Genomic DNA, 144,179 nt, shown 5'->3' with positions numbered 1-144,179 from the left:
GGCCATGAATTTTTGTTTATTGCCTGTGACCTGTCCATGACTTACTAAAAATACCCCTGACTAAATCATAGCCTTAGTTATGAGTTTTACTGTCCTGGTTGCATATAGACTTAGATATGCCAATAATTTGAGGGTAAGCATTCCGGTCTTCAAAAATTTGGATTTAAGCTATAAAGTTTGGGAAACCTGAGAAGCGTGATGAAAGCAGTTGTCTTCCATTCTGTTGTATATAGTTTCTTACTGCACTCACCATAGTAGCTGAGCACCTTTCAGCAGTGCTCTCTAATCTTCCCCCCCATCCCTTGAGGGAAAAATTTGTGTATTTTGTTTTCTTCAGGGTTTTATTTTATGTACCTGTTGCCGTGTGCTTATGTTAGAGAAAGCAGGGTAAGAAAGTGCACCTTGAATTTGAAGTGGTCTATGATACTCCTTAACTTAACTTCTGTTGGAGTTTGTTCCAGCCTCAGACTGCCCCCTTAAGAACGTTCTGTCTCCTGCCCAGATGAGCTTATGATATCAAATGCCACTGTGCCCAAGAGAGGAAGTCATCGAGCACGGCCTTCATCCCGGAACTTTAGGCAATCTTTCAGATATGCTGGGCGCAGGCCATTGAGCACCTTTAAGGGTTTGTCTTCATAGGAATACTCAAGAAAATTAATCTGAACAAACAAAAAGGGGTGAATTTCAAGTGGCTCCATTAAACCCCTGGGTGAAAATTTCATTCAGATTTCAAGTGTTAGTTCAGTTTAGCTTAATTCACTTCCAAAGTGAACTGAACTAAGGAAACTTTAATTCTATAAGAGTGCCCGTTCAGGGGTTTAATGCAGTTTAACTAATCTACTTTAAATTCATACCTGTTAATTTGATTAACTTTGAGTGTTCCCATGTTAGAGTGACCAGATGTCCCGATTTTATAGGGACAGTCCCAATTTTTGGGTCTTTTTCTTATATAGGCTCCTATTACCCCCCACCTCCATCCCGATTTTTCACACTTGCTGTCTGGTTACCCTATTCCATGTTGGCAAGGCCCAAATTAAGACTGAGACCTTGAATTTGACAGTCTATGGGAACCTAGCATAGGGAGCAGAGGACAAATCTGATATGCTTGTGGATACACCTATGCTACTGGGACATGTTGCAGTGTCCTTTACTAGCAGAAGTTTTGTAAGGGCTTTCTGCCCACGTATATTATATTGCTATAGTCCAGACAGAGACATGTATTATTAAGGCCATGTCAACATCTACTGGTTTGGGACAGAGACTCCTAGCCAACCAGAGGTGACAAAAGCATTTTTCAAGAAAGAGCGAGATGAACTGCAAAAAACTTGTGTTTGAACTGTGATTAAATATACAACCTGAATTTTACTTTACAAACACTTAAAGGGCTCTAATTTCTAGCAGTAAAATCCCCAGAGTGGGCAACTGGGCCCTGTTTTATGTAGCAAAATAGTCCATGATTAATATTGTGGAAATTTACTGGAAGAGCTGAATGGCAAATTATTTTCATTGAAAAGAAAGGATAACTCACAAAAACTAGACAAAATGCAACATGCCTTTCAACAACACAATAATTTGGGATCCAGCAAAGCATTAATCTATGGAAAGTGATATTACAGCAGTATGAGAATTTTTTAAATTTGCAATATTTTAGAAGAAAGCAGCAGTACTCTTGTAATGTCAAATGGACACAATTTCATAAAGATATGGGCAACATTGGGTGGTTTTTGTTTGGCAAAACCAAGGCCAAATCCAGAGATGGTTCAGATTCTTGATCCATTTATCTGGAAACTCTTAATCACAAAAGTTCAAGGATTTAACTATCTAGTTCCTGTTTGCTCATTTCTAGAGCTGCTGCATAATTCATTTTTCATTCACTGACAGTTGAAAAAATTGGTTTGGGCCAAACTGAATCTGAACATTTTTAGTGAATTGAAAAGTGTCAGTTTCAAAGCATTAGTGAATCTAGAAGATTTGTAATTAACAACCAGAAGGGGGGGGGGGCAAGCACCATTACCTTTAGCTCAGTGGCTAGGTCACTCAGCTGGGATGTCTTCCCTCTCCCAGGTGAATGCCTTAACCACCAGGACATTGAGTATTCTGGCCTGGGTCTCTCTCAACTGCTCCTGTTGAAGCTGTTCCACTTATTTTTACAAAGTAACTATTAGCACAGGGGGACTGGCACTGGGCTATAGTCATTCTCTCTCTGGCCTAATGAGCAACTTCAACAGGAGAGATTGAGAGATGCACCTGAAATACTCTAGCTGGGTGTGAGGCACTCTACTGGTAGTAGGGAGACCTGGGTTCCATTCCCTGTCCCACAGTGGAGATCAAACCTGGGTATCCTACATCCTAGGTGAGTTCCCTAACCACTGAGTCAAAAAGCTATAAGGGGGACTCTGCTACTACCACCACCACCTCTTCTGGTGGTTTTGTGAATGGTACTCAAGTCTCATGGTGAATCTAGCCTGACAAAAAAAATTTGGGGTTCAAAACTCTGAATTTGTCTCAAATTTACAAATAGTTTTGGGTCAATGGAAACTGCCTTTTCTGGTGAATAAACTATTTATTCATTCCCCTCCCAAACAAATCACATACAACTTTAGCCTTGAGCAAGGAAGGTTAGCTCAGCAAAGTAATTTGTTCCCTTAAGCATATAATAAAACAGAGGGAGAAGGTGGGTGAGGTAATATCATTTATTGGGCCAACTTCTTGGTAAGACACAAGCTTTTGAGCCACACAGAGCTCTTGCTCAGCTGTGGGAAAGGAACGCTGAGCATCACAGATAAATGCAAGATTTATGCTAAACAATCTGTTCCACCTGGCATTTAGCTGTGATGCTTGGCGTACCTTTCCCACATCTGAGAAAGAGCTCTGCATGGCTTGAAAGCTTGTCTCTTACTAAGAGAAGTTGGCCCAACAATCAATATTACCTCACCCACCCCATTTCTCTAGTGTCCTGGGACTGATACAGCTACAACTATGCTACATAGAATAAAACATCTTAACTGAGATACTGCAGTGATCTTCTGGTTAAGGCACAAGACTGGGAATCAGGACATATTGACTGAATTCATGGCTCGTCCACAGACTTCCTGTGTGACTTTTGGCAAGTGACAACTTCTGTGTCCCGATTTCCCCATCTGTAAAAAGGGAATAATAGTTAGAGCTGGTATTCACACATATTTGCTTTTCTCTTGTACAAAATTGCCCGTTTCCAGGTTCAGGAGATTTCAATGCAATTTGAATAAGTTTACAAAATATTGTGGTAGAGTTTCATATTAAACGTTACTCATTATACAATGTAAAGTTGAAATGCCTCTTCTTCTCCCCCCCCAGGTTATCATTGTTATTACTTTCAGATATCAATTAATTGGGTCATGTCATGTGAGCTGTGTAGTGAGGGGCTGAGTGATCCTTTATTTTTTCTGTATCCCAAAATCCCATTGCAGAAATATAGGCATCTAGCCCCAGGATTGTGGCCATATTGATTACTACCAGAGTATTGTTCATAACTGAAGACAGGAACAACAAAATTGCCTGGAAATATTGCTAAAAATAATAATTAAGGGTCTAACTCCGAGGTAGTGCTGACTGTTTTTATCTCCCATTAATTTCAATTTGGCTACTGTCCCCAGATTACAGGCTTACAGTTAATATATTGCTGTGATGTTACTAATGATAAATCCCACTCAATGGCAAAAAGCTACATTAATGCAGACTTAAGGTTGCTTGGTGGTGAGTTGAGCAAAACTCAAATCTCTGAGTATCAGAGGGTTATTCACCCACGAAAGCTCATGCTCCAATACGTTTGTTAGTCTATAAGGTGCCACAGGACTCTTCGCTGCTTTTTCAAATCTCTGAGAACCAGGAAATGCACAGTTGAGGTTGCCCATGCAACCTTAACTCTGGCCTCTTTCAGCAATGCCCCAATGCGCCCTGTTAACATACATACCTTTACTCTGCCAAGCCCACAGTTGTACAAGTTCTTTACCTTTTTACAACCCACTCATTCTCATCCACTCGATTCCATCTAATATTATTAAAGGGGAAAAGAGTTGCCTATGCCACCTTCCTTCTACCCTCCTTGAGCAATGCCTCCAATATGCACACAGTACAGTAACTCCTCACTTAACATTGTAGTTATGTTCCTGAAAAAATGCAACTTTAAGTGAAATGATGTTAAGCAAATCCAATTTCCCCATAAGAATTAATTCAATTGATTTCCAGGTAATTTTTTTTCCAACCAGACAAAGACTACACACACACACGTTTTAAACAAACAATTTAATACTGGTACACGGTGATGATGATTGTGAAGCTTGGTTGAGGTGTAGGAGTCAGAGGGTGGGATATTTCCAGGGAATGCCTTACTGCTAAATGATGCACTAACAATTGTCTGAGCCCTCAAGGGTTAACTCTCTCACTCTACTGTACAAGGCAGCAGGAAAGGAGGGAGGGCAGACAGAGACAGACACACACGGTGTCTGTGTGTATATTGTGTCTGTGAGAGAGAGATGTCCACTTCCCCTTTAAGTATGAAGAGTGGGGTCAGAAGTACACTGCCTTGTTAATTAGATCAGCAAGCTGAGACTAGACCACAGCTGCAGCTGCTGCTGCCTGGAAGCTCCCTCTGTCATGTGTCCCCCCTGCTCTATGGAAGATGGGGTAAGTGGGGTTCAGGGGGAGGGGGACACCCTGACATTAGCCCCCTTCTTCCTCTCCCCCCCAGCAAGCAGGAGGCTCAGGGAGCAGCTCCAAGGCAGAGGGCAGGAGCAGCACATGGCAGTGGGGGGAGGGACAGCCTCAATTGCTAGCCTGCTGGGCAGCTGCTGCACAGGGAACTTAAGGGAACAGGGAGCTGATAGGGGGGCTTTCAGTCCACTCTGGTTCCAGCCACCCACCAGCTAGCTCCACCAGGCTGCTCTTCCTGCAAGCAGTGGACAAAGCAGGTGGCTGCCAAACGATGTTAGAAAGGAGCATTGCACAACTTTAAATGAGCATGTTCCCTAACTGATCAGCAACAAAAAACATTAACCAGGATGACTTTAAGTGAGGAGTTACTGTACATACTTATACTGGCCCTTGGCCCTATAAGATTCAGGAGCTTCCAGATTCTGGCATATCCTTTCACATGTAGCCAGCTCCCCAGAAAGAATACCACACATTTACAATTAAAGAACCACATCACAGCCTTTTACAGCTTCCTAACGCTTACTCACAGGATACCATCTCAACCTACACTTTCACTTACCTATCATGAAAGCATTAGAATCTTCTCATATTCAGCCAGGGGACAACATACCATCAATCAACCCTACCTCTGTGTTAGAGGCTTTTTGCCATTGAATTTCCTAGTTTTTTAAACAGGAAAATATATGTTGTCAGTCATGTAGGCAGTTGTACATATCATGTGCTGCAACTTGCCTCCCATATGGACCAATACTGTGTCATTGTTTAACTGTAGTTCCCTATCTGTCTGTATCCAGCTGTTCTCGTCTTATACCTAGATTGTAAGCTACTTGGGGGCAGGGACTGTCTTTTTGTTCTGTTTGTATAGTGACAAGCACAATGGGGTCTTGGTCCTTGACTGGGTTGCCTAGGCACTATGACGACAAATAAGCATCACCTTTTTCAGAAATAGCCTTCTAAATGTAGGTTTAAGAAATGGATCAAGCTTTTCCCCTCTCAGACTAGCCAAATTTAAATAAATTACTCCTACTTGTTAGAAATATTCAGTGAATTAGTAAAAATTCCATTCCTAAATACAATGCCCCCCCCCAAGGAAAACTAAAAGAAAAAACCCCTTGCATTTCAAGTAGTTTCATATTTTACTGTGATTATTTTGGAGATCGCCATCTGCTGGCTGTCTAACAAATGTAGAATTTAATTTTCTATTCTCCTGCCCCACCCCTATGTTCACTATATTCTTTGAAGTTTATGTCACATTTAAAATGAATCCTGGAGGTACTGCAATAGGTCAGCATGTGCCAATTGTGACTTTCATTGTAATCTGCATCTCAGTTTCTCTTGGGAATGTTTGACCTAACAATTCACCTAATTTATGAGGGAGAAATCCCTTCAAAGGCTGATGCTGAGAATTTATGGCTTCCAGATCACTTTGTGCAAGGAATTAAATTCACAGATAATCTAAAAAGTGATAGAAAAAACATTCAGCACAGCATCTCCAAAGCATGGCACATGTATCCTTTAATGCACAGCAGCATGATGCAATGCCACTGATGGGATCCGTGAAACCAGGGCACTGCTGTGCCCCTTAACTCTCCAGCCTGGGCTGTCTCTCACAATGCTAGTGACAAGCTGCAAACCCCTCCAGGCGCTGTGATCACTCAGCACAACAGCATGTCAAGCCCCACACCCAGCTAGATTGCATGAATGCTCCCTGAGCCACTCATGAATCCCAGAGAAAGGCATCAGCAAATCTCTCAAGCGACCAGCCTTCTAGAAATGTAATATACCATGTTGCCCTCATCAGAAGCCTGATCAGTGTAAGTTTATTACCCAGTCCACCCCACCCTGGATGTGGAGAAGACACACACACTAGCCTTTGTTCACTGAGCTGAGATTTCCCAAGCACGTCAACCAAAACACACTGTTTTAGGTAAAATATAAAACAGATTTATTAAACTACAGAAAGATAGATTAAGTGATTATAAGTGGTAGGCACAAAAGGTCAGAGATAGTTTCCAAAGAAAATAAAAGGCAAGTGCGCAATCTAAATCTTATTAGGCTAGGCAGTATTTAGATCAAGCAGTTTCTCACCCCACAGGATGTTGCAGGTAGGTTTCAATTTTAATACACAGGCTTCCTGATTAAGCCTGGGACCAATCTCCTCAGTTCAAGTCTTTGTCTTCCCTTGTTTTTGTTGCTTCCACCTTAGGAGGGGGAGGAGAAAGGTAAAAGCCTGATGCCACTGTCCCCTATTTTATATCCTCAGTCTATGTGCCTGGAACTCACTAGCCCAGACATGTCCTGGTGGGCTCTGCTGAGTCAGAGTTCAGCAATCCCCCAGTGTGTGATGCTTGCGCAGCTCTCTTACAGCATTGTAAATCCCTTGCTTACAAACCCACTGCTGATTAATGGTTGTTTAACACCCTCCTGGGAGTGGATCATCACCTTTGTTGTCACTGCAGAACTGGCAGTGGATGTCTCAAATTTACAACATATTTCAGTAACCATTCAGCAAAAATCTCAGCTTCATACACACTAATGATATACATATTCTGACAGAAGAATGGGTTTGAGCAGATCATGACATTTTATATGATATCTTACATGCATGCTCTGTATGAAATATCTCATTCTATGACTTGGTGAATGTGGGGGTTCCAGGGTGCTGCTTTGGAGGTACAGAGTGCCCAGGGGCAGCTCTAGACATTTTGCCACCCCAAGCATGGAGGGTCCGCTGGTCCCGCGGCTTCGGTGGACCTCCCGCAGGCACGCCCGCGGGAGGTCCACCCAAGCCGTGGGACCAGCGGACCCTCTGCAGGCAAGCCGCTGAAGACACCCTGCCTGCTGCCCTAGTGGCGACCGGCAGAGCGCCTCCCCATGGCTTGCCGCCCCAGGCACGCGTTTGGAGCGCTGGTGCCTGGAGCCGCCCCGAGAGTGCCACAGCCACACACAGTAATTCTATGCAGGAAGCCAAAATAGAATTCCTCAAATCAAAACTGCAATATACTAGAAAGTGAACACAAAAGTGAATGTAAAAGCTAGGTTAGGCTCCAAAATTTATTTTTTTAAACCCACCACACCTAATAAATGCACAAACTTAATTAATGATATCTATGACTTCTTTACAAAACCAAACACTTCCCTGCAGCTCATCATAACCGCTTCCTCTATGGTAGCACTAAAGCTCAGATTCAGCAAGGTACACAGTGCCATTGATTTCAATATTGCGCCCCCCCCACCCTGTTTAACCCCTATCTCCAGTTTGATTTCAATAGGATAAGCATATAACTAACTTTAAGCATGTAAGTTAACTACCTTGCTGAACTGAAGCCTGAGAAGGGAAGAAACACCATTCACCCGCCCCCCACCCCATGTATCCATTTTGGAGCATCCATGATTTGGTTCAGCCATGCTTCACCTACAAATAAGCCATGCAACACAGCTGAGGTATAGATGGAAGACTAAACCTTTGTGCTGGTTTGCTGTGGTGGTAGTTTTCTCTCATTGGTTTAGTTATTCATTTTCAGCACACAAGAAGCTGTCATTCAAAGGATTGCAGAAGAGCTAAGTTTTAAGAGTAGACTCGCTAATTTGACATAAATATTCATGATAATACCACCCAGTAATACTAGCAAGTGTTCTGTATCCTCTTTCGTAAAAGAAATTAAGCCCTAATATAGGACCCTCTCCCCTCCTACAATGCGTTGCTCTCAATTCTTTGCTGAGAAGCCCAGCGAGACTACTTGTTTCTGCACACAAACAATCTACCACAGGGATGTGTGAGGGATGAGAACCTGATTGGAGTAGAGATTATAGGTACAATCAGCAGAATGTGAATTACAGTTCTGCTGACTGGTGAAGTGAATGAATGGTGAAAAGTCTATTGAGGGCCAGATACTCAGCTGATGTAAACCAGCCTATTTCCATTGATTATAATAGAGCTATGCAAGTTTAAACCAGCCAAGGATTTGACTATATATTTACAAGACATTTTAAATTTTAAATATCCCAGGTGGGGTTAGTGACAGGTGAGGATATTTATAAAGATATCTATATATCAGTTTTTAACTTGGCTGTGTCCCTTTAAAGTTAACTTTCTATTTGGTTACAAAATGTTTTCTAAGTTATTCATGACAATACACATCTGGTCTCCAGCAGGCATGTATCATAGCTTCAGGGTGTGTTTACTAGTAACCAGGGCCAGATTAACCCATCAGTGGGCCCTTGGCAAACCCCAGCACCCTTCTCCCTGCTGGATCCCCCGTCGGCACTCACTGCAGCTCCCTATCCAGTGCCTGGATGATGGTGGCGAAGCTCAGGCTGCTCTGGTTCAGGTACCGGTGCAGGAGCCAGCCCCATAGCAGTGGCGAGGAAGAGCAGCACTGGCCAACCCACTGCACACTCAGGCTTGGCCCTGCCATCCCTCCATTAGGATGGTGAATGGGGGTACCAGGGGGCCAAAATTGATTGAGTGGCTTTGTGATGTGGTGCACAGGGGGTGCAGCGCTGCTCAGGTTTGGCCCTGCAGCCCCTCCATTATAATAGAGGGGCTATGGGGCCAAACCTGAGTGGGTAGTGAGGTGTCCAGCGTCCCTATAGGGCTGGCTGCTGCACCAGTACCTGAACAAGGCCAGTCAGAGCTCAGGCTGGGGCTCCCCCATAAATTGGGACCTTGGTCTGTAGCTGAGTTGCCTAAACCTTAATCTGTCCTGGTTGGTAACCAACATGTTAAACACACAGGAAGACCTGATGAAGTGACACTTCTGTTTTAAACTGACTCATCAGGGGGAATAAAAAAAGAGGGAGGAGTTTCTGCCATTTCCCCCAATTTCTCATCTTTTGTGGACATCTGTCTTGCTATCCTTGTTCTTCCTGATGAACTGGGTGCTTTCACAAGTTGCTAGTGTAGCTGATCCTTGTGAGATGGATGGAACCAATGCAGGGGATGGACCATAAAAAATACAAGGCACTAGTGGCTGATTTAGAGTTAGTGGGGCCCTGAGCGCAGCTTCATTTTTCAGCCCTGCCCCCCTCTCGGGAACCAGCCAAAAAAGAGAACATTCTCTCTCCTCCCCGTTTTTCATTCTTTTTTCCTTCATCCTTCTATATTATAAGTAATAGGAAGTAAATGAAAATAAAGTGAGGTACCTTGATTGGGGCAGGGGCTTGGGGAGCAGGACAGGGGTGTGTGTGGAGGGAAGACATTTGGGTGCAGGCTCTGGGCTGGGGCAGGGGTGCAGCAGAGGTCGGGGAGACAGTGCTTACTTTGGACAGCGCAGCTTCCCAAAGTGACCGGCTGGCTGCAGCTCTGGCCAATGGGAGCTGCAGAGTCAGCACAACAACCTGTGGAGACCCCCCCCCCCACCAGGGGCTGCAGGGATATGCTGGCCACTTCCAGGTGTGGTGCAGCATGGAGGGAGGCAGGCAGCAAAGGCAGGGAGCTGCCTTAGCTCTGCTGTGCTGGCATGTCTCTGCGCACCCCTTGGGTGTGGGGGAGGGGAGCAGTGGGTCTCCATGTGCTGCCTGGTACCAGAACAGCACACAGAGCTGCCTTCTGGGGCACGCAGAGATGTGCCAGCAGCCAGCTGCTTCCAGGAGCGGCATGCTGTGCTGCTGGCCAGGACTCAGGGACAGCTTGTCAGAGGAGATTTGTCCTACATTTTGGGAGGCCCCCTGTCATTGGGGGCCCTGTGTCACCACATTGTTTCATAGTAAATCCACCTCTGCAAGGAACAGCTGAATGCTGATGCAGCTAAAAACCTAACAAGGATGGGGGTACTGTTCAAAGGGTCAAAACAAGGGATCCAGAGGGAAATGCTGAACAGAGAACCCCAGCCCATGGTCCAGGAAGAATCCAAGAAATCAAGGATGCTGCCTAGAGCAACTCTGCCCAGATGCAGGAAATGACCAGGGAATGGAAATAGGTCCCACCTCAGAGAACCTCCCTGTTCACAGGTTGTTAGTCTGATGGTCCACAGATCAGATCTTTCAGTGGTAATACAAGGTTTCCCCCATGGTGCTGGGCCAATATGCCAGAACCCTTTAGGGACAGCCTCTGTGGGGAAATGCAAGTTCAGTTTCCATACCCATTTAGTCCTTGGCCTTTCTGCTGAGGATGACATCTTAAATCAGACACTTGATTAGAGGTGAACAAATGGGAGGCCAGGACTAGCCATACCAGATCAGCTCAATGGCCCATCTAGCTGTACCAGAGCTCCAGCATTGGACAGCACTAGATGTTTCAGAGGAAGGTGCTAGGAACTCCACAGTAGGCAGTCATGGTATAACTAGCGAGGAAAATTTCTTCCCAATATCCACTGGGAGTTTGGCTTTTGTCCTGACACCTGAGTGTTCACATCCCTTTTGAACATTGTTTCAATCTCTGACTGTAACTCTGGATGTTTTGATTATCCATGTAAGTGTCCAGTCCTTCTTGGAGTCCTCCTAAACTCTTGACCTCAATAATACCAACGGCAATGAACTCCAGATTGAGTCTTGTGTAAAGTTTGTCTTTGTCAGTCTCAAACTTGCTGCCTTTCACTTTCATTGAACGTCCTCTTGTTCTTGTATTGGGAATAGAAGTGCTCAATCTGCCTTCTCTTTCCCATTTATTTTCTATATCTTTATCATATCTCTTTACCATTCTCATCTGTCTCTGAACTGCCTCTATTTCTACTTTATCCTTTTTGAAGCCATGATGACTAGAATTGAAAACAGCATTTTAGGTGAGGCTGCACCGTTGATTAATACAATGGCATTGCAATGTATTCTAGGCTATTCTCCATCCAATCCTGCAAGCGTGCTTCCATTTCATAGCTGCCTCTGTGCATCGAGCAGAGGTCTTCACTGAGTTTTCCACAATGATGCCTTGAGTAGTTCTCCAGAGCTGGTACTCTTCACTAGGTTCTAAATTAATAGCATGAGTAGTTCAGACCAGTAGCCTTCCCACCCAGCATGCATGGTGGTAAAGCAGCAAACTACTGCCTTACACCAAAGTAATGTACAGGGAACAACCTGCATCAGCAAATGTAGAAAAAGGGGGCCACGTGTGTGTGTTTACTAGTCCACTTGACTGCTATACTACAAGCTAGTTTGTTCATGCCTGTTAACTGCTCAAGCAAAAACTACATCAAGATGGAGCTAAGAGTGAAAGTACATATCAGTAACTTAGGGCAATTCAAGCCTTTAACATAATTTTGTTATTTGATTTCTTCCTTTTTGTAATGTCACTATATTATATATTTGTGTTATGTCAGTAAACATGGAGATAGCCCATTATATTTAGTTATCCAAGTCATTATGATGTATTCTGTCTATGAATATTAGGGTAGGTCCATACTTACCTGCCGGGTCGACGCGGAGAGTTCAACTTCTCGGAGTTCGAACTATCGCGTCTAATCTAGACGCGATAGTTCGAACTCCGGACGCGCTCCCGTCGACTCCGGAACTCCACCACCGCAAACGGCGGTGGCGGAGTTGACGGGGGGGCCGCGGACTTCGATCCCGTGGCATCAGGATGGGTAAGTCAGTCGAACTAAGGTAGTTCGACTTCAGCTACGCTATTCACGTAGCTGAAGTCGCGTACCTTAGTTCGACCCGCCCCCCCAGTGTAGACCAGGCCTTAGAAACATGCATGGTATATAATAGACCCATAGTACCAAATAAGCAGTAACCAGTTCTGAATGGTTAGTGCACATGCACATATTAGATGCTATAAAACTCTAATATGCAGGGCCACCCAGAGGATTCAGGCCCCCCCCTGCTGCCAAATAGCTGCAGAAGATGTTCTGGGGGCCCAGGCCCCGTGAGAGTTTTCCAGGGCCCCTAGAGTGAGTGAAGGACCCCACTCTAGGGCCCCCAAAAACTCTCATGGGGGCCCCTGTGGGGCCCAGGGCAGATTGCCCCACTTGCCCCCCCCCCAGGCGGCCCTGCTAATATGTTGACCACAGGATTCAATTAACTCACATCATGGACTAATTAGCTGCAAAAGTCTTATTTTAAGAAGATTTCCTTTTATAGTTAGTGCAACACACACAAATCTGAAATCAGCAAATACTTGACTTTGAAAAGGGTCTTAACTGATTTAAAAACGTTCCCTGACAGATTATGTCATATTCCTGACTGGAGTGAATTTCTTTTATGAACACATTTAAAATTCCTTTAAGATGAGTTTGCTGTGAAGGACTATTATAATAATGTCAGTTAGGGGGTTGATTTAAAACAAAACAATATAGTTATACTGGTGTGAATGTTGTTGTACCAATATAACAATGCTTTATATTGGGATGCCTTATTTCTCTTGACCTACGGGAAGAAGCTATACTACTAGAAACACTTTTACACTGATTTAACTGCATTTACACCATAGGGATTTTTGCCACTTAACTATACCAGGAAAATTTTAGGAGTGCAACTTGTGCGTCTAGTCAAAGCTGAAAGAGTTGAGAGCTTCTTAACAATATCAGTGTCCCCAAGAATCCATTACTTGTGTTTGAGAGTTTTCTGTGCAGCAGCTAAGTACAATTACACAAAGTGAACAAGACATGTTATGTCAAAGGCAAAACACAATTATGAGACATGTTGCATCAATTTTTAAAGCAGATTTCCAGGTGGCATGAAGCCAAGGGAGGATCAGCCTAAAAATGTATGGCATGATATGGTTCTTGGAATTAAATTTATTAAATTGTGCGAGGTGGACATCACAAAGAAATGCACTTTTCATGACATTTTTGAAACTGCTAGACAGCCTTTTCCTTCTGGTCATAGCACATTGGGCTGTGACCCTCTCAGTGCTTGCAAGCTAAGCATATTCAGAACCAATCAGCATTTGGATGGGACAACACCAAGGAAAACTGAAATACTATGCAGGAAATGGGTTTCTGTTGCGAATTAAATGGCCATACTTCCCTGGGAGTTAAAACTGAACCCGTCTCAACATGATGGTAGGGGCTCTCTGCTGTTGGAGGTGCCATTGTTCAAAAGGGACATAAGATGTAGGTCCCAGCCATCAGAGTTCATTATTAAAGATGTCATGGGACTCTTTGTATAACCTGGTGGTCTAGCTACATTTCAATTTGAGAAATTATTAAGTTTGAGAAATTTAGCCACCATGGCTAAACAAAAAAGTAAAAGAAGCAGTGAGAGGCCAAAAGGCATCCTTTAAAAAGTGGAAGTCAAATCCTAGTAAGGAAAATAGAAAGGAGCATAAACACTGGCAAATTAAGTGTAAAAATACAATTAGGAAGGCCAAAAAAGAATTTAAGGAACAATTAGCCAAAGATTCAAAAAGTAACAGCATTTTTTTTAAAGTACATCAGAAGCAGGAAGTCTGATAAACAACCAGTGGGGCCACTGGATGATCAAGCTGCTAAAGGAGCACTCAAGTATAAGGCCATTGCAGAGAAACTAAATGAATTATTTGCATTGGTCTTCACGGCTGAGGATGTGAGGGAGATTCCCAAACCTGAGCCATTCTTTTTAAGTGACATATCTGAAGAACTGTCCCAGATTGAGGTAGCATTAGAGGTGGTTTTGGAACAAATTGATAAATTAAACAGCAATAAGTCACCAGGACCAGATGGTATTAATCCAAGAGTTCTGAAGGAACACAAATGTGAAATTGCAGAATTACTAACTGTAGTCTGTAACTTATCATTTAAATCAGCTTCTGTACCAGATGACTGGAGGATAGCTAATATAACCCCAATTTTTAAAAAGGGCTCCAGAGGTGATCCTGGCAATTACAGGCCTGTAAGCCTGACTTCAGTACCAGGTAAACTGGTTGAAAATATAATAAAGAACAATGTTGTCAGACATATAGATGAACATATAATTTGTTGAGGAAGAGTCAACATGGTTTTAGTAAAGGAAAATCATGCTTCACCAATCTACTAGAATTCTTTGAGGGGGAAGGGGGGGCGGTCAACAAGCATGTGGACTAACAGGATCCAATGGTTATAGTGTACTTAGATTTTCAGAAAGCCTTTGACAAGGTCCCTCACCAAAGGCTCTTAAGCAAAGTAAGCTGCCATGGGATAAGAGGGAAGGTGCTCATGGATTGGTAACGGATTAAAAGATAGGAAACAAAGAGTAGGAATAAACGGTCAGTTCTCAGAATGGGAGAGGTAAATAGTGGTGTCCCCCAGGGGTCTGTTCTGGGACCAGTCCTATTCCTACCCCTATCTAAAAAAAGGGGTAAACAGTGAGGTGGCAAAATTTGCAGATGATACAAAATTACTAAAGATAGTTAAGACCCAGGCAGACTGCAAAGAGCTACAAAAGGATCTCTCAAAACTGGGTGACTGAGCAACAAAATGGCAGATGAAGTTTAATGTTGATAAATGCAAAGTAATGCACATTGGAAAACAATCCCAACGATACATATAGAATGATGGGATCTAAATTGGCTGTTACCACTCAAGAAAGATCTTGGAGTCATTGTGGATAGTTCTCTGAAAACATCCACTCAATGTGCAGCAGCAGTCAAAAAGTAAACAGAATGTTGGGAATAATTAAGAAAGGGATAGATAATAGGACAGAAAAGATCATGTTGCCGCTATATAAATCCATGAATACTGCATGCAGATGTGGTTGCCCCATTTCAAAAATATATATATATTGGAATTAGAAAAGGTTCAGAAAATGGCAACAAAAATGGAATGGCTGCCTTATGAGGAGAGATTAATAAGACTGGGACATTTCAGCTTGGAAAAGAGACGGCTAATGGGAGATATGATTGGGTCTATAAAATCATGAGGAAGTAGATAAGGAAGTGTTGTTTACTACTTCTCATAACACAAAAACCAGGAGTCACCAAATGAAATTAATAGACAGCAGGTTTAAAAAAAATAAAGGAAAGCATTTCTTCACACACCACACAATCAACCTGTGGAACTCCATGCCAGATGATGTTGAAGGCCAGGACCATAACAGGTTTCAAAAAAGAACTAGATAAATTCATGGAGTATAGATCCATCAACGGCTATTTGCCAGAATGGACAGGAATGGTGTCCCAAGCCTCTGTTTGCCAGAAGCTGGGAATGAGCGACAGGGGATGGAGCGCTTGATGATTACCTGTTCTGTTCATTCCCTCTGGGGCACCTGGCACTGGCCACTGTCAGAAGACAGGATACTGGGCTAGACGGACTTTTGGCCTGACCCAGGAGGGCCATTCTTATGTTCTTATTATATTCTGCAAGTCTAGGTTCTTATAACAATTTTATTGGGGTGTAGTATGCTACTGGCCCATAATTGTTTTATAGTGTTACAGCTTGCCATTATAACATTTGTCACATTCCACCACAGAAGTGATTGTTTTTCAATGGTAAGTGAAATAATTTTTGTCTATGCAACATGTAAAGTGCTTTGAGGTTCTTCATGACTGTGCAAGTATTATCCTCCCACACACTTCCTCATGGCAGCCCTGCAAGAGGCCCCTCATATCAGTTTCTCTCTTGGGTAACCCCAAGGACTCCATTTCAGGCTTTTATTTAAACCATACCTTTCTGGGGGTGGGGGGAAGAGAAGGAATTTATTTGAAAAACTTTGTACAAATAGTCTATAGCAAAATCCCCATATCACCCCAGTGTATATACTCCATGTTCTTACCATACTTCTGTATCTTCCATCAGAGGTAGGCTCCTTCTCCAGCCTCTTCCAGGATAGCCACCCCAGCCCTTCCTTCTAGGGTGCACCTCCACTCTTCCCAGCAGGAACTCCCACAGCCTCTCCATTGGGAGAATCCTTGCCAGGGAGCAGTCCTCACACCCCTGGCCCACTCACAGTTTCTCTGAGTCCAGCTCTCCAGCAACAAGACATCAGTGGGGAAGCCTCTGTGCAGTTCCCCTTTCCTTCAGCCCTCTCTGGCCCTTGGATTCAGGGCACTGGCTTAGAATCAGCAGGCATCTCCCTCTCCCTTCAGCCATAACTCTGAGACTTGGGGATACTAGCCAGCAAAAACCCACTTACTGCCCTGCTGCTTCAGCCTTCTCCCTGTAAGCACCTTCTGTCTCTGGCAGCTCTCATCTCCTACCCTTTGTCTGTCTAACTCCTGACCTTCTAGAGCCCACAGGTGCTGCCCCACCCTATTAATTGGCCTGACTGAGAGCACCTGGACTGGAACAGGAGCACTGAGCCCACGTCCCGGTACTCAAAAGGACCCCGTTTAAATGATTAAAAATGCCATATTTTGGAAAGATTATATTGTTGTTTTTCTTTTAGGCTCCAATCAGGGAAGAACTTAAGCACGTGCTTAATTATGTCTCACTGAAGTCAGTATAATTGAAGTCTAGGCAAGGGATTTAGCATGTGCTTCAAATCAAACACATCCAGAAGCGCTTTCCTGATTAATATTTGGGAAAGCACAAAAGGTGAGATATGATTTTTGGCCACTCTTGACAGTTATTTAATGGGAAGCGTGTTTGAAAATGGCCAATTTTATCATGTTACCTATTTTATCTGTGCTGTAGTTTATGGCACTATGGCCCCAATCCTGCACTGAGGACCACCTGGGTGTAGTGGTTCACCTATGCAGAGCCCCCAAGTCAGGGCCTTAAACAGTGACAGGTGACAGATGTGTAGTCATCTTACTTTATGCACTACTGGAAGGCACTCAGAAACTAGAGTGATGAGTGTGGTATAAGAATCTAAATAGAATAGAATTGAAATAGAATAGTAATGCTGAAGATCAGTATTAGCCTGAAGGTGCAGTGAATGCATCAATAATCCCAGAGAAGGGAAGTGATAGGAAAGTGAGAAGAGACTAAGAAGCTCTCAGAGTGGAATTGTCATCATGCAAATTACATCCTTAAGGTCCAATCCTGTAATCCTGGAATAGTCCCTCAGCATGGAGTCCTGTTGGTATTAATGGGCCTACTTGTGAGTGTAAGTTTTTCAGGCCTTTATAACTTGAGGTCACAGGGGAAAAAAATCTAACTAAGGATTAGACCTTGCAGACCAGATCCTGCAAAGTTCCCACTGGATTCAAATATTTGAATTACAATCTACATTCAAGTATCAGAGGGGTAGCCGTGTTAGTCTGGTTCTGTAAAAGCAGCAAAGAATCCTGTGGCACCTTATAGACTAACAGACGTTTTGCAGCATGAGCTTTCGTGGGTGAATACCCACTTCTTCAGATGCAAGTGAAGACTTGGATCTGAAGAAGTGGGTATTCACCCACGAAAGCTCATGCTGCAAAACGTCTGTTAGTCTATAAGGTGCCACAGGATTCTTTGCTGCAATCTACATTCATACTCTCTCTCTCTATTATGAATAAGCAATTATATTTTATTATTCTATATTATTTCATGCAGGGAAAACAAATTTATTGTAGCCTTTTTCTTTCTAGTTTTACAGTTGCCCTAGCTGACTACTAAAAGAAAACCCAAATGAATGTGTTTTGCCCACCTTCTATACTAAATGACAGAGGTAGATCAGTTTCAAAAAGAAAGGTAGTGTCTGGTTGTGCTTATAGGCTTGATTTTTGTGAGGCTGACCTTACAATCATTCCTGTCTCTCTAGGATCTATTACAGTGCCCAACACTATGTTATTGGAGAACCTTGTGTTTTTATTAATGTGAATACAAGAAGCTCTCTGTATCTCGCTCCCTTTCCTTTCTCATTAGCAGAAAGGTGTTGGCATGTTTGTTTTCAAATGTGTGATCTAGGTGGAGTTGCTGAGGGAAAGCTAAGCCAGTGGTCTGCTTTATACATTTTGTTCTGAAGACGCTGAGTTTTGCAGTCATTCTGATCTCTTTGCTAAGCAGGTTCCACAGTTCAGGGCCAGTCGCTGAGAAAACTCTGCCCACAGAGCAGAGGATTCTCACTCTCATGGCTGACAGGTCCATTGTTACAGAGTAATGGAGTTGTCTTGGGGAGGTCTTGATCACATAGAGTGGGGGCAGGCCCTCACAAAAGTTGGGCCAATCTCATGGAAGGCTTTGCCAATACGCACCAAAACCATTGGTCTATGTCAGGATGTACCACAGAGCATCAAAAACATACCATAAAATGAGTAAAGAATGCTATAAAATATTGTAGCTACCACAAAAATAGCTTTCCACCATTGATTTCAGTTCAACAAAAATGAATAGAGCATCCACAGCCGTGAGACTGTTAGTATGAAATATACTTTGCACTAATCTCCCCAAGGATAGGAGGTCACAAAATGTAGATGGGAATGACTCAGTTTATAGGATAGCACATGATGTCACTGTCATTGGTGAATGCGGTTGCCAATCCTCCAGAATTGCCCAGAGTTTCTGGGAATTAAAGATTAATCTTTAATTAAAGAGTATGTCATGTGATGAAACCTCTAGGAACACGTCCAGCCAGAATTCTAGCTAACCAAGTCTATGCTAATGTCAGGAAGATAGGAGACTCTCTTCATCTATGGATTCCTCAGCTACATTTATTTGCCCAGAAACAGAGTTGGCAATTGAGTTTGACAAAGCATGTGGCCACTAAGGTAGTCTAATTTGAAGGAAATAGTAATAGACAGGAGCAGCTCAGCTTTAATTTTTCAAAGTAATTTTCTAGCTCTTTTCTTTGCGAACCCTTGAAAATGTACCCATCTAAGGCACTTATATGGCCCCCTATTACCATAGTAGCTGGGCACATCACAATCTGTAGGGTATTTATCCTCACAACACCCCTTGTGCCGCAGGGTAGTGCTATTATCCCCATTTCAGAGATGGAGAACTGAGGCAGAGAGGGACTAAATGACTTGCCCAAGGTCACACAGGAAGTCTGGCAAAGTACATCTCCCAAATCCTAGGGCTCCCCACTGGACCATCTTCCTCAGTGTAAAGTGGTATAGTTTGATAGCTTGAATAGCAGCCTTCCTTGCTGCAGCAGGAGGTTGGGGAGAAGGAATTTAAAATCCCTCCCACAAACGCACCTTTTATGTCCAAGGAGTCAGGGCTTGTCTACACTTAAAACACTACAGCTGTGCCATTGTAGTGCTTTACTGTAGACCCTACCATCAGCGAAGATAATTCCCTTCCCTGAGAGGCAGTAGCTAGGTTGAGGAAGAATTCTTCTGTCAACCTAGCACTGTCTTTATGGTGACTTAGGTTGGCTTAACCACGCTGCTCAGGGGTATGGATTTTTCACACCCCTGACTGATGTAGTTAAACCTAATTTTCTAGTGTTAACTAGGCCTCAGTTACGCTTAGGGTATATCTCAAAGAATCATCTCACTGCTCCTCCCCAGATTCTGTAAGCCAGCCCTGGGCATAGAGGTGGAAAGATAGGCCCTGAAGCAGCAAAACACTTAAGCACATATATAAATGCTTTTCTGAATTGGGATGGTTTCAGGACCAGATTTTTGAAGGTATGTAGGTGCCTAAATAGGCAGACAGGCACCTAGTGGGATTTTTAATAGCACCTAGGCACCTAGCTGCCATTGAGATCAATGCGCTTTGCTGCATCAGGGCCGTAATAGACTGGAGTCAGTTACGGATGGGGTCTGCAGGAGGCAAAATAATGGTTTGCAGGCCTGTCCAAATATGTAAAGGCTGGCCTTGTGTTCACCTGGAATTATTCCCAGAGTGAGGTTTTGTGCACCTGATAACTTGTGAACTTGAAGACTGCATCTGTATGGTTTTAAATGACTGATAATAGACTGATGCTGAAAAGTCATTTACTGGTGCTGGTGCGATGCCCTCCCCTACTTCTTGTCACTCAACCACTAAGTTTTTGGAAGCTTTCCATGCCTCTCACAGCCAATTCTTCGCCTGGGAGCAGAATGCTCAGCACAATAAGATCCAGGAGAAGAGGCGGGATTTTCATATTTTGCTCTGATGTCAGCAGCAGTAATCTTCAAAAGAGGGACCCCCCTCGGGGAGCTGGATTCTTCCGGGAGGGACCACCCCTGCCATTTAATCAAGCCTGATCAGGGTAGCACAGAGCTCTTTCTGCAGGCCAGGGCTGTGTGCACCAACGAGGCGCCAGCGCCTCCCGCCCACAATCCTCATTAAAGAAAAATAGCAACAGCACAAAGACTGTTTACTTATTTGTAGTATCTCAGCAACAGCGACTCTATCATCTGGTTTTGCTTTGGTGATTTTTATTAAAAGAAATGCCACATGCTGCCACAAGAGTAGCAAAATCACTCTTGCTGGGGGTCAGAGGGTATGCCTGTATGCTGAGACTGGATATGTGGGTGGTTCTGCACCGTTATCCTTTCAGATTTCACCTGGAAGCTCCGGGTGCCGGACAGTGATGAGGATGGGGCTAAAGGTAATATTCAAGTCATATTAGATGGTGAGATCTCTAGGACAGAGACCTTGTTGTTGTTGGTTTTTGTCTGTCTAGGGCAGATGATGCACACAGATGATGGTATGGAATTTTCAGGTGGCTAGTCCTTTCTTCATTTTGACATGACTTTTGCAGCTCGTTTTGCCAATGAAATCTTAGTGAATTGTAAAACACCAGGCAGAACTATGGTGCGACAGCCTGTAAATAACAATCATCAGTCCATCTACCTGTTCTAGAGAGGCTGCTAAGCTATGAGGCATTATTATGAGTTTGACTGGTAGAGAAAATTAGAAGCCTCAGAAAGAGGGTAGGAGACCAATAAGTCTCCTATAGTAAGTAATGTTATCTGGAGAGGATGATAGTCCAGAGTGATGGAACTGAACTTCTTCATAGCAGCTATAGCTACATGATAAAAGAGAGAAAAGTCATATTCTTATATCTATTTATTTATTACAGTAGCACCGAGGCCCTAACTGAGATTAGGGTCCCATTGTGCTAGGCACTGTCAAACACATGGTAAGAGACAGTCCCTTCCGCAAAGAGCTTACGGTCTATGTAGATAAGACATAGGGTGGGAGAAAGCAGTGTTGTCATCCCCAACTTACAGATGAGGCTTGGAAAGAGTACGTGACCTGCCCAAAGTCACAAGTCTCTAGCAAAGGCAACAATTGAGACTAAATCTCCTGAGTCCCAGGCCAATCTCTTAACCACAAGACCATATGTCAGAAAGACTTAGAAGAGCATCAGAACTGTGGCAGCCACCAACTAAAAAACCAGTCAATCTAGGAGCAAATTCTGTTTCAGTCACAATGGTACACTGGAAAGCTGCTGTCCCCATCTTACTTCCTCATAAGCCCCACACTACCACATGGAGTTTACAGACTCCTTCATTCTTTCTTACCATTATATTTTCAGTCTTTGGTTATGGGACTGCACTGATCTAGGTTGTTGGATAAACTCTGGGTGTCATTCATGAAATGTACTGGCTTAACCGGGGGTGAGTGGAGCATGGCAGGAACTGTATCTGAGCAATGAAAAAACTGCTCCTAAATTATTTCAGAGTTGTTACTTGCCTGAATGAAAACACCTCTAAAGCTCAATGGATGGTCATAGAAAACTTTGAAAAGAGATCCCTCTGGCTTTACAGCTTCCCTCCCTCCTCAATCCTAATCCTCCAAAGCAACCAGTTGTGACATAACCATAGACAAGGAGCACTTTGGAAAGGGAAGAATCAGTAGAAGCCAATAAACCCTTAAGAAACAAAGATCCCACTGATGCTGCAAATATCTTCAGATCAAAGGAGAACTTCGGATAATACAATATTGATGGAATTGTTGCTCAGATATGAGGGCCTGATTTTCATGCATGGCCATATGCACATGTGCAAAAGGGATTTGCATGTGCACATGGCTAGCTGGGGATCTGTGGAGGCACAGGCTCACTAGCCTCCTAGCTAGCCATTTGCATGTGCATATCCCTGATTTGTGCACGCACTGCAACATGAAGGTGTATGTGGTTACTGAAAATCAGGCCCTCCTTGTATTCCATAAGGCACCAGCACACTTGAAATGCCCCTTGGCACTCCCTGCTTTACTGTAGTATGCAGCCAAACTAGGGAAAAAATAAAAAAAAAAGTTTGGTGCCCTAGCAGCCCCGAGTGCTGAACTGTCATCTTGAAATGCTACGTCAACAGCACTTCACAAACCCGCCCATTATTTTTCCTGGCTGCAGTTCTCGGGCTAGTGTTGACAGTTTAGTTCACAATAACAGTAAGAGCCACCTTTGCTACTCTTGACCAGAAAGAGGGTTAAGTTCTGTACTTGAATGCCATGCTCCCAAAGGCTGGAACCTTTGAGAGTGAGTGAGTGCTGCGTTGCAATCTCATAAAGTCAATCATACAGAAGAATGTTCTTTTGGTGAATTAATATTTTCCAGGGGATTTGAGATGAACAGGCATGGTTGTAATTATTTCTCACCGTGTTTGTTAGTGAGGACATATGGAAAGATTAGTCTCAAGAATCTTACTCTTGGACATAGTCTTCCTTTGGGGATTACGCTACAATTCCCCACCCCACCCCCTTTTCCCCCCCCTTTCCTTTTCAATACATCAAAGTTTGGTGTAAGAAATTTCCCTTGGTAACATATATACAGATAGTGCTTAGCAGATCCTTCAAAATATGCGTTGTTTTGAGAGAGAGGCTACGCACCAGCATAGAGAGGGTTTAAAAAAAAGGGGGGGGGGCTAATCTTAAAAGCTAGCATGTGGAGGGAAGTTTTAGGCCAAGAAAGACGGTGTGACATGGGTTAGTAAGGATATGCTACTGCTAGTGAAGTCTTCAGGCAGCTGGCCAGGCTGGCATGAAGCAAGCAGTGGCAGCAGGATTAAGGAAGCTGTGAGGAAAATGCACACAGGGAAAGTTGGAGATAGAAATACAATGTATGTCAGAGGAAGAGAAGTGGTTAGTGCAGAAGCAAGTTAATGCAGCTAGCACACAAATCTGCTGCAGGACTTGCACCGAAGGAAGTTCAGAGTTGAATGTCTCATGCATAGCTGCCACTTAGCTCCGTGGGAAAGTGCTTTTAGGGTACATTTGTTAAAATATAGAGAAACACGTTTGTAGAACCACAGTTCTACAAACACTACAAACTACAGCACAAACCAAACTTTGATTAGTGGTATTTCAATCTTAGAAATGTAACAAATATCTACCCCAAACTCTTGGCTGCTTGCAGCCATTTCACCGCCAGCTATGATCTTGGCATACACGGTGTAAACTAATCATGGTTTGGCAGTGGCACAGTCGGTACTTGGATCAGTGATCACCAAGGAAAGCCCAGATACTACGCAAAGTGATGTTCAGAAGGGGATTGAAGTTTGAACCAAATACTGGTGCTAGGATGCACAGTGCCACAAAAGCTGCTGTCTTCAATGTAACATGGCTTTGCCATTTGTGGTCACTAAGGATCCTTCAGAGTGTTTAGTAAATGTAGGGCAGTGAACGCTAGTACTGTGGCCGTATTCTGCTTTGGGTAAATTACTTTCTGACTACCTAATTTCTCCCAGCAGTTCCGATAGAATTCAATATTCTTATTCTGAACTGTTGTGCGGCGTTGCTTTCCTTCACCACTGAGGGGGCAGCACTTCAGTAGGGAGGCAAAGTGATTCCTATATTTGATTTATAAATCCCTTGATCAAAGGTTTGGAAGTGCTTTGGGGTCCTTCTGCTGTGGAAATGTGACATCATTGTATTTAAAACTGCTTGGTTGCCAATTTGTATTTTGTCTCATCAGTCAGCAATCCTAAAGAGTGTACGGAATTTCTCCATCACTTTGGCTCAACTCTCACTTGAGAACTCAGAAACTATTACAAAAGTCAATCTATCAGGAGAGCTCCAGCAGATGGGTGCATAGGACCAAGACAGCAGGTGGGTAGAGGAAGGAATGGAAAAGGAGATGAAGAATTCAGGAAGTAAATGAGGGGGTCAGAAGAAAGATCTCTTGTCTTCCTCCATATACTGCATGCACGCATGTGTGCAGACACACATGCACACATGAGCATCATTTCACAAGGATAAGCCACCTTTGAGATGCGCACAAATAATTTACATAGATTTTAATTTACAGAGAAAAGATGATCCAGGGGTTAGAGGGCTAGCTGAGGCTTAAGAGAGCTAGGTTCAATTACCTGCTATGCCACAGACTTCCTATGCCATAGTCTCGCTGTGCCTCAGTTCCTCATCTGTAAAATAGAGTTAATAGCACTTCCCTACCTCACAGGGGAGTTGTCAGAATAAATGCATTAAAGATGGTGAGGTGATCAGGTACCACAATAACAGGGGTGTAAACTGGGCCAGCCACGTCCCATGAACCCCTTTGTGACCTAGGGTCATGCTACAGGCAGCCTGTCTCAGTTTCTCCTCTTGAACTATTTAAGAAACTCAAACACTTTTGTCCATTCTCATCCCTTCACAGGTTGTGCTTTATTAAATGAACAAACATTCAAAATAAAGTTTTGAAGTCCATTCAAAAGTCCACACAAACAAAGATTTCGCTTCCTCCTTTCTTTGCTTTGGCCTATCACTCCTAGGCCTTACCTAGCTGGGGTATCACTCCTAGATCCTCCTCACTCATAGCAATCGCTAATCCTTGAACATTCCTCCCTTCACTGCAGCCTCCTGATGGTCTTTATGGTACAATCACCTAATCTGTCCCATGGCTCATTCCATAATCAGGTTTGGCTAATGCCATGCCCTGCCTCCAGCCCTTACAGGGTGAGCCACCCTGTTACAGGGAGCCAGGGAAGTACTATAGAGCAGGGGCGGGCAAACTTTTTGGCCTGAGGGCTGCATCAGGTTTCGGAAATTGTATTGAGGACTAGTTAGAGGAGGCTGTGCCTCCCCAAACAGTCAGGTGTGGCCCAGCCCCCACCCCCTATCCGACTCCTCCCCGCTTCTCTCCCCCTGATGCCCCCCCTGGGACCTCTGCCCCATCTACCCCACCCTGCTCCCTGCCCATCCCTGGAACCCCCACTCCTGACTGCCCCCCGCTGCCCCATCCAACCCCTCCTCTCATTCCTGACTGCCCCCCGGGACCCCTGCACCCATTTAATCCCCCCATCCCCGCCCTCTGACTGCCCTGACCCCTATCCACACCCCTGCCCTCTGACCACCACCCTGAACTCCCCTACCCTCTATCCTACCCCACCCGCGCTGCCTGGAGCACCGGTGGCTGGCAGCGCTACAGCCGTGCCACCCGGCTGGAGCCAACCACGCCACCGTGCAGCACTGGGTCAGGCCAGACTATGCAGCTGCGCTGCCTGGCCGCCCAGAGCATTGCACTGGCGGCACGGTGTGCTGAGGCTGTGTGGGAGGGGGAATAGCAGGGGAGGGGCCGGGGGCAGGTTTCCTGGGGCAGGAGGGTCCCATAGGCCAGATGTGGCCCGCGGGCCATAGTTTGCCCACCTCTGCTATAAAGAGATAACTTCCCTTTACTATTTGATATCTATAATGCAGTATCCAAAGGCCTCAATTAGGATTGGGATCCCACTCTGGAAGGCACTTGACAAGCACATACTGTTTGAAGAGTCAGCCTGTGGCCCAATAGCTTGCAGAATTGCAGTGTCACTCCAGTATAGTTCACCAATTATACTTTGAACGTCTAAACAGAGTCCACATGTGTGCTGACTAGTTTGTCTTTTTTTGCAGATTGGAGATAGCCAGTGTTGTTAAATATCAAAGCACCACTTATTTTTGCACATTGAACCAGGTTGCAATAGCTGTAGTCTTACTGGAGTGCTTGAGTCATGATAAAGTCCATGAGCAAGATTTTTAAAGTGGCTAAAGATTTTCAGTGCCTCATTTTTAGGGTGCCCCCCTTGAGACTGCTGAAAGGAGCCTGATTCTGAGAAAGTCCTGAGCACCCACCCTTTGAATATCAGGCCCCTTTAAGGAGTTTTAAAATAGGCATTCTAAATTGGAGGCACCCAAAAACATGTCACTAGTGAAAATCTTGATCCCCTAATAATGGGGAAGTAATGCTTATTCCATAGAATGTATTAGGGCAATAAAGTAGGACTTTTATGTCAGATATACAGTGCATGTGGTAATGCACTGCCTTCCCTACACATCCATATGTCTCTTTCTGCCTTTGTAATGCAAGGCAGACAGGCTAGTAGATAATGCAGTGTATATCATACTATGCAGAAAAGCTGCAGCATAGCATAGCTGGACAAATTTTGAAGGCCCACTAGAGATCCTTGTGCTCTTTTGCTGCCCTGTAGTGTCACTGGAGCTTTGGTGGAGAGTGCTCCTTTGCTGGCTGCTAGTAGACTGATTCATTCCCATAGCCTCCTTCACTCGGATGTAACTCAATCACCGTGTGATAGCGACAAAGGCAGTTACAGGGACACTGAATCAGAAAACCTCTTCTCCTTTCCACCACAGTCTCTCCCCTCATTTATGCAGGCACTTTTTCTTGCAACACGATCAGATGAATTCTAGAGAACTGGAGTTAAGCATATCTCAGTGCACTGGCACTGAACTACTTCCTCCCGGCATTAGTGTCATGCTAAAGCAACAATGGAGCTGTCTTACAGACCAATTACAGAGTAAAGTAGAACTGCATTTTCAGCATTGCCTCTACATCTGTGGACCTATGGCCATAGATACTATGGCAATGGGTGCCTTCACACTTGGTAAGAGACTGGTGTATTGTGGTACAGGCAGGACCAAGAAGCACAGAGAGACATGTAATTGCAATAGAGGTAAGTGCTTTAGCAGTGAGAACCTGGAAGTGGCCCATATACTCAGTATTACTTGTGTGTGTAGGGAGAACCATAGCATGTTAACTCTTTAAGTGCCTTTCAACATAGCTGGATAATTCCCCTTTTAGAAATATAAAAATGTGTGACTCTAAAATGTCAAGTGGAACAAGATTTTATTATGTGATTTTTAGAACTAAAGCTATAGGCCAGATTCTCCACCCTGGGAAAGTCCCTTTTGTGCTGCTCCAGCATGTAAAAGAGATTTACAAGCGGCCCTAAGAAGGCACCTGGAGATTCCTCTGACAAAGGGAATTCCCCAGTGCTGGAAAGTGCATGATGCCTATGTGCTTATTTATTTAGCTATCCTAATAAACCCTCCTATGAGTTAGGGAAGTACTATTATTATCCCCATCTGACAAGGGGAGAAACTGATACATGCAGAGATTAAGTAATTTGCCCAAAGTTACACAAGGAGAGATGGGAAGTGAATCTGGGTCTCCTAATCTTTCAGGATCATCTACCATGTGTTTCACTGTCCAAAAGAGAACAGAGGGAGACTGCCCAATGCTGGTCCTGACATGGTTAAATCATCCCCCTAAGGTGGTGTTGGTGTGATGATTCAAGCAGGTAGCCTAGGGAATTAGCTGTCCTCAGCAGGTTTTCAAGGTGCACATCTCCACTTGCTTCTGAGCACCAGAGATTTTTCAGATTTTTTCCTCCTTGTGATCTGCATCTCTTGAGGCTGACATCAGCATCCCAAGTAATCACAAAGACAAATGTCAGCAGTGGCTCCCATTGAAGAAAGCGAAGAGTAGTGGTAACCACTTGTTTGGAACTCGGCTAACTGGGGGCTCCTCTCCATTTGAAGCTGAGTCTGTTGCATCAAACTTTGATTTTCTTTCAGCTGCGGGGACTAGTTGTGATGCATCCACTCGGAGAGTCTTCTCAAACTCACTCAGAATTCGTTCTCCTTCTATCTACAAATTCAAGCAGCCAAGGCAAAATATTTTCTTTTTCTGAAGAGAACATTTCAGCCAAAGATACAATGTTCTTTGGTTCTGGTCTCACTAACACTGCATAACCTGGCAAGAATTCCTTGTTTCCTGTATCAGTCATTCTTTGGCCTTATTTCCAGTAGAAGAGAATTTGCCCCAACCTCCGGCACCCTACATCCATTGCTACCAGAGCCTTCTTGTCCCCTCTGTGCTTCACAACATAGCTGTGGCAGCAAAAGACCATATGTTTGTCAGATTAGTTACTCTCACATTTTCACATAAAGTTTGAATTTGTGTTCACTTATGCAGTGGGAGACCTTTCACTGGTTGTTCAGATAGGGTATTATTAATTATGTGTGTTTTCCCCTTTCTAACAAAGCATTCTATTTGTTCCAGAGCGTGCTGGTAATTTTGATGGGGGAGTTCAGGAGATGGAGCACAACGTGATTCAAGACAAAAGAGTCTCCATTCTGATTACTGCTCCATTGTGTGACAGAGCAAAACATTTCATTGTGGTTGAGACTGAATTTGAGTCAAGGAAATACAAGTTGCAGGTAAAAAAATGTTTTGTAGTCATTGACAGTTGAGGGTGAGGTGGGAGAGATTGGTAATTAAGTGTCAGAGTTTGAGATGTCATCACAGCCTGGAGATGTTTGTATAGTCTTAGTCACACAGTTTTCCTATGTTGTGGTTTATATATTTGAAGAGTATAAAAATTACACATTTTAACAAGAAACCCCCCCCCCCCGCTTGTTTATTACAGTCACACAACAAAAGTCTCTGCTCTTAGCATGTTTTTTTGGAGAGATTTTGTTTATTAGAGAACAAAGGAAAAGCAGAAAAATAAGGATTAAACTTTTCAGGTTTTTGAATTTAAAAACTTTTTGATTTCCAAGCTGGTTATGATTAACAGTATTAACTGTTTCATTCCCTTAGCTGGAAGGGGACATTGCAGATGTCTTTCACCCTGGTTAGCAAACGTTGTCTTTGGACCAATGTGTATCAGATAAAATTTTCAAGCCCAATTCATGAGGGAGTATTGGGATGGTAGCAGTGAGTTAATTGAACAAGTCACCATATAGCTGGCTTGAGTATATCCACCTACTACAGTTCTCTGGGATGCTGTAAATATACTGTAACCTTGGGGTGTTCTCATACTTTAAAAGAAACCTGATCTTATTACTACAAGTCAGTATGAAATCTAGTTCCCTGCTGACATCCAAGCCACGAAATATTTTGCTCATTGGTAGTAGGATTCCTTTGCATACCCTTAAAAAAACAACTCTCTGTCTAAAAAGGGACAATGGCAAGTTAAACAAGTAAAATAGCCCACTCCCTTTGTGTGGCATTCACTCAGCATGAGAAATGGATTAGCCTTTTGTATGTCAATATTCTCTGTTTATCCATGCCTCAAAAAATGTTTCTATTTAACTGCTACCTACTTCTTAGTGAATCAGTCAGTGCTAGTGGCACTCATTGATCTCAATTGGAACAATGAACAAGTTTTAGGCAGAATCTGGCCCTAAGTAACATATCAGCCTATTAGTAGAGGGTATAGGAAGGAACCACTTTCCATAAGATCTGTGCCAATTGTTAAATTAAATTAATAATTCACTGACAAACTGAGAGGCGTTAATCAACTGAATGAAATATTTTGGATGCTCAGACTTTGTAAACAAGAATTCATCGAGATAATAGCTAGAGTAACTTTTAGCTGTGTATTTGTAGAACAATAAAGGGCCAGATGGTGAGAGCTGTCCATGCATGGAATTCCAATGGTTTCTCTGGGAGTTTTGCATGCAGACCCAAAGTTTCTGTGAGTAGACCTTGTGACTGGGGAGAAAATGGACATAGGTTAATACCATATTGGGATGAAAGAGTCAAATCCTGAGCTACTGTATGCAGGATATGACTTTGTTCACTTTAATATGCAGTTCATAAGAAAAAGAATGTCACTGCTAAGGTTAAATAATGGCTGGTGCTCATGAACCTTTCTGTGGCAAAAGGAGATGACAATGGAAAAGCAAAACTTGTATATGAAATTGATTCTATAATTATTACATTCTGTACTAAAAGTTCAAATATGAAGAATTATTTTCTATTCTGTGCCTTAGGAATACAGCTGTTGCCAGATCGGATCAGACTCATGGTCCCTCTAGTCCAGTAACTTGACTCAGACAATGGCCAGCACAAGATGCATTAGAAGAAGGTGCAAGAACCTTGTGTTGGGCAGATGTGGGATAATCTCCTCCCACATTGGTCTCTTCTGAATCCCTAGTAGCGATTGACTTAAACCCTTAATCATAAGCCTTAACAACCCTTCCAAAATTTTAGCATTAACTGTTATAACTCTGAATATTCTTGTTATATAACAATCCCTGTTATGAGCCAACAGTGTGCCCTTGTTGCTAAGAAGGCTAACAGCATTTTGGGCTGTATAAATAGGAGCATTGCCAGCAGATTGAGGGACATGATCATTTCCCTCTATTCGGCGTTGGTGAGGCTTCATCTGGAGTACTGTGTCCAGTTTTGGGCCCCACGCTACAAGAAGGATGTGGAAAAAATTGGAAAGAGTCCAGCGGAGGGCAACAAAAATGATTAGGGGGCTGGAGCACATGATTTATGAGGAGAGGCTGAGGGAACTGGGATTATTTAGTCTGCAGAGGAGAAGAATGAGGGGGGATTTGATAGCTGCTTTCAACTACCTGAAAGGGGGTTCCAAAGAGGATGGATCTAGACTGGTCTCAGTGGCAGCAGATGACAGAACAAGGACTAATGGTCTCAAGTTGCAGTGGGGGAGGTTTAGGTTGGATATTAGGAAAAACTTTTTCACTAGGAGGGTGGTGAAGCACTGGAATGGGTTGCCTAGGGAGGTGGTGGAATCGCCTTCCTTAGATGTTTTTAAGGTCAGGCTTGACAAAGCCCTGTCTGGGATGATTTAGTTGGGGATTGGTCCTGCTTTAAGCAGGGGATTGGACTAGATGACCTCCTGAGGTCTCTTCCAACCCTGATATTCTATGATTCCATGATTCTATGTTTGAATTTTAACAGTTGTCTTATTTTTTTAATACTACTGTACATTGATCAGAAATTTTCACTGCACTGTTCTGATGGTGCCCAGGTCTTTTCCCTGATGGTTACAACTGATTTAGAACCCTGCAATGTGTGAGAGCAGTTCAAATTATTATCCTTCTAATGTGCATTACTTTGCATTTGTCAACAAAGACTTCTGCCATCGTGTGGCCCATTCCCCAGCTGTAAACCACTCTGAAGCTTCAGTCTTCTCTGGTCTTGAGTAATAATCTTGTGCCATCTGCAAATACTGGTGCCTCATTGTTCACCCCCTTAATTATATAAACCTCGCTGGATTTAGTAGCGAGAACCATGGCTCACCCTACTGCTAATCTTTTGTTATATTGAAAATTAAATCTTCATTGTTCTTTTTTCTCTTTTTCTTTCAGCCAGTTTCTAATCTATAGCAGAATTTTATGTAGCACCAGGAAAGCATATTTATGCAACATTGTTCTATTCCATTGACTTAATCTTTCAGTTAACGTTCTTGCACTACTGTATTATTATTCACAGGTTGATTTAGAGCAATGGAGCTACATGTGGTCTTCTGATATGCACGGCTCATTGCCCAGTGTCTTGGCAAGTCAGTTACTGCAATTGATTTATATGTTGGATGTTTCCTCTTACGTCATTCTTCATATCTCCTCCCACTTAAACTCCTCAAAGGTTCTGTATATTATTTTTTAAAGAATGGCTGATAGCAAATGTATCACTATAGTTACAAAAGAGAGTCCTACAATTATAATTTGGTGTACAAAATACTGCAAATAAGAGACATGCCTTAATATACCATCCCAGGGTTATTTGCAGGACAGGGAGGCTTTAGCAGATCTATGGTATATAAACAAGAGGCATGCTGCAACCCCAAACTAAAATACCAACATGTAATGATTCTGGGCTTCCAGGGAAGATCAGCCATACCAAACCTCTTCAGTGTCTGCTCATGATGCTACCATGATGTCACTTTGGGCTCTGTGAATAGATTGGTCCACCTGTATGTCTGCCTGCTTCTTGTTTGCAAGTTGATTATTTTGAAAAAATACCAGCCTGGTATCTTAGTACCAGTGTAACAAGGAACTCTTAATAATCCTGTGTTACTTCCCAAAATTGACCCCTGGGTTATTTCATGCATAATCTGTCTTGCTGTAAAATGTATCACAGCATTGTATCGGCTATTTCTCAACTCTTTAGTTTGTCCATTTATCTCTTATTTAGAACTAGCTACATTCATTTGAGAATTTGCTTAATGTTCTCTCTTCAGGAGCATACATGGCTTACTCTGTACAGCAAGATACTTGCCCTATTAAAGTTGGCTTGCAGTTAGTAGACAGCAGCAGGATCAGGATTAGTTCAACATATATCATTAGTTAGAAATTGTAACTCACTGTGCTACATGTGGTGCATCCTTCAAGGCATATTTACCAATTGTTGTAATTTCTTTCTTCAATGGGTTCCAAAAAATTCTTAGGCATGCTAATTAGTACTGGTTTTGCTACAGAGGACATTTGGCCTGAAAGTTTAATTTAATATTATGCTTTGATCATAGAACTCCCATTAGAGGATGCCCCCAAGAAAATGACTTTTTTTTTGGGGCATAGTGATTTAAATGGTAATGCTGCTGCTTAGTTGGAACAGAATTTAGCTAGTGCCAGATAGTTTAGTGGTGAGAACCAGATGTTAAATAAGTGTGAAATTCTAAACTGTAAATTAAGTTATAGGTAAGTGAACTTTGGTGATATTGGTTAAAGATTAAAGCAGCAGTCCAAACCAATCTAGCCAAGTAGTTCTTGATCATAGATCTGCCACTAGCTGGCCTATCACTCCCTGCAAGTGAAGATACAGGAACAACAGGGGTTATTAGAACATTAGGGTCTTCAAATGGTTCCACTTTAGCTCAGCAGCTACTCCATGGGTTTAAGCATCAGGATTCCTTCCTCAATCAGCCTCAGTAGAACCTTCACACATGACATCCAGCATCAGCTTGCTAGTTTTACTCAGATGAAGGATGTAACCTGAAGGTCCTGATCCTATAAGCATGGACACAAATTCAATGCAGTGGGCGACATCCTTCCCCTGTTAAAGTCCCTGGGTAAAACTCTCACTGACTCCATGCGGGCCCGTATATAACCCAATGGGACTCCTCTTGTATGGTAGCTAAGCACATATTTAAGTGTTTGCAGAAGCAGGGCCTATGCATGTAAATTCTTCCTCTCTCTCCTCCAGATTTTTTGAACATGGCTGGCCCAGGGGAATTGTTCATCTCCTAGGAAAACTGAAAAACAAATGAAAACTTGACGATGCTTTGGATCCTTGTTGTTCAAAAAAAATAAATCCTTCTTTCTATTTAAAAACAAGAGATATTTTTTTCGTACTGATTTTTACATAACTTCTACCACCAAGAAATAAACAAAATTGATTTGACTGTGCTATTACATGTCAGTGAGCTGCAGCTTAGTGTGTCAGTTCTCATCAGACACTTATGTGGCAGGTTTTATGAATAAAACATGGGCAGTTGCTTTATGGGAGGATTCCACATCTTAGCTACCCTAAACCCTCTGTCCTTGAAGTGAAAAGCTTTGAAAAACTGGGACCGTATTTCACTCCAAGATATACAATATACTTTTCAATGAAGTGATAATATATCGTTTTTAGCTGAATAACTTTCTTCCCTCCTCCCCCCCCCATACTTACGAGAAAAATATGGCATCTTAAACTAAAGCACACTTCAGTCAGTCTCCCTGTGTCCGCTCTGTGCCAGCAGCCACAACACTGCTTTCATCTTGGCTTCAAAGCATGGTACTGGAGGGTGGGGGAAGGGATGTCTAATGCAAGAAGGGGAAACAAACAAAACAAAAAAAAGGGAGGAAAAGAAAAATAATATTCTACCTTTCCAATGCAAGCCTTGCCTGCAGGAAGGCTACAGTGCATGCTGTATTCACACAGTTTTGCACAGTTGTGTATATACTTTTTGGTTATTGCCACTTCCAATGCTGGGAAGATTCTTGTCATCTCTGACATATTTTATCCACAGAAAAGACTGCCCTGCCCTGTGCTTGGTGATTGAGGCTGTGCCCCCGGTGTGCCACACTATCAGTGGTTCCCAAGGCTGCCTAGCCTGGGAAAAGCTGCATGGACACGTTCCAAAATCAGCATTACATGCATTATTGTTCTTACTCTGCCTGATTAGAGTGCACACAATGAAAACAACAGCAACAGCCTCATTTTCTAACCCTCCTCCCAACACAAGGCTGCTCCAAGTCTGTTTTTTTCCCCTGAGTCTTCATAAAAATTAACTGTTTCGCTGCTGCAGGAGTCCCCGATACCACCGTTGCTGAACTGCTGTGTTCTTGATTATTCCACAAGAGTTTCCAGAGATTGTGGGGAACATTTTCAGAAGTGCCTAACTGACTTAACAGAGTCACTTTGAAAATGGGACTTAAACACATGATTAACATCTGGGCTTAATACACTACTGGATCGTGCTCAGATACTATGGTGATGAGTGTGACATAAGAACTCATATAGAACAGTGTGAGTCTTCTCCTCCTAAGTGCCTATTTTTTTCTTAGATGCTCTTGTGCTGTGAGACACATGCAGCAACTCAGTTTTTTCGCCTCCGTTTGTCTAATGCCATGTTTCTTGCTCCATTGTAGTCTGTTTCCATGACAGTGACCTCATTCTCAGTGCTTTTCTGATATGTCATATATTGTCTTCCTCTTTTCCATCTTCCACCAAGTGGTATCCAATGAAGGAGTTGTCTAGGAATACAGTTCTTTGGCATTCGTACAACATGCCCAAACCACTTCAGCCTTCTTTCTCAAATCATTGTCTCTACAGTCTGTTGGCCAGTCCTTTGTAACACATCAGCATTAGTTACTTTATCCCACTAGCAGACACCAAATTCTCTGCAAGCATCTCTGATGGAATGCACTAAATTTCCTATTCTAGCATTTGCCAAGTTTCAGGAGCCTATAAAAATGTGGTTAGCATAATGCACTAGATAACTTTATCTTGGTTCTTGTATGAAGCTCCTTATTTTTCCAGATATTTGGCAGTCTCAGAAAAGCTCCACTCACCTTCCCAGGTCTTGCTTTCATCTCCTTATAGAGTTGGCCATCAGCACTGCTTATGCTTCTGAGATACACAAACTCATTAACCATGCAGTATACTTCACTATCAATCACATACACACCATCATTGCTGACTCCTCTTTCAATGATCATGAGCTCATTTTCTTTTGGCTGATTTTTAATCCTACTTTGGTGGCCTCACCTTGGACATTGACAGTGCTCGTTTTCATGGCATCGTCATATATGTCCAATAGAACCATATCATGCACAAAGTTAAGATCTTGAAGTCTTGGAAGTCTAGCTTGATCCACCACCCAAGAGAGGTGCCTGGTAGCATAGCATGCTCCAGACCTAAGTGCCTATGTCACTTTTAAAAATGGGATTTGGGCTCCTAAATCACTTAGCTGCTTTTGAAAGTTTTATCCTGTATGCCTCCAGGAAGCTGCTGGTAGGACAGACTTGGAAGGCTGATGAAGAGAAATGAAGGTGAAATCCCTATAGATAAAATATGAGAGACAGTATGCATATTTTACATGCACCAATAACTGTAATAAAATATGTAGAAATACAATATTACATACTGTATAGTGTTTCTTGTATTTTATATATACTACATACCATTATGAGTACATAGATAAACAGACAAAATTGGATACAATGTAGATGTTTTATTTCAGGAAATATTTTTATGCTGTTTTTATACCACATTGATAGTACAGAAAGACAGTGCCTGAACCATACAAACTCTTCCAGAGAAATGCTGCTCTCCCAGGGATTACAGCCTTGTTACTGTCCTCTGTTAACCTTTTTCTGCCTTCATGTTCACTGATGCAACATCCACTGAAGCCAATCAAAGAAATTATGACTCAAAAGACCTAGCGTATCAATTTTCCAATCAGTTAAGTGGATGTAACTCCCACTGTGGTCAGCATAGCTGAGGGCAGAATTGAACCCTGTCGCTTTTGAGTCATTGGGCATATCTACACTACATCTAGGTAGACCATTTGCCAAGTTTTAATCAGGACAGTCCTGCTTTTCCAAGGTTACTTTGCCCCCCTTCTGCCTTTTACCATACTATCTAACTAACAACGTTGCCAGCTAAAGTCAGGCTCTAATATCCTTATTGGAAATGCTGATACATGAGGAAGAAAAAAATATAACCAACTTGATTTTAAAGTCCCAAGGCGAACTGGCTGGCGTGGAAATTAGAACAATTTCATTTGGACTTGCAAACTTATCAAATGCAACACTGAAATCACTGATGGAAAATAAAGAAGCTTAACATTTTATTTTGGCAGAATCACATTTCTGGCCATAACACACTTCAACAACTACAACAAAAACAGATACACTTAATACAGATTAGAAAGCTATCTGCATATATCTTTTGTTTCATGTTGTAGAAGTACTAAAGGCAAGGAAAAGTACAGAATAGTACTCATTATTCTGGCTTCAAGTGGCTTCAAGATAACCAGTTGCAGCCCTACAGATGAAAAGAAGAAAGTCCATCACATAACACAATAATATCTGCACAAATTCTCAATGATTGAAAACAAGTTGCAGATTGACCTCAGCCTTAATATGTAAAGAAGCCTCACTATCTGCAACCAGCTGAAGAGAATATTCCTTCCAAGCTGCAAGGGGCCATTTTATTAAACTAGCTTTTCTGACCCTCACCACATTTTAAAGAGTACATTTGCTGAGTGTTTGTGTGAAATTAACATATTTAAGAGCAGACTCCTATATCATGACTGTTTCCTCTACTCATCACGGAGAAATATAGGCTGGAGTTAAGTGTTACTTCTCTTTCAAACCAATTCCAGTGATTGTGTCAGTTACTTGTTTTGTCCAGCAGTTTCAGTCAGAGGGATGTTATAGTCCATCAGGTTACAATTTTCTAATTTTAGCTGGGAGAAAGTCTCAGACTGTTCTGGAGAGCTTCAATGTTAGGCTTTTTATAAAACTAATTAAAGTGTGGAACCAATTCTTGAAGACAATATTAATGAAGCTCCTATAGTATAAACCTCCCCCCCAACTATTTCAGTATAGTAAAATCACTATAGTCATCAAAGATTTATGTGGTATAAATCTTACCATATATTACAGGCGGTTTTGGTATTTCTAGATTCATGGCTACTCTCGAACCCATTGGTCAGATTTTCATTAGCTTACTGCCGAGCAGTGTCTACACTGTAAGCACTTACAGGGAAGTGGCTCCCAATTCTGTTTGTGGATCTGGGCTTTAGGAGCCTAAGGGCTTGTCTATGTGGGAAGTTATACCAGTATAATTATACTAGTGTAGTTAAACGTCTATAGTCAAACCTATATAGATCCCTGTGTGGGAACTTTTATTCCAGAAAGAGAGTGGCTTTTTCTGGTTTAGCTCAAACCATTTTCAAAGCAACATAACCTAACTCCCTCTCCCCCCCCACACCCCAGTGACCCTCTTATGCTGGAATAACATCTATATGGGAGTTGTACCAGTATAATTAATAGTGGTTTAAATTCATACCTTACCTTATGTGCCAGTATAACTTTCCATTTAGGCAAGCCTTTACTCTCATTGAAAGTCAATGGGACTTAGTCTCCTAAATCAGTTAGATGGTTTTGATAATATTACACTAAATTTATTGAAGAGACCAAATTAACTGAGCATAGATTTGTACAAATTTGTGTTTACAGAGATGGCCTCAGGATGAAATGTCTGATTAAAGCAATAAAATTGCATCATGGCCTAAATGAAGATTTACTGACAGTGCTTCCAGGCATACCTACGCCAAGCCCTTATACTAATCGCTGAGTTGCCACTTGGTGTAAAGTATCCACTTCACATGGGATAGTTTGCTATGGGCCCCTTTGGAATAAAGCCATCCCGCAGCTGTGTGTTACCTGAACATACTTGGATTAAGTTTCTGTTGCCAAGACAGCCACGTATTCCTCTCTAATTATTCTGTTCACATGACAGCCATGCCCACTGTGGGATAAATTCTGACAGAGTTCAGATTACAAGGCAGGTTCCTTTCTCTTTTTTGGTGAGGAAGGCATATTAGATCAATGTGTAGCTGGCCTACAAATAACTGAAAAGACCTGATTGCGCAGGGCAAGGTTTGTAAGTAGATAGTTTGAAATTATAACGTATATGTCATCTGCCATGCTTATTTCGTGGGTAAACATGTTAAATTAACTTGGAAAAAGAAGAGATGCCTGCCAGCCACAGCTGTTAGTCTTAATCTTTCTCATTTAATTTCCAAACAAGCCTTTTCTCATCTCACACATTATGCTTAGAAAGGGGAGATGTGTGTACTCCATGAATCTGGAGTGAGATTTATGGAAAATCTGACATGGAGCAGAAGAGATGTGTTATTGTGTAGATATTGTTGGTTTTAACCAATAAAACCCTACATGGCATTTTTCAGACTGCCTTTCTTCTTATATGATACACAACAGCTGAGTTCAGTGGAGGCACTTAGGCTACTAAGGATCAGGGTGGTGCATTTGAATAAACTGAAATACTTAAATATAAATGCAGCGGCATAAATGACAGGTATGGCACAAGAGGTCATCAGGAAAATTAGAACAACCAGGAAGGTGGGTCAGGAAGAGAGAGATTGACAGATCGTCTCATGGAGACATGCCAGAGAAACAGGAAAAGTCAGCACATCCTGCATGAGTCGTACCTATGCTCTCAATAATTTCATGGATTTGGTTAAGTGGTTGGGAGATTGAATGTGAGACCTGAATGCCAAGAAGATGCAACAAGAAGGCAGAGGGAAAACACACAAAAGCAAGATGCTATTGCAGGAAGTTCAAAAGCAGGATGATTGGTGAGTAGTAATCCCCAGAATCTCTTGAATCAAGTCTCACCACATGGAAGTACTCCAGGTTCTCCAGAAGGTCTTCAGAAGGTGATACTCAAAGTCTCTCTCAGACCTTTGAGAGGATACCCTGAATATGACAGTAGCCAAAAATCAATTAATGTTGTTATTTATTATTAATTATTATTATTATTATTATTATATTATTTTATTAACCATGTTTATTATGGAAGTACCTAAAGGTCAATCAAGAATGGGGCTTCATTTTGCCAGGCCCTGTAAAAAAACAAAAAAACCAAACCCAAAACAGCAGTTGTAGACAATCCCTATCCCCAAAGACCTTATAATCTAAACGGTCTTGCTACTGTATTCAGACAAGACAACTTGCAATTTATAGTGATTCAGATGTTAAGATGTAACCTGAGCATTATGAACAAGAGAAATGAGCCATCCAGAAAACTCACAATATTAATACGTCAGGAATTCCAGAGGTGTACATTTTTATCCTACCTACAAACCCTGGGAGGCAAACACATTTGGAGGACCTCTAATAAAAGTGAAAGTGGATAAGGCAAGAAATTAAGTTGTCAGCATTTCTCAAATGAGTCTGTTCCTGAAGATTATTTTGAAGATATGAAAACTGGGTACAAGTTGTCTAAACACAAACCTCAAATAACTTGCCCACAAATTCCCATAACATCTGCAACACAGTTCAGTATTTCATACAATGAACCCAAGACGACCTGTTCAGCAAACATAAGGTTTAAAGACACGTCAGGCTTGTAACAACTACAGATAGTCTATTCTTTTCTATTACTACATATTGGTACCATCAAAATTTTCAAATACCAGATGTTTCTTTAGCGTCTTTAAATGCAATGGACCCATCACTAAAACTCTGTAATTTGGTCTCGCTGTAATGAGTCAAAGTCTCTGTAAATATTAAAGGTGGTGATGGATTCACCTCCACAATGTCTTCAGTCTTTTTCCAGGGAAGCTTCCTAAAGATTGGATGCCTATCCAAACTTAATTGTTCACTCCTTGGTATAGAATTTGGGCTGTCAAGTTTGGGATAACAGGTTTCCTCTCAGGAAGTCCAGTGCTTCCTTGTCCTGTTGGGATTGGAAAACGTAAGGATATCTTTTCTAGCTGTTTTTCAGTATGTTTGCTTCTGAGAAAAAAGAAGAAAAAGAAGAAGAAAATAGTTTATAAATTAACAAACTCACTTTTTCAAACCTCAGAATAGCTTCAGGTTCAGTTTTGTGTGAAGGATCACGTCTATCATTTTATTTGAAGCAGTTCACCTATCCTTATTAAATACGGCACATTCTGCTTTTTATTACTACATACAACAGCTGTTGTGGCCATAATAAAGTAGATATGAAATTCTACATGCTGTGCCTTTTAAAGATATGATGCAGCCTCAATACTCTTGCAGGCATAAATCTATCTATCTATCTATCTATCTATCTATCTATCTATCTATCTATCTATCTATCTAATGTTTTATTAATGGTGAAAAAAAATGAAATGCATTGAATTGAGTTCTGGATGGACATACTGGAAAAATAGGTATTTTATTACCAAAAGGGAATTGTTTTTTCTGACAATGGGCATGTCAGTATCTTAGCTGAAAAGATGCTGACCTGAATAGACAATCAAAATGCTTCATGGCTGTTAAATGAAGAACTCATCCTTCTAATCTTTGAGTGGGAGAGGAGGCATTTGTTCAATAGTCACACGCACACATACACATACACAGCAACAAAATTTGATTCACAACAATATCTACTGGATTGAAAGGAAAGCAATGGGGTCTTTGCAAGAACCTCAGTAAACCATTTTCCATAGTTCATTTTAATGAGAACAATAAAATGGACACATCAGACACCAGGAAATAACCTGAGGCATGTTGATCTGAATAGCCAGAGGAAAGTTTATAGAGAGGTCCAAGAGAGACAGAAATGTTCCAAAGATACTCATCGTTATTGAACTCTTTTTATGGATATGTGCTATAGAGTTTAATAGAATGAAACATACAGGGTTCTGTAGAAATTAATGTTAAAATCTATCATGTGGAATTTAATTGAGAACCATACCTTGATATCTTTTTTTTAACTGAGAATTCATTAAAAAAAATCTGGGAGGTGTGACAGGGTGTGAGTAGCCTAAGGCTGACTCCTCATTCTATGCACTTAGGTCTGGTGTACACCACAGAGTTAGGTCGACACAAGGCAGCTTACGTCGACCTAACTATGGAAGTGCCTGCACTTAAATTTTGCTCCCGCTGATGTTACTGCCCAACTATGCTAACTTAATAACTCCACCTCTGCAGGGGGCGTAGTGTCATGGTCAATGTAGTTCGGGCGACACAGTCTCAGTGTAGACACTGCATTGCTTATATTGGCTGTTACTGGCTTTCAGGAACCATCCCACAATGCCCCACACTGCCCCATACAAGCGTGCCTGGTGAGGATGTGCACCGCTGACACAAGGAGCAAAGTGTAGACGTGGACAAGCAATACAATTACTGCAATGGCTGTATGCCAACATAAGCTAGGTCAACTTAATTTTTTAGAAAGCAACAAAATGTCCTGTGGCACCTTACAGTCTAACAGACGTATTGGAGCATAAGCTTTCCTGGGTGAATACCCACTGTGTCTGACGAAGTGGGTATTCACCCACGAAAGCTCATGCTCTAATACGTCTGTTAGACTGTAAGGTGCCACAGGACTCTTTGTTGCTTTTTACAGATCCAGACTAATTCAGTAAGTGTTCCCACATGAGCCAAAGTGACGAGATAATTGATTAAGTACCAGGTGATTAATCAGTCAGCAAGGGGATTCAGCTCCTCAGCTGAGGATTGTTAAATGAGAGTCAGGAGGAGGTTGGAGGGCAAAGGAGCCCAGGATCTCAGAGAGATAAGATCTCTCTTCAGCCCTGTGCCTTGGTAGTAGGTAAAGGCTTGGGGAAAAGACTTATGCAGTGGTGAACAAACACTTGTAAAGCATGTTGTAAACCAGACATTCTCAAACTGGGGGCATGCTCCCTAGAGGGCATGGAATGTGTTTGGGGGTCGAGGGCATCAGAAGATTTAGGGAAAAAAGCTTACTGCACATATTCAGAGCTGGGCAGCCGGAGAGCAGTGGCTGCTGGCCAGGTGCCCAGCTCTGAAGCCAGCATTGCTGCCAGCAGCAGTGGAGAAGTAAGGGCATAGCATGCCACTTTTACTTCTGAACTGGTGGTGGTGGTGATGCTGCCTTCAGAGCTGGGAGCCTGGCCAGATGCCGCTGCTCTCCCCTCTGTCTTCAGAGCTGGGTGGCCAGAGAGCAGTGGCTGCTAGCTGGGCACCCTGGGAGAGGGCATGTAAATTACTGACACCAAGAATGGGGGCATGGTAAGTTTGAGAATCACTGTTGTAAATAATGCAGATGGTGTGGAACGTGCCACTGGTGTGCATGAGGACTGTTTGCAGCAAGAAATACAGTGTGAGGGAACCATGCCCTGTGACAGGAGGGAACTGTGGAGTAATGGTATTATGTCAATAATAAAATTCACACATAAAGGGCCTGATTCTGATCTCTCACCAGTTTTACATGGTGGGGTCACACCACTAGCTTCAGTGGAGTTACTCTTGATTTACACTGGAGTAAGTAAGATCCTTGCTAGGAGTACCATTTGCTCTTAAGATGGGCTGAAACTTCAGTGGAATTTCAGATGTGTGTTAAGGTCTCAACTGTGAGCAGACCTGTAATACTGTGCTGTTTGGCTATGCAGTGTCCAGAAGTGTTAAGTCTCATTACAAGTATAAATTCTATGTTTTATTCATCTCCATGGGCCAAATTCTGCCCTTAGAAACATGTGCCCAGCTCCTGTTGAAAAAAATGGGAATTGTGTGAGTGTATCTGAGGGAGGTATGAGCATAGACTGCCATAGTTTTCATCCATTTCTCATGGCATCAGAATTGTGTGTCTCCCATTGTAATGTTACAAGATTTCACTTGCTAAGAATTCAGTACTTTTGAGAGGCTGAGGAACTGTACTTTGTGCCATATGTATCTAAATGTAGCTTGGGGATGAACACTGTTACGTTTTCTCTCATTTCTTATTGTTCACCCCTCTTCTGTCTGTGACTTCATTTCAGACCAAGAAAGTCAATATTTACTCTGCTTTTTTATTTTTCATTTTGCTGCTCTATTATAGCATAACTAATATAGGCTGATCTTACATAATGTGATACATTGATGGTGACAACAGAAGGTTACCATGCCTGTCACAAATAAACATGACAAAATAACACAGGTTTATAGTCAGAAGAAATATCTATTTTAGCAGGTGTCAAAGCAGCTAAAACACTTATTCGATGATAACTTTCTACCCACTTTTCAAGTGTCTCTTGCTTTCTCTTCATTTGTCTTATGCTTTATTTCTACAATGCTTTGCATTTGTATTTATTTATTAATTTATGTGGAGTAACACTATCATTTTGACTCATTGCTTAACAAAGGGGAGCATGGCTCGTGGTCTCCTTTGCCCTATGGCCAATTTGCCCAGCTTGATCCAAATTTATGTTCTTCTTGCCTACTCAAGGTTAAGCATTTAGGGTCCATTGGTGCAAAACCTCACATGTAGGGGGAAGCAGCAGATAGTGTCCACTACTCTTCCCTAGGGTACATGTACACTACAAACTTAAGTCAACTTCCGATAAGTCGATGTCCCGCCGCCACAGTAATTAAGTTGGTAGTGTGCGTCCATACCACACTCTTTGTGTTGGTGGAGCGCGTCCTCACTAGCAGCTCTTGCACTGATGCAGAGAGCAGTGCACTGTCGGTACCTATCCCACAATGCAACTTGCTGCAGAGGGTTTTGGGAAGGGCTTGCAATGCCTCATGAGATCAAAATATTCTCGTGGGGGGACTGGGAACATGGCTTCAACATCCCAAGATGCAGTTTTCTCCCTCCCCTGATTTCAACTGTAACCCAAAATATTTCGCACCTTTTTTCAAAAGGCTGGCATAGCTGCATGTATGCCATATTCCGAGAAGCGTGGACCCTGCTCAGATGTACACTATTGTTGTGAGTATTATGAACACCACACACCTTATCCTGCAGTATTTCCAGAGCCAAAAGAAGAGCCGCTGCACGGAGCATTGCAATGTCCTGGAAGCCATAGAATGAAACAATTCCTGGTTGTTGTTGGCAGCTGAGCAGCAGCTGAACATGGTGGAGCGCTGTTTCTGGTCCCAAGAAATAAGCACTGACTGGTGGGATCGCAGCGATATGCAGTTATGGGAGGATGAGCGGTGACTGCAGAACTTTCATATGTGCAAGGCCATGTTCCAGGAACTGTGAGCAGTGCTCTCCCCAGCCCTGCAGTGCAGCAACACTAAAATGAGAGCTACTCTGACAGCAGAGAAGCGAGTGATGATCGTTGTGTGGAAGCTTGTAACGCCAGACTGCTACTGTCAGTGGGGAATCAATTTTGAGTTGGTAGAAGCACCATGGGGGCTGTTGTGATCCAAGTATACAGGATTATTAATCACCATTTTCTAAGAAAGGTTGTGTCTCCGGGCAATGTGCAGGAGATACTGGATGGTTTTGCTGCCATGGGGTTCGCTGAGGTGCGGTGACCGATGGAATGCATATGCTGGCACTAGACCACTTTGCCTGAGAGTACATACACAGAAAGGGATACTTTTCAATGGTGTTGCAAGCGCTGTTAGATCACTGAGGCCTTTTTCCTGACATCAAAGTGGGAGGGTCAGTGAATGGGCATGAAGTGCACATATTTAAGAACACAGGTGTGTTCAGAAAGCTGCAAGCAGGGACTTTCTTTCCAGACCACAAAATAACCATTGGTGATGTTAAAATGTCAGTAGTGATCCTGGGAGACTGTAGCCCAGTGGGCTGGCTTGCCTTTATTATATTGACTGCTTTGCATTATATTATGCTTTGTATTATATTCAGCAGTAATGCAAGAAACCTACAGGTCTGTATCCTGTAAGACATTAGCTTCAGAATAAGGCTTGAGGCCTATGCACTTTGAACAGATACATTTTGCACAGATAAACTGCCCAGTGAAAAACCCCAAGTATTTGGGAAGCCAAAAATAGAGTTTAAGTGAAAGTTCTGACCTCAAGTACATGAATCAACTACAGAAGTTGTCCTGGCAATGAAATGACATACATAACAGGTACATGAGATACATCTAAGGCCAATCTGCTTGCTTGCCTGTATATATTTTCTTATAAGTTTCTTATTTTCTTATGGGTTTGATTATTTGTTTTATTCTAATAGGTTTAGAGGTTTATATTAGAGTATATTTTGGCTGTAACACGAGGGACCTGCAGGCCATAGCCAGCCTGTATGTTGAGCTAAGGCAAAGTTAGCATACATATGTCTGGGACCTTTCACCAAATAGATAGTGAAGAGCTAAAGCATAAGGCCCATGTGTGGCTGCAATCTTTAAAAGGGTATGAATTTAGGAAGCCCCCTATGCTAACCTGTTTTAACACACCCTCTATGTTAAACTTAACGGGTACACCACAATTTGGAACTTGGAAAGAACCGATCGTAGCTCCCACTGGCCGCGGTTCACCGCTGGTGGGAAGTGGCGGCCAGCACCTCCCTCAGCCCGCGCCACTTCCCACAGCCCCTATTGGCCTGGAGCGGTGAACCGTGGCCAGTGGGAGCCGCGATCGGCTGAACCTGAGGATGCGGCAGGTAAACAAACTGGCCCAGCTGGGCTGCATGCCAAAGGTTGCCGATCTCTGTACTAACCTATAGGAAAAAGACACTCCAACATTAGTAAGGTGAGGAAATACAAATAAGGAAAAGCGGAAAATCTCCAACTGAATATTTATCGAACATGACGGCATCAGCATAACATATTATAAAAGTGGCATTCCAGCCTAGAGGTGGTAGGAGTGGGAGATGTAGTCCTTGGGAGATGCCAGAATGATGGCTATTGGAGATGATGGGGAAGGTGATGGTGATGAGGAAGATGATGGCTAACACATCAGGTTGTTCTGCAGGAGATGGTGTGAGTCTATGGATGTGCATATGTGCATTCTGTAGTATCTCTATCTACATTACTGAGTTGGGGTGTTTGTTACTGTGCTAAATGTATTAATAAACTATATTTGCAAATACAGAGGAGTTCCTATAGTGTGAGTGTTGCAACTGTGCACATCGGGGTTCCCAATTATATAATAATTTGAATAATACTGGGCCTGATCTTGGGGCAAGAACCTGTCAGTCCTCAAAGTGATAACAGGGGTTTCTTAAGTAATCAATATAACTAATACGTAATCTAAAGACTGGGCAACAGAGACCCAGCCTACCCCTTTCTCCCATGGCTCATGGACACCTGGACAGCAGCAAGGATCAGTTCAACATTAGGCTCAGCAAGTGCAGAATGGTGGTTGAGTGTGCCTTTGGCAGTTTAAAGGGTCGCTGGTGCAGTTTGCTTACTAGGGGGTATGTCTACACTTGCAGAGTTTTAGCGCTGTAAATTTCACCAGTGATAGGGAACCAGTGAGAGTAAAGTGCTCGTTTGTGTGCTCACTTAATTCCTCAGGTGTCAGAGAATGTTTACATTAGCAGCACTTCCATTGCCGATGAGAGAAGCACTCTAGGGCAGCTATCCTACAGTGCAGCTCTCTCCATTTTGATGATGGGTCTTGTGGGAAGCAGGGGGAAGGGAAGTGATCATGGTCCCTGCACAGCCTCCTCTCCCCAAACACTGATCAGTTCCAGTAGCTCAGCATTGCTCCAAGCAGGGGATCGTTTGCTCCGTGGAGCAGACATTGTCACCTGGCCAGATAAGTGAGCATTTGGCAAGAAAACAGGAAAGGGAGTTTCAAAATTCCGGGGCTTTACAGGGGGAGGGGTGAATGTTTGTTTATCTGGCATCAGAGCAGCAGAGCTGCTGGCCAGAGTGGTCACCCCTAGGCACTGTGGGATATCTCCAGGAGACTAAAAGCTGTGTAAACAGGAAGAATGTGTCTTCACTTGCACATCACCACAGAAGCATCACCGGTAAGAGCTGTATGCCTCTCATGGAGGTGGTTTTCTTTTTGTGGTGAAACTTTCAACTTTCAAGTTTCACCACAAAAAGTCATTGGCAAGTGTAGATGCTCCCATGTTTTTTGCACAAAAAAGGGACTTTTTCTGCTTTAAATGACAAGTGTAGACATGCCCTAGGTTAGACCTCAGTGAAAGAAATATACCCATGGTTATAGCTGCCTGCTGTATGCTTCATAATATCTGTGAGGCAAAGGGAGAGAAGTTTCCACAGAGATGGAGCGTGGAGGTGGATCGGCTGTCTGCTAATTTTGAGCAGCCAGATACCAGGGCTATAAGAATAGCTCAGCCTGGGGTACTGCATCTCAGGGAGACTTGAAAATCCATTTTAGTCATGACCCACAGTAATGTGCACTGCTTCTCTGTGTTGTGCCTTCCATAGTGTGAACCTTGCTGAGACTGCTGGTTTTTTTGTCTTCAGCACCTCCCCTCTGTTGCCTCAGGTTCCCTGTCCCTCCCCTTCTCCCTGTTTTAAATTAACAGAGATAATTTCATTCACAAGACATGGACTTTTATTGCACAAACATACTGAAACTTAAAGAGCACAAATAATATTTAACCCTGGACACATGGTGGAATAAAATTGAGAGGGGAAAATCACATTAATCTTGTTTTTAAAAGCACAGTGGCCGTGTCTGTCACACATCATTGTATGTCCAGCTTTTATTCTTAGGACTCTCCCTTTGGGATTGAGTGGAAGGGATATTGCATTTCCCTCCCTTGCCTCCTAGAACGTTTGTTAGCAGGGAAAGATGGTGATGTTGGAATGCAGCTCTGCAGGGACCGCAAAGGGAGTCTAGCCTCAAGATTTTTCTCCTGAAGGTCAATCAGATGCCTCAATATGTCTGTTCCTTCAGAATCCGCAGCATCTCCTGCTGCATGCCACACTCATGCTCCTGGGCTGCTCTCCTGCTCGCAATGTCCATGTCCCATTTTCCAGAGAGAGAAGTCTCCACGCTTAATGCTTGGTGTCTGCTGTCCCAGAGGCATTCATTATCTCATTAAACATGTCATCATGCATTCTCTGTAGCCTTCGTCTTATGGGGGAGAGCATCTCCACCGGTGTGCAGGAAGAGCTGAAGGCTGCACTTTCAGCTGTAAGCCATGGAAAGCACAAAGCAACCAATGTCAGTGCAGACCTGGTATCTAGTGCAGAGTTGCTATATAAAAATCACTCCCCTTGTTTTATGGAAGTTTAAGGCAGACCATTACACTAGGTATTTATTGAACCTGTTTGTTGTCCCAGCCATGGTGAATATGGCCCTGGGGCGTGGGTGCTGAACAGTCAGCAGAATTGAGTGGGCAACCCATCACAGGACTGGAGGTGGGCAAGGGGCCATGCCATCTCCTCCTTGTAACATGGACATTGTCAGGAGATTGAGGACCAGCGCCGACCTCCCAAACTACAAGCCTTGGCAGAGGCTCTGCTTGGGGGGGCGGGTGCCTGCGACAGTGAGTGGGCACCACAAAATTTTCCTTCTCTCCAACCCCGCCCTGGTGCCACTGCTGCTAGCTGTCATCTGAGGATTGCAGTTACGAAGGTCAATGAGGACCCCTGCCACCCAAACTACAGCCATGTTTTGGAAATTGTGAGTGAAGGGGTGGAAAATCACAATGGGGGTGGGGGGGGAAACCACACGTACTATTTTTTGCAGTCCGAGCAGTTGAAATGAAAACTACCACCATTTCTCCTAGGTGACCCTATGCGATATCACTCTCCTGAGGGTAACAGAAGCAGCAAGAGAACAGATGCTGCAAGGTCCAGGTCCAGACCTGGTCCTTATGCTGCTATGCTGTGTATTGCAATGATGCCAACTGAATTAATTCTGGAGTGGCATGGGAAAGTGTCTACCATGGTGGAAGAAATAAGGCAGCCTTTCCCAGAAACCTTCTGCGATGGATTGCAGACTACCTCCACAAAAGTTTCTTGAAGATCTCTGTGGAGGTTTTCTGGGCCATCCCTGTGTACATAAATGGTCTTTTTCATGGGGCACCCTTTGCCTCGCTGGTATGGACACTGGGAAGCAGATAGCCACTCTACTCACCATGTTCATTTTAATTAAAAATAGAATATCAGAACATGTGACCCCAAATATGACTTCAAATTGCATACTCACCAGAAGTTCCCTCCTTAACATCACACTCAGCCACAATGCTGTTCTGTGACTGGTTGGACTGCTCTGGGGATACAAACAGCTCCTGGGTCTCCAGGCGAATTGATCCTCTGCTTGCCTGTTTCCCATTTTCCTCTTCCTCTTCTGCTCAGTGTTGCCTGAGCTGGCCCAGGACTCTGACTCCTCAGAGTTATCCACACTGCTCTTGGGGGTTGTAGTGGGGTCACTGTTGAGAATTGCATGCAGCTCATTGTAGAAGTGGCATGTCTGTGGTGCTGCACCACAGTGGCTGTTTACCTCCCTTGCCTTCTGGTACATCTGCCACAGTTCCTTGATTTTCATGTGGCTGTGTGTCCTGGGTGTAGCCCTTTTCCCTCATTCCCCCTGAGATCTGCTCATAGATGTTGTGGTGTTTAGATGTTGCTTGTAATTATTAGAACTGGGAGCACTGGCTGTTGGGAGTCTGAAAGGACAGGAAACAGGAAGGAGGGGGGAGGAGTTGAGGAGGCTGAGTGAGAGTTACAGAGGGTGCAGCAGCAGCTTGGTAAAGAGATTTCCACTTTAAAAATAAAGTCCCGTTGAAGTTTGTTAGTACCTTGCCTGGTTGGTACAACAGATGTCTATGTTTTTATGTCTGAATCAGAGCTGTGTCTGCACAGCCTCTTCTCCTCACAGACCAAGAAGATGCACCATCTCCTGTGTACTTCCGGCTGGAGTGTGTTTGAAGTGTGGAGCTGCCATGATCAGCTGGGCAGGCAAGCTCTCCACACCAAAAAATGGAAATTCAAAAGTTCCCAGGCCTTTAACAGGGGAGGGGTTGTTTCCTGTGTACCTGGCTTCTGGACAGCAGAGTTGAAACATTTACCAGAGCGGTCACAGTAGAGCATTGTGGGACTCCTCCTGGAGGCCAGTTAAGTCGATGCAAGCAATGCAATGTCTACACTGCCTCTGTGTCGACCTAACAACATTGACTTAAGTGCTACACCTCTGGCGGAGGTGGAGTAATTAGGTCAATGTAGCAATGTAGGTGGTAGTGCTGGTAGTGTAGATACATTAATTATTAAGTCGACATAAGCTGCCTTATGTTGACCTAACTGTGTACTGTAGACCAGGCCTTAGACACAATGGGTCTGATCCTCAGCTGTTTTAAGTGGAGCTACACTGCTTTAGATCAGCTGAGGTTCTGGTCCAGTATCAGTGACTGTGACTTGACTTGGCAGATAAATCACCATCTACTTGTGTGTTGAGAAAGCAGAATTCCATCCCCCTGACTACATAACAGTTCTTTCAGGCAAAGCCCTTCTACTTAGAGTTTGCTCTCAGGGGCAGGATCCCTGAGAGTTTAGGGTTCAAATTAACCTATATTAATTATTCATGAAAAAATATGGACTCTGGCTCTTTTGAGCTCTTCTCACATTAACAAAAAGTCCACTTAAATCAGGGGGTGTCTTTCCATTGGCATCAGGGCTGGCGCAACCCATTAGGTAACTTAGGCGGTCGCCTAGGGCGATAACATTTGGGGGGCGGTGACCGCAGCGGCCGGACCTTCTGTTGCCTCTGTCGGGGGCGGCATTTCGGGAGTGGGACCTTCCGCTGCCTAGGGCGGCAAAAAAGCTGGCGGCACTCCTGATGGGCATCAATCAGGTCCTGTATTTGCACATAAAAATCACAAAGCATCAGTAGATATCAGATCTCCTTGAGTGGACATGCCTCATTCCTAATCTAGAACACACCAGTTCTAGGAGCTGTACTCAGTTCAAAGATGTACTAAACTACTCTGTGTTCCTCAATCAATACCTTTGACTGCAGATAAAATGGCGACTGTTACTTTTGATACATCACCTTGTGTAAGTTCTCTTCTCATCATATATTTTTAGGACAGAAAAATAATTAAAAAGCATTTGGGTCAAAAGCATTTAAAATATGGTCAGACATCAGTGGAACATGCCCCAACTAGGTTTTAAAAGTGGCATGACTGTTTGATCCACAATTCTAACCATGTAACTTATTTTATCTCCAGGTATAGATAAAGTAAACACCAAAAAATAAAACAAAATAAAGCAAAGTGCGGTATCCGAGGCCGTTGGTCCATAGTCCCATTGATATTAGCTCCCCAGAGACATAAGGATCACACGCAGTCTTGTAATTTGGAATGTAAGCTAATGATTGTGTACAAGAAACAAATCCTTGGAATGTGTGCTCTGGTGAAACTACACACTGCTAAGAATTTGATCCTGAAATCTCAGTGGTATAGCATGCTTGGGGAAGAGAGAACAAAGCTATGAGTGCTGCTGATCTGCTTCTAGTTGTTAGCATATTTATATTTGATCTCCTAGCATTTTGGATTAACTTTCACTGCAGGCAAAAGAGCAGATTGAAGTGTATTTTTAAATCTCCTATCCATACAATCATAATAAACAGAACACAACATGAAGGATTCTGGACAAATAGTAGACAACTGAACCCACCCATTAAACTTCCAAATCAATCACTCACATTGTGATTGGCTTTCAAGGCCTGTCTAGGTCATATTATGACTCCTTTATTAGTGTTTAAGGTCACCAGGAGACAGGCAAGTGCATCCTATATCAGGAAGTGTCGTACGTCTCAAGAGTGAAATATTTGGCTTTTAGTACAAGCTGTGGCTGTGACTCGGAAATCCAGGGAAGTGAGTTAAATGCAGACAAGCTCCAGGCGCCACTGCCTCCACACTGCCTCACAGGAGATAGAATGGACTAGAATAATAGAGGCTTTCCTGCCATTCTCAATATTATGTATATTTCTGTCCCATTGAGTTCCTCGAGGCCATTTTCCATTCTGCCCGGCTGGCCACAGGCAGTAATTCAAAGGAAAAGGCTTTCCGAAAGGCAGGTACACAGCACGAGAATGTGAAACAGTCTGATTTCATATTGGTGCCAGGCGATTGCTCCTGCAGGAAGGCAGATTAGAAGCCTGCAGTGTACACATTCTGTTAGGTGAGTGCAAGTCTGTATGTCTGTGTGACTGTGCTGCAGATTTATTGGTTTATTTATTGGCACTGGCCTGTAATTAGACTTGGCAAGCATGTGTGCGCACCCGTGTGTACACATGCACAAACAATCACACAATGTAAACCACACCCCCGCCCCAAAATGACTAACCACAAACAAAGACTACTTACTATCAACGAAAAGAGAAAAGAAGGCAGGAACTGCAGCACTCAAATCCATCTCTCCAGCTCTCCAAATCTTCAGATCAAGACTGGAAGATACGCTTTTACCAGACACAAGCTAGTGGGCGCAACACAGAAGTAATTGGATGAAATTCTGTTGCCTGTGGTATAGAGAAGGTCAGACTAGAAGATCTAATGGTTCCAGGGCTGGCTTTAGGGCGATTCAGCTGATTCCCTGGAATTGGGCCCCGCACCCCTAAGAGGGCCCCGCAACGTCCTGAAGGAGCTGCCGCCTTAGTCCCGGCACTGTCAGCGGCGGCAGCTTAATCGTTGCGGCAGCAGCTCCTTCGAATTGGGGCCCCGCGGTGCCTAAAGCCGGCCATGAATGGTTCCTTTTGGCCTTAAAAATCATTGAAACTATGAAATCCCACATATATTTTTGTGCCTTTTGGTAGACAATGCCATAGCTTACCTAACTTTTGTTGCAGTCATTCCCCAACCCCATTGGTAATATTTTGTGGACAGTTAATGTGGTTCAACTCCAAGTCAGCATAAATGTACTGGAATAATAATAGTAATAATATCTAGCTCTTCTATTGTGCTTTTTCATCCATGGATCTCAAAATGCTTTACCAAGGACGTCAAGTGTCATTATCCCCATTTTACAGATGGGGAAATTAAGCCACAAGAAAGTGACGTGAATTGCTGTTCCTTTTTATATAGAATGATTAAAAAGAGCTAAAGGAGATACAGCTGCTAGTAAATATTGATACAAAAATGTGCAAGGAAGCAGGATGAGTTTTCTTCAGTTACAAGATAAAGTAATTAATTATGCTGCATTTAGTATGTATAATGACAAAATTCGCCTCTGTCAATAATAGACAGAAACCCAATATAGACAGAAACAGACAAGGGCACACAAACACCAACAGTTTCAGTAGGTAAGGATAAAAGGTTTTCAGGTCTGTTTTTGCTATAGTGCAGTGGAACTTTTGTGAAGAGTCTGTGAAGTACTCACTGGCTGCATAAGAAAGACAACACAATGTTTATCCTATTAGCAGAGGAAAGCTATTAAGAAGTGATTCTGTCTAAATGACATAGATAAACTAAAAACAGAACTACTGGTCTCAATCTTAAAGAAATATTATATCTTAATGAAACGAGAGAAAATAACACTGTATGTAATAACTGGAACAGGAATGACTTCTCTAGGGTTGCTTAACTGTTTCCACTTATAGCATCCTGCTTTCAGACTTTCATAACTCTTGGAAACTTTCAGGCTAAAATTTTTCATATTTGGTCCCTGCCAAATTATTAGAGAGAAAGAGAGTGCGTGTATGTAAATTTAAATGAAAACAGTTCAACTACAGTTGGTTAAAAAAACCCATAAAATGTTTTGTGAAAAACTTTCAGATTTTGAAGTTCTCACCGTTTTGGGGAGATTCCAGATAGAGCCATTTTCTGTTTTTCACAAAACTGTTCGAATTTTTTACCAACATTTTTTCAAAATCATTTTTGAAAACATTATTCAAATTTTAAATGAAAAAAAAACCCCTATGTTTTTAGTGGTAAAACTTTTTGGTAAACATAAAATTTTGAAAACAATTTTAATAATTTTTTTGATACACATATAGATTAACTTTTTTTTTGCTAAAATGGAAAATTTTGAAAATGTTGCCAATTTCCCCCCCAAAAAGTTCTGTGTTTACAAAAGGTAATTTTTATGAGAAATTTCCATGCACAAAAATTTCAGCTCTAGGTTCATCTTTTTTGTTGGTGTGTGTGTGCGCGTGCGTGCGTGCATACGCGCATGCTTAAAGCGTGTTGAAAGTGGGAAAAAATGACATTCCCTATATGTGCAAGGGAACGAGTTAAGGTTGTGCATGCAGCCTTGACTTCCTGGCTTCGGCGTGGTATGCCATGCAACTTTAATCTTCTATTAATGCACTTATGTATGCAATATAGTTTATATAAATACAAGGAGACCTGTGAGTTTTACTAAAAATGACGGTTTTGCCCTGAGGCATTTTATCCCAGTTGAAAAAGAGTCAGGAAACAGGTCAAGCTCATGGCAGGTCAAGCTCGTCATCTGGAACCAACACCATCCATCCACTGACTAGCATCTGAGCATATCTGCTCATCTGCTCTACACCTCTTAGCTGACAATGAAACGTACAAGACTCCTATACACCAAACGCTTATGAGACTGGGATTCATTACAGTACCCTCTTCAGCAGTGGAGAAGAAGATTGGTGTGATTTGTTCATGGCAGACAAAGCAAATTAATAGTCTAACTTTAGGCCTACCACTTTTCACAATGTCCCTTAACATATCAGATTATATTTAATTACTACTGTTACCACAATAAGGGAAGCTCTGTAGGGACTCATCAGAACTGTATGTTTAGCAGAAGGTCTAGAGTAAACAGAACTGTTAGCACACGTAGGTTGAGTTGGACTTTTGAGAACATTTGGAAAAGGTTTTCAACTTATTTCATGTATGCTTTTGTTCCTGGTTTCCTGTTCCTCTATCTGGCACTCTCCCTCTAGTGAGGATAGCAAAAATATGACTAGGAGAGTATTGCTATAATGGGGCTTCCTCATACCCTCGCCTCAAAGAATAAAACTTTTTGTCTGTGTAGAACTTGCAATCTCTCGTAAGCCTGAGGTGACTAGGAAAGGTTATGTGCAATCTGTCTAGCTCATGAAGCTCTGAGATCAGTAGTATGACAAACCTGGCTGTGCACTGTCAGACATTCATGGAAGGCTCACACACTTCCTATGAATTTCCTTTAGCAGCCACTGTATGTCACGTCTGGGCTCTATGAATCTGTTGGAAGATATTTACCGCCTGTCTCAAAATGCAAGTGCAAGGCAGATGAAATTAATTAGACATTTTATTTTGCTGCTTTGCTATCTAAAATTTCAAATGGAGGTTGACGGAGGGTACATTTCCCTCCATATAAAATGTATAGGTTATATTATGAGTAGCCTAAACATTAGCACACGGTACAGTGTCAGCTTACATAATAAAACAGGGATTGCAATAATCCTGCATAAAGTCGACTTTGTATGTTGAGAAGTATTATGCAGCAGGGTCCAACATGAAAAGAATCATGTCTCTTATTCCACCACTCTGGCCAAGTACCACATTGTCTTTACTGGAAGACTAGTGTTCATCATGTGTTTAAAACTAAGAGTGGGAGAAGTTGGAACATAACATTCTTGGAAGATGACAGTATAAATAATACTGTCTTGCTTTGCCTTTGTGTAGCTAGTACATCTGGAATATTATAGTGTGAGCATGGAGAGCATGCTATAGTTAAGGTTGAGTTCCAGCTTCTATTTAATGTCCCTTTTTCCAGCTTTTCATAACTTTCTCAAACAAGTAGGCTAGACAAATAGACTCTAAACTAGGAGACATACTCATCAGGGTTCCAAATTCCTCTCTGCCTCTTCTCCCTCTGGAGAGATACTCATCAATAGGTATCAAGCCAACAGCTCTACATCAAGGAATGTACAATTTCCACAAGTGTATAATGCTGGATCAAGAAAATTACAGGCTCTGGCAGCTATAGGGCTCTGATTTTTTCCCCTATTTTTCTCTTTTATTAACCAAATAATCAAGGACATTCCATGCAAAAACGTAGGTAGATAAGAATGGACTTTATAGAATGCAGACTGGCAGCTCCTCTTCATTTAGAGAGAAATATAAATGTTGGTATATACCTGGTGCTGTGCATGTGTGCGCACTCGTGTGTGTGTGCATGTGCACACACGCAGGTTAGTGACGTTTTGATTGCTACATACAAGAATTACGTACCTTATAGCAATGCTGTTATTCTAAAGGTGTCACATCTCATGCCAGGATTCTTGTCTTTCCTCTGTCCACTGTGTTTCAGTGGTTACATTAGAGACTGGACACTCTTTTTTCAAAGAGATGTTTATGGTTTTTACCCACAACAGTGTATGCTAAGTCACTGCATGGCATGTGAGAAATATTTTTCAGTAACTGGGCTGGCAGGTCTATAGCCTCAGTCAAGGATGACTGGCATGAACCAGACATTTCTGGTATCCACTGTGTCTGTCCTGGAGCCCTTGCAAACTTTGAAGACCAGTGTTATAGGCTGAGGTGGATACTGACGTGAGCTCTGGTACACAGGAACTGGGCAGAGGCCATTTAGTTGAAAGATGCTAGTGAGATCTTTTATCAAAGGAAACAAATGGCATAATAACATTGTTTTTGTTAATTTCTCACAAGTACTTTATGGCTCCACGGAAAGTGGAACGTTGACAAAAATCTTGAAAACAGTCAGGATTTCATAATAAATTGCAATGGTGAAAATATTTATTTTTTCCTTCGGTGAAGTCCCTTTGCTTTGGGAACATTTTCTTCATGGTTCAGCAGGACATGGAGGCTGATGGTGCATGAAAACATATCACATTGGTGAGTACACTTTTCAGCAAAATCAGTACAAAGAATATCCAAACCTTTTGTTTCCTTACCACATTGCTCCCTTACTTTTCTCTCTTTCATCTGTTCCCCAGGCTTGCCTCCCCCACAAGCAGGCAGTTCTAGAAAAGAGTAAAAGGATCCAACCAGTAAACGGAGACCTTAAAAACTGAGGCTAGAAATGAGAAGGGAATTTCCCTTTACATTGTAAGGTTCTTTGATGTTCTGAGGTTCCACTGAAATGGTAAGACTTCAAAACTTGGTAACAGGGAAGCACTAATGGTGAAGTTCAGGAGGGGGCAGGGGACCAAGAGAAAATTAGTTATTGCTGAGTCTTCCCCAAATGCTGGGAGAGAGACTAAACAATAGAAGAACACTCACTACGCTGTGGTGGGAAGGGAAGGTGTGTGTGTATATAAGACTGAGAGAGACAGTGAGAGAGACTAAGGACTGGTCTACACTACAATTTTAGGTGGAATTTAGCAGTGTTACCTCGATTTAACCCTGGACCCGTCCACATAACAGAGCCCTTTCTTTCCACTTAAAGGGCTCTTTAAATAGATTTCTTTACTCCACCTCCGATGAGGGAATTAGCGCTGAAATCAGCCTTGCCAGGTCGAATTTGGGGTAGTGGGGACGCAATTTGATGGTATTGCCCTCCGGGAGCTATTCCAGAGTGCTCCATTGTGACCACTCTGGACAGCGCTCTCAACTCAGATGCACTGGCCAGGTAGACAGGAAAAGGCCTGTGAACTTTTGAATTTAATTTCCTGTTTGGAAAGCGTAGTGAGCTGATCAGCACAGGTGACCATGCAGAGCTCATCAGCATGATGTGCACATTGCTGGGTCAATTTCTTGTTTTGATCCACTCCATCTATCTTTTCCATCTTAGGCTGGCAGCAGACGGTGCAGTACGACTGCTAGCCATTGTCATCTCCTGGATGCTTGCCAGAAGACGGTGCAGTACGACTGCTAGCCATCGTCATCTCTGGCTGCTCACCAGAAGATGGGAATGACCTGGCTGAGTCACTCCCATGTCTGCCCAGGCACCCTGACTGACCTCACCGAAGTCGGCTAAAAGAGCACCCAGGAGTACGACGACAATGGCTACCAATCGTAATGCAGCGTCTGCTGCCAAAAGGCAATGAGCTGCTGCTGTGTAGCAATGCAGTCCCATGTCTGCCAGCACTCAGGAGACGTATGGTGACGGTGAGCTGAGCGGGCTCCATGCTTGCCGTGGTATGACGTCTGCTCAGGTAACCCAGGAAAAAAGGCACAAAACGATTGTCTGACATTGCTTTCACTAAGGGAGGAAGGGGGGGGGGGGGCTGACGACATGTACCCAGAACCACTCGCGACACTGTTTTTGCCCCATCAGGCATTGGGATCTCAACCCAGAATTCCAATGAGCAGCAGAGACTGCGGGAACTGTGGGATAGCTACTCACAGTGCAACGCTCCGGAAGTCGACGCTAGCCTCGGTACTGTGGACGCAGTCCGCCGATTTAATGCACTTAGAGCATTTTGTGTGGGGACACACACAATCAACTGTATAAAAATGATTTCTAAAAAAAGACTTCTATAAATTTGACCTAATTTCGTAGTGTAGACATACCCTAAGTGTATCTTATGCTCCCTTATTAATTGGAGGAGGATAGAAGAAAGGGTGACCATATGATACACGTGCCAGCCCTGCTCCCACATTGCTCTCCTGAGGTTCCTCTTAATAGGTATATAAGGTTGTGCACATTTTGTACTGCAGATAAGAGCCGTAACTAGGGATTTTTGTGCCCAAGGCAAGGGATAGGGGTGGCACATCCGGCTCTTCAGCGGAGGGTTCCTCTAGGAGGGAAGGACCGCCGCCAAATTTCTGCCAAAGAGCCAGACGTGCCACCCCCTCCCTTGCTGACAACAGGCAGCAATTTGATGGCAGGTCCCTCAGTCCCTCTCGGAGGGAGGGACTTGCCGCTGAATTGCCGCCGAATGGGAGACTTTCTGCGCCCCTCACCTTCTGCGCCCGAAGCAAGTGCCTCACTCGCCTTGCCCTCATTACAGCACTGCTGCAGATCCAAATATGTATGAAGAGCTTTTAAAACCAGACTATTGATTCTGTTTAAAGGAAAGCTCACATGACATAATAGCAACAGTGACAAATCGAACGAGAGAAAACATATTTGAAAGAGTTTATCAAACAAGAGGATGAGGTGGGTAGGAAGTTTATGTTATCCATGTGCCTAATAGGGAGATATCTCTTTAAGAGACCCATGCGGGAGATAGGCGTGAGTTGTGTCTGGGTCATTGTTGCTAGGCAGATTTAGCCCTCCTCATCCAGAAGCACCTGGATTTTGGTTGGGGTAATTTGGGGTATGGTTCAACAGGTTTCTTGTTACTGAGGTCAGACTCCATACGGGCAGTTAGGGCAGCTGCTTTACAAAGGGCCATGTGTGAGTTGGGAGAAGCAGAGCCCAGGAGCAGAAAGCAGCCTGTTGTTCCTAACTCTGAAGCATTTTGCAGCAGGTTAGTGATATTGTTAACCCTCTAACAGGGAAACCTGGGTAATGTTAATAATAGCAAGGGGAGATTAGAAGGAAAAAATAATTTCTTCTATTTTAATTGTATGCTTTGAATGTTGTTTTGATTTTAGCCAAACTGTTCTAGTTAAATTGTCTAAACTAGTGCAATTCATCAACTTTCCTTTAAATGTAGTAATGGGGAAAGAGTCATTTATATTTTGCTATTCTCAGTTTTGTATTTTCTTGTAACAGGGGTTCTCTTTTTAAATCTACACTTGATTAATCAGTTAGCTGACTGACTAACTGATTTCAGAAGAGGAAGGGTCTGCATGAATTCCAGTTGAAGATTCCTACAAGCAAGTGGAGGGAAGATGTTGTTTTTGACTCAGCAGACTATAGATTTGGTGATCAAAGACTCTAACAGAGATTCAAGTGAACTCAACCTATGCTTTTGGGAACTCCCAGTTTCTTCTTCCTGTTTTGATGGAGACTGAACTGTTGAGATTTTATGTAGATTATATGTAGATCTATGGGGATTATAAAATAACCATGTTATGTTATAAAAATTAAATCATTATTTGTTTATCATACGATTTTATAAAGTATTACATTAAATTAATTTCTTTAGTTCCTTTTGGGATTTGAATGTGGGGAGGCTGACCCTGTGCAATCCTTGCTGAAAATCCTTAGAGACTGAATTCTTGGTCTCCAGCTACTTTTCTATGGGAATTGGGTTTCTTTTAGGCTCTGCAGGAGGGCAATGAAGTGAACTCTATTCCACTCAAAGGTTACATTTACTCATGTGCTTTACTCCCTAAAAGCTTGTTTACGTGGTAGATTACTGTGCAGCAAGGTGAATCTACAGCACACTGGCTCACTGTGCAGTAATGTTCTGTGTGGACAGTGTTTTGAAAGTCCAAGTGCAGCTTGGCAAGTATTTTTCCATAAGATGGGATGCAAATGTTATCATGAACTTGTAAGTGCTTGTTATATGTCTGCAGGCTCGCAAAAATCTAAAACATTAGTATTTTAGCAGGAGGATGCTATCCTCATGCCCTGATGACTTTCATACCTCAGGAGTTTGGTCCTCCATGTGAGCGTTCTTCCTTAGTGATGGTGAGATCCCATCTCTGGTGCCCTTGAAGAAGGCTTGTTTTTCATTTTTAAAAGAAAATGTATGTTTCTAGCCACTTTTCTGGGCTGCACTTCTCTAGGATGAAGCTGGTGGTTTAGCAATCTAAATGGAACTTGGAGAGAGGAGCACAGGTTGCAGGAGGGAAGAGTTTAGAGGAGGCACCAAGAAGTCATTGTGTGTGTGCATGGTTGGAATGCTAACTGAAGTTGCACCACCTCTGTAAGTTGTTCTCTTAATAAGTTTAGTTTTAGAAAGTGTCCTTTCATGTTATTACCAGGTATGTGGTACATGAAACAAAGGGAGCTAAAGATACACACTTTTTATGTGAAGTAATCAGCTATATTTGAGGTGAAAGCCAAAGAATCATTATTCTAGCTGCTGCTTGCTAAGACAGCTGTTTCGGCACATGTGTACCTACCATTGCTGTGGTAGCCACTGGAAGGGGAACTCCTCTTCTGCGTCCTCCAGTGCTCATTGGGTATGCACAACTTTGTTCCTGCAACCCCAGCCGCTGACTACTCCAGCAAGGCATGAGGAGCAGGATGAGAGGAGAGACAGTGCAGCAGCAGTTCCACTGAGTGGGAGTCTCACAGTGTCTGAAATCCAGCTGTCTTGCCTCGTCTGTCTGTCTGCCCAGCCTGGAATTTGAAAAGCCTGTACCAGTGGTCACAAAACTTTTGAGGGTCACATCCCCCACTTATCCTTGTCCATGTCTCCCTGCCCCACTGGAGCTGGGGCCAGGAGTGGGGAGCATCACAAAGTATAGTGTAGTTGCTAAGACAGAAGATCTAAAATAAACAGCAAAGGTAGAAGAAAATTACTTCAATAGCATATTTATGGACTCAGAGAACAGAAGTAAATAAACCAGTTGTATAGAACCAGTTTGAACACAAATGATTCCTTAGGCCAAAATTAGCAAGGCTGATTCCATTTAAGAATCTTGTCGTCTTACATCTAGAATATCACTGAACTAAACCATTTCAGTTGCAGTGCCCTTCAGGTACCTGTCCCACATTTCTCTGTACAGATCCCGGAAGCAGGTGGATTCTGGGAGACTTTGAAGGGCTAGTGGTGCACTCTGGGACATCAATGTAGATCTAGTAAAACTGTCACCTATTCCACATGCACAAGGGCACTAGTACAGTTCACACTGAACCAGTTCATAGCCTGGTTGAAAACATAGCTGGCTACAAACAGTTCTTAGAGCACATAAAAACTGGTTAGAGCACTTGGATGTTTTTCATGAGTGTTCTATGTGGTTCAAATGGATCTGGAAACAGTACATTTCTCCAGTGTAGGCCAGGCACATCATGACTTACGTATTGACCATTATCACATGGGGGATTCATGCCATTTCTTGAATTAATACCTGTGTTTTTTTTCTTTAAGAAGTCATTGGGGGCTGAGTGGAGAAGAGGGAAGTGTCTAGAATACATTGGCCTCTCACAGCTGTGAGAGGAGGACAGAGGTTAAAACTATTGCCAAGACATCCAGGGAGGCATGGGTCTTACCTAATAGAGTGTGTTGATTTATAAATAGCCGTGGGTGGTACATACAGTTTTCCAGGCCAGCTTTCTTGGTGAGGGCTTGATTCAGTGTTATCTGAGTTTTCAGAAGGTACCCTTAGAAAACGAACCCAGCTTTTTTTGCTGCTGACAATCCCAAGCAGAAGGGAGACACAAATCAGAACAAAGAACCATTCCCTATAAAGGAGATGCGTCTGCACAAGCCACCAAAATATTGTCATCTATGTGTGCAACAGGTACCTCTTGTATATGGGAGGTCCTGTTTGAAAGTCTGTGATTATATCAATACTCTGAAATTCTTAGTGGCTATAGAATCATTGGGTGCTTTTTCACTGTACTAAGAACAATTAGTATAAGAGGGTATAAGAGCAACATTTCAGAGAAGGTAAACGAGGTCTCTGGGGCTGCAGGCCTGACTGAGTATTGAAACCATGATTAAATAAAAGGTCAGGTGACCCAAGGTGGTAGAGGGGTAATAGGTCTTCTGATCACGACCAGAAATCCACCACTAGGGTTAAGTTAATTTGCACCAACTCCTTCAAGGGTAAGAAATACAGATTTAAGCAATGTCCCTTAATTATGACAATGCACATGGTACAGACTTCTATACAGAAAAAAAACCGAGAGACTGTAATTCCTGTTATTCTCATGACTGAACTTAATATTTTTGTGTGAGGTTTTAAATAATTGGAAAAGCAGATTAGTAGAAAGTGGCACAAAATGTTAGAGTAGCTTCTTTTAGAATGGAGGATTTATTACATTGCATGTTCATAGATTCATAGACTTAAGGTCAAAAGGGACCATTATGGTCATCTAGTCTGACCTCCTGCACAATGCAGGCCACAGAATCTCACCCACCCACTCCTGTAACAAACCCCTAACCTATGTCTGAGTTATTGAAGTCCTCAAATCATGGTTTAAAGACCTCAAGGTGCAGAGAATCCTCCAGCAAGTGACCCGTGCCCCATGCTGCAAAGGAAGGTGAAAAACCTCCAGGGCCTCTGCCAATCTTCCTTGGAGGAAAATTCCTTCCCGACCCCAAATATGGCGATCAGTTAAACCCTGAGCATGTGGGCAAGATTCACCAGCCAGCACCCAGGAAAGAATTCTCTGTAGTAACTCAGATCCCACCCCATCTAACGTCCCATCACAGACCATTGGGCCTATTTACCTGCTAATAATCAAAGATCAATTAATTGCCAAAATCACACCCATCACACCATCCCCTCCATAAACTTATCAAGCTTAGTCTTGAAGCCAGATATGTCTTTTGCCCCCACTACTCCCCTTGGAAGGCTGTTCCAGAACTTCACTCCACTAATGGTTAGAAACCTTCATCTACTTTCAAATCTAAACTTGCTAGTGTCCAGTTTATATCCATTTGTTCTTGTGTCCACATTGGTACTAAGCTTAAATAATTCCTCTCCCTCCCTGATATTTATCCCTCTGATATATTTATAAAGAGCAATCATATCTCCCCTCAGCCTTCTTTTGGTTAGGCTAAACAAGCCAAGCTCTTTCAGTCTACTTTCATAAGACAGGTTTTCCATTCCTCGGATCATCCTAGTAGCCCTTCTCTGTACCTGTTCCAGTTTGAATTCATCCTTCTTAAACATGGGAGACCAGAACTGCACACATTATTCCAGATGAGATCTCACCAGTGCCTTGTATAACGGTACTAATACCTCCTTATCTTTACTGGAAATACTTCGCCTGATGCATCCTAAAACCGCATTAGCTTTTTTATCGGCCATATCACATTGGCGTCTCATAGTCATCCTGTGATCAACCAATACTCCAAAGTCCTTCTCCTCCTCTGTTACTTCCAACAGATGTGTCCCCAATTTATAACCAAAATTCTTGTTATTAATCCCTAAATGCATGACCTTGCTCTTTTCACTAGTAAATTTCATCCTATTCTTATTACTCCAGTTTACAAGGTCATCCAGATCTTCCTGTATGATATCCCGGTCCTTCTCTGTGTTAGCAATACCTCCCAGCTTTGTGTCATCTGCAAACTTTATTAGAACATTCCCACTTTTTGTGCCAAAGTCAGTAATAAAAAGATTAAATAAGATTGGTCCCAAAACCGATCCCTGAGGAACTCCACTAGTAACCTCCTTCAAGCCTGACAGTTCACCTTTCAGCATGACCCATTGTAGTCTCCCCTTTAACCAGTTCCTTATCCACCTTTCAATTTTCATATTGATCCCCATCTTTTCCAATTTAACTAATAATTCCCCATGTGGAACCGTATCAAATGCCTTACTGAAATAGAGGTAAATTAGATCCACTGTGTTTCCTTTTTCTAAAAAATCTGTTACTTTCTCAAAGAAGGAGATCAGGTTGGTTTTGCATGATCTACCTTTTATAAAACCGTGTTGTATTTTGTCCCAATTACCCTTGACCCCAATGTCCTTAACTACTTTCTCCTTCAAAATTTTTTCCAAAACCTTGCATACTACAGATGTTAAACTAACAAGCCTATAGTTACTCGGATCACTTTTTTTCCCTTTCTTAAAAATAGGAATTCTGGTAGCAATTCTCCAGTCGTACGGTACAACCCCCGAATTTACTGATTCATTAAAAATTCTTGCTAATGGGCTTGCAATTTCAGGTGCCAGTTCCTTTAATATTCTTGGATGAAGGTTATCTGGGCCCTCCGATTTTGTCCCATTAAACTGTTCGAGTTTAGCTTCTACCTCGGATGTGGTAATATCTACCTCCATATCCTCATTCCCATTTGTCATCCTACCATTATCCCTAAGCTCCTCATTAGCCTCATTAAAGACCGAGGCAAAGTATTTCTTTAGGTATTGGGACAATATCTAAACAATATCTACCAGAAACAGGAAGACACTTTGTAATTCCCCTTATATTTTCAGTTACATAGTTTTGCCACAGAGGGGAAAAAAGGACAAATAGCTCCTGGAATGGCTGATTCAGACTATTTTATTTCTGGACTCTCAGTGAAAAGTGATTGCAGGTAGAGTATATAAAAGCTTCCATAGTTTGAATAAAACTAACAAAATTAACTATAAGTACAAATGGGCCAAAACCTCTGATTTCCCAATGAAAGAGGAATAATGGGATAGTAGTGTACACCAAGAACAGTGCTCCACCTGCAGCCAGATAGATGCTCAATATATGTTACAGAGTTTCTATTATACCCCTTACAAGATTATGGGCCTGTGATGCGGTGTCCACACAGCACAGCAGGTTGTTAGGACAATTAACCTGACAGGCTGCACCTGGGAAGAGCCAGGGACTCATGGGCTGATTGATGATGAAGCCCAGCTGGACAGAGGCAGCCTGAGCTTGTACAAAGCCTGCAAGCTGGGAACAGAAGAGGGTTGTGGAGGAAGTAGTTTGTAGTTACTCCCTAGGAGAAGGGTCTTGTGTGTGAGGCTAGTGAGATGCTGAAGAAAGAAGCAGTTTACAGATTCTTCCTGGGAGGAGAGAATTGGGGCTAGTAGACCCAGAAGATAGAGAAGGGCATAAGAAAGGAGTCCAGGGAAATAGCAATAAGGTCTGGGAGGAAGTATCCTGTAGTTGCTAGATGTAGGATCGCTGGGCTGGATCCCAGAGTGATGATGGACCCAGATTCCTCTACCAGCTGCTGGTAAAGTTGTACAGGACCTGGTCTTGGACTGGAAGATTGTCTAGAGGGGCATGAGGCATTTGTCTGGTACTACGGAAGGGGAGGATTATACACTGGTCTGGATGGAGAGCTCTGTCAGAGCGAGAGCACCGCAAGTCCTGAAAAAGTGAAGAGGGATGTGGTGTGAGCAACCATCAGAAAGGGGGCATCTGACCTGAAAGAAGCTGATTTCCCCCAGATGTAACCCCAAGGAGGTATGCTAGTGGTGAGTGAACCCCATGGCAGGGCCATAAAATTATCTCACAAGTAATGTTGAAGAAATTGCAATGAGGAAGGAAACCTTATAACTTGCAAAATACAGCCCCAAAGTACAGAATTATTGGTAGAAAATTATATAAATGATCAAAAAAAACCACTGGGATGAGAAATATTGAGTTTTCCCCATACAAGGTTGTTTTTGGACAGTGTAAATACTGAGATAGTGAATGCAAATACACACACATGTTTGTAAAAATGTTATTTTTAGCAGGGAACCAAACTACAGTAAAAGCTTGGAAGCCTGAATCCCCTATGAATTGTAATGACTGGTTATGGAGAATCTAGTATATGGTAAAAATGGACTTTGGATATAATTTTGAGTGATTTTAGGAATATAATTCTTAGTTTTTAAAGGAACCTGGGCACTTAAGAGCTTGTCATACTTACTTGCAAGTATGTCCTTTGCCCGTAAAGCTTTTTGAATGTAGGACTCAGGCACCTAAGTCACTTAGGCACTTCTGAAAACTTTGTCCTGAAAAGTCTAAATTTCATTGACTTTTTAATGAGACTTAGGACTCCTGAGTGACTAAGTCTCACTCCTACAAATGGGAATTTAGTACTTTTTGAAGAGTTTGCAACTTGAAATGTCTGTTGGGGTTTTTTTTTTTTTTTTTATTATTATTAAGTAAGCCTCCTTTCTTACATCACTTGGCAGAACATTTCAAACCCTGAGGGAACTGGACACCCAGACAACTCAGTTTGAAATTTTTGACTAAACTTTTTTCTCTATTTTGGAAAAAAAATAACTTGTGCATGTCAAGTGTCAGTAGAGAACTCCCTCTGTTTCAGAATAGAGGTTGCTAATGTTTGGTACTATGGCAGGGTATGACACTTGCTATTTTATTTTGAAAGGGTGAATTGTGCAGTGGTTCACTTTGGTCAACATGAAAGTCATGAGGCTACTCTTGTGAGTAAATGCTCAACTGCTGTGCTTTGTTGTTCAGATGCCTTATTTAAGCTCTGGTTTGGCATATGTGTAATTTGAGGACTTCTTGATGCCAACTGGCAGAGCAGTACATAAGAGTTACAGGAATCCCTTGGATCTGGCATCTACCTACTAGTCCACCAAAGAATGTAACGCAAGGTCTGTAATGAAAGCTGTGTCACACTGGTCATGGATGTACAGAAAACATGTGAAGTTATGTCTAAATACTGAAAATTATGTTCTCTAGATCTAAAAGGTGATGCACGTACCCCTGACAGGAAGTGGGGAAGGCGCACTTATTCTGGCTGGTCATGTGCGAATTATGAGTATGATTCACAATGGCTGTCCATTTATAGTTATGGTTACTAACTTTCTAGTCGCACAAAACTGAACACCCTTCCCCAAGGCCCTGCCCACTACATTCCCCCTCCCTCAGTGGCTTGCTCTCTTCCCCCCTGCCCCACTCACTTTCACTGGGCTGGGGCAGGGAGTTGGGGTGGGGCTGGGGATGAAGGGTTTGGGGTGCAGGAGGGGGGTCCAGGCTGGGGCTGAGGGATTTGGAGTGTGGGAGTGGGCTGCAGGCTGAGGCAGGGGGTTAGGGTGCAGGGCGGTGAGGGCTCTGGGATGGGGTCAGGGATGAAGGCTTTGGGGTGCAGGAGGGTGCTCTGGGTTTGGAGGGGGCTCAGAGCTGGGGCAAGGGTTTGGGGGTTGGGGCACGGGCTTACCTTGGGCAGCTTCCCGTCAGGGGAGCTCTGGCACTGCAGCGCACCCTGGAAGCAGCCAGCAGGTCTAGAGCTGGGAAGAGGGGCTCATGAGGCTCCATGTGCTGCTCTTGCCTGCAGGCACTGCCTCCCCTTTTCCAGCCAAGGGAGTGCGGAGACAGTGCTTGGGGTGGGGGCAGTGCGCAGAGCCCCCTGGCCCCTCCATCTCGGAGCCAGACCTGCTGGCTGCTTCTGGGGTGCAGTGCTATGCCAGCCAGGACAGGTAGGGACTATCCTGCCTTAGCACCGCTGACCGGACTTTCAATGTCTTGGTCGGTAGTGCTGACTGGAGCCTCCAGGGTCCCTTTTCGACGGGGTGTTCTGGGCAAAAATTGGACACCTGGTCACCCTATTTATAGTCTTAGCAAAAGGCTAATCAATAGATTGCTTGTGCAGAAGGGAAAAACCAAAAGCAGCAGGGGTAATCCTGTTTAGGATTAAAACAATGAACTTTTGGAAACTATACCTGGGGTGCAGGTTATTTCTACAGTCTGTGAGGACAAGTCACTGGGGGTCTTATGAGAAGGGATCTCAGCCAAACTGGTTGAAAATGCCAAGAAAAGGATGTGGGGTAAGCTATCTTGTAGGAGATAGGGGAATGTCTTGTGAGTTAAGTTTAGGATCCAGAAAGCATATTATGATTTTGTTTTATATGCAACCATTTGTTACCAATATTCTCGCTCTATCACTTGAACCCTCTGTTCTTTGATAAACTTATTCATGTTTTCACTAGATAGTACTTAGAAAACTATATAATCTCTGTGTTAAGTGGAGTGGTGATCCTGACTTGAATCTTGCAAGCTGGTGTGTACATTATTCCCAAGGGAGTAGTTTCAGAGTTCTGTGCATGTTCAGTGGAACAGAGACTGGGCATTCTAGAGGCAAATTCTCCAGGTGTCCAGGTTGGTGTGTGCCTATCGCTAACCTGTACAGAGAGAGTATGATTCTGTGATTCGAAGTAGGGCCTATGGAGGCCTGGCAGGCAGTACTTTTGTTGCCAGAGGCTGGTAGTTTCAGGGAGCTGATTCCCAGCGGGCACAGACAAGACTTCAGATAAGGGCAGATGGTGGCGAGGTGCCTCACAACCCTGGCTATCCCTGGGAAAGCATCTCATAAATATGGAGCAGGGGTTTTATGATTAACCAAGATATCAGAAAAGGATTTTCAAAAACACTCAGCGTTGACCTTCAGAAGGAGCAGAATTAGGTCAATGCTGATTGTTTTTGAAAATTTCAACCTAGATGTCCAAGACAAATACCCAAGTTGCATGCATCTCAGCAATGGTGGTTATTCTAATCTGTGGAAAAACAGATAATTTAACTTCAATAACCCCCATCCCCCCCCCTTTTTTTTTAAAGAATCTGCTTTGACTGTAGAGTGCTACTGTGCAGGGCTTTCATATGGAATGTGGTCACGTGGATAGTGTCATGGATTATATAAATGTTGAGTGTTGGTTGAGGAAATTGCAGTTGCATTTGATAACATTAAAGAAGAGTGGAGAATTTGTAGAGTCTGTCACGTTTCAATTAATGTGAGATCTATGTGAATAGACAAGTATCCTCTTTGTTTAGCCTAGGGGTCGGCAACCTTTCAGAAGTGCTGTGCCGAGTCTTCATTTATTCACTCTAATTTAAAGTTTTGCATGCCAGTAATACACTTTAATGTTTTTAGAAGGTCTCTTTCTAGAAGTCTATAATATATAACTAAACTATTGTTATATGTAAAGTAAATAAGGTTTTAAAAATGTTTAAGAAGCTTCTTTTAAAATTAAATTAAACTGCAGAACCCCCCGGACTGGTGGCCAGGACCCGGGCAGTGTGAGTGCCACTGAAAATCAGCTTGCTTGCTGCCTTCAGTACCTGTGCCATAGGTTGCCTACCCCTGGTTTAGCCTGTGCAGTTTCCATTATAAATCTCAGGGTTTGAATTTGTATTCTCCACTAGTCAGTGTAATTCAGGTTATAAGAGGCAGTGTAAGATTGCCTTTCTTTTATCCACATAACTTAGCAGATCTTCAAAAGTTACTTTGTCCCTTACTGGTTGCAGTTCTCGCCTCATAAGACTAGAAAATGTGTGCGCCCCCACATTTGTCAAGCCTAGACAGGATATTGTTTATGAGCTTATTGGTAAAGAAAATGCAAGTAACAGCATAACAGTTCACTCCTGTAGCTAGATAGGTACATAAATCACTCTCAACTACTCCAAGTGTTAAGTGCATAATGCTGTTAGTTCTGCTATCTCTTTTCACTAGCTTGATAGACAGTTCTTGCACTGGATCTTCTCCTGCTTATGTGAAACAAGCATGTAAGAGTAACTTACAGGGAAATTGACAGTGGGTTTTTTTCTTACCACCTAGAACAGAAACTGAGGGCTAACTGTGAGCACAGGCACAGATTTTCTAATGTGCCATGGGGTGCTTCCCCCCCCAACTCCACCCCTTCCCCCAAGGCCCTGCCTCTTCCTGCCCTGCCTCCTCCCCCAAGCGCACCCTGTGGAACAGCTGATCTGTGGTTGCATGTGAGGTGCTGGGGGAAGGGGAGGTGCTGATTGGGGCTGGGGTGGGGGCTGCCAGTGGGTGCTAAGCACCCACCATTTTTTTTCCCTCCCATTTGTCCAGCCATGGAACACCCACAGAGTGGGTGCCTCTGACTGTGAGGAATAAGGAAACACCTCTGGGATTTTTAGCAGCAAGATAAAACTCACTAGAGAACTGCATTATAAGTCTATATTTGAGGTCAAGCTGCATGTAACACTACTTCTAAGAGATATAGAATGTATACACTCATCGAGAAGAATGCAGTTATATCTGCCTTTTGTTTAGCAGGGTTGTGTTCAGAGATGCAGGTGAAAACTAGAATAGAATTCTGGATGTGTAGAAGGACACGTCTTCTGTACAAGTTTGATGCAACAGGTAGAAATACTAGTATTTCTGATATATATGTGTGTGTGTAAGCTGTAGTTTTCAATCAGGGGCTGTAATGAAGGCACTCACCTCCAGAGTGCATTCTAGTGACTGGGTGTGGTACTTCTGTTCTGGCTCCCTTTTGGAGCTTGCTGACTTCACTAGGTGGGTCTTCAGTGGCTCAGCCCTCCAGACAAATTACACAATCAAAACTGGATTCCTTCCAGAGTAGCAAAGAGTTGAACAAACTGTCTTTCCTCATCAGGGTCTCCAGACCCATCTTTGGGCCCTCTAAATTCAGACTTTGGTTCAGGCCTCTAAAGGAACTTTGTTGCCTGCTCAGGGCTTAGACCGCTTGGCCAGTGGCTGGTGGGGGAACCCAGGCCTGACCACTTCTCTGGATTCCAACCCAGGGAACCTATAAATAGCAGCTGCATACTGCTGCTTCCAGTTCACTGCTGCTATTCCCTGGACCTTTTTCCCATGTCAGCCCTGAGAGAAGGGTGAAGAGAAAGGGGTTAAGTTCTCAGATCCTCTTACTTACTGAATGCAAATGCTGCCCATACCTGTCTTCTGATTCTCTCTCTCTCTAACTCCTATGCCTGGCAAGGAGCACCCTTCTTCGCTCCTCTGGTCCCAGACAGGAACTGACCAGCTCGGTCCTGCAGCTCCTCTTTATCTGAGCCAACTGGGCTCTGATGGCTGCTTCTATACAACCTCTCTAGGCAGGCCTGGATGACCCACCTTCATGGTTCCTTTCCTGAGTTGGAGTGTGGTAGGACTATGAAGGCTTGGTACAGCCTGTCACAGGGACAAACTACAGAATATTGCCACTGATACACAGATGGAAGATGAGCAGTGGTGGAAATGCTATGACGCTGGATGCTCTAGAAGACTGAGATTACCTGCAGTTTAATAAAGTTTTGATAATTCTAGACAACTAAAAATATGAAACTGATTTCTCTAAAAATGCTACCTTTGTCCTTTTATCCCGTTACATTTTTTGAGAACTCGTATAATCTGTATATGATCTATGCCCAAAGTAAATGTACAATTAGAAGCTGTCAAAGGGGACTATGCTACAGACTGTAGGTAAAAGTAGGAAGCTGTGCTTAGCAGTGTCTGATGGGCTCATTGAGGATTTTTTCCATGTTGCCCTATTAGTAAGTCCTTCATGATTTTTTTTCCGTTTGCATTTCAGTGGTATTAATAAGATATTTGAAAAAAATCTCATTATTCAGATTATATTGTACAAACTTGGTAGAAAAAGAACATTCCCCAAATGGTTCTGTATGGAGATTGATAATTGCCTTTATTCATTTGTCAGCTATGTAAATTACAGATGAATGTTTCAGAAGTTGATTGACTGAAAACACAAGGTTACAATGGAAATGTGACCACTATAGTTAAGAACATGCCCTAGAGCTCCCTGTCCGATGGCTTTTTGTCTTTGCTGTCGGTTTACTTCTCCCACTCTTCTTCGAATCAGTGTCTCTGGGCTGATTGCCTGCAAGTATTTAGCACACAACGAGAGGTCAGATGAGATGCAGAAGGAAACTTTGAGGGAAGTTTGGATATACACGGAAACATGGCATCTATTCATAATTGGCCAAACCAAAATTCTCCCGAGCCCTCCCAAACATTGGGAATATTTGGATCTGGATCTGAACATCATGGGTCAGGCCCATCCCTAGAACGGATACGAAATACAGATAGGTGAGACTGAGGGCTGGTGCTAGAGAAGAAAAGGAGGGGGGAGCAGAAAAGAGTGCCATAATCCCTGTCGATATTATCCCATGTATGCCCAGAATTATGCATGCAAAATTCTTCCTTTGGCACATGCTAGATTTGCTGGTGAAATATAGAACTCATTTGGCAGTTTAAAGGAATGATATTTGAATGGCAATATCTTGAAATGGTTCTTCAGTAGAAATCATTCTGGCAATTTTTGGTATCAAAACAGTCTCATAATTTATTGCTTTTCTGAAGTTTGATTCAAACCAGTAGACAATTTATGAACAGTAAATTGCCACTGCTGAAGCTGTGCTCTAATATGTGCCCTGCAAGAAGAGCAATTTACTACAATAGTGTTTTGTAACGAGGGGGTGTGGGGGGGATGAAAAGGATCTTTTCAGGTCTCTGTCTCTTCTGAGGCTTTAGCAGTCAGATGAAAGGATCTGTGTTGTCTAAACATCCTCCTGCAGAGTAATTGCCATAGCAGCTCATATAAAATCAACAGTAGAAAGGTGTAAAAGTCATTAGCTAGGGAGAAATAGAAAGCAATCAGCAACACTTTAAACAAATTATTACCATGAAATTACACTCTCCGTTTGAGAAGTGCCTAGGGTCTGTTAAAGCTATATAGGCCTCCACTGGCTTCCATCCTGCTGTAGGGGTGTTGGAACAATTTGTATAGTGAGGGTGCTGAAAGCTATTGAACAAAACTGTAAACCCTGTACATGATGGAAACCACTTTAAGCTGGGGGGTGGTGTTCCGACTGAGGAAAACTTCTTTTTTTCTGTTTGTTTATAAAGTGTTGGATTTAGGTATTAAGCAAGTATCTATGATTCTAAGTGCTTCAATTTTACTCTGTCCCAGGCTGTTGCTGGATATTAGTGCAGTTATGTTCGTGTGTGTGAGTGAGAGAGTGCGCATGGTGGCTTTTCAAATCAATACCGTTATGAGTGGTGCCCTCAAAGGATGTAGTTCATAGGTAGCTGTTTGTAACAGTAACACTGTGCATGTGTTTTATTTTTGTAAGATCATCCGCGTGTGAGATGAGGGGGGAATATAGGTATAGGACAGCTGTCTTTTTGACCCCTTTCTGAAGTCACAAGTATGGTGGGGTTTATCTCAGGACACTATGCTGTTGCTCTGTCACGCACAGCCAGCTCCCTGGGAACTCAGTGGAGTACCAGGAGGAAGGTGTTTTTGTTGCCACTCTGCATCTCCTCTATGAATCATCCAGTGGCTGCTGGCACAGGCCCAAGGCTTTCCCTAAACACCTGTATGCTGCTTCTCTCTCGATTCTCACCAAATCAGCAATAGCATTGAATTAAGGATCAAACAAGTCTTCACAGGAAGCTCTGAAAACATGGGGGAATAGTTCTGGCTGTACATCACTTCTAGGGTGGTTTTTCTTTTAAACCTTCTCTCATTTTTGTTACTTGTGACACTGAAGGGGCAGGGCACAATAGGGTGACCAGATGTCCTGATTTTATATGGACAGTCCCAATTTTGGGGTCTTTCTTGTATAGGCTCTTATTACCCCCACCCCCTGTCCTGATCTTTTCACACTTGCTGTCTGGTCACCCTAGGGCACAATGACCTGATCTTTAAGAGTTTCAGTTGTGCTGCTTAGCCACAATTCTTGATTACATCAGTCATCTATCAACCAACTCTGAAGTCACAAATATGATGGTAACCCAAAGTAAGGAATAAACAACAGGAGCCAATAAGTTCTTAAACACCTCCTTTTGTAGATTTTTTTTTTTAAATTTATGAATGGAGATCGATATGAAACCATAATGATCACTGAGTAGAACAAAAATGTATGGGATCTGTGAATATCAGTGGGTTACTGTTAAGGCAGAGTCTGTCTTTTTGTTCTGTTTTTACAGCACCTAGCACCACAGGGTCCATGACTGAGGCTCTTAGGTGCTATGATAATGCAGATAATTAATAATAGTAGAATGATAAATGCAGCCAACTACTTCGTCATTAGATGGCACTGTGCTTTTAAATCAGATTATCAGACTGTAGTCTTGGAATTTCTGGGTGAACTCAGGGTTTTATTCTGCCTATGCCTGTCAGGAACTTGCAATGTTATCACTTAGTGACCCAGCCATATGCCTTGCTTACAGGGATTGAATTTGGGACCTTTACACAGAAAAGTTTGAGTGTCTACCATTTGAGCTAAAGAATATTTGCTGGCTGTGTGAGTAGCAGACTCAAACTGCCATACATGTTCTATTGCTAGATAGAGCCACAGTGTGATAACATGGGTTATACATACGTTAAACAAATTTTCAGTTAGCAGGTTTTTAAGTGTACAAATTCCAAAATGATCAGTAAGTGCTTTAAAAATATCTTAAGCTTATGTTGCTGTATGTTTCTCTGGGCACTCAGTACAGGACATTTAAACTGAATGTAAAATACCTATTGTTCCCAGATCTGGATTTGAGAACAGGCTGGTGAAGACAAATCTTGTTCTCCTTAAATGGTCAAATCTGGTTCTGTTGAAGTCAGGAGTAGGTTTTAGTGTGCGTGTGTCTGTGTGCGCGCACGCAGGCGCCACAGGGACACGTCACAGCTTCCGAGGAGGTGCCTGAGGTGAAGGCTGCAAGGAACCTGCACCCCAAACACCCTCCCAAGCTCCAGCCTGTCTGGGGCTGACCGGACTTTTAATGGCCTGGTCAGCGGTGCTGACTGGAGCCACCAGGGTCCCTTTTCACCAGGCATTCTGATTGAAAACTAGATGCCTGGCAACCCTAGTGTGGTATATGGAGTCTGTCTACATTCAAGCTGGTGATGTAACTTCCAACTCTGGATGCAGGGGTGGCAGAACAAGGGGGGGGGCCCAAGGCCCCCTGCCCTTCCTTTCCCACCTGAAGGCCCACCTCCCCAGCCCAGCCAGAAGCTGGAGCCTGGTCCAGAGCAGCTCGGGGAGCTGCAGACCCTCCACCTGACTGAGGTGGAGGGACCCGAGAGCAGCCCCTGGCCTGTGTCTCCATTCCCTGGGCCCCCTGCCCAGGGCAGATGGAGGGTCTCTGGCTCCCCCCAGCTGCCTGGTGGCTCTCTGGCCCCCAAGGCTCTCTCATGAGCCAGCTCTGGGTAAGAGCTGTGTGGGCAGCTGTGGGGAGCTGCAGACCCTTCACTTGCCCTAGGCAGGGGGCCCCAGGGGTGGGGACACATGCCAGGGGCTGGTTTCAGCCTCCCCCACCCTGGGCAGGTGAAGGGGCCCAAGATCCCTGGCCCAGCTATGGCTTCTGACCTTGCCAGGGGGTGGGGCCTCGTGGGGGAGGGAGGGAAGAAGGTATCAGGAGTGGAGCCATGGTGGTGATGGGGCCTCATACTCCTCCTTTTAGGAAGACTCCGTTGCCCCTGGGTGGACATACATATGCACACTAGCTTTGAGATAGCACACTAAAAAAAGAGATGCAGCCCTGATGGCACAGTGGCAGGAGGGTTTAGTTACCATGAGTAAAATCCCAAGGTATGTATTTGGGTGGCTAGCTGGTCCTGCCACCTGTGCCACCACTGCTACTTTTCTATTTTGGGCATGCTAGCTTGTGTGTGTTGCTTTAATAATAATAATACCGGTAATAATTAATAAAAGTGTGCATCTGTCTACCCAAGCTGTAAATCGCACCCCCCGCCACCCAGCAATTCGAATGTATATGTACCCTTACAGTGAGCTGTGAAACAAGCTGCTCTGTTCTTTGCATTAATACATTACTATCCTAATAACACTGTGTGGTGCTTTTGGTATATGCTAGTATTGATTTTAGGTGAAGTAGAAACCATTCATGTTGTTGTTTATTTACACCTTGACTGTCAGGGGTATAGTATATAGATCAGTATAAACAAGTAATTGTATGAAATTTTAGTTTGTACTGACTTCGCTAGTGCTTTTTTTTTATTTTTTAAAACATAGCATGTTGTAAAGCTAGGCAAGTATTTGGAAGGGGTCTGCGTACCCCTGGTTGAGAACCACTGGCTTATAGTGTACCGTGTAAGCTGTACAAGACGCTAAATGAACTGTATAAAGCGATCTTAGTCTGTTGCTCTTCTGGCAATGTTTTGTTCGATAGCTTTCTATGTGCTACTTTGCTTTCTAGTACTGTCCTTCTAGCCTCCAGTGTTCCTTTAACTACAATCTGAAAAGTGATCAACTGTGCCCTTTTCCAGCATTCAGACAGCATGTTCAAGACTTCCCTTCTCCTTGCCCTCTGACCCTGAAATTGGGTGTGCCATCTTGCTTTAATGGTTGATAAGGAGGAAGGGCAGCCTAGCCTATGGGACTGAGGAGCACTGGGTTCGGTTCCAGGCTCAGACACAGATGTCATGTGTGACCATGACCAAGTCACTAATCTAGCCTGTGCCTCAGAGCTCTCTCTGTAAAAGGGGACAATACATCACAGTATCTGAGTGTCTCTGTCATTCACAGGGGAGATGGGAACTAGACTAATTCATAGATGGTGTCTGCATGTCCTAGGGATTGAGCATTTGCATGTGAGGAAGAAACAGCAGGGCCGCTCAGAGGATTCCGGGGGCCCGGGGTCTTCGGCGGTGGAGGGGGCCCTTCGGTTCCAGGACCCGCCGCCGAAGTGCCCCGAAGACCCGCGGCGGGGACCCCCCCGCCACTGAATTACCGCCAAAGCGGGACCCACCGCCGAAGTGCAGCCCAATCTTCGGTGGTAATTCGGTGGCGGGGGGCCCCCACCGCGGGTCTTCGGGGCACTTCGGCGGTGGGTCCCGGAACGGAAGGACCCCCCCCTGCCGCTGAATTACCCCCGAAGACCGAGCTGAACTTCGGTGGCGGGTCCCGCTCCGTCTTCGGCGGTAATTCACTGGCGGGGGGGGGGGGGGTGTCGTTCCGCCCCGGAGCGGAAGGACCCCCCGCCGGCGAAGACCGGGAGCAAAGAAGCTCCTGTGCCTGGCCCCGCAAGAGTTTTCCGGGCCCCCCGGAGCGAGTGAGGGACCCCGCTCCAGGGGCCCCGAAAAACTCTAGTGGGGGCCCCTGTGGGGCTCAGGGCCTGGGGCAAATTGCCCCTCTTGCCCCCCCCTCTGGGCGGCCCTGAGAAACAGAGCAGGAGTCTGCTACTTCTCGGACAAGAAAGTGAAACATGGCCAAAACAATACAGCTTAAAATATGGATGGCAGGGAAAGAACACAAGTTAGTTCACTGAGAAGCCTTTACAACTGTTTTCACGTGTCCTAGCTCTATACAGTCAATATTTCTTTTTACACACTCATGATGCAGTGTAATCCTCTCCTCTTCCCAAGACCAAATGTGAGATGAAGATCCCCCACCCCCCACCATTAGAAAATTACTTGTCTGGGAAGCTGTACACTTAATTTGTCTGAGGCAAATAATACAATGACAGCAATATTCTGATTCAGCATGTTGAAATCTATATGAACCTTTTAAAAAAAAAAATATTTGTATTGCAGTAGCACTTAGGAGCTGCAGGCATGAACCAGGACCCAACTATGTGAGGCAGTATATGAAAAAAGAATTAAAATCCCCAAAGACCTTACAATCTAAATATGGGTAGTGGTATATTGAAAGCCCAGGGATATGAGTCCCCTGCTTATCCACAGAACAGAAATAACATGGAAGGCAGAAGTACCAGATTCCTTTCACTTCCCTACCAATGTGCTTCAATTCTGATGTGGAGGACTCACCTCTAGGTGCATTCAGTCTGTCGTTGGCATCTGCTGAGACTGCCAGCAAGGGTGCTAACTAGTCCTCAGGGTGGGAGGGTTGTGATTAGGGTGACCAGATGTCCCAGTTTTATAGGGACAGTCCCAATTTTTGGGGTCTTTTTCTTATATAGGCTCCTATTACACCCCCCCTCCCAATTTTTCACACCTGTTGTCTGGTCACCCTAGTTGTGATGAAGTCCGTTGTCTGCTTGAATCAGGATATGGGATACAAACACTTCATGTTTTGGGGAGAGGGTCTGTGATGGAGGAAAATGAGTCTACAGTGAGGTTCAGTTGAGTGGTGGCTACTAGATGCACTTAAAGACTGTGCAGACCCTGGGAATGCAAACAAAGGTGTATATTTAAACTTTGGGGCGGGTTGAGGGGGGGAGACATTTTTTCCTCCCCTTTGGCCCTTTCTGGCCTTTTTCCTTGATATGGGTATGACAGGTGAGTCAGGATCCCATGGTGGAAGAATAAGAAACTTCAAACCATAGATTCTCTGTCACATCCACACTCCAGGCCCAAATTCCTGCTGATCTCGATCACCTCAGCTCAACACAACATTCTTCTCACCTCTTTTGTGCAGCCAAAAGTAGCAGCAGCTTTAACCACCTGGCTCCTGACATTTTGAGCAAGGCATTTCTTTTACACTCAAAGCTGTGATTTACATTGTAGTAAAACCTCAGTCTTATCAAGCCTCCTCTTGGGCCATACAGTTAATCTGAAAAGTGAGTGACTAGGTAAAGCCCACACTCTGATCTTCCCCTGAGCATGGGTCTAATTCCATTCGTTGTGAATTCTAGTCTGGGTGATCATCATTTAGGGAACTGCAGACTTGACAAAAGCCTGACACAATTAAAATGGCCATTCTCTGTGCAACTTCAACTATCTCAATAAAGGGCGAAATGAGGCCTGTGCCTTGCTCCCCAGGTGGCTGTGGGCAGCAGTGTTGCCACAGTTCTGCTACCACTGACTGCTTTCCTCAGAGATGAGCAAGGTGCTGCAATCAGATGACTAGGCAGGCACCAGACTTTCATGCTGGATACTTTTTTCTAAATAAGTACGTATGTGGTTCTCCCCACTCTAGTGTCTGAGCACCTCACAATCATCAATGGATTTTAGCCTTGCACCCCTGTGTGATAAGGAAATTGAGTCCCAGTTTACACATTGGGAATGAAGGTGCAATGTAGATTAGGTGACTTGCCTTCCTGTCTTGTCTTGGGCTGTTGTTGAGCAAGGCCTCGAACCTAGGTTTTCAGAGCCAATTCAGTGCCCTATCCACCAGGCCATCTTTCATGCCCTTATTTTTTGTCCTTTTACTTACAGGTCTCCTCTAAAAACATAGACAAGTTGGAGCTTACAGTGACACAAGGGCCACAGTTTATGTATTGCTTCTGTGGTTGATGGTTTGTGGCATATTTATTGTGATTTTTCTGCTTTTTCTCTTGCTGTCTTGTGTGAGGTATCTAAGATGTCAACCACAAATAGATAGCCACTAAATAATAGGCCAAGCCTTCACTCAAAGAAAACACGTAAGTGGGGGCTTCAGATTTTGACATGCTATCTGAAAACCAGAGGACTTGCCAAATGACTGTAAGAAGTAACTAACATTAAGAACAACCCTCCTCCCCAGACTGGAGTGCACATGTACCTTGTAGTATCTAGAGAATGAAGACCCTGTAGAGGATACTGCCATTGCCACTCGTGGGACCAGTTGGCAGAGGGCACTATGATCTATGAATAGTGGCAAAGCTTGCATTGTCCTTAGGTGTGTATTTAGATGGTAGAGAAGGTGGTAGCTTCCTTCAGAAGTTACTATCAAGGATACAGTATAAACTAAAGGGCATTGCAGTGATTCTTTATGATGGATAGCACACAGGCTAGACCTAAGAGCCTGAACCAGGCAATTAATGGCACTCTGAAATAGGAGAAGGTCTTTTTAAACAGCACATATCCTGTGCTATCGTAGTTTTAGAAAGGGAGAGGGTGTAATTGTGGTGATGTACTTGAGTGAACTGTTAAATATACAAAGTTTGCTTGCAATTTGGGAGGTTTAAATTTTCAGCCTACTGTTTTAGGCCTCAGTGTTGTGCTTTATTTACTGAACTGTGCGAAGGAAAAGTGAAATGTGATGTAGCCCCAGGCTACCAAACATGTCTTTAATGTATGTTCTTATACATTAAGCCAAGGCAGTTGTGAGCACAAGTAGTAAGAACTATAGATCAGAAAAGGAAGAGAGACACTCAATCATGAAATGTATATTAGTCATTGCAGGAGAATATATCAGCTATTAAACTATTATTAAATGGCTAAAATCAAGTGTAGGAAGATCTGCTTCCCCTTCCCCCTTTGCTCTTCAGTACAGAAGCTTCCTCTTTGCAACTGTACTTCACCCAATGTTGCCCCTTTCCTCCCTCAGGTTGTATAATAAGTCATGACAAAAGCATCTAATCATTGTTAGAATGTGACATTTGGTTCAGATTCTCATATCAGTATCACCTTCCCTTCTCTCTGTCTTGTCCTTAAAGAAGACCAGGCAATGGACCTCAGATCAGTGACACGTCGACCACTTCTTCAAACACTTCACGTGGAAAGCCATTCAGAGGCATGATTGCTGAGCTGCAGACCTGGAAAATAACTGTCATCAAGATCTTTACATCCGTTAAAGGAATTTCAGCCCACTGGCATTGCTTTGCCCCCACTTTTTTTTTAAACTTTAACATGCTGTTGGGTTCTTCACAATGCAAAACTAAAGAGTGGTAGTTAACTTTGAGGGGATTGTGCGGTTCTAGCTGATAATGACTAAGCCAATGATAATTTATAAATTTACTTTTTTCCAGTTTAAAAATGTTCTATTGTGTTTTCTTATTCAGGAAAGAATTTATGGGTTTTTCTTCCCCTACTGACATATCATAGGAAAAAATACTTTCCATATAGTGTGTGTTTTCTACTACATGAAACCTGTTTAAAGTTAGAGACTACTTTTGTGTTTTTAAGCTAGAGTTTAGAACAGCATAAGTCAAATTCTGCACTACTTATGCAGGGTATAAGAGTAGCTAAGCCAGGAGTAGGGGACACTAAATTGTTGAGCTGCTCCTGGAAGGCAGATTGAGTCAGTGAGACACAATCTGTCTTCTGGGCTCCGCCTTGCTCTGTGCAGGCAGTACCATGTGCCTGGTCTATGCCAAGTGTGCCACGGTTTTTTTTTCCCCCCAGCCTGCTGACATAGCTGCACTAGCCAGTGCATTTTCAGGGTGGAGCCAAGGCTCTGCCAAATGCCCACCGTGTAGCATGGGGCAAGGGTCATTAGTCTCTGCTGGCTTAGTGGAGTAAGGGAATGTCTTTATACCCCATTGCCTGTGCCACCATGCAAGGGAGCAGGATCACAACCTGGCCTGCAGAAATTCCTCAGGCACAATCCCAATGAATCAGTGGCAGTTGGAATAGTAGGGATTGAATCCCTGATTCAGCAAATTACTTAAGCATGTGAACAACTTTAAGCATGTTTAAGACCTATTGATTTTAATGGAACTAAGCATGTGTTAAAGCAAGGCATGTGCTGAAGTGTGTTGCTGGACAGATATGGATAAGTTAACAACTTGTGTGTTTTTGCTGAAAAGGGCCTGAATGAGGATGGCAGGATTTGGCCCACTGTAATTCGATTAAATTCTATTGTGTATATACCCATGTACATTAAAGAACATACCACCCAGCCCATCTTATATGCGTTAATAGCTACACCTCACCAATGATTCATCTCTTGAGGCCTAATCAGTGATGAGCTGCTAAAATCTTAACAACCGGTTCCCTATAAAAAGTTCTGATTTAAGGGATGTGCCACAGTATGTATTTTTTTGTACCAATAGGGTTGCCATACGTCCATATTTTCCCGGGAGGAATTTTTAAATTTTAAAAATTCCGCCCGGACGGCGATTTAAGAACCAAAACGCCTGACATCTCCAGGAAAATACAGATGTATGTTAACCCTACCTAAAGTTCTTTTTTAAAAAAAGAAGGGCCTGAACTAGGAATGAGCTCCGTTTCACATGTGTGGGTCCCCGCCACTCCCTGGGGGTGTGCCAGGGTGACCAGATGTCCTGATTTTATAGGGACAGTCTTGATTTTTGGGTCTCTTTCTTATATAGGCTCCTATTACCCTCCACCCCCATCCCAATTTTTCACACTTGCTGTCTGGTCACCCTAGGGTGTGCACATGTGTGGGTCCCAGCTGCTCCCTGCCCCCCTCATTGAAGCAGGTGTGCAGGGTTCCTGCCCTGGGAACTGCAGGGCACCAGTGGACGTGTGGCTGGCTGCAGACAGGGGCATGGGGCAGGGGCTGGCTGTGGGCAGCGTGGTGGGTACTCACGCAGGGACAGCAGTAGGACGCAGCCCAGGCCCAGCAGAGCAGCCGGGAACCCACCAGGCAGCAGCGGGAGCCCCAGGGCCAGAGGTCCGAGAAGCAGCAGCAACAGGGCTAGGAGACAGCCCACATGGCTCCCTCAGCGCAGCGCACCTCGGTGGCTGGGAGAAGGAATTACATGCGTCCCGGCCGGAGCCCATCAAAGCTTCCCTCGCAGGGAAGCCAGTTAACAAGCAGTTCTAAAACCGCTTCAAAATTTAACAACTGGTTCATGCAAACCAGTGCGAACCGGCTCCAGCTCACCACTGGGCCTAATCCTGCAAGATGCTGAGCGTGCCTATAAAAGTATTGAGTTACCTCAGCTGCCCCTGAAGTAATCAGAACTTGAGGGTATGCAGCATCTTGGAAGACAATTACTTTTGCATCGAAAAGTGCAAACTTGGCAACACCAAATACTTTGTGAATTTGTCAGTTTCACTGACTTGTTCATGTGGCTCAGGGGACCGAAAGATATTCTGAAAGTCAAAGCATTTCGTTTCAATGTTTTTTAAATTAAATATTTTGTTTTTTTTCAATTTAAAACATTGTTTAGAAATTTCCTTACATTTTATTAAAAAAAAAAATTAAAGGCCATTTAAAATATGTTCAACATCTAAATGTGTTGTTTCTCTTTCATGTTAAAAAAAATTGTATTTGGGTGGACCTGAAGTATCTTTAGTTTTTCAGAATTACCAGCAAACTGAGAATTTAATAGTGTGCACAGTTCTACTTGGAATAACTATTAATCAGCAAGTAAACTACAACTATTTTTGGATGACTCTCTAATTTACATATAACTTCCGTTCTACAGTACAGTAAGTGTTGTGGAATTTTTCCCACTGTTTAGACCAGAGCACTAACAAGAGTAATGTGAATATGGTCAATTTTCATCAGACTTTCCAGAACTCTGGGTAGGGAATTGAGCACAAACTTCCATCTATTTAATTGCTCACTCACCCTTCACACAATGGAAGATACTAAAAAAAAATAAAAATAAAAAATCATTACATCCTTCCTGCACTAACATTAGTTCATAGAGGGATGGAAGAGACTTGTTTCCACCCTGTCATTTGCTGCTTCCATCTGCCCTGTGGTGCTGAGATTAACTATTCTGCCCCCCCTACTAAAGGGGGTTCTTGAGGCTTCTCTTGGGCACATTCATTTCCTTTTAGCAGTTGGTTTCCATTTGACAACTTCTTGGGGGAGTCTGTTTTTGGCATCTGGAGTACATGTCCCAAATATGTCCAATGCTTCCTTCTCATTCTGGTGGAAATGAGCTGCTGGCTGGTGATTTCTCAGATTCCTTTGCTAGTTTTGATGTCTTTCCACCCAAAGCACAGACTCTTTCATAGGCATTTCTTTTCAAAGGTGTCTAGTTTTTTGTCTAATGGTTTGAGATCTACAGTTTTGCAGCCATATGTTTAGTAATATTACATTTGAGCTGGAAATTGTTTTATTTTGATGCTGTATATCCTTGCTTTCCATATGTTGCATTTAGTAAATGCCGCCAGAGGCGGATTTACCATGAAACAGTGCGGTGGCATGGGGCCCCCAATAACGGCCCCCCAAAATGCAGGACAAATCTCATCTGACAACCTGCCCCTGAGTCGCTGCCAGGGGCGCAGCAGGGCTCAGGCAGGCTGCCTGCATTCCATGGCCAGTGGCCCCATGCCATTCCCAGAAGCCGACGGCTGCTGGCACGTCTCTGTGCGCCCCTGTGGGGAGGGGGCAGCTCCATGCACTGACCCCGCCCCAAGCAGCGCATGAGACCCGTGACCCCCCCCTCCCACCAAGGGGCACACAGATGTGCCAGCAGCAGATGTCCCTGCCCGCATTGCCTCCCACTGTGCTGCTCCCAGAAGTGGCTGGCGTGTCCTTGTGGCCCATGGGGGGAGAAGGGCTGTCTCTGTGCGTTGCTCCTGCCCCAGGTGCCAACTCCGCAGCTCCCATTGGCCGGGAATTGCAGCCAATGGGAGCTGTGGGGACAGTGCCTGTGGGCAGCATCATGGAGAGACCCCCTGGTCTGTGCTGCCCAGCCCAGAGCCCACAGCCTGCATCCAAACTTCCTCCCAGAGTCTGACCTCCTCCTGCACCCCTCACCCTCTGCTCCAGCCCAGAACCTGCACCCCTAACCCCCTCCCAGAGCTCAAACCCAAACTTCCTCCCAGTGCCTGCTCCCGACACCCCAACCCCTTTCCCCAGTCAAAGAACCTCACTTTATTGTCATTTACTTCCTATTACTTATAATATAGGAGGAGGATGAAGGGGAGGGGGGAGAGTGAAAAGCGGGGTAGGGGGAATAAGAGAGAATGTTCTTTTCTTTTTCTTGGCTGGGTCCTGAGGTGTGAGGGGGGGGGGCAAAAATGAAGCTGTGCACAGGGCCCCACTAACTCTAAATCCACCACTGAATGCCATGAATGCTTTTTCCTCTCCTTGATGTCACTTTTTTTCTTGATCTCCATTGGCGGGTGTGATGCTGCTAGGTAGATCAACTGTTCTTCCCCCCTTGATGTTTCAGACTTCTAATGTGGTGGTGCTGCTTGGGTTCAAGGATTTCTCCTTTTATTTTTTCGCATAACTGATTTTTTTGAGCCCTGAATGGACCTGCTGTTTTTGCCAAGTTATCTGTCGTAGTTCATGGGTTTTGGGGGTGTTGCTCAATAGCGCAATATCATTGGCAAAGTCTAGATCTTCATGGCATTTGCCATCTACCCAGGCTACCCCCGTGTTTGTTTTGCTAAGACACTGCTTCATCATCCAGTCTATGACCATGCCAAACAGCAGAGATTGCAGACCATGTTTCATGCCATTGTCCCCTTTTAGCTACTCTGGTTGTTAATCGTTCCAGAGTACTTTGCTTTGATGACGACAGCTTTAGCTGGAGTTCCATAGGACTGAAGAATGTTCCACAATGAATGTCTGTGCAGGCTGCCTAATAACTTTTTCAAAGTCAATGGAATTGATGATGGGATGGGGTGGGAGGCTGCCATTCTATATATTCTGGTCATTAGTGTGAATATCTGATGTAGACAGAATCTTTTGGACCTGAATCCAACTTGTTCGTTCTTTTTTTTCTTTTTTTCTTCACACTACAGAATATATATAAGAACAGGGCCGGCTCCAGACTCCAGCGCGCCAAGCGCGCGCTTGGGGCGGCGTGCCGCGGGAGGGCGGCAGCAGGCTCCGGTGGACCTCCTGCAGACATGCCTGCGGAGGGTCTGCTGGTCCCGCGGCTCTGCTGGACCTCCCGCAGGTGTGTGCGGGAGGTCCAGCGGAGCCACGGGACCAGCAGACCCTCCGCAGACACGTCTGCAGGAGGTCCACCGGAACCTGCTTGGGGCGGCGCAATTCCTAGAGTCGTCCCTGTATAAGAACAGCCATGCTGGGTCAGACCAAAGGTCCATCTAGCCCAGTATTCTGTCTTCCGACAGTGGCAATGCCAGGTTCCCCAGGGGGAATTAACAGAACAGGTAATCATCAAGTGATCCATTCCCTGTTGTCCATTCCTAACATCTGGCAAACAGAAGCTAGGGACACCATCCCTGCCCATCCTGGCTAATAGGTCCATCAATGGCTATCCTCCATGAATTTATCTAGTTCGTTTTTTTGAATGCTGCTGTGGTCTTGGCCTTCACAACATCCTCTGGCAAGAAGTTCCACGGGTTGACTGTGCACTGTGTGGAAAAACTTCTTTTTTGTTTTTGTTTTAAACCTGCTACCTATGAATTTCATTTGGTGGCCCCTCCTTGTGTTATGAGGAGTAAATAACACTTGTTTACTTTCTCCACACCAGTCATGATTTTATAAATCTCTATCATATCCCCCTTTAGTCATCTCTTTTTCCAAGCTGAAAAGTCCCAGTCTTTTCAATCTCTCCTCATACGGAAGCTGTTCCATAACCTCTAATCATTTTTATTGCCCTTTTCTGAACCTCTTCCAATTCCAATATATTTTGAGATGGGGTGACCACATCTGCATGCAGTATTCAAGATGTGGGCATGCCATGGATTTATAGAGACAATATATTTTCTGTTGTATTATCTATCCCTTTCTTAAAGATTCCCAACATTGTTTGATTTATTTTTTTTTGACTTCCGGTGCACATTGAGTTGATGTTTTCCGAGCACTATCCGCAGTGACTCCAGGATCTTTCTTGAATGGTAACAGTTAATTTAGACTCCATCATTTTATATGTGTAGTTGGGATTGTTTTCCAATGTGCATTACTTTGCATTTATCAACAATGAATTTCAGCTCCCATTTTGTTGCCCATTCACCCAGTTTTGAGAGAGCCTTTTGTAGCTCTTCACAGTTAAGTCCCAGGCAGACTATCTTGAGTAGTTTTGTGTTATCTGCAAATTTTGCTGCCTCATTGTTTACCCCTTTTTTCCAGATCATTTGTGAATGTTAAATAAGACTGGGCCCAGTATAGACCCTTGTGGGACTCCACTATTTACCTCTCTCCATTCTGAAGATTGACCATTTTATTCCTACCCTTTGTTTCCTATCTTTTAACCAGTTACCAATCCATGAGAGAACCTTCCCTCTTATCCCGTGACAGCTTACTTTACTTCAGAGCCTTTGGTGAGGGATCTTGTCAAAGGCTTTCTGAAAATCTAAATACCCTATATCCACTGGATCTCCCAGGTCCACATGCATGTTGACCCCCCCCCAACCTCAAAGAATTCTAGTAGGCTGGTGAGGCATGATTTCCCTTTGCAAAGACCATGTTGACTCTTCCCCAACAAATTATATTCATCTATGTTTCTGACAATTTTGGTCTTTAATATAGTTTCAACCAGTTTGCCCAGTACTGAAGTCAGGCTTACTGGCCTGTAATTGCCAGGGTCACCACTAGAGCCCTTTTTAAAAATTGGTGTCACATTAGCTATCATCCAGTCATTTGGTACGGAAGCTGATTTAAATGATAGGTTACAGACTATAATTAGTAGTCCTGCAATTTCACATTTGAATTCCTTCAGAAATCTTGGATGAATAACATCTGGTCCTGGTGACTTATTGCTGTTTAGTTAATCAATTTGTTGCAAAACCTTGTCTGACACCTCAATCTGGGACAGTTCCTCATATTTGTCATCTAAAAAGAATGGCTCCGGCTCAGGAATCTCCCTCATATCCTCCACCGTGAAGACCAATGCAAAGGCCTTATCGTCCTTGAAGACTTGCACTACAACTTTGTGTTATTAGTAACTGGAGAGGAGTTTGCTTATCAGTGAGATCATACTTCCTGGGTCTTTTAACAGATTCTTTGCTTCTACTGGTCAGAGCTCTTCTTTTCTCCAGACTTCGTTAAACAGTTCTTTCAATTTCATTAAAGTGGTGGTATCAAATGCTGCTAGCGTTTTTGCTGTCACTTGATCATCTCCTGCCACTGTGTTTTTCAGTTTCTTGAGTGTAGCCTGTACTTCTGACATCTCTGTTGGATTGATGTTAATGTCAAATTGGTCAGATTCACATGTTTCATCAAAATCTAGTACTTAGATGTATCTGGGTCTACAGAGAACTTCTTTGAAATGCTCCGTCTAGCTATTTTTCTGTTCCAGCTGAGTTGTAAGCATTTTTCCATCTTTGCTTTTTATTGGCCCATCTTCTGTTTTGAAATTTCCACCAAGGTTTTAGTCACTTAGGAAACCACAGAGCCATTTACAATATTTATTTATTTATTTTAAGGGGGGAAACTTGGGTCACTTTATATGTAGTCTGTCCTTTCCTCTTATAACAATGGTGTGTCATCTTCAGTGGCAATATATCTAATTGTAATATACAATATTAGGCTTTTTTAACCTGGAAGATATTCAATTGTTTTTATTTTTAACTGCATAGCCAAATTTCTCCATATAAAGTGTTGCATTGTCACACAAGAATTTTAGTGCCATTATATTTGAGACACTGTCCTGCACCAGTGATACTGAACTGATGAATTGTATGGATCCTTTCAAGTATGGAGAGAAGGATCTCTAACTGCATGGTATTCAGCATGTTGGAAGCATAATGACCTCCCTAACCGATGGTAAGGGTCCTTTTAATGGAAGACCAAGCTAGTTGCATACAGTTGACTCAACCAGAGCTGGTAGTGGACAGGTTATCACAGTTAGAATGTTTCTGTCGAAGATGAGGCAATATTAACTTATTTCCAGGAGAGCTTTAGTTGGCTTTCATGAAGTAGCAGTGAATGCCAGTAAGTTGTCAACTATTTCTAATCAAATACGAGCGAGGTTCTGTTGTAATCCAGCTAGGCCCATTTGGACCATAATCATATGCCTGAAGTTGGAAGCAGCTGTTGGCTCAGGCGGAAGGTTTATTTAAAAATAGATTGCCTACCTGTCAAAAAAAAATGTTCCCTTAAAAAAATGTAAACACTTTATAACAAAGCAAACACCATGCATTCCCAAAGGGGATGTGCTTTTTGTGTACATGGCAATACATCAGCCTTTCGTTATCTACCTATTCAAAGAGGATGTTTTCTGTTTCATGTGTAGGGTTGCATGTTCCTCATTCCTTGTTGTATTTTCACCTGTTATTTCAGCAGTTGTTTGTAGCATTAGGGTGTCTGTCCCCAAAGGAGAGAACTGGGGGGGGGGGGGAGAGATTGGCAAGAGGAAGGAAAAAAGCAAAAGAGAACCTCGCAGCAACAGCCTCTTCACACTGTCACAGGACAACTTCAAAAAGATGGGTGTAATAAATTAATGGCAAGCTCGGGCGGGCATCCTAAGTAGGAAGCAGTTGCTGGAGAAGCAGCAGGTAACAAGTTGCCTCTGCTTTGTTTCTTATAGATCAGAACTGGTCTAGCTTCAAACATGTGCTAGGGATACACAGACTGAGCAGATCCTTTTATTTACAATGCAGGTCCATCTCCTTCCTACAGTTTCATGATGATGATAGGCACAAGCTCTCTCTCTTACGGGGAGCCTGTCATTATCATTCTAGAGTATTCTCATTCATTTTCTCCTTCCAGGTTGTTTAAATGCTGCCAGAACAGCAAATCTAGCTAATTATTAACCTAACATATGCATAGGTGTAAAACAGGGGTTCTCAAACTTCACTGCACCATGACCCTCTTCTGACAAGGAAAAAATACTACATGAGCCCAGGACGGGGGACCGAAGCCTGGGCCCTCCCAAGCCCTGCCACCCCAGGCAGGAGAGCCAAAGCTAAAGCCCTGGGGCTTTAGCCCCAAGTGTGTGTGTGGGGGGGGCCTGTAACTAGTGAGTCCCACCACCCAGGACTGAAGCCCTGAGGCTTCAGCTTCGGCCCTGGGCAGTGGGGCTCAGGCTTTGGCTTTGGGCCCCAGCAAGTCTAACGCCAGCCCTGGCTATCCCCATTAAAATGGGGTCTCAATCCACAGTCTGAGAACTGCTGGTATAAAAATCAAAAATACTTCAATTTTAAACCAAAAATTTGAAAATCCATTTCTTCCCTGAGGTCAGGATGCCGTGTTCCCTTCCAAGTGCTGATGACAATGCAGAAAAGCATAGCAGAGTCCTACTTGGGTCTTGCCAGGTGTTCGGCATGAAGGAAGAGCTGTTTTACAAACAATTTGTTTTAAGACAATTTTTTTTTAAAAAGTACAGAATCATTAAAATCCAAGACTATTTATAGGTCCTCCATCAACATTGTATCTGAATAATTCACAACGTCCTTGTGAGGTACAGAGATAATAGTATCCCCTTTTTACAGATGGGGAACTGAGGCACAGCAGAGACTTACGGCCAGATTCTTAAAGGCATACAAGTGTCTCACTCCCATTGATCTCAGTGGGAATTAGGAACATAAATACTTTAAATCTGGCCCTAAGTGACTTGCTCAGGGTCATTCAGGAAGTCCTATGAAGTCCTATCGCCGCTCCAGGCTAATGGGGGCTGCGGGAAGCCGCGGCCAGCACATCCCTTGGCCTGCACCGCTTCCCACAGCTCCCATTGGCCTGGAGTGATGAACCGCGGCCAGTGGGAGCTGTGATCAGTCAAAACTGCGGACGCTGCAGGTAAACAAACTGGCCTGGCCCGCCAGGGTGCCAGAGGTTGCTGACCCCAATCTAATGCATCCCCCTGCCAGTATGAGGTTGTTTTGCTACTGAACACTTACTACCATTTTCTCCAATCTAGTTTTTGTTGCCCCAAGCAGTGGGGTATCCGCCATTTCCTTTCGAAAATTATTATTCTGCCATCAAATAGATCTTTCTCATATTTACCCTGCTTTATCCTGTCTTAATGTCATGGTTTGTCACACTCCTACATAATAACCATCAGTACTTTTCCCTTCTAGTGTTTGCTCTTTATAAGAGTGTGTGTTTGTTTAATGGGATCATAGATGTATAGGACTTGAAGGGACCTCAAGAGGTCATCTTCTCCATCCCCATACGTTGAGGCAGGATTAACATCCCATAGTTATCACTTAGAAAAGCTACATATTACTAACTCTTCTAATCTTTCCTAATCAGTCTTTCTAGACCTGTACTTATTTTTGCTTCTTTCTGAACTCTCTAATTTGTCAATATCTCCCTTTTGCCTTCAGTTCTGGGAACCTCATGACATCTGCTTGGAGCAGTCACATAGAAGGACATCACCCCCAAGATGTATTAACTTTTAAATTTTTTCTATCTAAACTTGCATCTTGTTTTTCTACTTGCTTCCATTTTCTGTTTCCTCCCATGTTGGTTGTTGGTGTTCACAACTCCTCCCAATGTAATGTCGCCCATAAATGTCATTAACATGTTTTTTACCTCCTTTTTAAACTCTGATAGTGTGTGGTTTTTTTTTTTTATATCCATCCCTATCTGTACCCCCTGTAAGAGTGCAGTCACTTACATTAGTGTAGTAGTGCTTATTCTAGATTGGGAAGTGAAACAAGCTATACTAGTATAGGGCATCTTTATACTGATAACTGCATCCCCACTAGGGCTTTTACCAGTATAACTAATATTGTTTTTTTAAAAAACCATAAGCCAACATATCAGGTATCATAATTTATATTAATCTGAACAATATTGATTATGCATTCTTAAATATTTTCCTTCTTAAAGTGTAACATAATGCTCCATTAAATCTGCTGAACTGAGGCAATATAAATGGATGTCCTTAATGAGGAAAGGCCAGGTATAATGTTTGCCCACATTACCAAACAGAAAAATTTAACAAAAAATAAGGTCACTCAAACCGTAATGCACTACTCACATCACTGTACAAAACCTACTATAGACAGGATCCAAACTACCTCCAAAAATTGGTCCTTCCAGAAGAATGTTCCAGGAGTGGGGTAATCTTTCATCAGCTGATGAAAGCAATCAATAAGGCTGAAAATGTGGTAACTTGACTGTCTATTCACTAAGAACTGAATGAAAACCACTAATCCGTTTCCTATATGGTGCCACTTGTCCATCAGATGGTGGTACTAGTTTCCTAGAACTAAGTTCCTTAGAAGTGGGAATGAGAAACCAATTTTTGTAATGGACTGAATTTGAACCCAGATATGAAGAGGGTTGTGTCATCACCAGTTCTGGGATATTCCAGTCCTCATCAAATGAGTCTTTAAAGGGGGCAAGACTTTAGTTGCCATTTCAATTCACTCATGAGAGAGCAGGTCCTGGAAGTCATTGTAAAAACTCTTGCTTCCATTTCAAAGCACATATTTATATAGAGGCAATATTCTGAATTGGAGAGGGAAGAGCAGCTTGGGACACCCATTCTAGCATGGTGTGCCCTCCCTGTTTTGAATTCAAATCAAACACTTAGGGTACGTTTATACTTACCGCGCGGGTCGACGCGGCGAGTTCGACTTCTCGGAGTTCGAACTATCGCGTCTGATCTAGACACGATAGTTCGAACTCCGGAAGCGCCGCAGTCGACTCCGGTACTCCACCGCGGCAGGAGGAGTTGGCGGAGTCGACCTTGGAGCCGCGGAGTTCGCTTCCGCGGCGTCTGGACGGGTAAGTCATTCGAACTAGGGTAGTTCGAATTCAGCTACGTTATTCACGTAGCTGAATTCGCGTACCCTAGTTCGACCCCGGGGCTGTGTGTAGACCAGGGCTTAAAAAAGGCTACTGGGCCTTGCTTCTTAGATGAATCCAAAAAAGAGGCAGATTTTTAAGGGTTCCATGATAAACTATTTCCAAGGTCCTGTGGCACCATCAGACTTTTTAAGGTGACTGTACTGCATATTTTATTGCTGTTTTGAGGTCTCTAGGAGTTCCTCATTTTTAATGTCTTGAGCAGGGGTCCTGAGAGCCATTGAACCAAACTGTAAACTCTGTATATAATGGAAACCACTTCAAGCCAGGGGGTGTGACAGCATCCTTAGTCCCAGCTCCTATGGTTTTAAAGGTCTGCTCACCAACCCCCAATGTTTCAGTTTTGCTACATCTTTCAAAGGGGATGAAACTTAACAGATCTGTGACTTTCATGCATAAGGACGGGAACTTTGATACCCACAAGCAGACACATGGCTTTAATCCTTTTGTTTTATTCCAAGCCCTATAATTTAGAAAGCCATGTGTCAATTACCAGCCTAACCAAATCCTCAATGATAGTGATCTGTGAGAGACAGCCTTCTGCCTCTGCCCTCCCCTCTCCTCCTTTAAGTCCTGTAAGAGTTAATCACTGTAAAGAATTGTTTGATCAGGCTAGAGTATTAAATGCTAGAAAGGCCCCCCCACCAGTATTAACTAATGTATTCAAGATGCCATCCATTAGCCTAAAGAGCAGCAAGCCTGATGGGACTGTGCGAGGAGTGAACTGTCCCAGCCGAACCTTGAGAAAGAGAAGCAGAGTTCCAAAAAACTGGAAGCAGGTAAATTACGAATAATAGAAAAACTTGATCCAAGGGGTACACAACAACCAAAACCTATGTACAGGATAGTGATGTAGTTGGGACAGTCAAACTTTTGAAACAGGATATGGAAAACAGCACTCAGGGTTTGAACAATAACTATAGTGAAATCCTCACTATTGACTGACTGGGGACTAGCCCCTACTTGCTTCTGATTTCCCAAGTCTGTCTGCCAGTGTGGGGAAAGGAAAGTCTTGTGAAGGAGGGTGATCATTGTGGATCTCTGAGAGTCCAACATGCTGCTGACACAGCTTTGTTCACCCAGGAAAAGCCACAGTTTCTTAAAAGGAAGAGCACTTCCCTCTGCTCTGTTCTCTTAAACAACTTCAATCACTTTACTTTGGATGATATCCACTTCCCCTGTGTTTTCTCTAATTTAGACTGTAAGTACTTCACAGCCAGGGTGTACTTTCTTCCACGGCTGAAAAGTGCCATGCTCACTAGTGGTGCACTGTAAGTAAAAATAGTGGTGAGAAAAGTTGCAATTAAATATTGGACTTTTGTACTCTAAAACAGTTTTTTGGGTGGGGAAGGGAGGTAGCAGCTGAAGATAAGTGTTTACTGTGCTTATACAGTTGATGGTGGAGAGGGACCATGAGTGTTCAATCTCTAAAATTTCTTTCCGCCTCTTACTAATGGGAATTGTGTGATCATGGGAGACTTTAACTTCCCAGGTATAGACTGGAGGACAAGTGCTAGTAATAATAGGGCTCAGATTTTCCTAGATGCGATAGCTGATGGATTCCCTCACAAAGTAGTTGCTGAACCAACAAGAGGGGATGCCATTTTAGATTTGGTTTTGGTGAGTAGTGAGGACCTCATAGAGGAAATGGTTGTAAGGGACAACCTTGGTTCGAGCGTTCATGAGCTAATTCAGTTCAAACTAGATGGAAAGATAAACAAAAATAGATCTGGGACTAGGGTTTTTGATTTCAAAAGGGCTAACTTTAAAGAATTAAGGAAATTAGTTAGGGAAGTGGATTGGACTGAAGAACTTGGGGATCTAAAGGTGGAGGAAGCCTGGAAATACTTCAAGTCAAAGTTGCAGACTTTGCCTCAGTCTTTAATGAGGCTAATCAGGAGCTTAGGGATAATGGTAGGATGACAAATGGGAATGAGGATATGGAGGTAAATATTACCACATCTGAGGTAGAAGCCAAACTTGAACAGCTTAATGGGACAAAATCAGGGGGCCCAGATAATCTTCATCCAAGAATATTAAAGGAACTGGCACATGAAATTGCAAGCCCATTAGCAAGAATTTTTTAATGAATCTGTAAACTCGGGTTGTACCTTAAGACTGGAGAATTGCTAACATAGTTCCTATCTTTAAGAAAGGGGGGAAAAAGGGTGATCCAGGCAACTACAGGCCTGTTAGGTTGACATCCGTAGTATGCAAGGTCTTGGAAAAATTTTTGAAGGAGAAAGTAATTAAGGACACTGAGGTCAATGGTAATTGGGACAAAATACTACATGGTTTTACAAAAGGTAGATCATGCCAAATCAACCTCATCTCCTTCTTTGAGAAGGTAACAGATCTTTTTTTTTAAGACAAAGGAAATGCAGTGGATCTAATTTACTCTATTCAGTAAGGCATTTGATATAGTTCCACATGGGGAATTATTAGCTAAATGGGAAAAGATGGGGATCAATATGAAAACTGAAAGGTGGATAAGGAACTGGTTAAAGGGGAGACTACAACAGGTCGTACTGAAAGGTGAATTGTCAGGCTGGAGGGAGGTTACTAGTGGAGTTCCTCAGGGATCGGTTTTGGGACCAATCTTATTTAATCTTTTTATTACTGACCTTGGCACAAAAAGTGGAAATGTGCTAATAAACTTTGTGGATGACACAAAGCTGGGAGGCATTGCCAATACAGAGAAGGACCGTGATATCATACAGGAAGATCTGGATGACCTTGTAAACTGGAGTAAGAGTAATAGGATGAAATTTAATAGTGAAAAGTGCAAGGTCATGCATTTAGAGATTAATAACATGAACTATTGTTATAAGCTGGGGAGGCATCCGTTGGAAGTAACAGAGGAGGAGAAGGACCTCAGAGTACTGGTTAATCACAGGATGACTATGAGCCGCCAATGTGATATGGCTGTGAAAAAAGCTAATGCGGTCATGGGCTGCATCAGGTGAGGTATTTCCAGCAAAGATAAGGAGGTGTTAGTACAGTTATACAAGGCACTGGTGAGACCTCATCTGGAATACTGAGTGCAGTTCTGGTCTCCCATGTTTAAGGAGGATGAATTCAAACTGGAACAGGTTCAGAGAAGGGCTACTAGGATGATCCAAGGAATGGAAAACCTGTCATATGAAAGGAGACCAAAAGAGCTTGGCTTGTTTAGTCTAACCAAAAGAAGGCTGAGGGGGGAGATGATTGCTCTCTATAAATATATCAGAGGAATAAATACCAGGAGGGAGAGGAATTATCTAAGCTCAGTACCAATGTGGACACACAAACAAATGGATATAAACTGGACACTAGCAAGTTTAGACTTGAAATTAGACGAAGGTTTCTAACCATTAGAGGAGTGAAGTTCTGGAACAGCCTTCCAAGGGGAGTAGTGGGGGGGGGGAAAGACATATCTGGCTTCAAGACTAAGCTTGATAAGTTTATGGAGGGGATGGTATAATGGGATAGCCTAATTTTGGCAATCAATTCATCTTTGACTACTAGCAGTAAATATGCCCAATGGCCTGTGATGGGATGTTAGATGGGGTGGGATCTGAGTTACTAAAGAGAATTCTTTCCTGGGTGTCTGGCTAGTGAGTCTTGTCCACATGCTCAGGGTTTAGCTGATCACCATATTTGGTGTTGGGAAGGAATTTTCCTCCAGGGCAGATTGGCAGAAGCCCTGGGGTTTTTTCGCATTCCTCTGCCGTGTGGGGCACAGGTCACTTGCTGGAAGATTCTCTGCACCTTGAAGTCTTTAAACCAAGTTTGAGGACTTCAATGGCTCAGACACAGATTTGATACAGGAGTGGGTGGGTGAGATTCTGTGGCTTGCATTGTGCAGGAGGTCAGACTAGATGATCATAATGGTCCCTTCTGACCTTAAAGTCTATGAGTCTATGATACTCCTCAGGCTCCTCAATACTTTTCTTTTTCATTATGCTCTTTCTTTCCCCCCGGGAAAGGCTTCTTTTCACACAGTCTTCTCTGCACATTCTTGGATCTTAACCATGTATCTTCTTCTGAGTTAGATTGCTCAGGTTAGATCAGGGTTGGGACCTTGTCTGTTAGCATCTTGTGTAGGTCTGTATACATGCAATAATCCAATCAAGTCAGATAGTCTTTCTGAGGCTGCCACCTTCTTTGCCAGTACAAAACATACTTGGAGTGCACTGATCAATAAATGAGTGATAGTTTTGAGCTGGTTTCCCTTTTTCATTTCCCCTTGGATGGATTCTAAGCAGCTCTGTAATTAACCCTCTACTTCTGATTAAGTGTAAAACCATGACTGAGAGTATCACAATATAGGGAACCAGACCTTCATAAATGTTGGCCATTTATTAGAAAAAATAGCAACAAGTTACAAACGGAACAGACCTTCCTCCCCAGTCTCTGCTCCATCTTTCTCTGTTATCAGAGACCACTCCCTTTCTGGAATCTTCAGCACAGAGATGTAGCCTGTAGGCCCAGCTCCACAAAGGGATTTAGGCCCTAAATGTAGGAGCCTAAGTAAGATTTAGGGGCCATTGTGATCCACAACCCCCATCTGCTGGGCTGCCACCTAAACCTGTAGGTGCCTAAACTTACTCAGCACTCTCATTTGTGCTGTATGCGTTCCTAGGACCTGTGTTTCTGCCCCTGGATGTGCACACTGGTGCTTGACTCTAGGCATCTGGACACCTATCTCCCACCTAAACCCTGTGCAACCAATAAACCATCAGAAGATAAGCATTCCTGTGGCTACCTTCCCCATGGGTCCTGATCCAGCAGGTGTGATTGACCATGCCTACTGGACTGAACCCCATTCAAAATCCAGGAGATGGTGGTGGTGGTAGTGCTGTCACACTTATAACTTTTAGCATAGTGGCTAGAGCAGCCAATAGGCCAGCAAGAGAGTGAGAGTGACTGATTCTATGGCCTGCTGGTTAGGGCACCCAACTGGAGGCAGAAGACCCAGGTTCCTTTGCTCCGTTGACTCTAATTATTTATCCAAAGTGGAACAACTTCAATAGGAGAGACCAAGGGAGTCCCACATCAGAATACCCCCACAGCCCAGTGGCTGGAGGGCTCCTCTCCAATGTGGGAGACCCCAGTTCAATGCTCAGGATGTAGTGGGGAGAATCCTAAGCACTGGGCTAAGAGTTTTAAGGGCACCACCATTTCTTCCTCCAGTTTCTTCCAAGAGTGGTGTAGGTGTCTAAGATGTCTGACTCCAGGAGTGGGGTTCCTTGCTGTGGATTGCAAGCAGAGGTAGGCACCTTCCTTCAGCCTAGACTTGGGCACGTAACTCCATGCGAGGGGAAGGGCTTAGGATGCAGCTCCCTGCCCAGCATGTAGGCACTTGTCTATTCCCACTCATTGTACAGGCAGGCTATGGGCCTAAATTAGGCTTTGTAAATCCCATTGTTCCAATGATTTTTTTTTCTAGGTGCCTAAAAGTTAGGTATGGCAATATCCAGCATTGCAACACAGTCCCCTCTGTGGACTAGGGCTACAGACTATCCACTCTACAACATCGTCTTGAGTTTTGGGCCACTATTTGGATCACGATGGGGCATTGCATGCTGGGACCTGCAGAGAATTTTGACCTGATAGCTCTAGCTAAGAACTGTGCTAACCTGAGGCATATACAGAAAATATTGAGTACACTGTTTAATATAAGCACAGTCCTTATCCCCACAAGGATTGTCAAGAAAATACAATCATTCTGCCATTTTTAAATGGCCTGAGGATGTTTCATTTTTCCACTGACAGCAATCAGCTTCCATTAAGCTGGCAAGAGTCAGGAAGTCTGCTGCACCTCACCCAGTTAGTTCTGCTTGACCTTCCACTTGACTCTGTTACACCTCGCTTGTGATAGAGACCATGAACTGCTCTGAAGTTTCCACTTGAGTGTTGAAGTGTTAGTCCCATAATCCAGTGTGCAAGTGGCCAGTAAAATGGGTGCATGAGGCACAGGGCAAATTCCTGCTGTAACAGATAAGTCTCCGATGGTCCCCGGCATGCTGATCAAAAGGTGCAGAAGAAGGTCAAGATTCTAGATAAGTAGAATGAGTGTTCCGGGAGAGTCCTATTATGTCCTCAGAGGCAGAGTGTTGTAACTTGTAATCCTCTTTATTTCACTTTGCATCAATGTAGATTCCTTCAGATTTCTGCTTTGTCTTTTGAGTTTCCTGCTCTAACATTAGTTCACATGATACAAGTACTATGATTATTGGTCTAAATTACTAAATTGAATCTTAGTTTCTGGCAATACAGACACTATCTATAAAACAATTGGCAGTGCTTCTTAGAAAATCTTAATATTTCCTTGTGATCCTAAGGCCAGTGTAAATTTACAAGGGAAATTTCTAAAAATATAAAACTGAGTTATTGTCGCTCAGAATTTAATCCCCCATAGAATATAAAGAAACATGATATAGAGTTTTTGGGCACTGGTTTGGCCTTATTTGTATGCTATGGTAACTTACAATCTATAAGGTAAAGCATGTACTTGTGCCGTTTTTTCCAGTTCAATCATTCAAAATATTTTGGTATTTAACTGAAAGTGTTGTGATTTATATAATTGAATTCATTCCTGGCAATTTTTAGGCAGGCATGGCATGACATGGAGATGGCATAATCTTATGAACATCCATGCTGAGGTATTGCTTTCCCACCTATAAAGCCTGGCAGGTATAAGCAGAGTCACTTTGTACTGATGCCCTGTGTTCCTTTTAGAGACATCCTAGATAGTGGCAATGGGTGACCATTCCTAATCTTTCTTGAGGTCACTCAGCTGTGGAGTTCTGCACTGACCTATTTGTTCTGTTATTTAGCGCATCTCTCTCTCTCCACAAGGGGAGGTTGATATACAGATATCCAGTTCTTGGCATCTGGCAGGCAGGGCTGGTGCAAGGATGTTTCGTGCCCTAGGCGAAACTTCCACCTTGCGCCCCCCCCCCCATGCCCCTGCCCTGAGGTGCCCCCCCCACGGCAGCTTCCCCCCTCCGCCCTGATGCGCCCCCCCCGCGGCAGCTCCCCACCCCCACCCTCTGCCCTGAGGCACCCACCCCGCCCCAGCTCACCCCTGCTCCGCGCACGAGCACCCTGAGCACGCCGTCGCTGCTTCATTTCTCCTGCCTCCTAGGCTTGCGGCACCTCAGCTGATTGGCACCGCAAGCCTGGGAGGTGGGAGAAGTGGAAACAACTCATCCCTGCCCTGCCACCTCCCCAAGCACGCCGTAGCTGCTTAACTAAATGCCGGCAGCGACCGGGGCGGCCGAAGATCCGGCCGCCGCGGTCGCTGCCAAAGAAAATGGTGCCCCCTAAATCCCAGCGCCCTAGGCGACCGCCTAGGTCGCCTAAATGGTTGCACCGGCCCTGCTGGCAGGGGACTGAATTATAGGCAGTCATGCCTAGTGCTCAGAGCAGGGATCAGAACCAGAATCCACGGTGTGGGTGTTGAGCAGCCACTGAGCCTCTGCAGCTGCTGGGTTATGAACAAGCCACCTGATTAGCAAAGGCAATTTGGATGGTTCTGCTATGGCCCAGCTGCACTCATTGACCTGCCTAGCGACTAGGCAGGTGCAGCTGCTACCTCTCATTCCTGACCGCCTACTTCTCAGCAAATGGATTCACTGACTCTCCCTAGCGATTTGGTGTCAGGATGAAGACCGACTAAACTAAACATAGTGAAAATGGAAGTGATGTTGATTAGAAGTGGGAACAAGTTTGAGACTGGCTGAAAAGGTGATTTTATGCCTTCATGGAAGATCTCTGCCCTTCTTCAGTGGTCAGAGTAGATAGTTGCAGGTCCTCTGATTCTTCGTTGCTCCAGGATATCCAACTAGCAGCAATGGGCAGCTAGGTTTTTTGTAACCTTCCACTAGGCAAATGACCACACCGTTCCTCTCCGACGCAGACTTGGTGACAGTGATTTATGCATTTGTCACCTCCAGAATAAACACTAATGCAAAGTACCTGTTCAAGCCACAGTAGTTCATGGGAGCCCCAGCTGGTGCAGCATGGAGCAACCTACCTCTTACCCAAGGATGAATAATATGAACACATCACCAGAGGCGTGCTGCCATCCGTGGTAGTTATCAAACAAATTCCAGGGCTGTTTCAAGGTTCTTGTCCTTCACTTTAGAGCCTGAAATGGATTAGAGCCCCTTTATCTCAGTGTCTGTGTCCAGCACTATCTGCTCACCATCATATTTGCTGTACTCAGCAGGGGCACTTCATTTGAAATCTGAACTTTTTACCGTCAACAGCAGGGCCTAGGACCCAGGAATTCACTCCTTCAGGAGCTCAGGTTAAACCTGATTTCAGTCTTTAGACCCATTTCTTTTAAGATAATGTTTCCCCAAACAACCCTGTTGTAATCATGTGGGCCACAGATGGAATCTCCCAAGTCCCAGTTACTATAGATATCTGGTTGTTGAGCCTATAAAAATGCATATAAATAAATAACTGGAAAACCATGCCCTAGCCACACAAAATATGGCTGATGCAACAATTCCTGCAGAGGATGTTATGCTGCATAAACAGAGAGGGAAAGCAATCTGTCATTATTTCTATTTTGCTAATAACCACGATGTGCTAATGTCCATACATAAGACAGTAGGTCTTATATTCGGCTGCTTTCAATGGAACTATGCCAATTTAGGTGGTCTGAGGTTCTTAAGCCAATTTACAAACATTAACTAAACCCCACACTAACCTTGTGAAGTAGATACTTAATAATCCCTATTTTACTGATGAGGATCCTGGTGAGGCACAGGGCAAGTCTGACGTGGAGTGACTTGCCCAAGGCCATTCAGGAAAGCTGTGCCAAAACTCCCACTGTTGTATTTTAAACACAGATTATCTCTCCAGTCTTCACATAGTGGAGGTCTGAGCATTGCAGGACAACTGAATTACCTTGATTACCCTCTTAAATTTTGCACCTCATAGTAGCTGCATCCATTTTGTTCTCTAATCTTCCCTGCTTTCTCAATGCGATCTAATATTTTAAACTAGGCATGAACACTTTTGCTTTATATGTTCTGCCTCAACCAGAAGTTATGGAGCGGATATAGATGAAATTCTATGATTTTTGTGCCGCAGAAGATCAAACTAGATCATCATGGTCCTTCTGGCCTTAAATTATTGCATCTCTGGTAAACCAAAGGACACAATATTCTGATTTATGCTGTAACTAAATTCTCCTTTATTTTGACACTGCAAATGATTCCTCATATGTCTTCTCCTCCTCTTGCTCCTCTTCCCCCTCCCCTGAAAAGTCATAATCATGCAAGTTTACTTCCAGTACATAGCTTCAGAATGTTAGTGACCTCATACTGACTTTCATGCACAACACACAGACATGCCTTCCTCTTTTTTTCTTATTTAGCTGCTGCTTGTATGCACCAATTACGATTAAAAAGGAAAACAGTTTTTTATTGATGTTGCAGTGTAAAATGATGAGAGTGGAAACAACTGAGACGTGGGAAATGACCGTTTTACTCTCACCAATGAGCGACAGCGGAAACACAAGTGGGAAAACAAATAAGCTGTCAGGGAAGAAAACAAACAAGCCAAGGGAAAACACACAAGATAGAGAATAGTTTACAGGAAAATTTCCTCCCCATGCTATTATGCAAGGGAAAGTGTTGTGTTTTTTTTTTTTTAAAGAAAATTCTTTCACTGTGGTCTTTTAAATGTTCTAGATGCCAGTGTAGCTGAAACTCCTGTATTGAGGAATGAATCTCTAGAATTGTGATGTTGAGGAGTGGCTAGAACATGCACTATGAAAGGTATAGTGTTAGGTACATGAGAACATAGTTGGTATACCATATCAGATCATTGGGGGCTCTGGTGGTAGGCTAGTACCAGATGCTTTAGAAGAAAGCTAGGCAGGGTGGGAGAAACCCCCATAATGAATATTAGAAAGTAACCAATCCATGATGGAAGTGTTACTCCTACTCCCCATCATTCAGTGGTTGATTATGTCCTGAAACATGGCTTTATCTCTTTAAAAACATTTCATCTAATGTAACTCTGGATGCTGTCATCCATATAAGGGATGTCTTGTGGCAATGAGTGCCATAGGGTAATTTTGAAAAGAGAAAAATATTATTTTTTAACATTTTCAAATGGTTGCCCTTCAATTTCACTGAATGGCCTCTTTTTTTCCTTGTATGATGAAACTAACTATACTAAAACTTTACAAAGCTATCTATTTATAAATAGTGCTGGGTTCCAAATAATGGGGGCAGGGGAGGAGGAGACCCATGTTGGAGACCACTCCTGTGCAGAATTTTCTGCACAATGGTGTTGACTGTCAAAGTAAATAAAATATTTTATATAAGGAGTGGAATAAAAATGGCGCATTCTTTTCAATATGAGTTATGTAAATTAATGATCTGGACAAAGGGGTAAACAGTGAGGTGGCAAAGTTTGCAGATGATACTAAATTACTGAAGATAGTTAAGACCAAAGCTGACACTGAAGAGTAACAAAGGGATCTCAAAAACCTGGGTGACTAGGGCAACAAAATGGCAGATTAAATTCAGTATTGATTAATGCACCTAGGAACATATTATCCCAACTATACATACAAACTGAAGAGGTCTAATTTAGCTGTTACTGATGAAGAACAAGATCTTGGAGTCCTTATGAGTAGTTCTCTGAAACATCGACTCAATGTGCAGTGGCAGCCAAAAAAGTGAACAATATTAGGAACAAGCAACAGAGAGTCCTGTGGCACCTTTAAGACTAACAGATGTATTGGAGCATAAGCTTTCGTGGGTGAATACCCATGCATCTGACAAAGTGGGTATTCACCCACGAAAGCTTATGCTCCAATACATCTGTTAGTCTTAAAGGTGCCACAGGACTCAGTCTGGATCTGTAAAAAGCAACAAACACAGCTACCCCTCTAATATTAGGAACAGTTATGAAAGGGATATACAAGAAGACATACAATACCATCTCCATACCGGTCATGATTTTATAGACCTTAATCAGATCCCCCCAACCCCATAGTCTTTCTTTTTCCAAGCTGAAAAATGCCAGTTTTATTACTCTCCTTATACAGTAGCCGTTCCATACCCCTAATCATTTTTGTTGCCCTTTTCCAAGTCCACTATATCTTTTTATTATTATTATTATTTTTTTTTTTTGAGATAAGGCGACCACATCTATACACAGTATTCTAGATGTGGGGATACCATGGATTTATATAGAGGCAATATATTTTGTCCTATCTATCTCTTTCTTAGTGATGCCCAACATTCTGTTTGTTTTTTTGACTGCCCCTCACATTGAGTGGATGTTTTCCAAGAACTATCCACAATGACTCCAAGATCTTTCATGAGTGATAACAGCTAATTTAGACGCCATCATTTTATATGTATAGTTGGGATTGTTTTCCAATGTGCATTACTTTGCATTTATCAACATTGAACTTCATCTGTCATTTTGTTACCCAGTCATCCAGTTTTGAGAGATCCTTTTGTAGCTTTTCTCTGTCGCTGTGGACTAACTATCTTGATTAGTTTTGTATCCTCTGCAAATTTCCCCCCCTCACTGTTTACCCCTTTGTCCAGATTATTAATTTACATATTAATATTAATTTCATACTGAAAATATGCCATTTTTATTCCATTCCTTATCAAACTAATTTTATTTATTTTTTTGATGGTCACAACACCACATGGTAATAGGTAAGGTAAAGGTAATAATTGGAGATATACCAATCTCCTAGAACTGGAAGGGACCTTGAAATGTCATTGAGTCCAGCCCCCTGCCTTCTCTAGCAGGACCAATTTTTGCCCCAGATCCCTAAGTGGCCCCCTCAAGGATTGAACTCACAACCCTGGGTTTAGCAGGCCAATGCTCAAACCACTGAGCTATCCCTCCCCCCATGGGTTGCCTCCTCCTCCTGCCCCCAGTTATTTGAAACCCAGCACTGTTTATAAATAGATCAGATTATCCCTGCCTCTGTGGATTAGCTCGAGTTAGGCAACATGATGGCAGAGAAGATGCAGTGTTGACAATTTATCTACCTTGGTTATATCCCTCTGAAGTTCCTCACAATCTTTCGCAGTCTGGACTAAACTAAATTTTGTATCAGACAGGTTTTCCCACCGGGCTGTTCACTCTTTTCTCCTCAGTCATTAATATATGAAACAATAAGGGTATGTCTACACTACAAGAGTAGTTCGATTTAACTTAGGTCGAATTTGTGGATTCGACCTTATGAATTCGAATTTGTGTATCCACACTAAGGACACTAATTCGACTTTGTGAGTCCACACTAACGGGGCAAGCGTCGACATTGGAAGTGGTGCATTCTGGGCAGCTATCCCACAGTTCCTGCAGTCCCCACTTCCCATTGGAATGCTGGGTAGAGCCCCCAATGCCTGCTGGGGGAAAAATGTGTCGAGGGTGGTTTTGGGTAACTGTTGTCATTCAACCGTCACTCCCGCCCTCTCTCCCTGAAAGCGCCGGCGGGAAATCTGTTACCGCACTTTTCTGGTCAGTGACAGCGCGGACGCCACAGCACTGCGAGCATGGAGCCCGCTGCGATCATCGCTGCACTTATGGCCGTTGTCAACTCCTCGCACCTTATCGTCCACCTCTTCCACAGTCAGCTGCTGAGAAATCGGGCGAGGAGGCTCCAGCAGCGCAGTGAGGACATGAAGTCTCAGACTGGCACAGACCTCTCACAAAGCACAGGATCCCGCGCCACGGAGATCATGGTGGCAATGGGTCACGTTCATGCTATGGGACGGCGATTCTGGGCCCGGGAAACAAGCACGGACTGGTGGGACCGCATAGTGCTGCAGGTCTGGGATGAATCACAGTGGCTGCGAAACTTCAGGATGCGTAAGGGCACTTTCCTTGAACTGTGTGACTTGCTGGCCCCTGCCCTGAAGCGCCAGGACACCCAGATGCGAGCAGCCCTGACTGTGCAGAAGCAAGTGGCCATAGCCCTCTGGAAACTTGCCATGCCAGACAGCTACCGGTCAGTAGCGAACCACTTTGGCGTGGGCAAATCTACCGTGGGGGTTGCTGTGATGCAAGTAGCCCACGCAATCGTTGACCTACTGCTCTCAAAGGTAGTGACCCTGGGAAACGTCCAGGTCGTCATAGATGGCTTCGCCGCGATGGGATTCCCAAACTGCGGTGGGGCTATAGATGGCACTCACATCCCTATCCTGGGACCGGCCCACCAGGCCAGCCAGTATATTAACCGAAAGGGCTACTTTTCAATGGTGCTGCAAGCACTGGTGGACCATAGGGGACGTTTTACCAACATCTACGTCGAGTGGCCGGGCAAGGTTCATGACGCGCGTGTTTTCAGGAACTCTGGTCTGTTTAGACGCCTGCAGGAAGGTAGTTTCTTCCTGGACCACCATATAAGTGTTGGGGATGTGGAGATGCCTACAGTGATCCTCGGGGACCCAGCCTACCCGCTAATGCCCTGGCTCATGAAGCCCTATACAGGCGCCCTGGACAGTGACAAGGAGCTCTTCAACTACCGGCTGAGCAAGTGCAGAATGGTGGTGGAGTGTGCTTTCGGACGTCTCAAGGGGAGATGGAGGAGCTTACTGACTCGCTCGGATCTTAGCGAAACCAATATCCCCATTGTTATTGCAGCTTGCTGTGTGCTCCACAATCTCTGTGAGAGCAAGGGGGAGACCTTTATGGCGAGATGGGAGGTTGAGGCAAATCGCCTGGCTGCTGATTACGCTCAGCCAGACACCCGTGCGATTAGAAGAGCCCAGCCGGAAGCGCTGTGCATCCGGGAGGCTTTGAAAGCTAGGTTCCTCAGAGAGCAGGGTAACCTATGACTGTCCAGTCTCTTTACAGAGAAGCTGAACCTGCCCCTGTTTCACTTACTATTCACTTTTTTCAGCGGTTACATACCCCGTTCCCCAGGTTTCCCCCCTTCCAACAGACGTTTAAAAATAAGTTTATTGGAACATCTTTAATTCACAAAGTTTTCTTTACTAACGAATTCGCGTTAAAGGGTTCAAACAGGGACGCAGACTGTGGTGGGTATGGTGTGCAGTGATGTACAGACCGCTTCTACACTCGAGGACTGACAGGCTCCTGCTCCTACAGCGGTCTCTGGGGGGAGGACGGTTACAGGAGGGTGTGCAGGAAGGGGTGGGTTTGCAGGAAGGGGTGAGGGGTGTGTGGGAAGGGTGAGTAGGTGTAGGGGGATGATGGCTCTGGCTGGGGCTCAGGGCATCGGAGAGGTTCATGGCTAGGGTGGAAGGGCATGGTACGGGCAGCCTGCCTTGCCATTTGTGGATGACAGGCGCTCGGACCCTGGGGCAGCATACACCTCCCAGACTGACCTGGGGCAGCAGACACCTCGCAGAGTGACCCGGGTGCCTAGTGACTGCACTCTGTGTGTGACCTGCTGTTGATCCTGCCCCCATGTCTGTACCCTGTTAATGGTGGCTGTCCTATGCAATTAACAACCCCCCCTTCACACAAAGTCTTCTGCAAAGAAACATGACGGAAACAGTAATGAACAGCAAACTATTTTTAATACTCAACTACACAGTTGGGGGATGAAACTGGGATTTGGGATTGGGTGAGCCAGGAAGGGAAGCAATTCTCATACTGTAGGGAATGAGAGCTGTTTGGTACATGAGCGCTCTGCTGGGGTGGAGTGACAGTTTTCACGGCCCCTAGCGCCCCTCATTCTTGTGATTTTGGGTGAGGGGGGGACAGGACTTTGTGGCGGGGGAGGCGGTTGCAGATACAGTTCAGGGGGGCTCTCTGCTCCTGCCTGCGGTCCTGCAGAACATCCACAAGGCGCCGGAGCGTGTCCGTTTGCTCCCTCATTAGTCCAAGCAGCGTTTGAGTCGCCTGCTGGTCTTCCTGCCGCCACCTGTCCTCCCGTTCGCTGTGTGAGCGCTGCTGCTGAGAGAGGGTCTCCCTCCACTGGCTCTGCTGGGCCGCCTCGGCTCTGGAGCAGGCCATCAGTTCAGCGAACATCTCGTCCCGAGTCTTTTTCTTTCGCCACCTAATCTGCGCCAGCCTCTGTGAGGGGGATGCCGGGGCAGTTCGGGAAAGAGCCGCAGCTGTGTGATGGGGAAAAAGGAAGTGATTTCCTTCCAAAGATACATGTTTGCGAACACTGAACACAGTCTACTCAGTTTCTGTGAACAAGACCATACAGGGCACCTAATCTCATGTGCTCTCAGGACAAGTTCGAATTTTCGGCATTCGCTTTCATTGCCTAGGGTCTTGCACTGGAGATCGGACAAGCGGGGCAGGACAGCAGAATCCGTGTAGCAGCCAGGCCTGGTAAGCCGTAAACTTTAGGCTGCTTAACAGTTAATGGATAGCAGTGCCCTCCTGCTGCAGGCAATCTGGAAAGCATAAAGTCTGACCCTGTTCCAGCCCCTCGCGGCTGTCCCCGGGAAAGATCCCTGTATGCTTTTCCTCTGCAGCCTCCACCACGTGGGTGTTAAACGACGGTCATTGTTATGCAAAGGAAAAGTCAAGCATTCACAATAGTAACATTAAAGTAATTCCCCTAATTAGATGCAGCAGTCGCCGAGCGAGATCACCCTGAGGCAGGTCACCAGGAGAAACAGAGCGCATGCTGCGTGAATCCCTGCACAGACCAGGGCCCTGTGCTGCCATGCTGGTCGAGGCAATGCTCCCACTATACCTCAGGATGGCCTGGCGCGGAAGAGTGTGCTTCCACGGAGCACCCAATAAGGCACCTCTCCCCAGGAACCTCCTGCGGAGGCTTTTCGAGTACCTCTACGAGAGCTTCGTGGAACTGTCCCAAGAGGATTTCTGTTCGATCCCTATATGCATTGACCTTCTTTTCATATAGCTTTTATTCCTGTTTTTTAAAAAATAAATGTTTACATGTTTATAGCACTTACCGACTGATCCTTCCCCTGATTCGGAGTCCGGGTTAACGGCCGGGGAGGGTTGGTAGGGGATCTCTGTGAGGGTGATGAAGAGATCCTGGCTGCCGGGGAAAGCAGTATTGTAAGCGCTGTCGCCTGCCTCGTCCTCCACAAACCCTTCCTCATCTTCCCCATCGGCGAACATCGCCGAGGAACTGCCCGTCGACACTATCCCATCCTCAGAGTCCACGGTCACTGGTGGGGCAGTGGTGGCAGACCCACCGAGAATGGCATGCAGTGCCTCGTAGAAGCGGCATGTCTGGGGCTGGGCTCCGGAGCATCCGTTTGCCGCTTTGATTTTTTGGTAGCCTTGTCTCAGGTCCTTGATTTTCACGCGGCACTGCGTTGCATCCCGGCTATATCCTCTGAGTGCCATGGCTTTGGAGACCTTCTCGTAGGTCTTTGCATTCCGTTTTTTGGAGCGCAGCTCCGAAAGCACAGACTCATCGCCCCACACAGCGATCAGATCCAAGACTTCCCGGTCAGTCCATGCTGGGGCCCTCTTTCTACTCTGAGATTGCATGGACTCCTCTGCTGGAGAGCTCTGCATCGCTGCCAGTGCTGCTGAGCTCGCCCCGATGTCCAACCAGGAATTGAGATTCAAACTGGCCAGACAGGAAAAGGAATTCAAATTTTCCCGGGGCTTTTCCTGTATGGCTGATCAGAACATCTGAGCTCGGACTGCTGTCCAGAGCGTCAACACAGTGGTGCACTGTGGGATAGCTCCCGGAGCTACTAAGTTCGATTTGCATCCACACCTAGCCTAATTCGACATAGCCATGTCGAATTTAGTGCTACTCCCCTCGTCGGGGTGGAGTACCGAATTCGAACTAAAGAGCCCTCTAGGTCGAATTAAATGGCTTCCTGGTGTGGACGGGTGCGCGGTTAATTCAAATTCACGCTGCTAAATTTGAATTAAAGTCCTAGTGTAGACCAGGCCTAAGAAAGTAAACTAATCCTGGGCCAGCTAAGCCAAGTTAGACTAGCTGAGGATCTGGCACAGATTCCTATCAGTTACTTTTTTTGGCCTAGTCATCTTTGTCCCAGTGAGAGCTGTGCCTGTACATCATGCCAAAAGTTAGTTTTGTTGTGCCTGCCCCCCCCCCACACTATACAAACAAGCTGTAAGAGATGGTTTTTTCAAATTACTACTTAACAAATAGAAAATAATGACTCTTCCAAGGTAAACCGTGCTCAAGCTGAAGGAGGGATGGGGAACTCCCTGCCTCCAGTAGAACTCATGTCTTAACCTAGATACTGCCAAAGCATCCCTGCCAGGAAGACCCTTTTCCTTGCCTTAAAATTATGCAAATCTGAATAGCAGATTTTTGAGGACTGATTTTACTTAGAGTAAACCCATGTATTGACCTCAGTGGCATTACTCATGATTCTCCCTGATATAAGTGAGAGCAGAATCAGGACCATTTCTCCTTGGTACCTTGAATTGGTCCCTGCTGTCTCTCAAACAGAGACCTATTAGAGCTGGTAGAAAAGGGACCCTTTTTATAACCAACTGTACTGTTAGAGCCCATTAAACTCAATGGGAGCCTTTCCATTAGTTACTTTCCCTGTCATTGTACGATTATTCCTTATATCCTTTGCTAGTGCTTAAACGAATCATGTTATAAATGATTTAAGAAACGTCTTGAATTTTGGGACGGAGAAGAAGAGACTTTTTCATGCAGTGGGCCAGAATCTGACCTCTGTTCTACTGGACCCCATATGCAGTAACTTTACAAATTGTTGTGGAGTTACCACTGATGTAAACCTAGAGTGTGGAGATCCGAATTTGGCCCACTGCCTTTTGGTTTTCAAGTCTGGAAAGACTAGAGCTCCTTCCTTTAAATGTAAAAAAACCAGCCCTACTTAGTTAGCCTTTTGGCTTATTCTTCCCAATAAGCTTCTGTATAATAAATTAGACCAATTTCTAGAGCCTTATCAGAACACCAGCCAAGGAGTGTCTAGCCCACTATCTGCACCTTACGAAAGAAACAATGAGCAATTGAAAGCAGGCGGCAAGGCAAGTGCTGGTACACCCTCCCTAGAGAATGGCAGCGGCGGCCGGGAAGGAGGGAACGGCGGGGGGATAATCATCGCCCTGTTGGGAACATAATAGCCCCAGGGTAGGCCACTGCAAACAGGAAGGGTGTGGACAGGATCTGAGTGCAGCTGCTGCTTTGCTAACAGCATCTGTTCCCACAGTCTTTGATCTGTGGGCATATGGCATTCTGTGCCACGAGATAAACATGCTGTTGGAGGGGGGGTTGTTTGTGTTACACATAGCTCCTTAATGAGCAGTATGCCCAGGCAGCCACACACTGCAAATCCAGGAGCAACACGACCAAGACATTTTTCAAAGGTTCTAGCAGGTCCTTGCAGTCTTTTCACAGGTCCAGGAGGATTATGTTATCTAACTATTTCTAGCCAACCCCAAATTTCTCATAGCCTGGCATAATCACAGTTCTCCCTAATGCCCATGTAAAACTTTCTATGTTCACTTTCTCTTGCTTGCCGCTGTAGCTGAATCTCTTAAAGCAGGGCACTCAAATTAATATAATTAACTCTCGCACGCACAATGATTCTAGTTGGCACATCGGCATGACTCTGGCACTTTGCACTCCCTTGCTTGAGCCCCTAGGTTTGGAAATGAATTGGGAATTCCAAGTTCCAGGCTGCGGGAGAACAGAAACACTGCTTGAATGGGAATGCACTTGGATTTCTGCCCAGGGGCCCCAATCCATCTCCCTTTCAAGTCAATGGGAATCTTTCCAATAACTTCAATGAAAGTTGGATCAGCCTCATGGTGGATGGGAAGGGAAACTGAGCCAATGTAATGGTTCCTGCTCCTTTGCTTTAAAAGCCTCAAAAGGAGAATGTTTCTCACCCTCCAACTGTTGTAAAGGTGGATGTTCCAGAGACTAGAGGCAGGGGAACAGTAATGGTTGTGTTCCTGTTTTCTGAGGTTAAGCACAGCATTGTAATTGGGTTTGCTTGTGTTTGCACATAACTTTTCATAATCACTGTGACTATATTTCACAACAATCTATGTACTTACCATGGGCCTTAGCCACAACCCATTGAAGCCAATGGAAAGACTCCTGTATTTTTGGCTCTTTGGGTAATAAACATAATATGAAGGAACGACATAGGCACAGTGGGGTTCAAATAATCGTGTTTAATTAGATACAACAAATAGCTACATATACTACTTCTGTGGCAGGGTTATAAACACAAAATACAAAGTGCCACTTGAGGCTTCACAAACTATTAAAGGTATAGTATCCATTTCCTATACACTACACTCCCCCATTAATTTAAACTGGCTTTGGATCAAGCCCCCTGTTTCCTACCTGGGCTAATTCCAGAGGTTTGAGACTGGCGGGGTGTGCAAACCTCCCCGCACCCTCCATTTAGAGAAATCTCAATCTCTCTCTCTTTCCCCCCCCCCCCCCGCCCTCCTCCCCCTCGGGTAGTTAGTAGTCAATTTGATACTGGCCCAAGCAGAAGTGACAATTTGAAAGGAACGTTCCATTGCTGCAATATATGTACTGATGTCAATATTAATAATTGTACAGTGACTAAATTCCTCTGATCTGGCATTAGGTAGTATCATATTTGAACTCGTATGTAAGGACTGATATCTATAGTAAATGACCTCCATAAAAACACTGGCTAAAATGACTGAAGCTAGTAAACAGTTATTTAGAGGTTAAAGCATAATAAGATTTTATTCAGTTTTAACAACTGCTCTCAATTATGCTTGTGTAAATCTAGAGTAACTTAATTCGCTACACTGAAATAGTGTTATCATTTTAAAAGTTCTTTAAAAGTTTTGAAAATTTAATCTGGTCTCTACATTATTATAGTGTCATTACTGCAGGACTGGAATTATGGCTAAAGAATTTTGTACAATAAATTCATGTTTTTAGATGCATATAACTTCGGAGGCAGGGGGAAACTAACCTTTCAGCTGGGATTTTCAGCCCAAAAGTGGATTTTTCAGGAAAGCTTGACGTAAATCTTTTTGGCCACTTTTATTTTTTTTTGTGAAGACGGAGTGAGGAGCCAATTTTTGGTTTTGAAGACTTAGTTGATCAGATGTGAGATTTTGTAAACAAAATCAGTTACAATTTAAGCCAAACAATCAAAGTTTGGGTTCAGATAAGTTTGAGTGTCTCCAGTTTCTGACAAACTGAAGCAATTAAGGTTTGGTTTTGCAACATCAGTTAGGTTATGAGATTGCAAAATTGAGCACAGTTTAGATCCAGATTTGATTTTTATCCCTACCAGTTCACCAGTTCTGTGTGTATGAATATGTATACATCGTTGTAGCTGTGCTGGTCCCAGGATACTAGAGACACGATGGGAGAGGTAATATCTTTTATTGAACCATCTTCTGTTGGTGAGAGAGACAAGCTTTCACAGAGCTCTTATTCAGCCGTCGTGTATGAATATATGAGTCAGGTAAGACAAACACACAAATATTATTCAGTCTTTTTTCTGAGGGCCTAAATGATTTGGCCTCCAGAACTGAGGCATGGTACTGCATTACTTTAACTCTATGCACATCCATAGGTTGTCAGAATGTGCAGGGAACATGCATTTTTATTATTTGTATTGCAGTTGCATCTTGAGGCCAGGGTTCCATTGCGCTAGGCATTCTACAGAGATATAAAAAAGCCATCCCTGCTCCAAAAAGCTTACTAGCTGTATGAGACAACAGGCAGTCAGTCGGGAAGAGTACAAGGAAACAATGAAATGGTACAAGTGGGATTATATACAGTGGACACACCACATCAGCTGCTTTTTTCACACTTTTAAAAATTTTTACAAGGCTTTCTTTACATTCAAACAGTTTGCGTTGTCACACTTGGGGGCTTGGTCCTGCAAACCATTATTTCCATAATTGACCATACTCATGTCCCACTAAAATCAGTGGTGACTACTTGTACAAGGAAGGGCTTGCAGTTTCAAAGATGAAGCATATAAATAATCACTATAGAGAATGTATGCTTTAGCTTTAAAATTTTAAAGAAATAAAAATTTTGTAAATGGGAGGAAGAAGGTTAATATACTGGACTGGAACTCAGGAGATCTAGGTTCAGATCCTGGCTCAGTCACAGACTTTGTGTGTGACCTTGGGCAAGTCACTAAATGTCAGTGCCCCATGTGTAAATTGGGGAGGATAATACTTCCTTTCTCCCACTCTTTCTGTTTAGACTGTGAGCTCTTTGAGGAACGACTGACTCCTACTATGTGTGTGTATACAGTGCCTGGTAGAATGGAGCCTTTATCTCAGTGGGGACCTCAAGGTGCTTCTCTGAAATGCTTCCAATTCCATATTCAAGGTCAGGAAGACAGGCAGAACTGCAGGGTCTCAATGTGGTGATGAGACAAAGTGTGTAGGGGAGGAAGTTCTTAGGTTTAGTAGGAACTGGGGAACCTTTTGGGAAAGGAGGCACCTATACAGAAAGGATGGTCTCCATCTAAACTGAAAAGGAAGCAGACTGCTTGCATGTAAAATTAAACAGGACATAGAGGAGTTTTTAAACTAAGGGCTGGGGGAAAGCTGACCGATGCAGAGAAGCACACAGTTTGGGCAGATGTAGCCCATAGGGGTCAATTTATTGAGGGAGGAACTCTACCAACTTCTTTCCTGTCCTCTTTACTAGCATATAAAGTACAGGGGGGCGCTAGTGAAGAATGATAAGAGTCCCATTTTTAAAAGAACAAATAAATATTGGCAAAAATGTACAAATACTTGCAGTTTAAATACTAAGACAGGTGAACTAGAGTGCCTGGCATTAAATGATTATATTGATATGATAGGCATCATGGGATGAGGATATAGTGAATGGGATGCAGTAACATTGGGGGTACAAAATATATAGGAATGACAGAGCAAGTTGTGCTGTGGGGGAGTGGCACTATGGGAAAGGAAAGCATAGAGTCCAAGTGAAAATCTTAAATTGATCAAACTGTACCATGGAATTTTGATCCACAGAGATTTTATGCTTGAACAATAAGATTATACCAGTAAGAATATACTTCTGATCACCAGACTGGGATGGTGACTTGTGATTGTGACATGTTCAGGGAGATTAGAGAGGCTATAAAGGTATAAAATGCAATAATAATAATGGGTGACTTCAACATCCTTTGCATGGTAGAAGGAACCCTCCTCATCTCTGCCTGGAAGGGGGATGGGATTAAATGGCATTGGTGATACCTTCCCCTTGACCCTGCTGACATTTTTCTGTTCATTCAGGATCCACATGGTGGCTGGGAGAGCAGTGAGTGAGTGGATGGGCTGCTGTTCCAGCGGAAGTGCCAGTGGAATATGCACTTTGTCCCCATCTGGCACTGTAGACGTTACCTGGAAAAGGTAATTTAGCCTCAGTCCCTGTCCTGGAGTCTAAATTTATCCTGGCCTCCCAAAAGAGGGGACAGTAGTTTTGTCAGAGAGCGAGAGAGAGACTTGCACACATTTTACTCAATTCACACAGATACTCAAGCCTTGAAAGCATGCACTTCTTTAATATTTCCAAGGGCATGCCACTTATTTGACTTCTCTTGACTTTAAGTGTTTGTGGAAACCTCATTTTATACAGGAAATGGATATAATCGCCAATAAATGTAATTTTAATAACTAAAATACTGGGAGCCATTCCTGGTTGGCACAAAACTCCACCACACAGTAAATCCTCATGATAGGATATCCTAGTTTCTTATCTAGAGTTAAAAGTCAGGATAAATCCAACTGATTAAGAAAATCTTCAAGTAAGATATTTCATGTCCTTTTTAAAATTAAACTCTGGCTAAAAGTTCACTCACTCCCATCAGACATTACAAATGTAAATTCTGAAAGCTAAAAAAAAAAAAAAAAATTTTTTTTACTCATCTGTCAAAGAGAAGAAAATAAAGCAACCAAAGATCATCAATCTGGAGGAGCAGGCTAGTAAATTATTAACAGTCAGTTAAAAATTGTATTCAAGTACTGGAGAAATTGGCGGCGGTGGTTTTTTTTTTTTTTTTTTTTTTTGCATTTTTAGTTTTCCAGTTTGAGGGTTCATACAAAATATCTGTTTGTTTAAATTAGGACTTGATCTGGCTCCCTCTGAAGTGAATGGAAAGGCTCCCATTGACTCCACTGGGAGATGGATCAGGCCATTAAACATTAAAAAGGCTAATGGAAATGTTCTAGAAAGGAATCACACCTTTTGCAAATGAGCATTTTAATGAAATCATTTCTCACCGATCCCCAATGCTTTCAGAAGTGTGACTAGTATGCTCCCTTCCCAGACAGTTAGACACACTGTTTAAAAAAAACAAACAAACAACCACTGACCATGGGAATTATAAAGGGGGAAAAAGGACACGTTCATAAACAGGGATAAACATCTTTCTCTAAGCAAAGCTGTTAGATCCATTTAAGCAGAGACCTGCTTGTTCTTTCCCTCTGGGGCCACTATTTCCTGTCTGGGAACTGCCGTGGCATTGGCCATCTGTTCCCGAGTGACCATCACTGAGAGCTTTAGATAAGGGAAAGAGTCGCACTCAAGAGACTTGCAATCCCTGGCTCCAAGACAAAATGGGAAGGCTGTATTTTTTGTTAGCGCTTTGTCAAGAAAAAACAAAGGGCAAATATCAATTGTGCACAGGTTTATATTGTCAGATCCCTAATATCTGTATTTATGCAACGATTTATGCAATGATTTTAAGAGGTCTAGCTAAAACCTCAGCAGTGTGGCTGCAATAGCAAGTGTTTAGCTAGTTAGCCAGCTTTCTAAGAGTCTAAATGAAGCAATGACTTAAAAAAAAAGTATTCCTTGTATCTAAATTAGGTTGTAAACTCCTGGAAACAAAGATCATGTCTTATCTGAGCATATACTGCAGAGCACAATGACTGTGCTCAGTAAATATCACATGGAGTTCAAGATGCTCAACTCATAGTTGTGTAAAATGTTAGTGTAAAGTTCTACAATGTAATAATAATTTTTTTATCCTTGATTCCCAAGAACTTACCATATAGTGTACTCCAGATGGAGATATGAATTTTATTTAGCTTCTGTGAAGCAGTGGAATAGATGGTGAATGACTCACTAGGAGTCTCTTCTAATCTCCAGATTATTCTATATAAGGAGACGGAGAACTGAGTGAATGTATTGCATCTTTCAGACTTCAAATAATTCCTATGGTTAATATCTCATGACATACGGAGGAATTGCTTTGGTCAGATATAATTATTTATTATAGTTGTATTGTTGTAATGCCCAACTATGGCCTCCCTGAAAGTGTGGACAAATTGTGGCATTTTGAAATGTACGAAGGTGCGGCTAGTGAAAAATCTAACTTTTTCCATAGCCATTTATGGATGTGAATAATGGGAAGTTAATGCTTTTGATAAGAAGAAAACTGAAGCTTTTGAAATGTAGTGCTGGCAAAGATTCTTGTGTATCTCCTGGATAGAAAAAAAGATGAATGCCTATGTTAGAAATATTATTGGAGAGAAGCAAATCCTGATGTTGGATATCAACAGTTGCAAATTATGTACTTTGGTCACATTAGGTGTAGAGATGGGAAAATCCTTGAGAAAGTTATTACAGAAGGAATGGTGGAGGGTCATTATGGTAGCAGATGACCAGCAAGGAGACAGATGGATGGCATACAACAGATCATTGGAAGGTCAGTTACTGAGCACTCAAAGTTAGCGATGGATCATGAAGGCTTCTGAAAATTCTGCTTTGATGTCACCTATATTCAGACATAAATAAATAGATTTACTTAGTGTCTGCAACCCATCATCATGCATTTGAGCCCCATTATATTAGGCAAAGTAAACACACATAATGAAAGACAACTCATGCCCCAAATTATTGTATTTTCTGTTTTTAGAATGTACAGGTTCTTGAGATGGTGCTGGTTGATCGAGAAGTGGAGTGAAATTTATACTTGGGTACAGCATTATAGGGTAGGCCTTCAGCTGATGTAAACTGGCTAATCTTCATTGACTTCAATAGAGCTATCCCAATTTACTCCAGTTGAGTCTCTGGTCCTATATCTGTAACTACCCCTTGCTCAGCAGGAAATGACATACTGTTGTATGGGAAAATTTTAATTTAAAAGCTTTTTAATATATGTCAGAACTCTGAAGGAGAGGCAGACGTGATGCTTTCAGTCTCCTGGGAGAAGATGCCATGCTGTCTTTGCCCTCTTCACCAGTTGGGAAGGAAACCAAATAAGGGCACAGTCTGGCTACCAGTGAGGTCAGTGGAAATTTTCCTTATGATACGCTTGTTTTGTTCTTTCTGGGCTGTGGTATAACTTCAGTAACAGAATACATTTTATTCTGTATAGGTTCTTGTACTACCCTCTTCATAATGATGTCAGAGTGCCTTCCAGCAATGCATAAAGCAATGTGACTAACTTCTATCATGTATGGTTCATTCTCTCTCTCATCCCCTCTTTGGGGGGGGGGGGTGGGGGGAAGAATTGAGTGTCTGGTTTGATAGAGGTTTTTGGTTTTAAATGAACACACTGCTATTTGTTTATGTTGGAGAAGGCAAGGTCAAAAGTGTACCTTTTATGTGGAATGGAAGCTGGTGAAGTGTCTGAAGGTCCTTAGTTCCGGTGAGAATTTGTTCCACAGTCTCAGGCCGACCCCACAAGACAGCTCTGTCACCTACATGGATGAACTTTGCCCTTCTGGTAGAAAGTGTCACTGTGCCTGAGGAAGAGAGCTGCTGATCAGTCTTCATCCTCAAGCTTTAGATGATCTATTAGATATGATGGCTCAGTACTGTGAGGTTGTTCATGGAAGGGGGAATGTGTGACACGTAACAACTAAATCAAACATGCACATTTAAACAAGGTCAAATTTCCCCTAATTCAGTTGAATGGTCAGTGGAACTGAATGTGGAGTTTACTATAGAACAGATTCCACTTGGGGTCCAGCTCCTCAGCTCGTGTGAAATCAGCACAGCTTTGCTGAAGTCAATGGAGCTGCACCAGTTTACTGTATGATTATAAATAAACTAAGAATTAAAATATAAAAAAGTAAAAGATGGAAGCCATTTTAAGAAAGCTAGCCTCTAGTAAAATGTACAAGCGATGTACATGTTTATTACAGAGACCTATGCTTGATGTGACTGTTTCATTTATTTTGTCAGTCTCAAATTCCTTTTACAGACTTCCTGAGATGCCTTTTCGTTCTCTTCTCACCTTAAGTCTTCAAACGTATAGTGTTTGTACCGTGACTCTAATCTTATCTTTTCTGAGGCATGCACCACTTAAATATCCAATCTCTGTGATAGCTTTGTATTGTGCTGTTCAATAAGATGCTTTTTTAAAATCAGGAAAATAAAATGTAACAGTACTTAGCCCTTTAACCCAAACTTTTGCTTAGTGGAACAAGGGTTGGCAACAGCCAGTGGATCTAACACTAGTTTTTAAACACTTTTCATTTATTACATTGCTCTGGACTACTGGCTAATTGTCTTTGCTTGAAATTTCTTATTGTTTTATCTGCCTTTACAAAGGCAGTGTAACCACTCACAAACAGACAAAAATAAAATGTTGCTTAATTTCACTGAAGCATCTTTAAGGACCTCAGTGTTCTCTGCCACTTATGTTTTGTAGCTTTTTACAACAATACATCTCACTGAGTCACAGCAGATCTTGACACCACTTCCAATAGGTGGCAATAAGACTGAGGACTGGTTCTCACCCCCTGCCACTACCTTTTATTTTGGTAGTGGAAACACAACATTGGCACACAGCAGTGGTAAATCAGGGAGATTAACTATCAAGATGTGGACACCAATCTTGATTCTTGAACCAGCAGTAATGGGCTAGAGATGAAGGATGGCCTTGTGGTTAAGCTATTGGTCTGAGACTCTGGAGATCTGGATTCAATCCTAACTTTGCCAGAGAATTTGGGCAAATTTCTTAGTCTTTCTGTGCCTTCTCTATAAAACGGGGATAATCCTACTTCCTTTCTTCCGCTTTTTATTTGTTGCCTGTTTTAGGTTTATAATTTAAATTGTAAACTCTTTGACGTACTGACCGTTTTCATGCTACATGTCTATACAGGGCCTAGCACCAGGGCCTGATCTTGGTTGGAGTCTCTAGTTACTACTTTAATACAAATAATTTTTATTAGTAATATTAATCAATATGTGCATGTGCCTAAATTGAACAATCATGTGACCTTATTGCTGTGACCCTCAACATTCCTTTCCCCACCTTCTATTTGTTACTCTCACTTATCAAGTCATCTAAAATTAGATAATAGGTGCTTAGGAATGGGGACCATGAATGAAATACCAGCCCCATTGAACTCGGTAGGAGTTTTGCCATTAACTTCAGTTGAGCCAGGATTTCATCCCATGGCTTTTTTTTATTCGTTCTGCAAGGTGGCTAGCATACTTTTGGGCCTGGTAAAACAACAACAATAAATGGCACTTCCTTCATTGAAATCACAGACCTAAACATGAATGAGGATAGAAAACATCACGTTGGTAATGGTAGTGGAAGTATACGTCTAATATTTTAATGGCTGTATTTGCATTAAAAACATAAATGTGCGCACACACACCCACACACACACCACACTCCTCTCTCAAAACCCAGGATCATTTGGTTAATTGTCCCAGAATGTTTATTGTTGTGATTATGCAGAGAGAGTTTATTTTAGAATGGTCGTTGAGCCATTTGTCAGTTTAAGAAGCCTAATCACAAAGCCTCTCCAGCAACTATAACAACTCCTAGGCATGTTTTTAGTAATGAACATATTGAGCCATAGAACCTGGTGCAGTTCCATCAAAATCACTGGGCTTGACTCACTCCCCCACTGCAGCAGGTTACAAATTGCACCTTCTTTGCTACTGCAGTAGGGATGTAAAATGTTAACCGGTAAGCATTAGTCTTACCAGTTAACCTGCCTTAAGTGTTAACCTCCAGGCTGGACGGCCGGAGCCGCTTAATTGGTTAACGGTTTAAATGAAATATTTTTTAATCATTTAAACCAGGGATTGGCGACCTTTCAGAAGCGGTGTGCCGAGTCTTCATTTATTCACTCTAATTTAAGGTTTTGCATGCCGGTAATACATTTTAATGTTTTTTAGAAGGTCTTTCTCTACAAGTCTATGTATTATATAACTAAACTAGTGTTGTATTGTAAAATAAACAAGGTTTTCAAAATGTTTAAGAAGCTTCATTTAAAATTAAATTAAAATGTTGATCTTACGCCGCTGGCACGCTCAGCCCGCTTCTGGTCTGGGGTTCTGTTCACCTGGGCTGGCAGTGGGCTGGGAAGGGTCCGGCAGCCAGAACCCCAGACCAGCAGCAGGCTGTGCGGGGCCGGTGGCCAGGACCCCAGACAGGCAGTGGGCTGAGCGGCTCAGCCCACTGCTGCTCAGGGGTTCCATCCGCCGGCTCCTGCCAGCCGGGATCCCAGCTGCCAGACCCGCTCACGCCGCTGCTGGTCTGGGGTCCCAGCCCTGCCCACATACAGTGGGTACCTACCTTCTCCCTGGTTCTGGCCCATTCTCTTCCTCTCTCTGCACTGAGCTGAGGGTGGGAGTGCACTGAGCAGGGCTGGAGGTGAAGGGTCTGGCCAGGAGCTAGAATGAGGGAGGGGGCTCAGGGTTGGGGCAGGAAGTTTGAGTGTGGGGGCACTTACTTGGGCAGCTCCCACTTGGTGTGAGGGGTGCAGGTGGGAATGTGAGGGGTGGGTTCAGGAACTCCGGTTTGGTACTCAGGGTGGGGATGTGTGGGGTACATAGGATGTGGGGGCGTGCAAGAGTCAGGGCAGAGGGCTGGGGGTATGTGAGAGGGGTGCAGGTGTCAGGGCAGGGGGGGCTGGGGATGTGTGGGGGTGCCAGAGTCAGGGCTGGGGTCGTGGGGGGGGGGGTTTGAAGGAGTCAACAGAGGGCTGGGTACGTATGAGGGAGGTACAGAGCTCAGGGCAGAGGGCTGGGTGACTGCCCCCCTCAGAACCCCCAACCCCCCCGCTCCTTGTCCCCTGCCCTTCCCCTCCTGGGACCCCTGTCCCTTACTGCCCCCCAGGACCCTATCCCCTATCTAAGCCTCCCTGCTCCTTCCCCCCTGACTTCCCCCCTAGGACCCTACCCCCTACCTGTCCCCTGACTGCCCCGCACCTTATCCACACCCCCGCCCCCAGACAGACCCCTGGGACTCCCATGCCTATCCAACCGCTCCCCACCCCCTGACAGGACCCCCAGAACTCCGGACCCATACAACCCTCCTTGCCTGTCCCAACCCCTCTCCACACCCCTGCCTCCTGACAGCCCCCCCAGAACTCCCGACTCATCCCACCCCCAGCTCCTTGTCCCCTGACCACCACCTCCAGAGACCTCCCACCCTAACTGCCCCCCAGAACCCTCCTTGCTCCCTGTCCCCGACTGCGCTGGCCCCATCCATCTCCCACCCCCTAACAGACCCTGGGACTCCCATGCCCCATCCACCCCCCCGCTCCCTGACTCCCCCCTCCAGAGACCCCTGCCTCTAGCCCCCCACCCTGCTCTCTGTCCCCTGACTGCGCCCAACCCCCCCTCCCCCGGCCCTGGACCCCTTACCATGAGGCTTGAAGCAGAGCCAGGTACGCTGCCCTGCGGGAGCGCGCAGCTCCAGCCCCCAGAGCGCTGCACGCACGGCAGCAGGGCTCCAGGGGAAGGGGGGAAAGGCGGGGGAGGGGCCAGCGGTTTGCTGTGCTCCGCTGGACGCTCCGGCTTGGGAGCGCGGACCCTGTGGCTTGCCACTGGCAGGATTTTTAATGGCACACTGGAGTCCCGGCAGGCCACAGCATGCCATTAAAAATCGGCTCTCGCGCCGTCTTTGGCACGCATGCCATAGGTTGCCGACCCCTGATTTAAACGGTTCACTTTTAAAATGGTATTTACATTCCTATACTGCAGGCAACTTCACCCCTGTGAGAAGGCAAAAGGATGTTTACACTGCTGTCCTCCCTAGGGTTCCCACTAGACTGGGCAGCTTTGAAACTATGTCCAGTGCTCTGTAGGAGTCCTGCAGATGGAGGCTGCCATGAAGTGTGCTGAATCAGCTCATCCTCCATTTGCCCTGGCAATGCTTGCACCTTAAGCAGTGCAAATCTTCTTTTTGAGCCAACCAGCAGGGCTGGGTTGCATCTTGGGAGTCACTGTAACCCACCGCTGGGCAAACTTTTCACTCCTTTTCAGCTCACTAAGTCCTGAAATGTAATGGGAGAAGCCAGTGCATATTTGGTTTGAATCAAGGCCACCAACCTGAATGGAATTGCATAAGTTTCCAAAAATGTATATTGTTGATTAAGTGTGGAAAAGCTGCGTGGTGTGATAGTTCAGGGAAGAAAAACTGTTTCGAGTATATTTTTTTCCTATTGTCAGAGTGGGAATTCATTAAACAAGCCTCCTGTTTCTAATTGATGTTTTGACAATTTCCCAAGCAAAACCATGAAGACTCTTGCCTTGCCATGTTTACATACCTGAGAAACAGATACACTTTTTGAAGTTAATTAAAGAATCCATCATGTTTAAAAAAAATTCCAGATGATAGTGTGAGACCAACTAGATTGATGATGGAAGTAATCTCTAGTGCTTCCCTCTGTCATCTCTCTCAGACAGGTCTTTTAAGTCCTTGTCCTAGTGGGACTGATATCAGCGGTAGTGCTACTGGAGAAAATAGCAAACTCTAATGTCAGGATGTCTACTTTGGATCATAATGAATGCAGTAGGCGTTGTTCCTTTTCAGCAAATGGCTTTCAGCTTTTGGTAGTTTAATTAGGAGATGTTGCACGCTAAGGGTACATCCATACTTACGGCTGGGTCGACGGGTAGTGTTCGACTTCTCGGAGTTCGAACTATCGCGTCTAATCTAGACGCGATAGTTTGAACTCCGAACGCGCTCCCGTCGACTCCGGAACTCCACCACAGTGAACGGCGGTGGCGGAGTCGATGGGGGAGCCGTGGACTTCGATCCCGCGGTGTTTGGACAGGTAAGAAGTTCGAACTAAGGTAGTTCGACTTCAGCTACGCTATTTGCGTAGCTGAAGTCGCATACCTTAGTTCAACCCCCCACCCTAGTGTAGACCAGGCCTAAGCTATGAGGCTGTGCTACTGAGTATCAGCAGAGCAAAACATGTCAGTGTATTGGTTCTGGAAACCTTACAAGAATATTCTTTGAGAAAGGATTTGTGCATTGGAAAGAGAAGACCTAATCATGGGTCTTAAGGTGTATGCTGAAAACAACAAGCAAGGACTGCTTGCTGCCTTCATGGAATTTGCTTCTCCTGTAAATTTGTGCACAATAGCAACCCTGAGTGCCAAGTCTAACAGGAAGCATAGTGAGTTTCATCTAAAGATGTCACAGGATTAAATTACCTGCATTCATAAAAAATGTGTGGGCACAATTTACTTCTCAACAGTCTTTCATTTAGCCAAACAATCCTACCTTTGGAGGCTACTTTCCCTCCTTCTCACACTGGTCTGATGCAATTGTAGAAAGCAGGGATGACATGTTACTACCATTACAAGCATAAATATGCAATTGAAATTACAAAGCAGTTTACTGGAATTTGCTGTTCTGCTTAGTAATACTGTGCTCTTCCTATTGGTCCTCAAGAGCAAATGTCAAAGCACAGTGCCCCTCACTTTAAAAGCTGCTTCTCCCCGGGAGGTGTTTGTGTTTTTGTTTCACCCGGATACCAGGGTGAAGACTCCAAGCTAACATTATAATTTATATATTTGTTTAACTAAAACAGTGAAATTAGCCTTCAACTAAGAGATTCTATAAAGATTAGGCATTTACCAGTAAACACAGATTTCTTCAATAAGACTATTTTTCTCTTTAGGGGACTGTATATGAAATTCTTGGCTTTCATTCAGATTGTGGACGTTCTCTCTCCCTTTTAAAAGTTAATTCAATTTCTATTTAAGAGCAGGCCTTTCATAATTTTAAACTATCATCTAAGAAAGAACTACGTGTGGGTGAGTAAAGGTTGCAGGATTGGTTTTTTAAACCCAATCTGGCAAACACACACGCTTAATTTTATTCACACACGTTGCCCTGTAGTTCAATGGAACTACTCATCTGCTTAAAGTTAATCACATGGATAAGTACTTGCAGGATTGAGGCTATGATTGTAGGTTCCATGCCCACCTTGATTGCTGTATATAGTAATAAAAATGTAGACACAGTCTTAGTGTTTCCACAGTATGCTAATTATAGTGCCATTCTTTTAGCTGAACTTTAAGAGGATAGAATTAATTCCAGGGCTGCCCAGAGGGGGTGGCAAGTGGGGCAATTTGCCCCATGCCCCGGGTCCCACAGGGGCCCCCACAATAATATAGTATTCTATAGTATTGCAACTTTTTTTAATGGAAGGGGCCCCCAAAATTGCTTTGCCCCAAGCCCTCTGAATCCTCTGGGCGACCTTGATTAATTCTTATAAACTGTGGGGGAAAATCTGTTCCTTTATATTGCTGAAAAGAAGAGAACAGAATTTGACTCCACAGACTTCACCTTTATAGTGAGGGGGTGTTAGAAAAGAAGCAGGAGGAATTGAAGAAAAATACTGTGAAACTGGAAATAGCTTGGGAACTGAAGAAGAAAAAGTTAGTCAGAATCACAGAACCTAAAAAGACACTTCCTCTCACCCTCACCCTAAAAGGTCAAGATCTTTGTTGAAAAACATGTTTCAAAAGTTCAGATGATGCATTTCCAAATCCCTTGTATATTACTTAGTAAAAATGACTTGCTTTCACACATGGTAGCATATCATCAAACTCTAAAATTCTTCAGTGTTAAACATGTTGTTAGCTGGCACAAAGATATTTGCATAAGTGATTCCACAATACGCAGATCCTGTTTTGCTGAAAGTGTTTGGCTGACCAGTAACTGCAAATGATATTTTTTGGGGTGAGCAGAGAAAGTGAGGACATTTGCTGCACAATTCATGACAGGCAGATTATCAGTTTGTGTAAACTGGAAGCATTTAATTGACTTGAGTGGAACTACATTGATCATAACAGATATGAATCTGGTTCCTAACTTCAGGACTCTACAGAGACTCTTCTACAGTTATTTCAATGTGAAGATAGTTCTTTCTGAACAGCAGGAAATATTGCTTCTCAACCCTGGTATTTAAGTGGCAGTTGTAATTGAAAATTTTACCAAAATGTTTATCAAAATTGACATTTTAAAAAAGTCAGCGATTAATAATAAAAATGTCATGAGAAAGGAAAAAATTGGAAAATGTTAACTGTTTTTCGTGACTTTTTTTCTTTTTTTGGTCTGGAAAAGGTCTTTTAATAAACACTTTTTGTTAAAAAAAAAAAGTCAACCTACTCTAAGTGAATGATAGTAATCTTCAATATTTATATTTAAAAAGGTAACTGAAAAGCATATCAGAGTTTTAATGTTGTATTTGAAACTGCTTCCAGTCAAAAATATTGTGATTGCACATCTGGCACTCCCACGCTTGCAAATCTTCTGTCTCAGACCCTCCCAGTCCAGGTAAGACTGTGACAGAGTGATAATTCTGGCACTGTGGGAATGTTTCTTGCTCTCTAGATTGTTGCTAGTATGGTACTTGAACTCTTGAGTTTCATAGCATATTCAGGCTTCCAAAGTAAAAGATAAGAAACCTTCCTTTATCTGTTCAGTAGTTGTAGCTCATTTGTGCACTAAACACAGTGCTGCTTGCTGTTCATCTTCACTTTTGGGTATGTCTCGTTCTTGTATCTTATCAGCTTGAATTGTAGATGTAAAAATACAAGACCAATGTACTTTTGATGTAGGAAAAAATGTGAGGGAGACTAAGGTGACATACAAAGTTGTATATCAGTCACATATTTGTTGCCTGCAGGTTGTTGTAGCTGTGTTGGTCCCAGGATATTAGAAAGACAAGGTGGGTGAGATAATACCTTTGATTCAACCAACTTCTGTTGGTGAGAGTGCCAAGCTTTCAAGCTTATACAGAGCTCTTCTTCAGAACGCTTGGCGCTCTCACCAACAGAAGTTGGTTGAATCAAAGATATTACCTCACCTATCTTGTCTCTAAGTACTTTATTTTATTGTACAGTATTATCTTTGCATAATTATTTATTTTGATCCTAGTAAAACCCTACGATTACCAAACTTCTTTTCTTTCTTGAGTTTTTTGATCAAGAGTGAAATAGTTAACAATATTTGTTTAGATTAGCATCATTAGGCATCAGAGCTATCACCTCCTAGTCCTATATAGTGGCAGTTCAGACCTCCTAAAACTATTCTTTCAAGCAGACATTACTGCACTAGTTTACATCTTTACATTTTGAAGGATATCTTTGCAACCATTAAGGCTAGAGGCTTATTTTTTTTATATGAAAGTTTAGGATCTGAAACACAACATAGAGCCTCTAGGAGAAAGCACCAGCTCATTGACCCAGTTCAGTTACTGTTAGAGAAAGAAGGTGCATTGTTTGTTTCATTCAATTTGATGGGGGACCAATCTATTTAACAAATCCTCAGATTCATGCAAGTGGTATGTAGCCAGTGGAGTTCTTCTTTGAGTGCTTGCTCATGTCGATTCCATTTTAGGTGTGTGGGTGCCCACATGCGCAGTTGTCAAAATTTCTGCCTTAGCGGTACCCATCTGGCTGGCTGTGGCACCCCCTGGAGTGGCGCTCCCATGCGACAGTATATCAGACACTGCTGGTCCTACACCCTCTCAGTTCCTTCTTACTGCCCGTGACAGTTAGCTGGAGCGCCTTGTCTTGCCTCGCAAGAACAGTAGCGGTTTACCCATTGACTTTATAGTGGTGGTGGTGTTGTACATAGTTTCTCTATAGTTCATAATTAGTGTTAGTTAGCCAGAGAGTCCCTGGTTGGGACTGTGCCCCAGCGGGGCATGCCCTGCTACCCAGGCTTTAAGCCATGTGTGTCATGCTGCCGGCCGATGTTGATCAGCGATCTGCATGAGAGCTGTCTTAAGTGTCTGGGGGAAGGCCATCGCAAGGACAGGTGCCTTATCTGTAAGAACTTTTGCCCACAGACTCAGAAGGAGCGGGATATCCACTTGAGGGCGTTACTAATGGAGGCTGCTCTCTTTGTCCAGCATTGGAACCCTCCACCATGGCACCCACTCCAGTACTTTGGCCTCGGCTTGCAGCGCACTGCTGGTTTCGGACTCAGCCAGGCACCGCTCTGTCTTGCCAGTGCCGAAGAAAAAACTTAAGAAAAGAAGCCCCTCCATGCCAATGGAGAGAGGTGCTCCGGGCAAAGGACCATTGTCGGGCTATGCGCCTGTTACAGGGAGTCACAGGGGTACTGCAAAGGGGTACTGCGGGACCCATCAGCCCCACCAGGGACCTGTCCTCCTGCCCCTGGCAGAGGACCCCAGCCTGTGAAGGGAGCCGCAGTGCCCAAAGTGGTCTCGGTGGCCAAGGAGCAAAGCCAACTGACTCAGCAGATGCTGTGCCAGGTGACCGATATGGCTTTGCTGGTGGCACTGAAGGGGAAAGCCACCGGGGTGCTGCAGCTTGGACGGGCGGAACACCCCAGGTTGCTGAATCCTAGACGCAAGTCCTCCTTGCTGCAACCTCAGGACCCGGAGCTGTGCCCTGGCTCGCCGGATAGACAGCTTAGATCTCCATTGAGATCCCCTCCTTCCAGAAGGGGAATGCCGGAATCATGGAGACGCTCTTCATATCGCCAATACCAATAACCGTCTGCCCATTGGTTGCCTAGGTGGCGTAGGTGCCGAACATCCTCTCCCAGGAGGTCTCCTCGTCATTGGCCCCTGTCCTGGAGGGCTCATTTGGGATCGCGGCGTCAGTCACGCTTGCCTCTGTATCACTCCTCCAGCAAGCGGCACTGCTCCCCGTTGCCTTCTTGCTCACCTACAACAGTCAGAAGACAGATTCAGGCCTCGTGGCTCCACCATGGTCACCAGAGGGGCAGTGGTCGGGGTCGGCCCACGACTTCAGCCCATCGCCGAGGTGAGGTGATTTCCATCCCCCTCTTCCCCCGATGTGGGAGTCCAAGGACGCACCAGCCAAGGCACCAACATCAACATGAGTCAGAAATGTGATGCTATTGCAGAAAAAAGCAACTGCAATTTTGGGTTACATTAACAGAGGCATAGCATGCAAGTCATGGGAGTGGATAATACAACTCTATTTGTCGCGGATTAGGCCTTAGCTGGAATATTGTGTCCAATTTTGATCACCAATGTGTAGAAAGGATGTAGAGAAACTAGAAGGTATCCAGAGGTGAGTGACAAAGATGATCAAAGGGATGGGATGCCAACCATATGAGCAACGGCTGAAGGAACTTGGTATGTTTAGTTTTAGAAAAGAGGAACATAAGAATGGCCCTATTGGATCAGACCAAAGGTCCATCTAGCCCAGTATCCTGTCTTCCAATAGTGCCAGGTGCCCCAGAGGGAATGAACAGAACAGGTAATCATCAAGTGATCCATCCCATGTCGCTCATTCCCAGCTTCTGGCAAACAGAGGCTAGGGACACCATACCTGCCCATCCTGGCTAGTAGCCATTGATGGATCTATCCTCCATGAATTTATCTAGTTCTTTTTTGAACCGTTTATGGTCTTGGCCTTCACAACATCCTCTGGCAAGGAGTTCCACAGGTTTACTGTGCGTTGTGTGAAGAAATACTTCCTTTTTTTTGTTTTAAACCTGCTGCCTATTAATTTCATTTGGTGACCCCTAGTTCTTGTGTTATGAGAAGTAGTAAGCAACACTTCCTTATCTACTTTCTCTATACCAGTCATGATTTTATAGACCTCAATCATACCTCCCCTTAGACGTCTCTTTTCCAAGCTGAACAGTTCCAGTCTTATTAATCTCTCCTCATATGGAAGCTGTTCTGCACCCCTAATAATTTTTGTTGCCCTTTTCTGAACCTTTTCTGATTCCAATATATCTTTTGAGATGGGGTGATGACATCTGCACACAGTATTCAAGATGTGGGCGTACCATGGATTTATATAGAGGCAACATGATATTTTCTGTCCTATTTTCTATCCCTTTCTTAATTATTCCTAGCATTCTGTTCACTTTTTTGACTGCCGCTGAACATTGAGTGGATGTTTTCAGAGAACTATCCACAATGACTCCAAGCTCTTTTTTGAGTGGTAACAGCTAATTTAGACCCCCATCATTTTATATGTATAGTTGGGATTATGCTTTCCAATGTGCATTACTTTGCATTTATCAACATTAAACTTCATCTGCCATTTTGTTGCCCAGTCACCCAGTTTTGAGAGATCCTTTTGTAGCTCTTCACAGTCTGGCTGGGTTTTAACTATCATCTGCAAATTTTGCCACCTCACTGTTTACCCCTTTTTCCAGATAATTTATGAACATGTTGAATAGGACTGGTCCTAGAACAGACCCCTGGGGGACACCACTGTTTAAAGGGGTGCAAGATAGCAATCTTCACACACTTGAAAGACTGTGTCATGATGGTCAGTCACTACAAGTGGCGCTTCCTCCTTGCTGTTCTGGGGTTAGCTCTGACCAGACACTGTGCCCTCCTCCAGTGGAGTCTATCCCTTCCTCCTTTCATCCTGTAGACCACTCTTGCTCCAGGAACTGCAGCCTTCTTTTTGTGACTTGGTCCCCCCCCCCCTTCTTGGGAGGTATGTAACAAAATCTTTCCACAACAAATCAGGCATTCCACTGTCCTCTGCCTGGTCAGTGCCACATCCCCCATCCTTGCTGCTTTGCCCCTGAGCCTTCCCTACCTTCCTGGCTTCCTCCCTGTCTGGATTTGCCTGCCTCCTCTGAGTGACTGCAGCCTACTTTCCTGCAGCCCCCTTCTGCTCGCTGCTCCTGGGCTTTATACAGGCCCCTCCTTTTCCTGACCAGCTGACCCTCATTTAATCAACCCCTGTTCTCTGGCTCCTCCTCCAGGTGCGGCCTGGGCAGTTAATTGGGCCTAATTTACCCTCTCAGGGCCAGTGTGGAGCGTATACCCCATCACAGGCTGACATAAAAAAGATGGAGAAAAGTTGTTCTCTTTTGCCACAGAGGGCAGGACAAGAGGCAATGGGTTCAAACTACAGCACAGCAGATTTAGATTAAATCTCAGGAGAAGCTTCCTAACTGTAGGAACAGTAGGCGCATGGAACAGACTGCCGAGGGAGGTCGTGGAAGTTCCTTCACTGGATGCTTTCAAAAGGAGGCTGGATAGAGCCATCTGTCTTGGATGGTTTAGACACGACAAATCCTGCATCTTGGCAGGGGGTTAGACTAGATGCCCCTTGTGGTCCCTTCTAACAACACTTTTGGTAGCCATCTTTGTTAAGAACAAACTTCAGAAGCAGGGTGACTTCAGAGCCATTTTTTAAAGCTACAAATATTGCTCTGCAGGTTTTCTTCTATTGGAGGCTTTATTTCTCAGAGCTCTTTGGATATAAGGGAATTAAAACACCTATAGTAATTAGACATGACATGGCTCAGACATTGTCTGGTTTTAAAGTGCCTGTAAAGGGAGAAGGCCCAACTAAAACTACAAAGTAACATAATCTAACATGGCTTTTTTAAAGAAATGGTTAAAATGCCAAGTTGGATAACTGTGGACCTACCATCTTTGTTTGGAGGACAATAAGGGCAGGGATGGGGCACAGTAACTCAGCTAAAGACATCTTGTCAGAAATCAATGCAAACTTTGGTACTGCAATGTCTATACAACAACAGCTGGTCTGTATACTAAATTTGACAGCCTGTATCATAATGTATACACAATTCTTCCCATTTGTAAGGTTGCTTGTGTATCCTTTGATATTTCCTGTTTTTTTTCTGTGCTTAAATGTACAACCTTGTCATTCCCTTAACGTACATTTTTGTTTAGCGACCTCAGTCCCACACTGGTGCTCCATAAGTATCTCATGGGCATAAAACTATTGTGAACATTCCTCTTCAAATTTACCACATAGTTGCTAAAATATATTGCAATTACAGATCTTAGAGCATGTCTAATGTCCTGTTGCATGCTAATTTAATCAACAGAAGTCATTCTGCTAACAGTAGAGCAATTGTGAAAGACTGATTTTTCTGAGTTGGAAGACAGTTTCTGGAATCCCTGTTGCCTTGAAAGACTGTATTGTTGTTTTTCATCACTTGACCCATTACTCTTTTCATCACTTAATTAAATTATGAAATCCTTTGCTGCTGCCTCTTGCTGGGATGTTTTCCCATTCATCTTTGTCTGAACTCCTCTTCACCTACTCCTTTAATTTCCTAATCTGCCTTGTCATTGGCGCTTGAAGTAAAAAAGCTGACACAGATTCCCATTTCACATAAAGTTACAGAGGCCTGTTTCTCCGATCTGTTGCACAGCCTACATTTGACAAACACTGAGCAAGTTGTATCCATTCCTCTAAAACAAATAAATGCAAAATACAGACTCTCCTGTGCTTCCATTGTGAGTAAGAGAGAGCTGGGTGCATTATGTAGGGTACATCATTTTTAGGGTGCACTGTAGATAAAGTGGACATGGCCATGCGAAGCCTTATAACTGCTCAGCAACTTTCCATTGAAATGAAACATTTACACAAAGCTGAAGAAAATGTTTGTAACACTTTTCCCCCTCATTTTAAATCCAGTTCTACTTAATACACCCCCCTCCAAAAAGAAGCAGAATTGCTTGGTCTGGTTCTTATGTTATCTGATTTCAGTGGTGGTGTAACTGAGAGCGGAATTTGGTTCATGATCTTTAACTTGATGCTAAATTAAGCAAAATAATGAAGTTTTCAAAAGCAAAACCAGTTGATTTCACCAATAAATTCTGCAAATCTTATGGCTAATGCTCTAACATAAAGAAAATGTTTAGAGCTTGATTCTGCAGTCCTGACTGGGGAAAAATTCCTATTGAAGTCAATGGGAGATTTACCGATATCAGGGCTATGGGACTGGACTCAAAGTCTGAGATTTTTAAAGCTGCATTAGGGGATTGAATGCTGGGTATCTACATCCGTTGGTTAGCTTTGAAAATCTCAGCTAAAGATTTCCAAGGAGCATCTTGCAATTCTTTAAGTAACATGTTACATTACTAATAGATGGCAAGGAGAAAACTGTTCTGTAAATGGACAATTTCACTCAGGTTGGCTTGAGTGATTATTGTTGTGGTTGAGTCAACAGAGCCTGATATGCTGGTAATGAATAACTAAATCCAGAGGAAGCCTGTCTGAACTACCCTGCCTAGTGTAGGTGAGGACAGTGGAGAGAAGACAGGGAGTGAGTGTTTAAAACAATGACACCACCAAAAGAAGGATAAACATAAATAAGTCCTTATCTTAACATTGCTGCTGTATCCTACTCAGAGTGAACTAAATGCCTGGCACTAGTAGAATATTGCACTCAAAACTTCTGAATGCTTAGTGGCTCTATACAAAAACATGCCATTTGTACAGTTCAGATCTTTCTCTCTTGACCTGTTTGTTATAAGGGACAATACATTACTGAGTAGTGAACATTCAGGGCCTGAGAGATTTTTATCGGACATCAAATGGTGCTTAAAAATGTTAGATTTAGCAAATTTTATGTGATATAGTAGGTTGTGGGAAGAATTGCACGTTCAGGTCTCCCGTACATCAGCTGACTCTGTTCCTTTTCTAATGCCTCATACAGTTTCTATTAACACTCTGCCAATCTTTGGGAAAGTCTGTCAAACAAAGGTTTGGAACGTGACTTGCACAGATTGCTGACTGCCTTTCACAGGCTGGACATTTTATGAAGTCCTTCATGGATGACAGTGTTTTGTTTTTTTTAATGTATTCCATAGTGGAAGAATACTGAACTAAGCCACTGTGATCACACTTAATCGACTTGCAAACAATTCACAGAAAAGAATTCATTATATAACTATAGAGAATTCAGGCCATTTAAGGATAGTGCTATTATGAATGGAGCTTATTGAAAGCAAAATGCTTGAATTTATTTATAGATCTCATGCACAGATGAAGGGAATAAAAGGGTTTGAAAATGGCCAATGTACTAGCAGCTAAGGCTGCTCCAGTGGAAGTTAGCTATAGCATGTCATGGAGAAAGTCACTAAGGGTGGGATTTTCAAAAGTGCTCAGCATTTGCCTAGCTCTGTGCCTGTTTCAGTCAATGCTAACTGTTCCAGAGTTAACAGAATTAAGTCAAGGCCTACTTTAGACCTTAAGAAGGCTGAGCTAATATTATGTCTATTGATTCAGCTGAACGAAGGCCATGTCTACACTTACAAGCTTACAGCAGCACAACTGTACCAATACAGCTGTAAGAGTGCTCGGATAGCCACGTTATGCAGATGGGAGAGAGCTCTCTTGTCAACATAATGAAACCTGCTCAACAAGCGGTGGTAGCTATGTCGGCAGGAGAGCATCTCCAGCTGATATCGTGCTGTGCACACAAATGCTTATGCCGGCAAAACTTATGTCACTTGGGATGTGTTTTTTTCACACCCCTGATTGGCAAAAGTTTTGCTGACATAAGGCCATGTCTACACTAGCACTTACACACAACATTTCAGAGCTCTGAACGTTGTGCCTTTGCAGTTAAAGAAAAGATGCTTTAGACTCAATTGTCAAGGGACTGGCTAGATTGGTCATGTACCTACTTACACGTGCAAATATATAAGACAGAAAGTGAGTGTTGCCCCATGCTCAAATGCTTAGAGGTATCTTTTTGGCAAAAACAGTAAATTTAAAAAAAAGTTGTATTTACAGTTTGAAAATCTTTCTATCAAGCAGGGAGAACATTGAGAGTAATACCAGTGTTGTCCTAGATTTCTTCATCATGGCTCACTTTGACTCAAGTGGAGAAAAGATGATGATTTCATACATGGTCCTTAAACTCTGTGGTAAGCTCTGGTGTCAAGACATGAATGAAGTCTGTATTAACTCATGTCAAAGAGTGGTACGTATAATGTGTATGTGAATACCTGCTGTTGCCAAAGCTGCTAGATCATAAATGTGATTGTGATGGGGCTCAGATACAAAGGTGTAAATCAGGAGTAATTCCACGGAAGCCAATGGAGTTACACTGAAGTGGTGTGAGATCAGAGTCAGGCCTCCTGTCAATGGAACCCCCATGCTTGTACTGCAGCAACTGATATATATTTAGTCTAAAAAGGGGAGAGAAGCAGTGGGGAGGAGACCTGGGTTTTTTTCTGAATCATCTGTATCCTTGTAGAGAACAGAGCCCAGCGCTTGGGCCCACAGGAATCTTTTGTTTTCATAGTTGATGCAGTATGTCAATTCAAGCTGACAGCTGCCTTCTTCTCTTATAAGTAATTGATTTCTCAATGCCACTTACATGTTTTGATTTTAATTGCACAAATATTCAGATTTAAGTTTCCCATAGACATCTTAACTCTGCCCATTTCCAAATTCTTGTGGGAGTTGCAATATGGTCTATTACAGAAAGGGAGTAATATAGAATGCTACATCCCCTTTATGTGTTGTGTACATCTATGGTCAAAGGAAAAGGGGTAATTTAAACATGGAACACAGCATTCAGTATACTTACACAGACATACTGGAGGAGCAGCACAGAAAAACATAAGTAGAAGAGATGAGACCTTTATGTTTATCTCTATCTTTATCAAAGTGGAATTTCTCTGCTAAAGAGTTGGGACAAAATCCTGGTATCTGTGACAAGGCTGTATTTGTTAGGCAGTGGATGCCCCGAAGAAAGTGGGAAGAAGGTTTTGCCCCTTGGCCATTGATCGCCATTATTAGTTTACTGGAGCCTTCTTCTCAATGTTTAATGGTATGAAGCACCTCACTTGCATAGTAAATATTCTAAGTGGCTAAAATATCCTCCATTGAAATGAATAAATGGGAATATTCAGTATGATTTTGTTTTCTTTTACCAGCAAGACTAAGTGACCTGTAGTTAGAAATATCTTGATTCTTCCAGCTGAGCTTTGAGAGTAGCGACATAATGACATGCACAGGCAAATAGAACTTATCTGCTAGCGGTTTCATAGTCTTGGCTTTTAAAAATCTCACTAAGGTGGTTGTGAAATCAAAGTCCTGGACTTCTGCTTACCATGCATCCGACGAAGTGGGTATTCACCCACGAAAGCTCATGCTCCAATACGTTTGCTAGTCTATAAGGTGCCACAGAACTCTTTTGCCGCTTTTACAGATCCAGACTAACACGGCTACCCCTCTGATACTGCTTATCATTGTTTACCCAGTCTGAGTGGCAGATCTACCAGCTCACATCATCACACTAGTCCATGCATGCAAGAAGACTAATGAACTTAAAATACCGTCTAGATGACAACTCTTCCAGATATCCATATGGAGATTATGCTTTCCCTCTTCATTTACAATCTGATACAATCTGTATTTTTCGACTGCAAATATGATGCCTGCAAATTAGCAGAGTGCAAAAAGAAAAGAAAAAACCTCTTGACATCATTGCTGAACATCTGATTACTTTCCTTTTGGATTTGGCTTGAGCACTTTCTTTATTTGAACACACTAGGCTTCATTAGTTTGTTTTAAAAGATCAGCAGCACATACCCTTCCTCTCATGCACAGTTATACTGTCACAAGCTTGAAGCCTTATCTCAAACAGATGGTCCCCTTATTTGGGTTCTCAAGGAAAAACATCAGCATCCTCCTCAACTAATTGTATAGTTCTCTGGTGTAGGCCATCCTTACTCAAACCTGCCATTGTTTAAGACTGGAGAATGCAGTTTGAGTGTGCATGTTCTTTGTTCCTTTTGGACTAATTAAAAGTAGGCTTCCATCGTTTTTTTTCATCTGTGTAGCCCAAGGCCAAAGGACATTGCCACGCTTAGTATTTAGTGGATGTTAGATAAAGTAATGTTGAAAAAGTGCTCTATAGTGATTGCTATAATTGCTGACACATTCCTGTGGTACACTTGATCATTGGAACAGCTTTCTTAAAACAATATTTCCTTTATAGAAAGGAAGTCAGTAATCGAGTTGTTATGCTTCTCTGCTTTGCATTCTGAGCCTTAATATTATGTTGGCATACTGTGCATGATTTTTGCTTACCAGAGCATGCTGACTCAAATTTCCAATATCCAAATGCAAGTTGACTTTACTGGATTCCTTTAACCACTTAATTGCTGCAGCATTTCATGCATCAGGCCTTCTAATTTTAGTCATATACATGGTGGGATATTTGAAAATGGGGTAATGTTATACTATGTGATAAAATGGCTCTGAGACTGATTAAATTCTCTTAACTGTATACCAAGACTCAATTACCAAAATTAATTTGACACGTTTTTTTAAAAATTTGCAAGAAAATACAGTATATAAAGTAGTCTAAACCTAGTTGCAGAAACCAGAGTTTTACCCAGAAAGCATTTTAGTGGCTGAGGCTGAGCTAATGTTGAATTATTGGTGAGGTTCAAATGTCAATGGTTATGAAGTGTATAGTGATAGGAGACTGATATGTGCTATCATTAGTGATCTCTTCCTGAAAAAGAGTAATAACAGGAAAAACACAGCTTTCCCCATTCAGACATGAATAGATAATAAGGCCAAAAGGGACCAGTAGGATCATCGGCTCTGACTTCATGTATAAAATAGGCCATAGGACTTCGCTGAATTAAATCCTGTTTGAACTAGAGAGTACCTTTTAGAAAAAAACATCGTCTTGATTTTAAAATTGCCAGTGATGGAGAATCCTCCACAACCCTTGGTAATTTGTTCCAATGGCTAATTATTACCCTCACTGAAAGGTTTGAACCTTATTTCTAGTCTGAATTTGCCTAGCTTCAATTTCTAGATGTTGGATCTTGTTATACTTTCTTTAGATCAAAGAGCCTTCTTATCAGATTTACGTTCCCCACGTAGGTACTTATAAACTGTGATGAAGACACCCCATAATCTTCTCTTTGATATGCTAAATAGATTGAGATCCTTGAGCCTATCCCTGTAAGGCCTGTTTTCCAATCCTTTAATTATTCTAGTCTCTTCTCTGACTCCCTCCCCAATTTTTCAGCATCCTTCTTTAATTATGGACACTAGAAATGGACACACACTATTCCACTAGTGGTCATAACAGTGCTAAATACAGCAGTAATATAATTTCTCTTCTCCTACTTGATATTTCCTTGTTTATACATCCAAGGATTGCATTAGCTCTTTTGGCCACCGCATTGTACTGGGAGCTTATGTTCAGCTGATTACCCATCATGATTTCCAAGTCTTTTTCAGATCACCAGAGAGTTGCCCACCCTGTAAGTATGGCCTGCATTCTTTTTTTCCTAGATGTATAACCTTACATTTGGCCATATTGAAATGCATATTGTTTGCTCGTACTCAGCTTACCAAGAGATCCAGATCGCTCTGTATCAGTGATCTATCCTCTTCATTATTTACTACACCCTCAATCTCCGTGTCATCTACAGATTTTATCAATAAAGATTTTGTTCTCTTCCAGGTCATTATGTCCATCTGGAGTTCTAGGTAAACAGCGTATGCAGATGAAGTAGCTCTGTGACAGTTACTCTGCTTTCAGTTGTTCATAATTCCGCTGAAATAATTCTGTTCATGATGGGCTGAAATTTTCCATGCTGAATGCCTGCCTCAGTCTGAATTTTTAGAAATATCAGTCAAAATTGTTTGCCACGTCTGAGAGTGAAATTTGGGGGAAATATGTTGCTTTGCCATTTAAACAAATTCTGGTGATCTTTTCTTTGAGAAGCTGTAATGCGCCCATGCTTTGGAGCAGGGACTTGAAATTTGGCAGGGGCGTGTCAAGTATGTGCTTTTTGCTGATCCTGTGAAAATTTACCCAAATGCCAAGTTATAAGACTTTGAAAAATACCACTTTACACATGCTCAGTAGAGACTTTTAAGAAAAACGTAGCAGCTAAAATCGCCAACGATTCCATTTTCACTGAGCATGCTTAAGCCAGTCAGAGCTAGTAGTGCTGACTGGACTGCACATATGCCATCCCCACAGGGCAAAGGAGCATACTCCATTTCCTCAGCACTCCTACATGTGACAGGATTATGCATATACCATCCCCACAGAGCAACTGAACATGCTCCACCCCAGAGATACAGAGGTGAAATTGGACTTTCCCTGTAATTGCTTCTCTTGGCTATTCTGGGTCAGGGTGATGCCGGGCACTGGAACGGACAGAAGAGACCTTGTCTCTACTATGCTCTCCATGACCTCTGCTGGTGCCTGAGCAGCATGGAGGAGGAAGCCACCTGACTTGCAGCCAGAAAAAAGCTGGACTGGGAGGAGGGAAAGGAGTAGATTGTAACAATTCTGGCAGTATTTGCCCAGTTTTCATGAATATTTATATTCTGTCATATAACTCTTTCTTGTTTATCTGAGATCCAATATTAGTTTTATCTTTATTTTTCCATATAAATTCTGTTTCTTTATATTAGTCAATTAAAAATCTCATTAACAACTCAGGAGGGGTAACTGGTGAAGGCTCTACAGACACTGCTATGTGACTGAACAGTGTTTCTAACGAGGGAGTTTACCCAAAGAGCAATCCACTGCTATGAACTATCTGAGCTAAGGGTTGATTGCTAAAATGAATAGCAGCAATGTCATGTGAACTAGTCTTTCTCAGCCTTTTGAATGCATCACGCTCTCCGGCTATTCTTCCAGTCTGAAAAGCATTGCACTGGCTACCTTTTTTTACATAAACAAACCTTTTTACTGCTATAAAAATACACCACACTCTCCTTGGAGAAAAAAAGATCCCTGCCCCAATCTCCAAATGTTGCTGGTTTTGCAATACAGTGTTTATTGTAGGCTGATATTTTGTAAATGCTACATATTTAAGCTTCCCAGAAAGCTGCTACAAGTTATTCATAACTAGGGAGTGGAATTTCAATGTAATTCAGGAATGAAAAGTCCCTTTGCTCAACAAAGAGCAGAATATTCAACCTTTTCATGGAAGGATTGAGTCTTCTTTTCAAAGCCATATATCAAAAACCCACATACAGTGAAAACATTTTCCCTTTCTAGAACATAAAAGGCAAGGGAACTTGAATGTTACGCATTCTGAAATGATCCCTTTTCATTACAACTTCAGACTTTTTTCTCCAGGGATCACTGACTGCAAACCATGAGGAGAAGGAGAATCGACATCATACCGTTTCCATTAAAAGCAGCCATGCATAGCCTGTATTTTTTCCCTTTAGTCTTTTTTCCTATTTCACAATAATATTTGCATTCCAAAAATGTGATTCTCCTTTTTTGGTGCACTGAGGTTAAGCCAATGAGTTCAAAGCTGAGGACATTGTTCATACCACTTGTGCCGTCTTTGTTTTGAGCAGGCGGCAGAGAAGCCAGCAACATTCACCACAGAAGCTAAGTTTGTATAAAATGTATTAGGAAACAAAGCATTCCATCTTTCTCCATTTGTGCAGATTTCCCTTGTTTAGCTTAATTAAGTCACAAGTGAAGTATCTAAGCCAAAGAGAATACAGAGCCCTTACTCCTGCATAGCCTACATGAGGGTATGTCTACACTACCCGCCAGATCAGTGGGTAGTGATCGATCTCTCGCGTCTCATCTAGATGCGATACATCGATCCCTGAACGCCCTCCCTGTTGACTCCAGAACTCCACCAAGGCGAGAGGCAGAAGCGGAGTCGATGGGGGAGCGTCGGCCATCAATCCCGCACCGTGAGGACGCGAAGTAAGTCAGTCTAAGTCGATCTAAGATATGTCGACTTCAGCTACGCTATTCTCGTAGCTGAAGTTGCGTATCTTATAACAATTTCCTCCCCCCCAGTGTAGACCAGGCCTTAGACTTAATTAACCATATAGCAAGTGGTAGTAGTTGTACTCTTATGCTAAGTTCAGTGCTGTGATTATCCAGTGTACAGTTTATCAGGTGAACCAATAGAAAAAATCAAGAGGGGGACAGAGGAGTAAGTAACTCTGAGAGATACAGGGAGTATGAGTAAAAATTAAGGCGATAGCTTCATTAGAAATGTTAATGGGTTTATAAAAATAAAAGCCAATATGATCTGGGTTATATACAAAGAAATAAGACAACATGGTCCTTCTCTTTCTGGGTCTAGTGAGACTGCAGCTACAATATCCGATTTAGTTCTAGGCACCTCAATATCAGAAAGCTGGCATTAAAATAGAGGGAATTTAGGTAAGAGAGGCAAAAGGGATTGTTAAATGAAGAAAGCTCAATACTTTGTATTTATATTGTACTTTGTGTTCAAAGCACAGTATAGACTTTAACTAATGAATCATGAGAACATAAGAATAGCCATAGTGGGCCAAACCAGTGTTCCATCTAGCTTAGTATCCTGTCTTCAGACATTGGCCAATGCCAGATGCTTCACAGGGAATGAACAGAACAGGGCAATTTTATCAAGTGATTCATCCCCTGTCATCCAGTCCCATGTTCTGGCAATCAGAGGTTTAGGGACACCCAGAGCCTGGGATTGAATCCCTAGCCATTGATGGACCTGTCCTCCATGAATTTATCTAATTCCTTTTAAGCCCAATTATACTTTGGGAATTCACAACTTCCCCTGGCAATGAGTTCCAAAGATTAACTGTGCATTGTGTGAAGAAGTAGAATCATAGATTATTAGGGTTGGAAGGGACCTCAAGAGATCATCTAGTCCAACCCCCTGCTCAAAGCAGGACCAATCCCCAAATGGCCCCCTCAAGGATTGAACTCACAACCCTGGGTTTAGCAGGCCAATGCTCAAACCACTGTGCTATCCCTCCCCCCCAGAAGTACTTCCTTATGTTTGTTTTAAACCTGCTGCCTATTAATTTTACTGGGTGACCCTCTGGTTATTGGGTTATAGGAAGGTATAAATAACACTTCCTCATTCATTTTCTCCACACCATTCATGATTTCATAAACCTCTATCATATCCCCCTTAATCATCTCTCTTCTAAGATGAACAGTCCCAGTTTTTTTAATCTCACTTCATATGGAAGCTGATCCATACTGCTAATCTTTTTTTGTTGCCCTTCTCTGTACCTTTTCCAATTCTAATGTATCTTTTTTGAGATGGGGCAACCAGAACTGCATGCAGTATTCAAGGTGTGGACATACCATGGATTTATATAGTGGCATTATATTTTCTGTTGTATTATCTATCCCTTTCCTAATGATTCCTAACGTTCTGTTAACTATTTTGACTGCCCCTGCACGGTGAGCAGATGTTTTCAGAGAACTATCCACAATGACCCCAAGATCTCTTGTTGAGTGGTAACAGCTAGTTTAAACACCCTCATTTTGTATGGATAGTTGGGATTATGTTTTCCAATATGTATTAGTTTGCATTTATCAACATTAACTTTCATCTGTTATTTTTGTTGCCTTGTTGGAAAAAGTTTTGTGAGATTCCTTTGTAACTCTTAGCTGTCAACTTTAGACTTAACCATATTGAGTAATTTTATATCATGTGCAAACTTTGCCACATCACTATTTATCCCCTTTTCCAAATCATTTATGAATATTTTGAACTGTCCAGGTCCCAGTACAGATCCTTGGGGACCCTGCTATTTATCTCTCTCCATTTAGGAATAAATGGTTAGTTTTCAGTCCTTTGTTTCCTACCTTTTAACCAGTTTCTGGTCCTTGTTATCCCATGACTGCTTACTTTGCATAAGAGCCTTTGGTGTGAGACCTTATCAAAGGCTTTCTGAAAGTCCAAGTACACCATATCCACTGGATCATCCTTGTCCACATGTTTGTTTGACCCCCGCCCTGAAAGAATTCAAATAGATTGGTGAGGCATGATTTCCCTTTAAATAAGAAGTGTTGACTCTTCCCTAACATACCTGGTTCATCCATGTGTTTGATAATTTTGTTCTTTACTATAATTTCCACTAATTTTCCTAGTACTGATGTAAGGCCTGTAATGCCAGAATTGCCTCTGAAGCCTCTTTAAAAATTAGTATTACATTAGCTATCCTCTAGTCATCTGGTGCAGCGACTGATTTAAGTAATAGGTTATATACCACAGTTAGTAGTTCTGCAATTTCATATTTGAGTTCCTTCAGAAGTTTTGGGTGAATACTGTCTGGTCCTGATTACTCATTACTGTTTAATTTATCAGTTGGTTCTAGAACTTCCTCTACTGACACCTCAGTTTGGGACAGTCCCTCAGATTTGTCACCTAAAATCAGTGACTCAGGTGTGGCAATCTCCCTCACATCCTCTACAGTGAAGACCAATGCAAACAATTCATTTAGCTTCTCTGTAATAGTGTTGTCTTCCTTGAGTGTCATTAAGCACCTCAATCATCCACTGGCCACACTGATTGTTTGGCAAAAAAAATTTACATGCCAGAAGCTGGGTTCTGTTGTGATTTAGGTGGAGCCCATTCTTCTTGTATAGGCTGCTCCCTTCCCAAAAGGTTTCCCAGTTCCTAATAAACCTAAGTCCCTCCTCCCAACACCATGATCTCATCCAGGCATTGAGACCTTGTAGTGATGTCTATCTAAAATTGGCCCTGCATGTGGAACTGGAAGCATTTCAGAGAATAATATCATGGAGGTCCTGGACTGTAATCTCTTACCTAGAAACCTAAATTTTGGCCTCCAGATCTTCTTTTCTACCTTTCCCTATGTCATTGGTACCTATATATACCATTACAACCAGCTCCTCCCCACCACTGCACGTAAGTCTGTCTAGATGTCTCAAGAGGTCTGCAATCTTCATATCCATGTGGTTCTCCTAGTCATAACAAACCCAACTATCTCTGTCTAATAATCAAATCCCACATTATTATTACCCGTGTCTTCCTAATAACAGGGCTTCCCTTCCCCAGAAAGGCATCTTCAGTGCGAGAGGACACCATGACATCATCTGGAAGCAGTGCCCCAAGTATGGGATAATTTCCCTCCACTCCAGCTTAATGTTCTCCTTCCCTGAGACTTTCCTCCTCCTCCACAGCACAGAGGCTGTCAGACTGGGAGTGGAACCATTCCACTGTGTCCCAGAAAGTCATCTCTATCTACCTCTCTGTCTCCCTTAGCTCCTCCGGTTCAGCCACTCTGATATCAAGAGCCCCTACTCAGTCTTTGAGGGCCATGAGTTGCTTGCTCTGAATTCACATATACACCAGTTGCCCACAAAGCTGGTAATCCTACATGCTGCATTCAGTGCAATAAACTGCTGCTGGACTTCTGTCTGCATTATTTTTACTCGTACATGGGTTTTCTTTGTGTATGGGAGGGTGCTTTTTGCAGGGGAGGGTGGTATTGGCTTAAGTTTAGAGAGTGCGTATTAGGTGTATCTGGTTCTCATGCTCTGTCTCTAAACTCCTTCGTAAAATTAGGGTGACCAGATGTCCTTATTTTTGGGTCTTTTTCTTATATAGGCTCCTATTACCCCCCACCCCGTCCCAATTTTTCACATTTGCTGTCTAGTCACCTTACGTAAAATGCCCTCGTTTGCTAGCTCCTCTGGTAGCTCATGAGTTAGCTTTTTAAAACTGTGTTCTCTCTGAATTAACCCCCACCCGCTTGTCAATGGATCCTAAAGGAATTAGGGGTCCAAGTATGGCAGACCAGATTCTCATTAGAAAGTTCTCAGCCTTGTCTAGCAGGCCGCAAGATTCAGCTCACAGCCCTCCAGCGAAACCACACTATAAACTTCTATCAGGCAGACACATGGCAATGAAGCAAGCACACAACAGACAACATGCTCACTCCTGTGGTCATGTAGTTGCTTCTCCTTCACCTGGGGAACTCCCTTGCTGCTCCTGTTCACTAGTTACATAACACCCCTCTGAAGTA

The 144,179-nt window shown here is 43.4% G+C and overlaps 2 long non-coding RNA genes across 2 annotated transcripts; one reads left to right on the top strand and one right to left on the bottom strand.

The window, feature by feature from the left end:
• The first annotated feature begins 65,487 nt into the window (after positions 1–65,487).
• On the top strand, positions 65,488–117,098 carry LOC123365871. The gene is made up of 3 exons (XR_006577803.1): positions 65,488–66,000; positions 114,683–114,799; positions 116,983–117,098. It is a non-coding gene; the product is annotated as an uncharacterized LOC123365871 (long non-coding RNA).
• LOC123365872 lies at positions 116,743–137,882 on the bottom strand. Its single transcript, XR_006577804.1, has 3 exons — positions 137,748–137,882; positions 117,995–118,141; positions 116,743–117,168 (listed from the first exon to the last, which is right to left on the bottom strand). It is a non-coding gene; the product is annotated as an uncharacterized LOC123365872 (long non-coding RNA).
• Between the last annotated feature and the right edge of the window lie 6,297 nt (positions 137,883–144,179).

Source organism: Mauremys mutica, chromosome 3, assembly GCF_020497125.1.
Source record: "Mauremys mutica isolate MM-2020 ecotype Southern chromosome 3, ASM2049712v1, whole genome shotgun sequence".
NCBI classification, from domain to species: Eukaryota; Metazoa; Chordata; order Testudines; family Geoemydidae; genus Mauremys; species Mauremys mutica.
This window is presented reverse-complemented; position numbering and strand designations above follow the sequence as displayed.